This window comes from Sander vitreus, chromosome 20 (genome assembly GCF_031162955.1).
Source record: "Sander vitreus isolate 19-12246 chromosome 20, sanVit1, whole genome shotgun sequence".
NCBI lineage: Eukaryota > Metazoa > Chordata > Actinopteri > Perciformes > Percidae > Sander > Sander vitreus.
In genome coordinates, this window is record NC_135874.1 from 18,874,975 (window position 1) to 19,019,153 (window position 144,179).

The following is a 144,179-nucleotide window of genomic DNA, read 5'->3' on the forward strand; positions in this document are numbered from 1 at the left end:
AAAGATCAGAGACTGAATATCAATATGCCACTGTTCATCCATTATTCAATGGCAATCTGACATAGTTTCTGACTACTCATCTTTGAAATGTAACTTATTTTTCGAAGTGCATAGTACCTTTAATATTCCCTTTCTCCACCATAAGAATGGAAAATAAAGTAAAAAAAAAGGGCTGATGGGGCTGTCATTGCGATACGCTACGGATAAACAGGCAGGGTAGGTTAAGAAACAAGGAAAAGAAAAATAAGGACATTCTCACAACAGTGTTACTGCTTTATACACACACAAAAAAAACAATACTCTGTGACGATTGTATGATTCTGATGTTGGACAGCATGAACCTCCTCCATGCTCCCACCAGATATAAGTGCGTTACCTCTAGACTCTCTCAAGGCGTACTTTTCTCACAGTTGACTAAACTGTGAGAAAAGTCAGCCTTGGGAATTGGGGAAGCCCTGTGAGTTTTATCAATAATGCAGAGCTTCATGGGGGTGAATAAGGACAGAGCAAAAGAGAGCAGACTGTAATCAAAGTTCCCCTGCTGCTAATTCCCTCTACCACTATGTGCACTTTGATGAGGAGAAAAACAGGTCTACAGATTCACTCCACCACTGCAGCTTCTGAGTCAACATGGAAGACATTTTCCAACATGATACACACAGTAGATCACAAACATATGAGCTGAGGCAGAAGTCATGTTATGCATGCTACTCAAGAGTGTCTTCAATGTTTTAATGGCCTGAATATTCTGTCTTTGATGCTTTTTTACACCTTTTAATTTCAGGGTTCATTATCAAAAAAGTTGGTTTATGTTATGTGTTTATGTAAAAACAAACAACAAAACATGATACAGTATATCATTACTGAATTATTTAAACTCTAAAATTGCAATTTAGGTTTCCAGTTGAAATCCAGTATTGGTTGGGTCCTCCCATAAAATACCATGTCATCATTTTATTTGTTCATGTATTTTAAATGCTGATCAATACTCCAAAGTCTGTGATTATACATACTCCTATGTAAAGCATCAAATGTGGCCCTGCATTGCTGCTGAGTGTCTGTATCAGCCTGTTCTCCTAGCTCCCGTCCAACGCACTGGGCTGTGCCTGAGAGACCTGCCTTCCTCCACACAGCCTGTCTTTCTTTCGCTCTACTCTTCCCTGCAAACTCTCCCTGTCTCTCTTTCTCTTTCTCTCTCTCTCTCTCTCTCTCTCTCGCTCGCTCTCTCCCCCCTCCTGTGTTCTCATGCTGATCCGCCTGTTCATCTCACAGCCCAAATGGCAACAGGCAAACCAGACAGCATGGCTCCGACAATATTACGACACAACTGACCATTTTTGTCAGAGTTCTGGCCAAGTCTGGATTTAAGTGATAGGATTAATCTTTCAGAAGGTCTTGGGGAACTGAGGGCAAGGGGTTCGAGATGCGATCTTTACAGAGGAATATAAAGCATGAGATGGTTTACAAGTATGGGTGTACATTAGGGTTGGGCTGTAATACGGTAATACAGTATACCACGGGGTCTAAAAATAGCAACAGTATCAGTTTCAATACCGTCATTAAAAAAAATGCAATGCACTTACAGGTGCTGGTCATATAATTAGAATATCATGAAAACATTGATTTATTTCAGTAATTCCATTCAAAAAGTGAAACTTGTATAATGTATACATTCATTCCACACAGACTGATATATTTCAAGTGTTTATTTCTTTTAATTTTGATGATTATAACTGACAACCAATGAAAACCGCAAATTCAGTGTCTCAGAAAATTAGAATATTACTTAAAAACACTACAAAAATAGGATTTTTAGAAATGTTGGCCAACTCAAAAGTATGAACATGAAAAGTATGAGCATGTACAGCACTCAATACTTAGTTGGGGCTCCTTTTGCCTGAATTACTGCGGCGTGGCATGGAGTGGATCAGTCTGTGGCCCTGCTCAGGTGTTAGGAGAGCCGAGGTTGCTCTGATAGTGGCCTTCAGCTCTTCTGCATTGTTGGGTCTGGCGTATCGCATCATCCTCTTCACAATACCCCATAGATTTTCTATGGGGTTAAGGTCAGGCGAGTTTGCTGGCCAATTAAGAACAGGGATACCATGGTCCTTAAACCAGGTACTGGTAGCTTTGGCACTGTGTGCAGGTGCCAAGTCCTGTTGGAAAATGAAATCTTCATCTCCATAAAGTTGGTCAGCAGCAGGAAGCATGAAGTGCTCTAAAACTTCCTGGTAGACTGCTGCGTTGACCCTGGACCTCAGAAAACACAGTGGACCAACACCAGCAGATGACACGGCACCCCAAACCATCACTGACTGTGGAAACTTTACACTGGACTTCAAGCAACTTGGATTCTGTGCCTCTCCTCTCGTCCTCCAGACTCTGGGACCTTGCTTTCCAGAGGAAATGCAAAATGTACTTCCATCAGAGAACATAACGTTGGACCACTCAGCAGCAGTCCAGTCCTTTTTGTCTTTAGCCCAGGCGAGACGCTTCTGACGCTGTGTCTTGTTCAGGAGTGGCTTGACACAAGGAATGCGACAGCTGAAACCCAGGTCTTGCATACGTCTGTGCGTGGTGGTTCTTTAAGCACTGACTCCAGCTGCAGTCCACTCTTTGTGAATCCCCCCCACATTTTTGAATGGGTTTTGTTTCACAATCCTCTCCAGGGTGCGGTTATCCCTATTGCTTGTACACTTTTTTCTACCACATCTTTTCCTTCCCTTCACCTCTCTATTAATGTGCTTGGACACAGAGCTCTGTGAACAGCCAGCCTCTTTAGCAATGACCTTTTGTGTCTTGTCCTCCTTGTGCAAGGTGTCAATGGCCGTCTTTTGGACAGCTGTCAAGTCAGCAGTCTTCCCCATGATTGTGTAGCCTACAGAACTAGACTGAGGGACCATTTAAAGGCCTTTGCAGGTGTTTGGAGTTAATCAGCTGATTAGAGTGGCACCAGGTGTCTTCAATATTGAACCTTGTCACAATATTCAAATTTTCTGAGATACTGAATTTGAGGTTTTCATTAGTTGTCAGTTATAATCATCAAAATTAAAAGAAATAAACACTTGAAATATATCAGTCTGTGTGGAATGAATGTATACATTATACAAGTTTCACTTTTTGAATGGAATTACTGAAATAAATCAACTTTTTCATGATATTCTAATTATATGACCAGCACCTGTATATACGAGACAAGGATTAAATATTAAATTGTGGTGACCCACAAAAAAGACTGAAAGAGACATTCACCAAGGTACTGTACCTTTAAGGGAGAGGTGTTATGATATACGAGTTCCGGGTTAACGGCTGAATTATGTCAAACGACGACGGTGGTGAAAATGCTGTAGCTGCGGCGGCTCCGGCTGCTGCTAGCGGCGCGGCTAATGTCGGTGCTATCTATGCGGCCACCATCAAGTTACCGGACTTTTGGCAGCACAACCCACAGCCGTGGTTTTAGCACATCGAGGCCCAGTTCCAGCTAAGAGGAATAACACAGGACGTTACAAAGTATTTCCACGTGGTATCGGCCTTAGATGCCTAACGGCAAGTATGACGCACTCAAAACATTCCTGTTGGAACTCTTTGAACTGTTGGAGCCGGAGAAAGCAGACCGCCTGCTGTCCCTGAACGGCCTTGGCGACAGCAAGCCGTCCGAGTTAATGGAGAGGATGCTGGCTGTGCTGGGTGCGGCGGATCCCTCATTCCTCTTCGCCCACATTTTCCTGCGGCAGCTTCCAGCACCCGTGCGCCCCGCACAGGCCTGCTCCCCCCTCTCTTCCTCCAGAGACTATCGGGCGCTGGCTGTGGAGGAAGACAGGATTTTCCTCGCCAACCAGCTGCAGTTTGTCCATGCGCTGCTGTCCCCCCCAGCACACGTCTGCCCCGCTTGCACTCCACAAAATATAATGTATGTAATTATGTGTGATTGTCATCACGTGACAGTGTTGAGGAGAAAGTAGTTTTTTGTAAGTTGTTATGTTATTATTGTTTCAGTATTAGTGTTTGGTATTCAGTTTCTGAACGGTGCACAAGCCAACAGTTTGGTGACACCGTCTGAGCCTTACGTCATCATTTTAAAAAATATAAAATAGGGAGGAGGTTTGACGGTATCAAAATGTGGATACCGCCCAGCCCTAGTGTACACATGCTGTTCGTCAAAAAACTCAAAAAAACTGTAACACAAGTGATTTCTATCACAAAAAGCCTTTACCTTTGCAGCTGAGACACATTATCTTTGGCCTAGACAAAGTCAGAGGGATGCTGAAATCCATGAAAAAGCTGTGGAGTGGACAACCACTCTGCTAGGACTTAGTATAATCCTTCAATTTCACATTTTAGCAGGGTGTGATAACAGGGCCACTCAATCTGCCACACACTGCGTGCACTGTCAAAAAAACAAAGACAGGCAGTGAAAAGAGCACTCTCTTGCAATTAAGATTTTCCTTCAGGGGTCAAATGTAATATATGTGAGTAATGGATTGAGTGTGTGCTGGGTCTCATGCTGTAAGGCACCAGTATAGTAGTATTATATTCTAATGTGGCTTGGAATAAAAGATCACAGCTCCCCCATGAGGATATAAATTGGCATAAAATGACAAGAAAGTAAAAGAGAGTTTAGAGAGACAAAGAAGGAGGCTCATAAGTACATCTGGAGGCCTCACCATGTATTATGGATGACTTTGACAAATGTTGTCAAAAGTGTGACAAAATCTGGGTTCCATTTCAGATGTCTTTGCACCGAGCCCCCTTCAGCGTGTGTATATCGAAACACAGCAGAACTATCTAAATGGGAAAAGGGACAGTTGAGTGGCAGTATGTGTAAATCATTCAGGGGAGAAAGAAAATAGAAGGGGCTGAGGGGAAAGAAGTGGTAGATAAGATGAAAAGCAGAATTGGTCCTGGAAAAAAGCAATGATTTAGAAATGGGTTTAGGCCCTGCACATTACTGAGGTGTATCACACTGTGAAAGGTGTTGTTTTTTTATCATTTCTCCCAAAAGAAATAGATCTACGACAGCTAGCCAAACAGTTCTTCTTAGTTTCCCTCCCAAAAAACAATGCAGCAAAGCCAGTCCTTTTCATCCCGTACCCTCTTCTCTCTGGGCCTCTGGCCAGCATAGATGAATGGCAGCTACAGTCCTCTCTAGCATCCTCATGTTTCCCCTGCATGGAGGCTTGTTCCATTACAAAAACTAGCTGGAGATGATGTGTGAGCGTGTGTCTACAAACTATTTTTCATAGAATAACTCTTCACACCTCAGCAATTTCACAAATTCCTACACCAGGGGCAGACACAACACAACACCTGATTGGTATAGCGAGGTAAGCCTACAGGATTAAATCAGAAAAAACAAACTGTTTCTCTTATCAGTGAGAAAACAAAATGTATTTTTTGCCTTGGGTAAATCTGAGGAAAGAAATCTGTAAAGGCTGGATGTGTCCCCTAATTACCCGGAGCTCCTGTACACTGTTACACTCTGGCCCCTTCATTCTTTTTAGTGAGGAAATCCCCAGCTACAGAGCCTAAGTGTAAGACGCCTTTGAATAATTAAAGTTTTTAAATGGACTTTCATCGATATATGCTGACTCAGGTCACTTCTTGGCACAGCTTGATGGAAATAAAGGGTTTCCATACAATGATTAATTGCAACAATTTTGCAAGTGGTCCAGGTACATTTATATTGAAAATTCTTATTTGTGGTCAAAACACTATGAATAATAAATAGTGCGACAGTGAATATTATGAAGGAACACTGATCATTACACTATATGATTTACACTATATATAAGTACTGTGGCCCTATATAAGTCTTCATATAGGGCCTTTGAGAAAAGATTATGACCTGTTGAAGACTGATCTAAGAACATACAAAAAAACCCTGCCCACTTGTCACCCCTCCTGCCTTCTCTCAATCATTCACACTGAACTGGCAGCCTGTTTAAATTTTGTCTCCTACTCCGCTAGTGTTGACCTTGCAGTGTTTAGGCAGGCTGCTAAAAGCTCTCCAAGTACTTGTCTGCGTGTGTGCAGGCTGGTAGCAGGAATGAGGTATTGAGCTGATGCGTTGTGATTGCACACATATTGAAAGCTTCACGGGTCTCTGGTCTGTGCCACGCTAGTCCATATCCCAGTACAATTTCCTACCGTTGCTCCGTGCCGTGAGAAAGTGACGTAAATCTATTGCAAAGGCCTGTTTGCTGCAGCCGGAGATTCACCCTCTCAGTTGTGCAGACTAAAGATAAGCTGAATCACTGCACGATATGTGAATGCTAAGCAGTATGGTTGAATCTCCATATGAGGATGAAGAGGAAAGAAGTGGGTAAAAGAGCTTCTTTTTTTTTAAAGCTGCAGCTCACTACAACCTTGCAGAATCCTTCACCTGCAGCAACGACATCTCCAGCTTCATCAGATGTACAAAAAGCAGGAAAATCAAAGAGTTCAGAGTATTAATGAACATAAGTTGGAGATCAGTGATATGTGTTACTTGCAACATGTGTTATAGCATGATGAGTTTTTTTTTTTCTAAAGAAAAGATCCCAATTTAGGCACATAGCACCATCTCATGGTCTCACTCAGAAATTCATGTCTTATCTGTGAGAACACAGGGGAGTGGTGCAAAAAGCACTCCTACAGATGCATTCTTACAGAGACAAACAGTTTAAAACAGTATGCTCTGCTACACTGCACATAACTTAGCTGAATCAGAACTGGCATTACCTTTACTGTCAATAACGTCACCTTAATCTAATGTAAATCTAGAGCAAAATCCAGTAAATGCTGGCTCTTTCAAGACCAAAACCAAGAGGTGAAATGTCCCACACCTTTTCAAGTGCATTCTTGGTATTTGTATCTGTACAATTCACAGAGTTAATGTGTATAAATAGCATTCACACACACCCCTCTAGAGAGAGTCATGTGTACCTCCTGAGGCACCCTAAGTCATTTGTTAATTCAATGGCACTGGGGGTACCATGAGCTGCAGTACATCCACTCCTCTTTAATCTGAATTGTAGAACAGCAGAGCCAAATTTCACATTTTGGAATTGGGCAACATCTTCAGACAAGCCTATCAATATTTAACGTACTGTTATATATTCCACTACCATTCTAAATACTTTGAAGCACTATCAAAGATGACTGTGCCAGGCACAAGCGGGAGACAGATCCAGCCCCAGCTATATACAGTAAACGCACAAGCTACACAACTAGATTAATTATTAACTGTTCTCACTGCTGCATGATGAGAGGCTGCAAAGTCATTTAACAACAGCAGGTTCAAACCGTCTCAGAGCTGAGGATGTGGCAGGCTATGGAATTACATAATCTGAAAATAGAGGCCCAGATAAGATGTCACCCTCTGATGAAAGTATAGGCTCAAGTTGAACTTGTAATAATGTAATAATGTATGGGTTGGTGGTGCAGAAAATTGAAATGAAAACGAATATTTGTAAAAAAAAAAATTTTAAAAAAACGAACAAACAAAAAAACCTAATTATGAAAGCAGCTCTACATCAGCTATAGGTGGTTATTTTGTTGCACAGTGAGCTGTAGAGTTTGTGTATGTAAATGTTGAGTGAACGCTCAGCGTGTAATCTACATTCATCCCTCAATTCTCAATCACCTCCATCTCTCACACCTTTACTTTTGATTATGATGACAACCATATGCCAGGCTGTCTGTTGTCTACACAGTCCAAACAGAGAGCCATCAATCCCCCCCAGGTTGGATGTAATACCTGTCGACACTAAACACAGCAGCTTTCCATACAGTATGATGCATGAGCCACTTAACTGCTATCATTAACAGGGAAGTTTTATTAGCATCCTTTATGCAGATGCTTCCTCAAGATGTCACCACACCACTTGGTTACAAAGTGGCACACTGATGGATATGCTTCGTCTGTCGATAATCTTAAACATATAGCAGTGTATGTAGCCAACGAGTGTAATACACTGATTAGCTATAATGCAGCGCAGCGGGCAAACAAAAGCTGTGGATCAACACTAATGGACTGTCTCTCTCTCTCTCCTCTCTCTCTCTCAAACCCACACTATATTTTGCTGAGGCAGGTGTGTGATGGTGAGCACCATTATTGCTGTCTTAATAAGAGCCCTGTGTGTCCTTCCCCCTGCGGTGGTCCCCAGCAGGGCCTTATCTGGGACTGTGCCGTCGGGCATGCTAGATGGGCAAGATAACCTCCATCTGTCTTCATGACTGTCTGGTCTTTATTGCTTTAGGAGAATTGCTGTTTTCACAAGCTCTGCTCGGCCAGGAAAACGAATATTTGTTTCTGCGTTTAGGCCAGCGTGATTTGTAACAGGGTGGCTTTGCATTTCTGGTCCTTGAGAGGTAAACATAATGTGCTAATCTTGATGAAGGATTTAAGAACACATGCGTCTAACAATGGGTTCCTCTCAGCTCATCATGATGCACCTGTCTTGTGACATAACATCATCTTGAAAGAATATTACCTAATAACTTTTGTAAGTGCACTTTAGGACAACTTATAATGTAAGTATTAACAAGACTAAAGCCATGCTAGCAGCAGCAGCTACAAATTCCAATTTTGACCTGATGATGGCGCTAGATGAAATGTCAGGTAATCAAAGTTATTACAATGTATCCCCCGAGGACCATGAATGTCTGTACCAAGTTTTATGATTATCCATCCAATAGTTATCGAGATATTCAATGTCAACCTCATGGTGGCGCTAAAGGAAAAGTCAGGGGATTACCAAAGTAATTAGAATACGACGTCTGTGAACCATGAATGTGTGTACCAAAATGTATGCCAATTCATGTAGTATATGTACAAATATTTGACAAAATAAGTGAAAACATTGACCTGCTGGTGAGGAAAAGTCAGGGGATCACCAAAGTCATGGTGGCTTGACTGACAGATCCTTGAATACGAGTAACAAATTTCACGACAATCAATGCAATAGTTGTCACAGATATGTCACTTTGATTTACAGATGGTGACGTTAGAGGTGAAGTAAGAGCATCACCAAAGTCAGTAAGATCGTTTTCCCTTAGGGACCTAACTGTAGATTTTCAGTTTATCAAGCTAACTGCAGAGTTTCTTGATAATTCCACCCTTGACTGAGCGTTATATTTCATCCTTCTGCCCACATAACTAACAAAGTAATCAGTATCCTCCCTTCCCTCCCCTTACATTTCTAGGTATTATTAATGTCTTAAATCATGCAGAACATCCGATTTGAGTATGAAAAACAAACAAAAGGCTCGATCCTTACACTTGCCTGTCTTACTTTCCTGAGAGGTCATGATATCAAGAACTCTTCAGCGGATGTCGTTTGTTCATCCGCTTGTCCCAGCAGGAGTCCCTCACATTAGGTCTCACAACTGAGGGAACGAAGGCCCTTTGTCAAACATCGGCCGTATAACAGCGGGAAGGAATTGAAGCCCTAATGTTCTCCCAATGGATCAATAAACCATCAAGCTAGTACCCTAGCAAATGTACTATCTAATACAGTAATTTAGGTCAATAAGACCTCTGAATTACTGAGAGCTTGGAACAGAGAAACAGGTGTCAGCCATTTTTTTGTCCTTAAAGGACAATTCCAGCGCAAAATGAACCTAGGAGTTAATAACATAATTTATGTGTACCGAGTCGAACGTTCTCTGGGATCTGTTTTCATGCTAATCGAATGTGTCTGTAGCTTGAAACTAGCTACTGCAACCCACGGCCGACATCTTGGATAACAGTCATGACCAGTCAAATTACGAACGCTGTGTTTGAGCTATGTTACTAGTTACTGGTTGCACGGCGTTCGTCATTAGACTGGCCATGACTCTTATCCAAGATGGTGGCCGCATGTAAACATTAACGCTAATGTCTTCATAATCTATTTTTGTAATAAACTATCTGTACGCTTACAAAGTTCTCAATGCTTCGGTTTGCATGTAGGGACCGTCATTATGCTACTGTTTAAGTGTGGTGCTATTTTGAGCCTTGATAGTGGTGTAGAAATAGTGATTTACCCTGTGCCCCGAAAGCTAGCGTTAGCAGCTAAACACCGGTTTGCGGTAGCTAGTTTCAAGCTACAGACACATTCGATTAGAGAACCAGAGAACCCAGAGAACGTTCGACTCGGTACACATATGTTATTAACCCCTAGGTTCATTTTGCGCCGGAATTGTCCTTTAAGGACACTATAAAAAGGTAATAAACCATAATTTTGACATTTAGATTGTAGACTCTTAATATCTACTTTGGCCTTTTCAATGTTTGATTACAGAACAGTGACACTTTTCACTCCCTAAATAATGTGGTCCAGCTTCTCTTTCACTGTGATGTGGCTGTCATCCCTTGGAACAAGTTAGAATTATTGAAAACATTGCCTAACTGTTCTCTCTAATGGTTTTTTTCAATAGCTTTAGGATGTGTTTATCATCTGTAGCATTACAGGGTTTTGATTGAAATACTAGTAGCCATTGACTGTATACTATTATTCCAAAAGGTGTTGGTATTAATTATAAGGAATAGTTCAACATTTTGGGAAATGCTTATTTTATTTCTTGGAAAGAGTTAGATAAGAATATCCATATCAATCTATATATGTCTACAGACAGAAACAGCCGACAAGCCTAGCTTCGTCCAACTTTTAAAAGAATGCCCAAAAATGCCAATATCTAAACTAACTAACATGTTATATCTTGTTTGTTTGATCTGTACACCAACAGCAAAATGTTAAGATGACAAGTTGTGGTTTTTTATGGAGTTACGTGTGGTAAATATTTCTTGGATGGGCGCAGTGACTTCCTGGGGTCTCTGCTAATTGCCTGGCAACTTTGCGGTAAAGTCCAGGAAGTCACTGCACCCGGTCCACGCATAGTTGTAATGTAATTAAATAAGAATATTTCCAAAAATGCTGAATCCTTCCTTTAAAATCCAATTTGACCCTTTAAATGATTATGTGTCTCTCACCATGGTGATATTATTCTCATTTGATTGTCTTCAGATCTTTCTGATTAATTCTACCTCTTCAAGTCATATTCTGTTGTCTAATCTCCTGCGTTCAGGTGAGATTACAAAACATCAATAGAGAGTGTCAGCACTACTTTCTTAGCTTCCCAGCATAATGCTGCTGCTTGTCATAAAACCAAAGATCTTTTAAACATTTTCCACGACTGAGTAAGCTTGTTCAAGCTTCTAAGACGGTCCCTCAAAAAAGATCAAAAACAGAACTTCTGCGTCTTTCTATATTAAAGAATTGATGACTGGGTTTAATTATTAAACTGCCATGAGATTATTTTTGCATGGAGTTTGGGCTATTTTAGTCCTACAATTCCTTCTGTCTCTCTCCTTGCTCCTCTTAAATGTCCGCTACACTTTAACCCTGAGCAGTGAATCATTCTGATGTGCTGCGAATGAGGTTGACACTGGTCGTCTTTCATCTTCTGCCCAGTTGGAGGTCTGACTCTGACTGTAAGAGATGCATTCTGGCAGACAGGACATCACAACAGAGGCACAGACACTGACCAGTTACTCCTTAGTTTGCTCTATTCTAGAGCTGAAATAATTAGTGAATTAATTGACTAATCAGCAACCATGTTTATAACAGAAATACTACACAAGAAAAAACACGTCTGACACACACACACACACACACACACACACACACACACACACACACACACACACACAATCACAAGCACTTTACACTTGTCCTCTACTACTTTATGTCCATCACTGGGAGTCAGCCTTCTGTCATGTCTGAGGATTTAATTCATCATTTCATTTCTAATCTCCACAAGTAAACAATGCCATTGACAACCCACTCCACCTCAGCCTTGATAAAGGGATTTGCAGAAGATTTCAGAAACGTAGCAAAAATGACAATTTGTGTGGGGCAATGTGAAAAAAGAAGAGAAAACAGAGAGTAGATGAGTCCAGAAATAATGATTCCCCTTGACAAAAAGATGTAACTGATGACACATCAAGAAAAGTCTGAGAATTTCTTTGAAATACACTCAGTACAATAAAAACCTGAGTCAGTCAAAACTTCAAAGAGAGCTACAGCTCAGGTCTCACTTTCTGTGTCCTTGAAAGGAACAGGGTGGCAAAGATCCTGCCGATGCATGTTTCTTATTACTGAACTATCACCATCAGCCAAAGGAATGCTAATAAACAGTGTGAGGGAGGATTTCCATGCTGTTTTTATGATTATTATTTTTGAAGGATGAGCAGTGGAGGAATCGCCTTGATCTGTCGGCCCCTCTAGGCTTGAACAAATTCAATTATAAATTCAACAAATGGTGTTTGGCTGGACGTGAGGGTTGTAAAGGCATGTGGTTCAGCTGCCTGGGGGAGACGGATGCCATGATGCACAAACCCAAGGAAAAACCTTATGGTCAGAGGGATCAGGAAGGCAAAAGAAGCAATAGAGAGTGGCGAGTACAGATGGCAGCATCGAGAGCAGAATATGGTACAGACCAGTCTGAAATGTCAATGACAGATAGGAGTCAAACAAGAGAAAGTTTATTAGGCATCAATGACAAACACCACAGTGCATTTACCCTATGAATACAGCAATACAGTGCATCTATCTGCCTATCTGAATATAAATATTTTTACCCACAAGATTGAGCCTGATACTTAAATTGAGTCAGTGATCCCGAACACACATCCAAAATGGACACGTCCCCAAAGATCCCGCACCAAAACTGGTACCGGCTACGGCTGCACAATTAATTGTATTGAAACCGCAATATGGACTAGTGCACTATCCAAATCGCAATATTTGTTAAAGGCAAAATATGTGTCAAACCATTCTCAATGAAGTACTGTGGTGCTGCAGAGACGTCCCGGCCTACAAATCTAATTCTACAGACTAAATTTAAATTGTATTAATTTTCAATGAGAATAATGATATAAAAATGATCATTCCCTACAATATCGTGAATCATATCGCAAACACAATATCAGTCAAAATAATCGCAAGTCGATATGTTCCTCATATCGTGCAGCCCTAGTAACAGCAGCTTCACACGCTGCTCAATCATGGGAATACATCTACAGATGCTCTGTGATATTAGTTCAAATCTCTGACAGGAGAAGCACTTGGTTTTACTTGCTGAGGTGGGTGCAGTGAAGGGAAAGATAAACAAAGCAAACTCCATTTAGTCCAAATATTTTACACGAGTGTTTCCATGTGAGTTTGCATTCATTTATCATACAACAATATAAAGCATTTGGAGTGTTTGATTTGTGTGATGTGTTGAGGGTATTTGTGGTCTTCTTGAAATGCATTCACAAATAAAGGACTGCCCCTACCAGTAGAATTTGTATTTCTTTTTAAAAACTGTATTTATTTATTTATATTTATGTTTTGGTTACCACTTTTTATTAAGGACTCTCCACCCTTCAAGGGTTTGAGATGTAACTACAGAAATGAACTTATTAACGGTTAATAAATGATTAACTAAAGATGTATACTATAGATCAGTTACAAGCTGCTGATAAGCAAACAACTTTTAAGTTGCCTTTGAGGGGTTGGACCACTTACTTGTAGAATCCTATTGTACTTATGTTATTAAAATTACCACTAAAGACTTTTATTGATTTATTAACATTGAACTTTGCTTTGCAACGTACATAACATGTATGACTACAGTAAGATCTTCATTGCCAACGATCTATACCATAACATGAAAATTAGAGCTAAAACAGAAATAGGCATCTATTTTGATAATTGTTTAATTGTAATTTTTCAAGCCAGACATCTGCTTGTTCCAGCTTCTCCGATATGAATATTTGCTGTTTTATTCTCTTTTTTATATTATTGTAAACTGACTCTTTTGGGAATTTGGACTGTTGGTTCAAATCAAGACATTTCAGGTCATCACATTAGGCTCTAGATAATTGTGATGGGAATTTCTTTGTATTTTCTGACATTTTAATAGACAAATAAAAATGGCCAAATTGGAATGTTCATGAAGAAAATAATTGTTTGTTGCAGCCCTACATTTTTCACGTCTTTAGACGAGATATAATCAGTCGTAATAGAGCAGGTTGTTGCATTTGACTTCCTGACTTGTATTTGTTGTGGCTGTGATCCTGGCTAATCAAATCACAGCTAGCTTCTCCAGACAGTCAGTCGCTGGCCCGCCGGCTACACCCCCTCCACAGATAATGTCACTTCCTCTGAAAAGAACCTGATCTTGTTACCAGACATTGTATTAACAATTGGTCATTGTTATCTCTCACTGCAATAGCACAAAAAAATGGAACTGTGGTAAATACTAAAAAAGACAACAATGCTGGCTGACAGGCAGAGAAAATGTTTCGTTCAGTAAGAAGTGAGTACCTGAACATCTGACAGTGCAAACAGTAAGACAAATGTTTGTATTGAGATTGGCCTCTGTAGGTTTTTTTATTCACTTATTCTTACACAGTGATAGTGATGACACACATCTGAATGTGTGTGTGTGTGAGAGTGTGTGTGTGTGTGTGTGTGTGTGTGTGTGTGTGTGTGTGTGTGCATCAGCAAAAAGAGACACACAATGATAAATGTAAAGAGACAAGACAAATAAAAAGCCCTGTCTGTGCATAAAAGAGAGAAAGACATACAACTGTTAGCCTGCAGCATGTTCAGACAAACAGGTGGAGCTCAGGTGTTGGAGAACTCCGGGATCCCAAATAGGTGCCGTCTATTCAGCATTAGTCTCGCTTTGCCAGACCCTCCTCCAAAGCGCACTGAAGGAGGGTCTGGCTACTCCACATAGCATTCGGGGATGGGAGGAAAACGTGCTCTGGTTTAATGGCATTTCTTTAAACCAATCACAATCGTCATGGGCGGTGCTAAACTCCGCACAGTGCTGCTGCTAAATAGTCATGCGAGAGAAAACTCAGATTGGACAGATAGTCTCGCTAGCTTTCTCAATTTACCATTCAGAGATCTGAGGAGCAGGCAACAATAGTCCTCATAAATCCACCAAATTTAAAATTCCAACACAAAGAAAGCGGAATGAAAACGGTAAGTACATGCATCCGGTGGAATTTCCTGCAGCACCGGAACAATCCCAGAAGTGGAACGTGAACTAATTCAGCATAGTTTCTGCACTAGTATGGAGGGCTAAAATGAATGGTGCCACTTTAGTGTAATTGCTGTAGTGGGAGAAACATGTTTAGAACATTGTGTGCAACAACTAGATGGGGGGATTGTGGGAAATACAACATTCATACGATAAATACACCTTGACTGCAAGCCTATGCATGTCAGTAAGAGATTCAACCGACAGATTAGGTGAGTGAGCACTTTTGTCTCGATATGCACTCATTGCTTCAAAATGCCACAATGTCCTAAACCTAAAAAAAAAAAAATCAACACACAGTCACAATTGTACTCCACTGGGCAATTGTAAAAATAGGTGATATGGTGATAGGACAGAGGGGTGTAATTGAAGATCGAGGTGATACATTCTCTGTTCTCATTATCTGCTGCTAAATAGACCTTAATAATGAGCAACATTATCCTATGCGTCACACACTCACACATATGCACACACACATTGCACAGGGCTCCACCGGTGTGCCTGACATTTAGCAGGTCTGTGTGTATGTGTGTGTGTGTGTGTGTGTGTGTGTGTGTGTGTGTGTGTGTGTGTGTGTGTGTGTGTGTGTGTGTGTGTGAGAAGTAAGCCCAAGACTCAATGACGGGTCTTTTTTTTAAGACTCCAGCTTCTTCATTTTGACAGAAACCATTTCTGACACGTATAGTAGTTTTGTAGACAAACTGTGAAACAAAGTCTGCGGTGAGTTTCAACAGAAAGTCTTGACACTTGAGAGCATCAGAGCATAGCAGACAGGTCGCTATCTCTCACAATCACCTTCACGCACACACTTACAGATGCACACAATCACACAAACACACAAGCACAAATACTACCCTTCTCTGTCACCTTGCAACCCCAATTTTATCTAGCCATTCCATGGCGGGACCTAGTATTAAAATACAGGTAGTAGGCTGCAGCTTTCCCCTCAATTTCCTCAAGGAAAAAATGTATACCTATGGCTCTCTCTTTCACACTTAATTGAGACAGTTATGAAAACCAAACAAGACCATGATATATTGGTTTGGCAGCTTATACCTAAACACTGCTTTTTACAGTATGTGCCCAAAGAACAACAACAGTTTTTATATAAAATCTGCTGGACAAGTACAAAAGAAGTAGAATACATGTTGTTGTTCCTGCAAAATTGGAGCTAAACTATCAGGGGCATCTCATGTTTTGCAAAAGATACTGTCAATTGAAAGATAAAAGTTTCACCAAAGAAGCATGGAAGACCCAAAAAAGTACAACCATCCTATTTGCAAAAACAAGCTGCAGGGTTTTCAGGAACTTCCCACAAGGTCCATTCAGTGGCTGTTCTGGAGTTTGTCCATGTTGGCTTAGTTGAGATTGGTAGTTCATTCTTAACCTTGGAAACAGCAGTTAACATCTGCTGTGGTAGACTGTGGGATTCAATAATTTCCTGTATCAAATCTATAAGATGTCAATAATAGATACACAACTATCAAACGTATGACACCAAAAAGAGTTGAAACAAGGTTTCTGATTTGAAATTTCGGAAAGCAGTGTTTTACTGCCCTCTCTGCTTCAGAGTTTCAAACCTGTTTTACCTCAAACCCCACCCAACAGTCATGTCACAGTGTCCTGGAGTACACCTGTATGAAGTACAGGTGTACTCCAGGTGCAGTGAATGCAGCAAGGTGAAAAGTTACACTGCTGGAGCTCAGCAAAGACAAGATTTTCAGGAGGTGTTAAGTTACTTTAGTCTTGTCCAACAACCTGCATGCACTGCCGAATCACACACCTAGCCTAGCTCCTAATCAGTAAAACAGCCGCCCAAATTATCTCTCGTTCAATAGTTGATTTAGCCACTTGACTGCTGCACTATAGTTAATAAGAGCAATCTTGCATCCAGTAGCGTTATGTCTCTGTCAGTAATATTATTCAACGTGCTGTGCATGTAACGTTAGGGTTAATTTCCCTCGGCTATCTTTCGTGCTGCTATAAGAAGGAATTAGTAAATTCCAGGATTAATGTTGACGGTCAACCATTGAAATGTTCCTATAGATGTTAACAAAATATCACTAAAGGGAATTAAAGGTATGCCAACATAGCAACAAAAACAGGACCACCTCCCATTTCTTTCACTTCCTGCCACCGTCTGTGACCCATTAATGAGTAGCTTGGAACGGAGTGACTCAGCATTAAATCAAAGCTTACTCCCAGCTTGCTCATTATGTTTGGGACAAGCAGAGACAGCGGGTCCACAGAGACCAACTGTCCTCCAGTCAGAAACTGTGTAGTTCATTGACAGGAGTCCCTACAGAGAGATAAAACACACTTACTGTACAAATACGTTAAAGGGCAACTATTATATAGCATTTTCAGGATTATACTTGCATGTTGTGTTTGTACTAAAACATGTTTACACGCTTTAATGTTAAAAAAAAACACTTCTCATACTGCCCATGGCTGCTGAACCTGTATTCACCCTCTGTATGAGACACTCTGTAGGAGCGCCTGTCTCTTTAATCCCTCCTCCCAAAAAAGCCCAGTCTTCTCTGATTGGCCAGCGCGCTTCCTGGAATGTCCAGAGCCTCCGCTCCGTGTTTCACTAGCTAGTTGAAGCTACTGCAACAGAGTATATAGCAGGATTTTGTACTGTGAAAAATCACCAATAAAGGCTTCTAAACCAAATATGACACAACCGGACATGTCCCAGCAGTAAAGTGACCGGAATTTGGGGAGAAATGACCAGTATTGGCTGAGATTACAGCATGTAGTTTCTTAATAGTTAGTTAGTAAAGTGCCCATATTATAAAAAAAAAACACTTTTTCTGAGATTTGGGGTGTTCTTTTGTGTCTCTGGTGCTTCCACACGCATACAAACTTTGAAAAAAATCCATCCATGCTGTTTTGAGTGAGATACGGTTTCTGAATGTGTCCTGCCTTCAGTCTCCGGGTGAGCTGTTCAAAATCGACACGGCTTGTGACGTCACAAGCCGAAACGAGCTGGCTAACCGCAACCGTTAGCTCGTAGCGTTAGCATTAGCATGCTAACGCTAATGCTAAGGCTAGCATGCTACCTCGTTCTCAATAGCAAAGCACTGCTACAACACACACTACAAGTTCACCATAATCTACAAAAGAACTACTTACATGTGCGCCCTCATTTAGAAGTCTCCCAGCTAATCCTGCCTTGTAACTGACCGAAGTTGGAGAAACAGCCTTTCTTTTACTGTCTATGGAGCTAGCTAGCTGACATGATCTACATCTGAGCTACTGCGCATGTGCGAGTGCAATCAAAGATAGTACAGAAGAAGAAGAAGAAAAGAGGTCTCACTCTGTAGCTAAAACAGAGGCCAGGTGAAAAGAGGATCTGCAGCAGTGAGAGAGAGCTGTGCAGTACAACAAAAATATGGTGATTTTCGAAAATTAAACCTTGTAAACCTATTCTTGTACAACCTTAAAATACAATTATGAACCTGAAAATGAGCATAATATGGGCGCTTTAAAATGCTATCTAACACTAACCAGTGACCTACAGTTGAGCTACCTAGCATACAACCTCACCCACCAACAAACCCAACCTGCTAATAATATGCTGGCTCCCAACAACAAGCTAACAATCTGCCAGCACTGGCAACACATGGCCGAAGATTTAACACAATAGTATTACACCTGCGTCATCAGAGTATGATGTATGTACTGTATGTATGTATCACATACATTTCGCTATCTCTAACTAACTGTGCAAATACACAGACAATAAACAGTGGCCAAACAATGACTGGCAAGACATCTACAGGCACTGTATCATGAATATTCAGCTAAGCTGCACTTTGACCAGTGTGCTATATTTTGAGATCTCTGATACCACATGGGAGCTGTTCAAAAGGTATGGATGAGTTTACCTCTAATCCATTATTCCTCGGTGTCGTATTTGTTTACAATCAATTTGCTGCAGCGGCAGTGCAATTGCACAGAGACAGGGACCTGGAGGAAGAGGCCGTGTTTCAGAGCTACACCAACTCTTGTAACAGTTCAATGGGTATGCCTTGGCGGTGCTGGAGGGAGTGCAGAGGAGGAAAGAGCAGGAGGAAGGGGGGAGGAGGGGGAGGTGTCAAGGGTACAGACTAACAGTAGAAAGTAGGGAAGGCTGAGGAGGAGAGATAGTGCAGGATTTGTCGAGAGTTTAGCAGACATGAGGAGACCTCCTAAGGGCCTTGGGCGCACACACACACACACACACACACACACACACACACACACACACACACACACACACACACACACACACACACATGAACACACACACACAGCAACTCTTTCCCCTCTCTTTACTCTGTCAACTCTTACTCATCTCCCATCTTTCTTGTTTGTTTTTCAGATTCACTCATCTTTTTTTATACTCTTTTGCTCATGCAGTCCATACATCTTCTTTATGCTTTGTATCTTTCTAATACAGCCTCTCGCTTTCTCTCTGGGTCTCTCTTTTTTGGTGAGCGGGTATGAAGAGCATACAGAGTTGGCATCAAGGCCTCTGAGCGCTATCAGAAGGAGACAGGCTCTCCCTGGTTGTCTCGCTTTGCTACAGATTGATATCAAGTCTGCTGGAGGACACATAATGCATGTGTGCACTGACTGACTATGTGTGTGTTCATAAAAAGTGTGTCTATGTACAATGTGTGTGTCTATGTACAATAGAATAAGCTGAATAAGCTGCTTCAGCAGCGTTGCATTTTCTCGTTACCTCTACCAGTAGTTTGCTGACACACGTTCACGCCTCTGATACACCAAGTCAAAGGATGATAAACTCTTGTGTATCTCTGGCACACCGCCTTCGCCACCTTGTGCTGTTGTGTGTGTGTGTGCGTGCGTGCGTGCGTGCGTGTGTGGAATTACAGTGGTGAACAATAAGCATGTTAGCAATTAACATCTGTGGCCTCTTTTAATGGATGAATGTGTGTGTGTGTGTGTGTGTGTGTGTGTGTGTGTGTGTGTGTGTGTGTGTGTGTGTGTGTGTGTGTGTGTTTGTGTGTGTGCATTTACAAAAGCAGGCTGGACACAAGAGGGAAAGCGACAGCTCGACCGTTAATTACTCAAGCTAATAGAGCAGCTGCTGATTCACTCCTGTTTCAGTCAGATTCACAGCGGGACGGTGAGGCTCGGGCAGGACATGTGAAGCATTAAGATGGACGTGCTGTGACTCCGGACAAAGGCTAAGTAAGGTAAAGACAAAGCCATTAGACTGATGTAGTTCAGGGACTTCAGAAAGTTTTCAGACAGCGGACACCGGCAGTATTCAGTGTGATCTTCGGATTAAGTTTACACAAAATGTTATGAGGTTCTTAAGAGGACTTTAAAGCACAATTACCCAATATTTTGTTATGATTTTCATCTCCTAGAAACTTGTCCTGCTTTCTAACTAACGTCTCCTTCATATCCTTGGAGTCCTCCTGGCCAACTTGTTTCTATGGCAACATGTCCTCAGACAAACCCTTCCACTTTGAGATGATAAAATACGCAGCGGTAGTGGTAAGTTAGCTAAACAAAGACAACATTTCAGTGAGTGTAACCCAACCCAACTGCTGTACTAGCACTCGAGCTAACAAGCTAAATTTTAAAGACGGAACATTTTGACTGCATTGTACAGTAAGGCAGTTAGTTATAGTTAGCAAATGTGGTATTTACTATTGAGCTTTATGATATTCAAATGTCACTATGACATGATGCTAACGCTGTCATATTCTGAGAAGTGCTAACCTTAATATTACAGTTTTTGTACATTTAAACATTTTGCAGTTCCCTTGTGTCCTTTGTAGGTTTTTCCTACTATCAAAACTCAAATCAGGCTGATGATACTTTATCCTCCTTTTTTATAAATCTTACTCCTGAACTGTCATTATATTTGTTTGATCTGGATGAAAAATAAGATGTATTAATTGTAAAATTGTGGATGATAATGCAATTGTGCACTGGTGTCAGCCATCATTTAAATTTCCCCTTTAACAAACAGACAGGTAAAAATACAAGACAAACAATAACATTAGGTGCAGTTACCTGCAGGATTTAACACGTAGGAATTGTAAATGAAGGCAATGAGTAACATTTGTGTGTACTTGTACGTGTGTAGAGGTGGGTTGTACAGTAAGACTCAGGGGAGACAAAATCAATGAGGATATAAGGCCATGTATGCAAAACAGCAGGGTTCAAATACTGCAAAGGATGATAGAAGGGCTTCCCAGAATATCTCTTCACAGCACCATGCATATGGTATAACTGTGGCATAAGCAATGTGAAACACTATAAATCTAAACTTTTCTGTAACAAAATTACCCTGCTGCTCATTCGGTGGATATGAATGTGTTCTCAGTATCATTACATACAAATCTTCCAAAAGTTAGATTTCAGGTTCCAGTGAATTACATAAATGGAAATTACTAGTTACATTTTCCCAAAATGCTAAAGCAGGAAAATGGCTCAATCAGTTGATGGAAGAGATGGTAAAAGGATGCCAGAAATTCAGCATGGACATTAAAAATGGCAACAGAATGGTGAAATATTCACACATCAATTAATGTCTATGAATAGGAATAGTCTGTGAATTTGTGGCATACAAATGCTGAATTCTCATCAGCAGAAAGGGTTCTGCTTACGGGGTACATTAGGAGCAGAGGGACGCACTGATGACAAAGAGAGAGTGGGAGGTTATGATAAACCTCATCCCTCCCGTTTCTATGCACAAGAAATAGAAACGGGGAGCAGCTGAAGAAAGTGTTTCTGAGGAGCTGGATTTGTGAGAGCTGGGAAACTGCCCAGGAGAGGGCGCCCCTTGCTCGATGGAGTAGTAAAGCAGAGCACATGAACACAGATGTGAACTAAAGCTGGCTGTTATGGAGAAAATCAAATATCACTATATTTTTGACCAAATACATCAATGTCGATATTGTGGCAATATTGAAGGGTTCACTATTGGTGCTTTCACGAATATTTATACAATGAGAGTTTTCATAAATAATCACCAATAATGTGGATACCATGGCAAATTATAAAACAGTAAGTAAGTCCGGTAAGTCTAGAAAATGACATCAGTTCACTGTAATGCAGCCTTTAAAACCAGGAAAAGACAACACGTGTGTCATATCACGATATTATGATATCCAAAATGTAAGACGATATCTAGCCTCATATATCGATGTCGATATAATATCGATATATTGCCCAGCCCTAATGTGGACACAGACCCATACACACAATGCAGCGTCTTATTCACCAGCAGGAGACCGATCTTTTCATGGCTATTATTTTCAAAGTCTCTTCTAATCTTACTTGCTCTTCATCATTTTCCAGATATTCCACCCCTCTTACTCAACCCTCTCCTTCCTCATGCCCTACACAAAATCTTTCAACTCATGTCTCTCCTTAGGCAGACCCAGGCCTGACTCAACACTTCTGTACTTACTAATGAGCATCCTCATCCAGTGCCAGTGTTAATGTATGCCATCTGTTTAGCATATGCTAATAAACAGCCCTACATCATCCAATCAGTAGAGTGAAGTAATGCTTAATAAAAATGGACACAATGCAGTCTTTGCATCTACTGACACCGCATGCTATGTTGCCATGGGAACAGGATGCCAAGTTAGACATTATAAATACAGTAGTCTCACATTGCTAGACCTATCTCAACAGCACTGTGGAGTCAAGGTCTGGCTACACCACCCATACATTCTGGGATAGGAGAAAAAAACGCTCTGGGTTGTTTGCAACGGCAACACACAGAGAGCGGAAGGTGAGGGACATCCGGCACGTCAGGCAATTATCCTGTACTACCGTTGATCCAGACTATAAATACAGAAACTGCTGGGGGCACTGAGGTTGTTCACAACTGTGCCATTGTGTGTAAGTGTGCTGACGTCATTCAGCAAAGGCTCTGACTGTATTTGAGATGGAACTGGAGGACGAATGATGATCTATGAACTTTGGTGGAAGTATTTTGAGGTTTGTTGATGCACCACTGCTGAGCATTCAAGAGATGTGTCATGTGCTGTGTCTTCTTGACAGCGCAATCTATCAGAATAAGGAAATTTTCAGGGAGAAGCAACATTTTGTAAAAAAAGAAATGGAATATGTAAGCAAGTGCAGTCAAGTCTACATTCAAATGCAAACAATGTAGCCTATACATTAATACACACACACAAACATGACCTAAGACTACAAGCAGCTCTCTATCCTGGACCAGTGTCTGCTCAAATATCCCTGGAAACATTTCAGAGCTTCACACATCCATATTCATAAGGTTATTATAAGGTTATTTTAATAAGTGTCCACTCTGCCAGATCACCTTGTTCTAAGACCAGTCGAGAGGTGCACCCTTGGGTTTTCCATATTCATGCAGCAATTGCCCGACACCTCAACTAAACACACAGCAGCTCGTCCTGCTGAGAAAGTTGAGTCACAAAATCTTGAGCTAACATTTGTTAATCTCTTCATATACTTTTCTATAATTGATTAAATTTGCGTGGCACAAAAAGAGGATTGTTCCATAACTGCAAGCCCCACCCATCTGGCACCCTTTAAATAGAGTGACGAATAGAGTGGATTGGATTAAAATTTGGCCCAGGTCTGGCTTACAGAACTTTTATGCTCAAAATAACAATAAAACTGATGATTTACCGGTTCCTTATCTGCTTAAGTGCACATGATCTTGCCTACAGTATATGCCCCATCAAACAATGATTTCAGGCTGCGAGATGCCCTAACAGTTATCACTTGCAACTCAAAGTTCCAAGTTCCAACACCTGAAACTCATAACAATTTTCCAAGTCTCTCTCTATCGCCAAGGTTGCTGTGCCTTTGATTTTACTCTTCAGCATGTGTCTCACACCTGAGATGGGTATGCAGTTAGTTTTCTAATCATGCATCTGAGAAATACAACATTCAAAAGAAAGACATCGGTCTTGTACTGTTTGCAGCAACAAAGTGCAAAACTGAGAACCAAGTTCACTACAGTCGGCAGTTATTACGAAGATGACAAAAAGGCCATGAGTCTGACAAATGAGCAAACCACTACATAGCCGTTAAGCGTTGGATCATCATTTGTGAGGATTTGTTAGTGGGATGGATGGTGTGCGAGCCCATGAGCATGCAATCTCATTGCAGTCCAGAGGTAAGAGAGGTTAAGTCGCCCCAAAAGTAAACGCACAGAAAATAGTAGTAGTAGAAGAAGTCATTATTGTGAGGACTATAGCCAGGTACCTGAGTATATCCCCCTGCTCTTCAATTTCATCAGCAACCTCTTCAAACCTGCAATGATGTGAAGAAGCCTGTCATCATCACACGTTCGCAACAACTGCCCCCAAATCTTTCCCTCACTCTGACATGTAAGTAGAGAAAATTACGCCACACAGAGAACCCCATGTGATCTTAAATGTTAATTTTGCTAGCGGTAACATTAGGAATCGCAATGATAAAGGGATCAGTTTGTGGCCAAATTGTAAAAAAACAAAAAAAACAACAACAGGTAGACAGACAAATGGGACCCATCCACTGAGCATCCATCCCCTGGCATCACCACCCACTCATTACTCCCACTGACTGGCTGACTGACTGGCTCTCTCCTTCTGTCTCTGCACTGTGTGTGACAGGTGTGCTTACTGGAGAGGGGACATCTGTTTGGCCCTTACCTGTGTTCCTGTCTGGTAAGATACAGCAGTGCTTCTTCAGTATGCCTGGCAACACCTTCCAAGAAACAACAAAGGAGGGGGGAGAGAGAGAGGGAGAAAGAGGGAGGAAGAGAGTGAAAGATGTTAATATCACTGCAGCTCAAAGCAGATAACCAAGGTGGAGCTCAGAGGAAAAGCACTGAGCCATGCTGCAACCCACAATTACAGAGTAGCAAGATACACCCCATTTCTCACACCATTTGCATCAAAAGGAGCTGCTCCCATATTTATCTAGGACCTTTCTTCTGCACCGTGATCTGAGCAGTGGAGCACTAAATGATGGTCCCGGTGTGGATATGTGTGCTGAAGGTTCATTTTCAACCGTGTATCTCTGATTGATTCAAACTGAAAAACAGTCAAAGGTGGGTTGAATGGAGTGTGAAGGAGAATATGATACGCTTAGAATCCATTGGGACGGAACAGCACAGCGATGTAAAAAACAACAACACTGGATTGAGATGGGAGAAAGGTTGGCAATGTTATCAGTCGATCTGGTGTGGTCACATCAACGGGCCAATTTAAGAAGCTTTCTCTGCTCTATCAGCAGCTTCACATGCCAGGAAGTTGTAGCAGCAAATACAACAGCCAATTATTGCACCTTTCACAAGTACAAGGTGGTCATACTCAACAATGCATGCTTCCAATCTTCTCTGTGAGGAGTTAACTAAAAATGTAATCGATCCTAAGTTGTATCTCAGCTGCTAATATTTTGCTACCATGTCTTCTGTAAGTGAAGGTTTTGAATAGTATCCTTTTTTCATTTCCCTGTATGATGGCAGTTTTGTGACAGCATTGCTGTGACGCTGAATATCATTATTGGTGTTCACAAGGCACAGAATTTCCAGGGAACCAAAACAAAGAAGGAGATGCAGAGGTGGCTCGGCAGGAGCTAACATTACTTCGTTGTCCTTGTCTCTGACTGGCAGGCACATTATTGTGCAAAATGACTTTCGTAATATAGACGGTTGTCCTCTTCTTTTTCTCCACTTTGTTCCTCGTGATAGTGTTAACATTCCTTTGCATTTGCACATGGTGGTTATGTCAGGCTCTTCTGTCGCTCAGTGATTTTATTTCTCTCTGAGAATGAACAAGACCAATCAGATAAGTGTCCCTTTTAATTAAAGAGAGGAGCATACATAAAAGTTACCTCTTGAAAAGAGAGAGAAGACCAGGAATAAAAAATAGAAATGAACTCTAATGGCTTGTCTCTGGGGGATATTCAAAGATATACCAACCCCACTACATCATTCATTCAGGAGGAGGGCCTCAAGTAGACTCTTGTCATACAGTCTCATATTCTACTTTATCATCAACGTATCAAGAGGAGAGGTAATCCTGCATTAATACAAACACTGCATCTGTCCTTATAATCTAGTCAACTCAGCTCATGATGGACTTGTAAACTCAGGACCTTTACTTCTATTTAAAACACCTTATTATGGTGCCATTCCATGGTAGATTTGCTTGATTGCTCAGTCATTGGGGCTCATGCAAGAATATTATTGTATCCTAAATCTCTCTTATAGATTCTGTTTTCTGTGAGGTTTTAAGACAAATCACTATAACTCCAAATCAGAGTCACAAACTGTCTTAGTTGGACAAACTAGTCGTAAATCGCTAGTTTCAGCTTGATGCAAAACGCCTGTTCATAAGGAGGTGCGAGTTCATGATCAATGCCCTTAAAATTGCCATATAGAGCTGTGTGTTCTGCTACGTGAGTGGGCAAGTTTCATTCACAAAAATAATACTAAAGAGTGAAAACAAGATAGATAATCAGATAATAACGTGTTGCAGTGCCAGTAGTGGTATTAGAAGACCTAAAACAATTACCTGGAATATATCACTAGAACAGATGTCAGCACAGTATCATTAAAGCAGATCTGTACTCTTACAGACAGACTTAAAGAGGACTGTTTTGACTTTTTTCTAAAGCAAAGCGGTTCATGAGTAATATGGGATGCGGTCAAGGGAGAGTAACAATCACAGAGATATAGGGGTCATTATAGCCTACAGTATGTGATGTTAAACTGTAGGTGCAACATAGGATGATAGTGGACAGAGACCTGCATGGAGATTCTGAAGCAGCTGTTGGAGTGAGAGAAACAGCTATACTGAAATGTATAAGTTGCCGATATATGAATGCCACAAATGTTCTTAAATCACACGTACGTGACAAATCTGTTTGTACGGTCTCTGCAGAGACCAGAGATGCAATGATTGGTTTGTAATGACTCACACAGCTGCATGATGTAGTTATAATTGATGCTGACTATCTGGCCGGTTGGCAGACTTGTACTGGAGGAGTGTGGAAAACGAACTGTCAGGGACATTCTTTAGTGTTTCAGACACACAGAGCTGTCAGTTGCCTCTCATTTACGCTTTAAAAGGATTGGAGTCTGGAGGCAAGGCTTCTAATTTCACATGAGAAAATGTGTTGGGCATCCATTTGTTTGTCTTTTTTAGCTTATCTTGGGATGAGCACAAGAGAGGATTTATGTCACCCTGTTTTACAAGACACACCAGGACAATACCATGGACACACAACTGGGACAACAGGAAATACAAAAACATTGTATTGTTTGGGTATTTGCACAGATTGTTTTTCGAACATTATTCATAGATTTGGATAGTTGGTTTCATTCAAATCACAGTTTATGGCTAGTCTAATTTTTTTTTTTTTAGACCAGCCATACATGAAAAATATAACCTTGATTATATTAAAATCTAATCAATTTTCATCACCCAATAAATCAGTTAATTTAACAGTTTTGCAGTTTTTGTCATAGTCAATAGATATTCATCAAAAGAAAAAAATAAATCCTCAAAGACAATTCAAATCAGTGCCCTGAGGACTAGAGTCCCAATCTTGTCAATAAGTCTTCAAACCCCATTAAGTCAGCGAGTTAATATAAGGCTCCATTTGGCAACGTTGCAGCAGTTTACCATCATGCTCTTCTAATAGGACTGGTTGCCATTCTCTTGTAGCCTGAGGCTGTGGGAAAAAGGATTCAGTGGCGACATAGTGGATCATTAAAACGCTCCTAAAGTAGGTGTTTCCAGTAACTTTACATATTGTCAACCTGTTACATTTCTCTTGGAAATGCAAAAGATAATAGCAGATAATAGTATAGAGTAAACGACACTATTTTGGTCATCAAGCAGGCTATACAATTAAGCAAATGCTGATAAAGGAATATTTACTTTTTAATTTCTGTATTTTAAGCATATTTGTTCAAGAATGCTACAAGACTGGATTCCCTGATTTCCAAGATATGATATAATCTATCAACATAATTTATATATATACACCTTATGTCTACTATAGCATCAACTTCCGCCACTTCTAGAACAACTTATCAAATAAAAATGAGATAGCTGAGGCTCACGCCTAAAGTAGCGAGTAACACATGGAAATTCACTACTACTGCATCCATTTAAGTTATTCTATACTAGGATGCTTTTTTTCTGAGAATAATCTACAACTTTTTGATTGTTGGTTCCAATATAGTTACATGTACAAAGCAGGCATTTAGCTACATGGCTCTATTCACAGAGACATACTTTACAGTATAAGAGCACTCAACAGACAAACACAAAGACTGTTGAGACAGAAGCAGAAGAATAGAGGAACAACCAAATGCATGCTCATTAACTGAGATGAACAATCAAATGGGCCGACTCAGGTGAATCACACACCATTTGAGACACCATGAGAAAACTTTTCTCTCTGATAGCGCTCTGAAAATGACCCCAGATACAAAAGTACAGATTACTTTCCCCCCCGACTAGTCCATTTGTCTGGGAGATTGTTTTTATCTACTGTTTGATGGAGCCTGCCTCATCAGACTGGAGAGTGAGGATCAGAAATAGCCTCTCTGATTGAACTTATGCACAACCTGATGCTCATAAAAGAAAAGTTACGACATTAAAAGGTTCAAGTAAATTAGTTTCTTGTTGTTGAGCTTCTTATTCTTCTCCCAGTGGTGACCGCGGTGATGTGTGTGAACCCTGTCAACCTGGTTGTACTAGACTTCGATGTAAATGCTTCCAAACAAGTCAGGCTCCAAAACACCAGGTTTATTCAATGGCTCTGCACATAAAATAAGGCTCTGGGTAAAGCAGCCTAGTTTGACCATGGCTGAGAGTGCTCAACAGGAACCGCTCTTGTCCTAGTGCTGTTTCAGGATGGTCACAAAGCAAATACCTGTCTACATACTGGCCACAGAAAACACAAACGCGCACAGACATCCAGGCTCACTACTTATCTCCCCACACTATTACTGCTGGGTACAGGCAATTATCACAAGTGGAAGTGTATAATAGGATATCTTGGCGCCTGCCCCTGAAAACCAAAGTGCAACTCTTGGTAAGCTAATGGAGATCTGAGAGGACGGACGGGAAGTGGAGTCACTCCACTGTTAGCCTTAAGCGCTGCCTGCTCCCTTCTTACCCAGGCAAGCTATCAAATGTAGTGGTGTGCCGATGGAGCAGAAGATAAGGTTTGCACTGTAACCACTCACTCCAGCAAAAGCTAAAGAGACACAACACACAGAAGTGGACAAAATATTAGAAGCACCTTTCAATATAATGCAGTCAAATAGTACAATACCACATAGCGCCTCAAAAATTGACGCCTCTCTAACCCTGTCAGTAACAAATCACAACTGTAAGTTCTACAAAGCTTTGCGTGCAAATGAATCTTTCTAAAATGTGTAGCCTTCATTGCATCCAGCATTCAATACCCTCCACCGTCATAGGAACAACATCAATATGACATGTGAACTTTATGGCACACTCAGTCTCAGAGATACCACTTTACTACGCATTTGGTACATTTTAGTAAACATCTGTACTAAAACACGTTGACCTTTGCTTCACTTCACGTATTTAGAATATGCACCACCAGAGACATGGCTAGGCATGTAGATGAAAGGGAAAATGGGAAGCTGAGATCTCCTCCAGATGTTCATGCATGGAGACAAGTGGTGCATCTGGAAAGTGCAGGGACTTGTTTGCAGGGTTGGACCATATGGTGCGTTCCAGTTGAACTGGGATCTTGGAAATTCCAACTTGCTACGGTGTTTGTACACGCAAAAATACCGCATAATGCGTTGTTATCAACTGGTATTGCTAGCAATGGCTATGTCCTCCCGCCATGTTAAATATAATAGTTTTCTGACTTGCTACTGGAACGCAGTAAACGGTGTGACATCATTCCCAGTTCCAGCCTCCAACTTCCGAGGTAAATGAAACGCAGCAATAGACTGTATATGACAACATTACAGCTCCCAAAAAGTGAAGCCAAAACGTCTTGATCGCCCCCTTGTGGCTGGCTGAAGTATAGGCCATAAACCCTGCACCCTCCGCATTTAAGCAGATGGAACATCAAAATCAAAACACACTTCAAATACATTTTTCCTAAAGATGGTTTCTGTCATTTTAGATCATTCTTAGCACACTGATGTATGTTAAAGTGTTCATTTTTAGATTCAATTTGTTATTTGATTCTATAAAAACGGGGTGTAACATCATCATTGAAAGCTGTGATTGACTAGCGATTGAGTCAGGCGGGTGTAAGGGTGGGACCTCGATACCGCTGCTCCAACCCCAATCACTACTGCGCAAACTCTGGCTCTAAATTACAAGCAGCCAAGATGATGACCAGCGCAACATGGCAGCGCCTGTATCCAGGATAGTTTTGGCTTCATTTTTGTATATTGGGAGGAAGTGGAGACGGCGTCCATCTTTATATATTTCTATGGGTTGGACGGAGGTCAAAGCTTTTACCTAGAATGCTAGCATGACGCATTAATAGATAGTCTACATTAATTCCGATTCATAATGCCATAAGTGCATATGCCAAAGATTGGAGGGAGATAGTGGAAATGGCCAATGGTAAGCTCTCCAAAACGTAGGTGCACAGTAATCATAGCAACACCAGCATACATCCATGTCCGCTGATTTCTGTATTCATGTCATTGAACAAAAGCAACAAGGGAATTCTAGAAGAAAAATTGCCATTAATGTTAAGCAACTAGACCCCATTGAAGCGATTAAAGCACTAAGTAATTCTCTGGAGCTTAATCAAATCTCTTAGACCTGTCCCAATCAAGAAATCTGCTGTCTTGATGTCCTTTGCTAGATTGGGCTGCCAATATATTCAAGTTGATGCTCGGTTTAAAGGATCTGGTACAGACTTGGTTGTAAAAGAGCTAGGCCTTTCGCCAACGGTAATCCTCAGGCAGACCTCAAGTACACTTGGAGTGGACGGGGTTTCTCACTTGCATTAGTATCAAATTTCACATTTTGACAGTGGGCCTTAAGGGACACATTTATAATTCATTTAAGACCATAAAATGATTTACTTTTGTTTCCAGTCAAAGAGTTTCAAAGGCATACAGCTGACAAGAGACAGTCCTTTCTCTGCTGTTCCAACTATCAAAGACAGCTGCTGTTATGATGAAAATGTACTCATCTGGCTGACAAAGGCAGTCTGGTAAAATCATTATAAATGATGATATTACGAACTGGGATTAAACTGTCTGTATTTATGACAATTAGAAAAGAGAGGAAAGGTTACAGATAGCATACCAGCTTGCTAATGGACCTTGTAATGAGTCCCATCTGACTTAAGGCTATGTGGCAGCTACTGCAGTAACAATAACACTGGGAGAATGTGCAATGACACCCACCTGCCTGGACGATCTGTGTTCACCCCAGCATAAAGGTGATTAACTGTGTAGTGTTGGTGCACAGGTATACAAAGATACGCAAACAAAAAATCACATACTGTACAGTACACAAACTTGGCTCTAGTGCATTATTAGATTTATAAATCTCAGTCCCATCCATCCCCTACATTCCCTCTGCATCCCTCTCCGGAAGCCAAACTATGTGGGGGGCAGAGGAGGGGCATGAATAGAGACATAAAACAGAGACAGAAGAAATAAGGTGAATAAGATGCATGTGCAGGTAAGAGAAAGTAAAGATAAGATAAAAATAAGAGAGAAGAAGGATAAGAAGAGTAGGACATGAAGTGAGAAAGCCGAAACACATCGGTCACGTTGAGTGGATGAATAAGAAAAGAGCCTGCTGAATGTTTGAACATGTACTTTTAGTCGGACTTGTCTACATTCACCGCTGCTGCTCTCCCCCATAGACCAAAAATGACATCACCACACACATAAATGTAGCATTTCAAGTTTTCTATGCATCTTCAAAAAGATTATGAGAGCCTTATCATGTCACTGCCAAGTAGGCAGAGTTCACACAAGCTTCCCATTGAAAACTCTGCGAGTGTCTGTGTGTGTGGGCACGTATGTTTGCATGCAAGCAATTTGACAGCAGCGTTGGAACTATCCTGAAACGAGCTGCCTTCAATTCCAAAGTGCTTCTGAGGGGGAAATGGTGTCCAATTAGATAATTTTGTCCTTTATTCTTTGTACACTCTCTTCTTTTTAAGTTAAGATATTGGCTGGTAGAATGAGTAAAGATTTCTTGCATGAATCATCAGGCTTTCATTAAAAGTCTGGTTTAAAGCCGAGGGAGTGATGTGGATGAGGTGAAAGGTGGAGCCCCCCCTAAAGCTGGTAAGTGAAAAGTAATTTATTTTTCAGTCACATAAGGACTTACAGAGGTGACATGTATTTTTCACCTGCCACCTGTTCATCCACAGGTTCTCCTCTCTCTTCGGTATACACAAGCTACATATGCATATTACACAGGCACACCAAGGCAATACACACACATCCTCACACACAAAGATACTGTCAATTACCCTCCTTATTGGTTAAAAGTAATTATGTTTGCTACTGACTGCTTGCTGCCACTACCACTGCTCTATAGCACTTCTCGCCACCTGCATAATAAATGAACATTGGACACTAAAACATGCTTGTTACTATGGCAGAAAATGCCATTTCCGTGTATGAATGAACTGCTGTGCAGTGCACCCTTAGTTTCAGAGACTGGGGAGTGAAAAAAACGTCAATCACTTGCACATCAATGTTTCACCCAAGCAGCTGTGTGTCATTGAAGAAAGGCTTGCTGACCACTACTTTCTAAAAATAAAGACTTTTTTGTATTATTGAGCAGGGTAGGAGTACAACATCCAGGAGCATCTTGGTAAAACTTCTAGCTGCGAGGGCAAACAGCAATAACTCCACTGAACTTCTAAAGCATTGCAATGAATATGGTCTCCTATTTTTAGCACTTCTGTGATTATAATGTCTGACTACGTGAGTGCTGGCAGCCAGCACTTTGTCACTCACAGTGCGTGCTGAGTACTGTGGATTTGTGGTGGATTCGGCAGCAGTGCTGAAGCAGGCATTCTATACTACTTCCTTTCTTTTTGTGTCGCTCAATCATGGGAATCAATTGGAGCTGAGACATCAATACTTGCAACTGCAATGAATCTTAAACAACACAATGTGTCAGTGTACAACTGACAGCGATGACAAGCTTTTTACACAAACAGGCGGCTAACTTTTTCAAATCTTGCAATATCCCCAACAACAGAAGAGGCTTGATTCCTATACCAGTAATCGCCCATTCCCAGGAGTACAAATCTCACTACTTGATAAATCAGAAGGCTGGTGGGAATAGTGCATATGCTGTTCAATGCCTTGTTTACTGCAAGGCATTATGTAACATGTTTACACAGGTCTGTGTAGTTCCTTGATTCTTACTAAACCTACTGCTCATCCGATGCCTTCTTTCATTAAGCTGTATGGAGCCCCACTCTCATTGAAGATTACCAGCGCTGGGTTTGGGCTCTGTCAGATATATATTCAGTGAAGCTCATACGCCCACAGAGACTACAGTCGACATGGTATACAGTTCAACGTGACAAACTGACATAACATCCATTTGAGAAGTTAGCCTTGTACTAAGAGGGCTTTTTTTCTGCCTGAAATGTTCCTCATCCAAGCCTCCTCCTCTGGGATTAATGTAAGTGCAAGAATGACATTCGTGAGGCAGATCAGAGGAGTGATGCGAAAAAATCATCATATTTTGTTTATTGTGATATCTGGCATAATACATTTGATTTCTTTTTGGTATTAATATAGTTTAAATAACTATGGAAGGGCATTACAATTTTATAAATTAAAAAAAGCCAAAAGTCCAAAAGTCTGATTACCATGCCCAATTAAGACAATTGTGCAACCAAACGGCTTAAACACACCCAATTTTCACAATTGCATGAACCTTCTCATTTACTGTGAAATGATTAAATACAATGTTTGAATCCTGCATATGTTATATTCTTGGAGTTAAATATGTTATCAATGATTAATTAGAGAGAGGGGGGCTTTACCTTCTTCAGAGCTGACATCCTAGGTGGATCCTCCTCCTGCAAAGCCCGTTCACATGCTGAGGTCCCAAGCCAAGTTTGGAGGGTGCGCAAATCCTAACTCAGCCCGGTGCTGATGCTGAGCCATGAGGTGCCTACTTAGTATTCTCATCTCGCTTCCACCCCGTCCTACAGCTGGCTCAGTGTGCGCACGCCCCAAACCGCTGTTATTACAGGATTCAAACACATGGGGAGCTCTAGCTAGTCTGATGCATCGCACTCATCACAATTCATGAAAGAAAGTTGGCAATATAAACTGTCTATATAAACCTAAACAAATTGGACTTGATTGTTTTGGCAGGGAGACACGCATGCGAGGGATTTAAGATCATTCTCGAAGTACACTGAGTCACATTTTATTCGCCTTTCATTTAATATCACAGAAGCAATTTGCCTCAGTAAAATGTAATGTTAGACGTACTATGTGTTTTTCTTCAAATACACAGTGGACGAGCAGTTCCAAAGAATGCTATGATATTCTGTATATAAACCGAACAAGGCTGCTTTATATGCCGATTAGAAGAATGGATTCTACAGATTAAAACAATATTTTGATGGTTTATGTACATGGTACTTAGCCTTTCTGACAACTAAGATTACATTAAATTGACATTAGTTTGAATGTGAATCGGCGCGACTAGACCAAGCGAGGTTACTATGCAGTCAGTGTTACCAGGCGGTCTGTGCCTTGTGGGGAGAATGCAGAGGAGTCCGAGCGTTATTGCACTTTGATGAGCGTAGCTGACTTGTTTTTTAGTATTGTTTAAGTATAGTTAGTTAGCTCTAGCTATTCCTTAAGCTATTTTAACACGGAACGTTACATAGCTCAATCATTTCACTGATGTGTTAAACCTCTGTTATGAAGCGAGCTAATTTTAAAAGCTAGCAGGCTGGTTAGCTAGCTAACTCCGCTAGTTTGCTAGCATATTAGCTATAGCCACATGTTACACTGAAGTCTCCGTCTTCTTCGCCTCTACGCAGATTTATATGTTGATATGGCACATAGGAAAGAAGGTGAGCATTACCAGCTGCGTCGACAACAATATTCATCTCGTACAAAAACTGTTGTATGCATCTAAAGTTAGCTAGCTAACGTAGCTAGCAGCCTTTAGTCTCGCGTTCTGTGGGTTGTAGCTATATTGTAAACAAATGCACGTGTTCTACTGTTGGATTATAGGTAACGTTCAGTCAGTTTTCACACTGCGCTCCGACACCGATGTACCGTCATTGTAAAGTTTCAACAGCAGATTACGCTAAATGTATACGAGAACCTTTCAATTTCGCGTTCAGATTAAACTTGGTTTCTGGTCATCAGTAACGCGTTTTAAACGTTACGACGTAAATCTTCACCATAGTATTATTATTATTATTATTATTAGTACTAGTAGTAGTAGTAGTATAGCATTAACTATGCACACGGCCCATCAAGCAGCACCAATTTTAAGGTTGTGCTCAAGCTGGTTCGTGCTTTGACTTCATCATTTGTTCTAAATCTAAAATACATTTGATCACAAGTATGTAGCCCACACTATATTTCATTTGCATTGTTAAAATGTTAGATTTTGGCATGAGGTTTAAGATTAATAGTATAATATTTGACAATTACAATGTATCAGATTAACAGGTAGTGGTATCTCTGTTTTTGTCCTTTTTCTTGTGTCATTAAGTATTTAAATCAAAAGTACTCCAGAGGCTTTACCCTGCAGCTCCCAAACTGGAGAAGGAACCCTGCCCACCACGCATTGTAGATGCCTTATCCAAAAAAAACTATGTGAAAAGAAAAGCCTCTCAACAGGACACTGCCATTGGTGAGATCATATTCAGTACAACAGTTTACCTCGCTGCTTACAAAAGTACTTTTATAATACACACATTCACATACCAACACATCAAACATGCAGAATTGCTACCACCCTCCTGCTGACCATTGGAGTTTATAACTTCATTTTATTTGCAATGTCTGTCTCAGGAGATGCAGGGACAACACAGAGTGCAGCCAATCAGGGCAGGCGGATGTACACGGTCCTACCTCCTCCTGCAGACTACAAGACAGATTCAGAGAAATCTGTCACACTCTCCCAGTTAGAAAGCATAAATAGTGCTGAGGACCCGGCTGGTAAGACAACCATAATCTTACATTCATGGACTTGTGCTATGCACCATAAAGCTAGGAGAGATTTAGTGCATTGAGTCAATCCAGGTTGGCTCTGTCAAGTATTAAAGTCACTAGTCTTGATTGCCTCTGCCACTCGAGGGAAACAAACAATGGTAAGTGTGTTTCTGAACTGAGGAAAACTTGAATGCAGCACAGATGGTGTTTGAGCCTGGGTGTTTTTCACTTTGATCTGTCTATTGAGTAAACTTATACAACTTATATCACGCTGCAGTTGATAAGCAACATTCAAAGACTTTATTTTGTCAGTGCTCCATCTGCACTTCTCTTGTCATGAACCGGTGGAATGAGCAGACTGTAATAAGAGTCCTGGCTCATTACACTTGTGTCTGTACGCATCATCTTCCTTAATGCAGACCTCAATCCACCTGACAGGCTTCTGCTGTACATCAATGAAATAGATGAGATTTGTTGGCCGAGGCAGCGCAGCCCACCATAAATGAGGGTTAACTTTGATTAATTGCACTCGTCTGCCAAACAGCGCCTTAATTGAACTCGTTTTTGATTTAGCGGGCTCTGAGCCCTGATGGAAATTGCAATCCAAAGTCCTGTTTAAGGTCAGCTTGGGCATCAATATAATAAAATAGGAACAGTACAACAATAACTAGTTGATGTGATATAGTAATGAGGATTAATGTATTAAGAGTGAATAAGACAACCTCTGTGGTTGTTTTAAATTACCAGATATATCTCCGCATTGTGTTTACACTATTCCAGTGCAGTCTGAATTCATAGTCTTAGACAGTAAGATATGGAAACATAAGTCATCTGAAAGCTGCTTCCATAATTATGTGCTGCTGTAGGGTTCAGTCAATTCTTTTTATGGATGGATTCTGGTTTTCTAGACTAACAAAGTGTGCACCACTGTCTTTAAGTTATCATACCAAGACATAATATGTACTCCCTATCTTTTGTGTTTTTCCTCAATTATTTTTTATCTCACTGTGTGACAGAGGAAGTCCATTTGGGCTTGAAGTAATTATCTGTTCCTCTATGCTCAGCTATTGTTGTTTTATTGATTTGGTTTATGTTTAATCTACCACAAAAGGGCAGAATTAATGAAATTCACTATTTCATATCTGTACATGCTCTGGAAAAGATGGGACTCAGTGCACTCACATGACTGCAGCAAACGGTACAGTGCTGCCCAGATGGCCGATCAGATGAGTGACAAAATGACAGCAAGTTAATTTCCCCTTTTGCTTCATTGATTCTGATATAGACATGTCCTGTATGTGACTTTTGTTTGCCTTTCGCTACAATCCGCGATACACTAAATTGAGCAGTGGCTCTCTCTTGAATTGCTTTTCAGTATTGGTTGTTGTTGCACTGCCACTGCATTAGTGTGAACGGGTCACTAAGAATTTGATGGGAGCTGTTGACCTCTCAATGCCTCTTGAGTTGTTAAGCAGAGGGAGGTGTAGCCAGGTCGAGAGGTTAGCTGCTCAGCCAGCAAGAGCAGCATTTTCCGTATAAGATTTAAGTACTAAGACATACCAGACAAAAGAGAGATTTGACATTGATACCATTTTTTTTAACCTGGAAACCAACTGAAAGTGAAAGAAATCTAACATCAAAACTGAAATAGAACTGCAGGAGCTCTAATTATGATTTCCATAAAGTAGGCGGAATGTGTGCAAAGACAAGCTAATGCAGAACCTCAGCGTTGGCCCTGTCAACCTTCTTCAGAGGTTCTGGATTTAAAATAAGAGAAATTGTTAAAAGCAGAATGGGAGATGTATATCCAGTGTACATAATCATTACAGAGACAATTAAAAAAAGACTGAATAGATGATTTTGTCTGCTGTTCTGTCACCAGACACCACGTAACATCTTCTGTACTTATATTAACCACCTTTAGTCTTAAGTTTGTTCCATGTGAGGCCAAGATCCCGCAGGCTTTCTTTTCAATCAGTAACCACACCAGCTGATTGTGCTGATTAGAATGCAATCAGCTAAAAGTATCTAATTAGTGGAATCTGCACTGGTGCAGTGATTGGCTGGAGGGAAACCTGCTCTCTCTTAGCCCCTAGTTTTATACAGCCTATACTTAGCCCTCACTTCTTCTTCTTTTTTTAAACCTTTATTCAACCAGGGGGAAAAGACCTAATTGAGATTAAAAATCTCTTTTTCAAGCGTGTCCTGGCCAAGACAGGCAGCAGTACAACCACACATACACACAAACACAAATATTTCAAAGTCAACAACAAACATACCGGTAAATACATCAGACAAAACATCTACAGCCTGATGTGTCTGCCTCCAAGTCAATTAACATCCTCTTAAAAGCGACCAATGAGACCAGCTCATTAAGTTTCATGGATTTCTGTAACTCCTTCCAGGTAGAGGGTTAGCAGCAAACTTAAACCGCTTTTTCCCCAGTTCAGTTCTAACCTTTGAAACAGACAGAAGGAAAACATCCTGGGAACGAAGGTTTTAAGTCCTGGTACTATTTACACTGATATAATAGGTCAGAAGGTAGGATGGAAGTAGACCTGAAATAGCCTTGTATATGAGGATATGCCAATGTTTCAGTCTACGTGTTGACAGAGAAGGCCACCCAACAAGTTCATACAGTTCACAATGGTGAGTGGGGGCTTTAAAACCAGTGATGAACCTCAAAGCGCCATGGTAAACAGTGTACAGTGCATGTAAACTTTATTTTCACTGTCACTTTATTGGACATATCCCCACCCACCTCCAATATGTGACACAGAATCTGTTTTTATGAACAATGTAAACACAAGAGTCTAATATTTATTGTTCTGATTTTGCAAGTAGAGCTGCATACTATACACCTATACTCTTAATATGCAGAATAATGCATTAATTAAGTTTAACAATGTTTTTAAACTAATCAAGAGATTATGATCTTGTTGCCCACAGAGGAGCGCATCCATGATAGCAACGAAGAAGTAGACCAAGATAAAGAGGAAGTAGAGCATAAAAGAAAAAGGAGGAGAAGGAAAAGGAAACTAACCCTCCATCAAGACTCTGGGAAAGACGGAGCAGCACCGGTGAGTGAGCACAACACCGTGGATGAGGGAGGAGAGCGCATTAACAGGAACAAGAAGAGGAAGCTGAAGAAGAAACGGCACAAAGAGAAACTGCTCTCCATGGGTCTGATGCCCCAGGCCGCTGCCCTGGAGTTCACATACCAAAAGGATGGGGGGGAGGGGGAGGAGGAGGAGGAGGATAATGAGAAGAGAGCTGCCGAGGTGTCAGACTTCCTCAGGACAACAATGGAAATCTATATGTCAGATTGTAAGTATTGAGCATAGCGGCGCTTGCCTTTTTGGATCAGCTAGTTTCTTACATTCTCTTGTTCATCTTGTTGCCATTGCTACAGCTTGTGCTCCTTAAATGTGAATATTTGGAAATGTAACACCCTGCCAAGGAATAGTTTGATTTCTGATTCATTTGGGTATTTGGTGCACACATCTGATGGCTTTCACAGATGTAATTTACAAACACATAATTAAATTTAGCAAAATGCTGAAAACGTGTTAATAAAAAACGTTTTTTGACAGAATTCATTGCACTTCTGCCACAGCACATCTGCGCTTTTTTGAGATGTGATGTGAAATAAACAGAATAGTCAAAAACATAGCATCAGTAATTGGATTGAATTGTAAAAGCTAAAATTGCAGTGCCATTAGAATAAACTAGATAGAGAAACCTTAGTGTGTGAGCATTTTTTAGTGGCCAGATACACCTACATCTGAGCTCCGACTAATAATAACAGCTTTGATTTATTTAACATTTATTTTAAATTAAACTAAGCCAAGATAGCCCACTATTACAAATGTTACAATAATAATAATAATAATAAATTGAATTTATATAGTGCTTTTCACGAACTCAAAGTCGCTTTACAGGGTATAGAATGCAATGCTATGCAATGCTTCAGCTATTATAAAAGTTACAATTAAATCATGTTTAAAGGACATTTGCCACCTTTTTTGTGGATGTCTAATCAGCGTTGAAGGTAATTGTATTCATTTGAAGCAATACATTTCTCAGTGTGTGCCAAACTGACCGAGTATCCTGCTCCCGGAGCCGTGCCGGCACAGCCTACATGTCAAGAACGCATTAAGCACGAGCTACTGATGCCCACCCAAAACATAGTGTAGCGAGTTATGAGTTTTGCCTATACTTTTGCAGATTATAAAATAAAAACATAGAGGCTCCGTAGGCTGAACCAGTGTGAACCAAGACAGCAACAACTCTTTATTATTTTCATATTGGCAGCGCATTATAGCTTCACTACTTCCGTTTTTTACATTTCAAAATAAAAGCTCAACTTAAATTCACTCAGCATTTTGTTAATTTGCAACTCAACAAAATAGCTTACAGTAGCACTACGTGACAAAAATAATAAAATACTCACTCGTCATCTGCCCTCTTGGCCCTGCTGGTCTTGGTTGTTTTTTCCAGTTTATCTTTGGGATTCTAAAGGAGGTCTCCAGCACACCTCTGTCCAAGTGAGGACTACTTTCATGCATCGTAACGCACACACAGGCCGTATATATAGGGCTGAATATCCGCGTCAGCCGAAATACTGTAAAATGTGTCCTCTGCACTTATATTTTGGGATGTCATTTTTGCTGTTGCAATACAAGCGAAGAAAACAAGGAGGCGAAATCCAAGCTGAAATAGTCTGTAGTTCTACCTTGGTTCTGTAGTTCTTTCTTGGTTCTGTAGTTCTTCCTTGGTTCCATCTGTCACGTCACTGGGTGCAGGAAGAGCAACAGTTTTTGTAGCTGAAAATGCAGTTTTCTCGTTAAATATAGCACGCACTGAGGAATTTATTGCTTCAATCTACTATATTTACCATCAACACTTGTGTTGACAGAATGATTTGCGAAATTGCCTGAACCTTTCGCATTAGATGCTTTTAAAGTCATTTTAAATGACATGGAGGCAGGCACATCTGGCTGTAAATGTTTTTGACTGATTGATCTGTTTGATCCCTGATGTAGATAACTTCTGACGAACATTGATAAATATTTTGATATTTTATGATCCTGTAATTTATAATGTATTTTCATTGTGAATTGTTATGTTTTATGTCTTAGACAGGACACTCTTGTAATCTCATTTACTCTATTCCTGGTTAAATAAAGGTTAGATTAAAAGATTGCAGCAGTATGACAATACAAAATTCAGCCAACCTGCTGTACTGAAGATTAGGCCATGAAAACTCCTGGGACCTTGGTACCTGGTAGAGCAGCCTTGTAAATGAGCGAGACTAATAATAAATGGCGAGACTGCACAGACATGAGATTTACCCAGAATGGCTTTGTAAACAATTGTGATGAGACAGAGTCTAGCCAGTTAAGTGTATCCGAGGCAACGGTTATACAAGTAAAGATATGAAATTATTAAACAACTGTGGGTGCACTTTTTAAAGGTACATGTCTGGTTTTGTGAGCTCCAGTTGGATTACACTAGTCTAATGTTAGATCAAATACTAAATTATGTTGTTAATGCCTTTAATTAACAGAGCACCTCTCACTTCTGCCATGCTCCTCCAGCCTCGTTGCATGTAGACAAGCTTCCCCTCCTGTCTGGGACAGTGAATGACCTTCTGAGCAGCATAACCCGCAGATGCCATCCCACCTCTGTCCTGAAGCAGCTGTACAGTCTCAAGGCCTTTGTTCAGCAGCAGGAGACAGACAAACTGGAAAAGGCACTGGAGGAGCTCCACAACACTTCTCCTATGTCTGCAGGTCAGTTAAATCAGTTAAAATTGAGTGAGTTAGTTAATAAAAGTCGTGAAAGGTTACATCACGTGAAAATTGTTGGGATCTTTGTACTTAAAGTGTAACTCTCGCCAAAATGCAACCTAGGGTCTTTTTGTGAATGTACCCGAGTCAAACTTTTGTTTAAAAGCATATTTAGGACAGAATCGCCACTTTTAAGATTCACCGTATTCTCGTCTTTCGGTCAAATGGCCTTTTGAATGGGAGTGCTAGAGGCACTTTTATGCTAGCCTCAAAATAGCTATTTTTAAAACACTAAGAAGGCTCGACACAACATGAAACTTTGCTCGAAGTATCACTAAGGGCTCTACACCTTAACGAAAGCATTGACAACATTGTTTGTGTACCCAGAGTTTACTAAAAAAGGTTTTGAGCAACTCACGTTAGCAGTTGTTGTTTACGCTATCCGCCATTTTCCTAGTCAAAAATAGGCGATCTCTGAATGCAAATGAACGGACTCCGTAGGAGGAAATGTTATTCCTATATGAGGCTCCTTTTTCAACTACAAGGTCAATATTGTGTTTCACTAACGACAAAACAACAAATTATCCGTGCATTTATATGGAACTAAGCTTTTGGAGCTTTCCATCTTTACTCTCCTCCCTCGACTATTTTTGACTGGCTCGATAGACGGCGACCGGAAGAACAAGAGCTACAGTGAGTTGCTCAAAACCTTTCTTTTTAGTAAACTCTGGGTACACAAACAATGTTGTCACTGCTTTCGTTAAGGTGTAGAGACCCTGGTCATACTTCAGCAAAGTTTCATGTTGTGTCGAGCCTTCTTAGTGTTTTAAAAATAGCTATTTTGAGGCTAGCATAAAAGTGCCCCTAGCACTCCCATTCAAAAGGCCATTTGACCAAAAAACGACAATACGGTAAATCTTAAAAGTGGCGATTCCGTCCTAAATATGCTTTTAAACGAAGGTTTGACTCGGGTACATTCACAAAAAGACCCTAGGTTGCATTTTGGCGAGAGTTACGCTTTAATGCTGCTCCATGCTTTTTACATGCATTCATCCCTGTCCATACTGGCCTCTTCTTGCTGGGATCTGCCTCAGGCAGTTAATTGACCTGTCCCTGCAGGTTAATACATGCCTCTGTCTGTCTGTGCTTGCCTTCTATTTGTTGCGCCCTTCCATTGATATTTATTGTTTGCCTTAGTATGCCTGCCCTTACTTGCCTTTATCAGCCTTTACTTGTACGTACCTGTCCTTAATTTGCAAAACTAGAGCAGACCCTGTCCATCCTCCACCTCACACACAGGTGACCTCCACTATGAGTTAACCAACATGTTTCAGCTTGCTCATCTTGCCTTTATTCTTTTAAAAGTCAAAACAACTCATGAGTCCCACGACACGTTTTCACCTGTGCATGTGTTTGTGCGTTTGCATGGTTGGCTAGCTGGCTGGCTGCATAATAGGATCAGCAGGGACTTTGCTGCTGTCGCACGCACAAGTGTATATATGTTTGAGAAATAGAGGGAGAGGTAGAGTGAGAGAGGCCAGCCAGGAGATTCAGGCCACTGCCGTATCGGTGGCCATAAAGCGCTGCTTGCCTCGGCCTGTCCCTGTCGCCAAGACAACACCACGTAGAAAAAAAAGTTTCTATTTCGCGAGCAGAGCCCACAATATAGCCTGCCTTAGTTATGCCTATCCTCTCCATGCACCTGCTCCACAGCTGCCTAAAAGCTTTTCTAACCCCCCCTTCCCACCCACCTCACATTGTATGAGTCATGCTTCGATTTACTATTTTTAAATGCTGCTGTTTTTAAAAGCAAGTCCACCACCAGATTGAATCAGAGCAGAATTCCTTGTGAATGAAACTTTCTAGTTTATAAAGATTTTCCTTCACTTTACTGACCTTTGCTATGTTAGCATTTTAGGCAAAGACACTGGCATTCTTGCTGTATTTGACATTTATGAATCGCTGCAGCGTGACAATTTGAAATTATTTGACATTTTTGATTAACACCAACCTTGTTAAAGCAGCATTCTGTATTCTAATGTAACCCACTGCCATGCTGGAGCTAATCCATGTGCTTGTGGAGAGGTGTGCGTGCCTCAAGTGAGTTCACTAACGCTCTCCTCGCTCTATCTCCCCTTGCAGTGGCAATCAGTTGACTGCAGGTCTAAAGCAGATTTCCTTTGAACATATTTTACTGCACCCTGGAGTTCCTCTCATGAATGACATTGGCTTGACTGCTCCCCTTTTATACTGTTCATTTTATAGATTCACTAAATTCAATTCTAACTTTTCAAGAATAAGTAAAAGAAAGATTCCATCTTGGGTGGGAGACAGATGGGTTGAATGTCTACATGCAGAGATGTACATTTGAACATTGGCTGGGGATTTTGATTTATTATGCTGAAAATAGAATGGCAACTAAGTTTCTTTGGTGAAAACACTGACTGCTCCTCTGGTATTGTGTTGTCAGCTTTAACTGAAATGTTGCTCTCTGTCTCTTTGTGTTTTTAGAGGAAACCACTGCGGTCGTTTCACTGTTCCAATACTGGATCACAGACATTCTTCCCATGCAGGGAGACGGGAAAACAGGGCTTTCTACGACGCACCCATGAGACAGTGAGTCACACTGAAACAGAGACTCTACTTAAGGATCATTTATGCTGCGCTCCATCACTTTAGAATGTTCTAATTGTATACCACATTGCATGATGTTAGACTTTACATGATGCTGCATGAAATATTTGTATTATTAAATATGTTTTTCTGTTTGATTTATGCCTTTGTCAAATCCATTTCATGCCTTATATTGTACAAGAACAAAACAAAGCCAGTTAATCCTGAGCTGGGCAAATCCGTCTGCCCACCTTGAGTATTGTAAGCTTGAAGCTATCATTATCGACCAAGCTGTTAATTACCTCCCTGTTTGTTAAAGTTGTATATTAATCTAACATTTAACTGGTATTAACATAGCGTCCGTCCTCCTCACCTAACCTTCTAATTGCCAGAGAAGCAAATGTCAGCTCTGCCGGAGCTGACATCTGACAGTATGTCTTTGCAGATGTTATGGCATTTAAACCTAGCCAGTTAACCTAATAGCTCCTCAATTATCCACAGTACACTCACCACAAATCAACTTCCGACCAAGTTGCTATATCACATGCTTTTTTTAAAAAAATGAGCTGTTTCACCTAACTGCACTGGGTTACTTAATGTCTTCAGAGAGGCAATACTGATGATACCATTACTTGATCCTCACATCCACTTTGTTGCCCTTATCTATTTATATGCTCAATATAGCAACACAATATGTTGTTGACGGACATTGGGAGCCAGTACCACCTGGGGAGTCAGTAGCTTAACCTTCTGCATCACCATCGCTGTCTACATCTCAGATAATCTATTTTAATACATGTGCCCATGACTCAATGCCAGGGCATGAGTTAAAGGAAAGGGCAGAGAATTATCTCAGCTGGACAGTGCCATTGTGATGACCTGAGTGACAGTTGTCTGTCATGTACCAGCTCGAGAGGAACTGTCCAGAACTGGGATGCCCCAGTAGACACCAGCAGGTTACACTGTAACACACAGCTCTCTCTCTGTGTGTGTGTGTGTGTGTGTGTGTGTGTGTGTGTGTGTGTGTGTGTGTGTATAATTACAGTGGTGAACAGTTAGCATGAGGGCCGCCATCTGTGGCCTCTTTTCATGGATGGACGCTCCAGGTGCTGTCTGATGGGAGCTTAGGGGCTCATTCTGCAGACATTAGCCAGTCGAGACAATAAGGACAAAGAGCACATTGCCTGACATGCTTATATAACATAAATATGAAGGTGATCATTAGTGGTTTTAATGCACTTTTTTTTTATCCATGCAAGCGGTTTGGCTCTCTCTGGGATGTCGGTCGGTCGGTCGGTTGTTTGATCCACCACTTAGGTCCAGACTGAAATATCTCAACTATTCACAACTAACAGCTATTTGATGATTGCCATTAGCATTGCAATTTATGCAGGATGAATAACTTTGGTTATCTCTCAAAGTGGCTATAATCAATATTTTTTTTTATAATAACAAGGTATCAAATGACAATGTAAAGGTTCGTTTTTAGGAATCATCCTACAGAGAATTGTCACCTGAATCTGCAGATTGCAGCTCTTTGTTTAGCTGTCTGGCCCGCAACTTTTTGTTGTGGTTCACTCCTACCACTTTCATAATTAGCAAGTGTTAGCATGCTAACACACCAAACCAAGATGATAAACATGGTAAATAGTATACCTGCTAAACATCATCATGTCATACTTGTCATTGTGATTATGGATTTTAGGTCAAATCATCCCTGTACCTAAGAACAGCCTAACAGTGCAGCTAGCATGAAGACTCTTGGTCTTGTTAATATTTTTGCTTTACCTTGCCTGTTTTATATTTTCTAGCATTGAAGTTGTTTTAGTTTTTCTCCTATAGCACTTTAAATGCTATATGGTTTCTCTTTGTGCTTAAAAGGCAGTCAGCATCACAAGTTTCAGTTGCATCATGACTTTGCAGTATTAATGCCAGAGTTTGAGTGTATTCATTGATGCATGCGCTGGGAGGCAGAATTTGGTCCTATTACCAGAGATGAGAATAAGGTCATTGTTGGCTGCCCTCACTAGAGAGAATTCCTCTCGTCCAGCGAGAGACGTTATCAGCACAGCTACCTCATTATAAGACCTCACTCTGAGTCGAGGACCCCCAGGCCTGGAAGGATATTAAAGCTTAAAGAAATTTGCTGACATGGCGGGAGAAGCCATTCTCAACATCAACAGAAAAACATCCAAATCAACCCACTTGGCAGATTCAAACGGGTTCTAGTGGCTCTGACTTCAAATGACTTGGGCCTTTTGTATCAAGCTATTAAAGGAACTGCTGAAGTCAGAAATCAATTACTCTTGATATACTGTAATGCACTGTACCTGAATTAGTTAACACCTCATTCATCATTTTTCACTTGGTTTTGATGTCAAATGCCCTTCAAACAGACATAAAGAAATGACATTATTATTAAGATGATTTTATTTATTAATATTCATCTCAATGTGGCAAATGTATGCATTAGACAAAACTCTGCATACATGTAAACCAAAACACAACCTAATAACTTTTTTTGTTTTTATTTACAGTTCCCTTGGAGTCATTAATTTCAATATGACTCAACTATAAGTTGGTATATACTGTGATATTTGAGTATCACCCAGCCCTTCACTCCATTCAACCTTCCTTCTGTTTACACAGACTTCTTTATCTCTGTGTGCCAGTTCCTGTAATCCCCTTAGACACACCACCTGCAGACTGCCTGTTATGTAAATACAGGAAGGAGACAATATAAGGACTGAGCAGGCTGTCCTGCATCAGATAGCTGAGCACAGGTTGAAGTGTCCAAGCACACACCCAGACAGACCATCCTGGGAGACAAGGAAAAGGAGTTTGAGAAAAAGAGAAGTGTTATCTGGCCCTGAACTCATTCCTGATTTAACAGGTAGACCATCACGGAAGGCGCCAAAATGTTTTTCAGGGTCCCGAGACTGACTCCGGGCTACATCAGGCTGCTGCAGGTGAGTGTGAGCAGTGTGGCAGTTTTTTTGAGGAGTTCAATTATTTTTTTCATAAAATAAAGTGACACTGGTTTGGATCCTTCGATGCTACTTTGTTATAAAGGTGAACAAGATTTGGTAACACTTTACTTGAAGGTATCTACATAAGAGTGACATGACACTGTCATGAACACATGCCTTGACATAACTTGTCAAGGCAAAAACCGAATGACACTTACTAAAAGAAGTGTTATGTCATAAACGTTTATGACTTGTTTATAATGTTTATGACACATTCATGACAGTGTCATGTCACTCTTATGTAGATACCTTCAAGTAAAGTGTAACCCAAGATTTAGAGTCATACTGGCTGGAACCACCGACAGAATATTTTGATGTGCTGGGATTTTTACTCTTACTAAAGCTGTCTATCCCGCCGGATAGCAGGAAAATAAAGTGCTGAGTCATAGGAAGTTGCTTGCCAATGATCTTAGAAGCAGAAGTGGATTGCACTTTATTGCAATTTTTCTGCATCATGCAACTTCTTTTGATTTAAGACCTTCAAAACAAAAAGGCAGAAAGCCCTCTCAGTGTCTTGGATTTGAAGTCTAGATTACACGATGCTTGGCATGCTCTGTCTCTACTGGTCCTTAAGGAGTAAAAGAAAGCGGCGGATGAAATAACTGACAGTTCTGAGAGCAGTCATTGATCTAATGTAGTGTTTGCAAGGTGCCAGTTTTATGGGTACGTATAGGCATTCATAGTGCACACAGCAAGTTGGTTTCACTAAGTGCTACTGTCTCAACAGATCTTTGTGACAAGATGATGAAATACAGTACTATTATATCATATACACACCATCCACAAATATGAGGTTGTTCCAGGCTTCCAGGTTGTTCCAGTATGCCTTTTGTTTTAGCTCACAAAACACAATCACCTTTTTGGTGCGGTTTATCACAAACAATGGAGAAATCCTAGCCTGTGACACTCCATTGCATTGTAAATGGAAATAGGAACTGGATGAGTGAGCTCCATGAAAGGCGTCTTAACTGTCTGTGACACAGCTCCATTTGAAACTATAATGTTTCTGTTATTTGTTTCACTATGCTCTTTATAATTGTCAAGGGCCTACTGAGGAAATTGCCCATGTCACAAAATAGATGAGTCTTTTGTTTGTCAAAAGAGACAGACCGCGATTTGGTAAATGAGAAAAGATGAGTTTTTAATCTCTGTGGGATTGTTGGGAGGGCTAGATGAGGCGGGATCTGAGGTGAGCACATTGTAGCTCCGTTATTTGATGTGAACAAATGTTTGGAAAAAGGGGCTGCTGGGCATGTTGTCCTCCCGTGCTGTATAGGCCTGAAATTGATCTGCATCCATGCATAAACTTAGCACTTTAAAAATCTCTTTGGTCATTGTTTGCCAGGATGTTTTATTATTTCTGGACTTCTTTGATCTTGTCCTTAATACTCACACAATACCAAGGGACTCAAACATTCCTCTGATTACATTTCACCCTCCACTTATCTCCCCTTTCAGACCCAGGCCTACCACAATGTGGCTGTGACGCCTCCAGCTGAGAGGACCATGCCCGGCATGGCTATGCTGCTGGGGGCCGTGGGGATCGGGTTGTGTGGCTACAGCTCCAGGCAGTTGGCCCTCTACCATCGGCCCTCCGCCCGTGTGCTGCAGTGGGTTGGCACACACACTGATGCCAGCATGGTGTGCACAGTGGCCCATAGGACCCCCTTCCTGGATGTTAATCGCCAGGCTGTTGCTTGCCAGGAGATCCCACCTCCATCCTTTGTGGGCCAGACGGTCCCTGTGAAATAATACCCTTTGATGCTAGGTTGGGTATAGATTGGCCATCACATAGGTTGAGCTCCAGTAACTACACTTATGCACAACTAAGATTGTAGCTATGCTGGCCCCCAGTGTGGCCCATGTGCTCTCTGATGATGTGCAAGTGTGGATATTTGACTGACCTCAACCTTTATGTTCGCAGGGAGATAGATTCCTTATAGTAATAATGAATTCTGTAACTAGTGCAACACATATAAAAATAGCTGAAATTAGATTATTAGTGTGGAATACTATTGGATTGTATCAATTACTAACAAAGTATGTCATGCACTGAGAGGGCACAAAGCAATATGAATGTTTGGATGAGTACGTAATGATGCTGGAACTTCCCATATACTTTTGAATGTAGCTTGAAGGAGTTAACGTGTTTAATTTGGAGACATTGTGTGTCTTTTTGAGGCCTGGCGTAAAGGGACTGACGCTTGGCAGTGTCCCTCTGTACACAGATGGTTGGCAACTCTCTCTGTCCCCTCCCCTTCCCTCCCCAGGCAGACAGCCATGTGTAAGTGCTTGAGCACCCCATCCCTGCCCATGACTTCAATAATTGATTGCCTCTGAGGAGTTGCAGGTGCCATCCATCAACAAGCCTTGGCGTTTGCTGGCGCCGTCTGGTCACCGGCTGTCAATCAAGAGACGATGGAGAAAGACACAGGTTGGCTTTGTGGCTGAAACAGTGACTGGTGCTTCCTGGGCTCAGAAAAGTAAAATTCTCCAAGGGTTTGGTCAAGGTGGTGATAGAATAGCTGAGGGGCAGGGCACTTTTATGGATTGAAACCACTTCTTTAAATAGAAGAAAGCTAAGTACATTTGATATCACAACCCGAGTCACATAAACAACACAAATACACCTTGCTGGATTATGAATCCTAATTTCCCTTGACTGAGACACTGCGGGTGGCAGGCGGGCAAGGTAGAAGGGTGATTCTTCCTGGAAAAGCCTGTGTCCTTTGTGCGGATTAACTCAGGTGGAAAAATCATTCCTGGCAACATACAATTTACCCTAATCTGGTATTAGAGACAAGGACCCGTGAGAGGCAGGCAGTCCCTGTGCATTCCAACTTTGTACCATTCCCCCTGCAGTGTCCACCATTTGTCCCACTGCCATACATGGATTTATTCATTATAGCATTGGTGTTTCCTTTTGTGTTGACACAAAAATGCAGCAGTGAAAAGGGACTTGAAATTCGGCGAGACACTGAGCATGGTTGAGAATGCGTGCTGTGCCTTACTATGGATAGCACAGGGTCATACTGTCTTTATCTTTACTGCCACTTATTTTTTTATTTTATTGAAAATCTACTGAATATAGAGTTTTGTTTTTCACATATTGTGGTGTGACGGTACCAAGCCATAACATTTTTTTTTGTTTGTTTTATTTCTCCACAAGCATGGAGACAGGAGGAGTTAGGTTCCTTAGTACTCTGGAAAGTTGTGAAGAATGAGGATGGTGAGAAAATTGAGTTTTTCATCACTTAGAGGTCAGCCAGACCCTGTAATCAATTTCCTCATTGTTTAAGAGCCACCCTTGTCCGTCTGCCAAATTGGACCAGCGGCTAGTTGCCCGAATAGTGCGCCCTCCAGAACACTAGCGCAGTAGGTCACAAAATGTTCATAATCCACTCCGCAGAGGGGGCCAATGGCTCCAACTGGCATCAGAAACTGAACAAAGAATTGGTTGCCTTGCTCTGGATAGAGACTGACACCCATAATCAATTTCATAATTGGATCGTGAAAACAACAGGATACTCTGTATTACCATATACAGAGTACATACTAAAGGAAGATTAGAGAGTAAATTGGGAATTTAAAATGTGAAGATTCAGATACACGTATAACTTTACCTGTTCTGAAATCTAAGTCTGAAAGTATCTGGTGCGACCTGCATTTTATAGTCCTTTTCAGGCATTGCACTTCCATGAGTGTGAAACCAATGAGAGTGGGGGCTGGAGGTTTTGTAATGCACCTGGCTGCTTTTGATGGATTCGCGCTATACTGCAGTGGTGCACAGTGAGCACAGAGCACTGTGGAAACCTATTGATCTCAATCAGAGAGTGAGAGAGAGCTTGTTTCCTCACTGCAGCATTGTACAGTTTATGAAGGAGAACTGCCAAGACACTGCACTCACAAAAATGAATATCTGGAAACATGTTTGTTGTTGGAATAAAATACAGGAAATGTTTGAAAGCACAGTATTCATCTGTTAGCTTGTTGTACATCAGTGCTCATTCATTTCATTCTGTAAAGCTCAACAAACTCGACTTCAGCTGTGCCCATTAAAGGAGAGATTACTTCTGTTAGCAATATAATTAATAATTCATGAAAAGATGTTGGAAGACATTGATGAAATAAAAGCATTTGGCAAACCTGCTGCTCTACTGTTGCACTTAGTCCCACCAGTGGGTCAGATTGTTTTTGTACAGTGTTGTTTGATGAAGTTGTACTTTTTGTACCAAGAAATAAATGTGTTTTTAGTCAATGTGCAATTCATGCTGTTATGCTGTAATTAGGCTTAAAAAGATTAGACGCTGGTTTTTTTAACTCTTAATAGCTGAATTATTCAGTTGTTTAGAATTCAGATACCCACACTTCCAGTATACTGTAGGTCACAGGTTACCCATGATGGGCCATGCTCCATTGTACTTGGAGAATTAACAACCTAATGACCATATTGTGAGCTACGTTATCTAAAACTTTAGAATCTCCAATATAGAAGATATGGTATGTTAATAAATTGGGAAGGGTTGAACATGTCTTGAGTTTCACATTATTCCCTAAAAGCGGTTGTTTATCCAAAGTGCAGTTGCGGATATTGATATTGATGCTTTAGACTGCATAAAGTAGACAATGTACAAATATGTACCGTCGTTTATTCATCTATTTTATTTGTGTCAAACATGAAACTTGCTCCAACAAGATTTCATAATGTCACCTACAACGGAGTCACTTATTTATTGGAATTAAAGGCTACACATTAGTGAGCAGCAAATAGGCCCGCTTACAGATTGTACAAAATAAGACGATGCGTTACATTTTTGATTACAAGAAAAGAGCCCATTTAAGCACACTGTTAACAAATGTTTCAGCTTATTAAACACCAGCATTGATACAATACGATGCATAATCAAAAGTTAGTCCGAATTCATAGATATGGTTCTTCTTTGGATCTAAATCTAAATGATATGGCCCCACACATTACATGATACTCTAATCTATTAGTCTTAAAAACAGATGTAAACACCTTTTTAAATGGAAATGCAGAAAAGAGAGTTGGGTGAATGTACTATTTGTATAATGAGTAATATCTAATGAAATGTGCAAGTGCTGACTTTCACTTAACTCTGTAATTTAACAGAGGAACAGCAGGTCAGGGCTTATATGGAAATTAATTATATCAACCTTTAGTGTTTTTTTTTTATTAGTTATGCTTCAGATTTATGCAACTCCAATAGTTGCACTGATGCACTAATAAATAGTAATCATGTATGAGCATACTGCCTTAGTTTAAATCACTCACACACATGCATATGTTGCACAAACTATTATCAGCACCTTTAAATTCACATAATCTGTTTGATGTAGAAGCCAAACACTTGGCACACTGGGCAAGTTTGAATATATTTAACGCTGGTGTAAGAAAAGGTCCAATAGAAATTTTCAGCCTGGAGCTGTCTGGTACAGTAGGTCAGTGGGCCATTAGCCTGTGAGAGTCAGCTTCATACTGTATAAGTCAAGAGGTAAGTGAGGAAGGGCCACCACAACCCAGCGGCAACAGGTCCTTATACCGCGGCCTACCAGTGCCCTCCAGTGGGCACATCAAGGGATTATCGGCGCCATCGGTTAGCGATGTCCAGAGTTTAATTTTTCGCTCTTTGGTTCGATGTGCGGATTTAAATCGCGTTTTGTTTTCTTATTAAGATGTTTCTAGCAGCAAAATGCTGCTAAAAGGATTACACTTTATTCTAAGGATTCTGCAGTCTATTTGCCATTCCTTCTCCTCCGCGAGGACACACCAGGGCAGTGTGCTTGGTTGAGTTGTGCTGAAAGAAGCAACGCGTGGAGAAGAAGAGTTTACCAGACCCCGAACAAAAGGATTTGGGAATTATTTGTCTGCTTTCAAGGGTTTGTATCCACTTTGTATTGCTCTCCAAATGAAATGTATCGCCTTCAACGTAGTAGGCGAAAAGTTAGGTTACTTTTCTGAACACGTTTCTCTTGGAGGCACACTTTATTCGAGTTTCTATGTAAAAGCTTTGATGGCGCGTTAAAGTCAATGGCGTTAGAACAAAATTATGTTACGTTTTATCACATTTGTTTTGGACCAACAGGTAGTAGCGAGTAGGCTATGTGATTGTGACGCATTTCTCGTGTACAGTTTATATTCATTCAGATGTATTTACGGCTATGTTTGTAACATGTTGACTTAAATGTAACCTCCATCTGCATTTTAAACTTGATTTTAAAAATTAAGGTTGGTTCGGTTCAGAGCTGCAGTCACCGAATTATTTCTCAGCTGGATAACATTGCATAAAACTGCATGACTTCATCGTGTGTGTGTGTGTGTGTGTGTGTGTGTCACCTCTACAGTGCCACTTTAGTCAGGGCTGAGTGAAAGAGCAACAAGCACCTGCAGGGCCCTATCAGTGGCCCAAACCCCATTGCTGCAGTATGGGTAACTTTTCCAGCAAGGACGGCCATGGACCATCAGGTAGGTCATCATACAAAAACACACACATGCATGAGCTTGAACTGTATGTAGTAGAAAGAGGATGGTACAGTGGGAAAAAAAGAGAAATACAGGAAGAGTGAGGAGACTGTATGAAAGAGGGGTGGATAAGGAGTAATCAGGAAATAGAAGGCAACAAAAGGAGGTGCGTGTGTGTGTTGAGCGGCAACAGGAATCTTGGCAGCCCTCCTGTGTGATGCACAGTGAGTGGTCATTCTCCTCGCGTCCCTATGTGATTCGTTATGTTCGCCAGCTGTGATGAATCGGCAGAATTCCCCGGCTTAGCACAAGGGCAGCGGATTAATCATAGGAAGCCTAATAGTATCTGACGCACGCACACACCTTAATGGACACACACACACACACACACACACACACACACACACACACACACACTCTCTCTCATTCAGTCAATCTGCCATCCGTGCGCATGGTTGGACTAGCACATTAAGGCTTGGACAGAAGAAGTAAAAAGCAGGGGTGGCATGAGAAAGTTATTAGACAATCCTGTCATTCTTTCCCAATGATTTGGCCTCACAGCAGGTGGTGTCTAACTATGTAAATGTTCGACTCCTGCTCTTACATCATTTAAGAAATAAAAAACACATTCTTTTTGCTGGCAGTGAGGCTTTTGTCCAAACAAGGAAAAGAAGGAGACATGATGCCCAGTGGTTCCCATAGCTTCTAAAGTTATTATTGGTGGCATGTGTTAAGGAGCGCTGAGTCAAAAAAGTAAAAATCACTTATGTTATTGCTATTGTGTCAAGTTAAGATATGTATGTGCGCCTGACTGCTGCAAATTGGTCTATGTATAGGAAACATTTGGTCCTGAATTTGGAGAATGAGTGTCACACAACATTGTGGATGAGCAGCTCAAGAAGAATGTCTGTATTAAAGCATTCATCTTCAGGGGCATTGCTTGGATATTTTCTGGTCTGGTCACCTCCCTGAATGGTGTTGTTTTTTGTTTGTTTTGTGTCAACATGCTAGACTAGTGACCACTAAACAGTTTCCTTCAGTCTGTCCATGATTCAGTTTCTCAGTCAGTTCTTTCAATCTGTCTCTCACAATTATTCATAACTTTCAAGCCCCAATCCTTTTAAAACATGTTTATTTAATTGTTGCTTCACTTGACTGTTTGGCCTTCTCTGAGAAAAATGATGTATGTGCAGTGTTTGACACTAGGAAGCTGTTTTTTCATTCATCTGCTGAAAGAGGGAAGCTTCTCTGTGCTCATCTTCACCTTAAATCTCAGTTTGGACTGGTTTGGAAGCCAGTCACAGTCCAGTATGCCACTTGCACTTAAGTGTGTTGTGGAAAGTTATCACCTGCAGTCCACATGCATTTTGAGTGAACATAAGTGAAGTACAAGGGAGAAAGAGTAGGTGTAATTTTACTGACGTAATTGCACTTTTCTTCTAGAAAAACATTATAGCGGACAATATATATTAGTTATTTGATTTGTTGTTACTATTATTTCATCTGAACTCAATTGTTGCTCTTCTTTAGGGGCCCATGGGGATAGTTTCCACACTCCTCCTGCTTCTCCACAGAGTGATGGGCCTCCTTTAATGCCCGATGTCCCCCAACTCCTACCCCCTACCTCACCTCAACCTTCCCCTGCAGCCCCGGTTTCATCTCCACCTCCAGTCCCAGTCCTAACATCCATTGGGAAGAAAGTACAGTCCAGCACTACCCCTTCCAGTCCCCCTCCTGATTGGAGGCCTCATCCACCAGTCAGTTCAAATAGCTCCACCATTGGCCCTGGAGTTAGCCCCCTGCACAACAAGCCACAAAGTATTGTGGGTAAAGAGCAAGCCGCTTTTGGGAGGAATGGGGGTCCCCCTACCTCCACCCCTCGGCCTCTGGTATCCCAGCAACAGACTGTGGCCATCAGCCCCACAAAGAGCCCCTCTTCTTCGTGGAGTGCCTCACCTGTGGTGGTGGGCAGCTCTTCTGGGCAGAACTGGAGCGAAAGGGACAGTGGTCTGAGTCAGTCTTTACTGCCCGCTCACGAGGCTGGGGGCAGCCTGGGTGAGGAGCTGAAGAAGCTGCTGGAGGAGTCTAGTACAACACTGGGTATCAATGCCAGTCTGGATGGGGCCACAAACACAGCAGGTAAGATGTAAACAAAATACTTCATATACTGCCGATAAATAATATTCAGGTCTGCAGAATTTTTATTTGAGCACAAAAGCTTGCCATTTCATTGTGGGACCAACATTTCCCTGTTTTAAGATGGGCAAAATACATTTCCTTGTCATTTTTGATGTTGTCTTCTGACATTTCTGTATCCTTCCCTCAGAGATACTGAAGCATCTACTGACAGAAGTGAAGAATTTGAAGAGTACTTTCCAGGTGAGATGCTGTTGTTTTTTAAAAATATTCAGCCAGTTTGTTCTTCTCCAATTTTTGGCTGTGTTTTCAGTGTGATACTAATGGGAATTGACCAATCACTAAACCCTTTCCCCAAACAGCGATTGTCCAATCTCTTAGCTTAGCAATTGTATGTAGGCCCGCTATGCTTGTACAGTTTTGGATTTCTCTACCTTGAAGCAGTGTGCATGGAGCTGTATTAAGACCTAACCATATATAAACGGTTTGGAATGTGTTGTCTTCTTTTCCAGCCATTCCAAAGCTAAAACTACAAGAGAAAAAGTGTAAGGCATGGATTAAACTGTGTTTATCTGCTCTAATGTAAACTGCAAAGGTTAGCATGTCGGCTAGGTAGCTTACTACCACTACTACTATGATGTATGTAGCCACCAAGTGCTTATTTAAGACCCCTTTTTACAGGGTTCTCATTTTAAAACGAGTCAGCTGAAAACACTAAAGGGGTTTTATATTATTACTATAATTTTCGAAGATGGTGTCTTGATAGACATAATAATGGTAACTAAGAGGATCAGGGCTTTGTGAATAGTCAGTTAGGGACAATATGGACAGAGAAAATACCTCAGTCTTCTAGTGGATGTAATTTTTGAGTTTTCATATCAAAGCTTGTCTTGCATTTCCCACTAAAATGTACCTTCTGCCATCTTAAGTTTTTCCTTGCCATCCTTTTTTCCAAACATGAAGACAACTTTTTTTTTTGCCAACACACTTGAAAGACAACAGTGGATAAGTATAGAAATGTAAACAGGAAGTCACTCACTCCAATTATACATAAGTCAGAATAGTGCTTGTGACCTTTCATCCAGGAGATAACACCGAAACACACCCTGTCAACCCCCCCCTATCACAACAGGCCTTGGACTTTGCCCCGCTGGGAGTTGAAGCTTTGCTAATGGAGGTCTTCCTGTCCTCTGCTTCTCTTCAGAGGCCCAAAAGAGGAACATCTTTGAGATCATCTTCTGTCAAAGTATTTTTTTCCTCATACTTGTAGAGTTGATCAGAGATAGTTGCATATGGTTATGGCTCCTTTTTGAAAGAAGAACATAAATCTCCAATGTTGGCGGGACACCTTTTGCCTGCATTGTTACATTTTATTTTTAATTAGAAGAAGTAAAGCGTCCATCACACACATTTATTTCTCTTCCTCGGACCCCAGCAGAAGATGCTTGTCCAGTAGGCCAGTTGACCAGCGGTTTTGGATTGACTACACTATTAGGTTCCAAACCCAAAGTTAAAGATAAACCATGCACAATAAAAATGTAAATTCTGCAAGCATTCTTCAGTCCTATTCCTCGGGCGTTCCATGCTCTTTTGAGGATGGTGATATGCTGCGGTAATTTCCTGTCAGTCGTTCGTTCCAATTCCTGACCCTCCCTTATGAGGATTGTAGCCTGGGCCTCCCAGCTTCCTCTGGATCTGCCACAAATTACAACAGCTGGAATATGGCCTACAGCATGCCTCCCTCAAACTCCATCTCTTTTCTCCTCTTTTCTTCCCCTTGTGACTGTCCCCACTTACATGGCAATCATGTAGTATTCTACGCCACACTTCTTTGTCACCTCTTTCTCTACTTGATATTCAATCCCTGCTCTCTCCTGTCTTTTCTTCCTCTCTCCTCCACTTTCCCACATCCTTGTAAAGGACCTGGAAATATAAGCCTTGCACAGGCCAACCAAACCTCAGAGAGACTGTGATATACCACTGAGAGGTAGCCATGTATTAGAAATTGGGGCAATTCAACACTGTGTTTACATGGGCCCTCGCTAGGGCAATATAAGCCTGCAAAGCTCGACTCTATGAACCCTCTCAGTCTGTTGTGCTGTCCTGGGAGCCTTTTTGTGGCAAGCCAGAGACTGGGAGTGCAGTGCGGAGGAGGGGGTTCACATTCGGCTGTTCAGGAGACACAACTTGTTTTGTCTTGTGCTGTGTGTGTGGGGGGGGAGGGGGCTGCAGCTTGCAAATACTGACTGGCCATGTGTTTTTGTGTGTGTGCTCCACGTGAGACAGAAGACTCATGTACAGATGCATTGAAAGTCTTGGCTCGTGCAATTGTTTTTTTTAGCTTTGTATGGAAGCCTCCCTCCTCCTTCCTTTGCTGTGCCTCTTTGCCTTTTGTTCCTTTCCTCATTCTTTCTCCATCAGAGAGCTGACCGCTACTCCCTGAGCACAAGAACTCAAAACAATTACTCCAACTTTTGCTGCATTGCTCCTCTCTATCTCGTCCCTTCCATCCTCTCTCTGTCTTCTCCCCACCACTGCTCTGCTCTATCTGGCTATCTTGCCTCCTAGTCTGCTCTTTCACTTCCATCCATCTTTTCATCTGACCCCAAGTTGCTAAAGCCTTTTTTCTTTAGTTCTGACCTCCTCGTTTTTTTTTTAAACCTTTTTTTTGTGTAATTTAAGTAGCCATTATTCTTCTAGTCACATTCTGTCAGCTAAGCCTCTCCTCCACACTTTTTCATGTCTTCATCCCCAAATGTTCCTATCTTTCTCTGTCTGTCCGCAGTCATAATGTATTTCCGATGTACTGTAGTACTGAATTCTGAAAACGCATGATTACCCAATGTGCAGCGAACTACTAAGGGTATTATCCGACGTACCATCTGTCTGTGCTTATGTGCACCACTAGTCTTCAATTGTCGTGTGTGTGTGTGTGTGTGTGTGTGTGTTCCCTCCCGGCGATTTAGTCGATCTCAAAGCACTGCTTTGGAATCAGTTCCAGGTGAACGCTGCTGGAGATTTCCAGGAATGATCTCCAGGTTCCCTCTGCTCTCTTCTCATCGCTAGGCTGCTTCTGCAACCCAGACTCAAAAAGGCCCTTTAGCTGGAGGTTCGCGGAGGCTGTTCACATGTAGAATGAAGATTTAGTGTGTTTGGGACGATTGGAGGAGGGGGCCTGTGTGCATGTTGTGTTGAATTTGCAGGGCCGAGTAAATTACAGTGACTTGAGACCCTTTTCTTTGATGTCTGTGGACATTTAAATATGCAACTTGTAGGCACTTCCAAGCTATTTTCAAGTGTCAGTTGGGGGGATTTTGCTCATTGTGTGTGTGTGTGTGTGTGTGTGTGTGTGTGTTTGACTGCTGTAGAGGGGATGAAATGACCCTTAATATTAATGGTGTATTCAACCACTTTTTTTGAATACACACCACAGGCTGTGGAGAGAGGAGCCATTACAGAGTTTGCATGTTTCCCTAAGTATGTATTAGACTGGGTGTGGAGGTGAACTAGGGACAGATGGTTGGAACACACACGCACACTGACACAATCTCCAAGTGTGCTGGACCCTTTCCAGGAATTGTCAGGAACTCCGATGTGCATCAAGAGTATAGACAAGTGGGTGTGCGCTGGATTCCACATCTGGCCTTGCAGTAGGGCATTATGTCAGCTCTTGAGGGAATACGAGTGTGGGTCGTAAGACTGACAATCCACACACTTATCTCAGTGTAAACTTAAGGAGGGCCCCTTCCGGTTTCCTTAAACAGACATGCTCCAGTTGGAGTGTCCACGTCCAGATAACAAATACTCTGTGAAGACAAGATCAAGTCCAAGTGGGTGTTTTAGTATTACTAAATATAGAACTTCTCCAAACACAGAACACTATCCTGCTTTTCATTTGACAAATGTCCAGGGTGAATGTGCTCTAAAATACCCCTGAATGTGTAGATGTGTGAGAAAACGTAACAATGTGGTAAGGTGAAATAGGTGAGGTGTATGTGTGCGAGAGAAGATTGCAATATGATATGTGTGTGTGCATTCAGTGTAATCGGGTCCAGCTGTGGTCTTGAGTCACTGGTCAGATGAGGGAGAGACTTGGCTCAGACATTGCCTCCTCCTCCACATCTCCATTCATTCTTCATCTAATTACTAACCTTCCCAAACCCCTCCGCTCCTCAGCACTCCCTCACATCTTACTGGCTTGTATGGTTCTACAGTCAGTATTAAATCTCTGCATGATTTTAACCTCTTTTATTGTCCTTCCTCTCTACTTTACCTTCTCTCTCATTCCCTCTCGCTCCTTTTATGATGATGGTTGCTTAATGTTTTTTAATGTCCCGGTATCGTTTACCATCTGGCTTCATTGGTTCTGGGTGTGTCTTTTGATGTCTGGGGCATAAAGAAAAGAAAACTGGAAACTTGGTCTACATCACTCATCCTCAAAGATGTGAAACTGATACTGTGTATACATCTAACCATTATTAGAAAACAACACTTATTGAGCTACAGCCACAGTGTTTGTGACACAGAAGGCAGTTTCACAATGCAACCTTGGCCTTGCTCCCAAAAATGTTGCTTAGATCTGTTTTTGTCCAAACTTGTAAAGGGTCTTATTTTCTAAAGAAATTCCTCTTGATTTATTTTTTTAGACATGAGTAAAACCTTTTGGCTCACAATTCAGTTATGCCTCATTAGAGTTGACTTACCAGCTCCAGTCCTCTCTGCTTGCCACTCAGTTCAGTTTAACCTGTAGCCTCCTAATGAGGTTCAAATGGGTATTTGAGTGTTCATTTTTTGATTATAGTCATTGTCTGATGAGGGTTCAGCTATGTTTGTTGTTGGCAGTCATTCCATTCTGGCTTTTAAAACACCAGTTTTAATCCTTTGTATGCTTTGTATTAAATTATTGTAAAAAAAAATGTTCAGAACAATAATACTTGTCTGAGTGTAGCAGTGTGATTTGCCTGTTTTGTACTGTGATGAAAACACAAGCTGCAGGTTTTATTGATCTGGAACCAGACGTAAATTTAAATAACAAAAGATGTCCGACAGAGCGTTTGTAATAGTGAATTTTCTTTCAGGCAGACTTTTTGCCATGAAAGACAAAACCTTCAGAAGACCATATGAGTGTATGTGTTAAGGCTAATTGTGTGCTTCCATCTACCTTATCTTTTAAAAACCACAAATATCAGTCTGTGTTCATATAAAGCATCATCAGTCAGTTGGAATAACACTGTTCTTCACATCCACACCAATCCAGACGGAGCGTGGGGAATGGCTGCAGTTCCAGGCTGACCTACAGGTGGCAGTGTCAGTGGCGGACCGTTTGAGAGCCGAAGCAGAAGAAGAGCTGACTGTGCTCCGAACGGCGCACAAGGATGTGGAGAGGGAGCTGGCTGCTTCCCAGCAGAGACAGAAGGAGGCTGATATGCAACTAGTAACCCTGAGAGGGGAGTTAAAGGAGAGCAGGCAGAGACTGGCTACTCTCACCCAAGCTCCATGTCAGGAACCAGAGTGGCCCAATGGAGAACCAACCAACAGCTCCGAAAGCAAAGAAGGGACCCACAGAGGCAGGGAGAGAGGGGTGTACAGGTTGGGGCGAGAAGGGAAGGAGAGTAAGGGTCAGAATGAATTGAGGAAGAATGTTGTCAGCGAGGAGGCCAAACTAGACTGTAAAGGCGTGGCTAAGCGTTACCTGAGAAATGTGACCAATGAGGATAGGAGTGGAGAGGAGGTGCGATCCAGCGAAACACGAAGGACGGTAACCACAGAGAGGTCAAGGTGAGAAACAGTTTAGCTTGTGTTCTTTGGGAATACAGAACAACGAATAGTATTTCTGCAACACATTACTAAAGCATCATTTTGTGTAGGTGGCACTTTAATGTTTTCAGACAGTCAGATATTTCAAAACAAAGCCAAAATCCTTTTTTGTATTCCACATTCTTTGTCTCTGACATAGCAGTCACAAATGGATAACAATCACCAAATTCGGTCAGGATTGTGCTTTCTTTTGAATGTGTTGCCCTCAACTCACAGGCCTTCACAGGGCCACTTGAGGACAGTTTCAGAATCTTAATTTACAGCTGGAACCCTGCGGAACAGCTGTCCTGTAAAAATGCCACCCAAAACGGTTGATTTGGTGTATCAGGTATGTTCTCCTAACTATTGTTATTATCCCTAATGTTGCAGAAGCTTGTCCAGATTACCTGCTTCCTCAGGCTCCCTCACCATGCAGAATGGAACTTCCCAGCCCAATACTGCCTCAACAGTTGGACCTATAAACAAGGTGAGATGCTTTATCTTTAGGAAAATCCTTCATTAGAGCTTGGTTGTTTGCCACTGTTCATGTAATGATTCTGACTGAACTTTAATAATGAATCTTGTCTGTTTTTAAAGAATGTGGGGCAACTAAAAGGCCGAAGAAGTATGGATTGGCAAGACAGCAGGTCAAGCACTGACAAAGGTGTGTGTGTGTGTACACCAATTTTATCCTAAAATTGTTGAAGGTACCCTGTGGAGTTTTATGTTCACTAGCAGCGCTATGGAGCAATGTTTTTACAAGTTGGTTGTTTGTATTGTACTGTACATGTGCATGAGGACGCACAAGAATGACAATTGATGGCGCTACCACACCAGTGTGTAGCTATGTGCCAACAAAGGGAGTGAAGAAGAAGACTGCAAGGATTTAATATATTCAAGAAATCAGCTTTACAAATGTTTTATGAAGAAGGAAATGCATTAATTCAACTCCAAGTGAATGCTAATGTTGCTCTGTGTTTATGGATGTGTAAATGAGCAATTGTTTGCTACTTTATACAGTGAATGTCAATGTAACAGCTTGTTCTGCTGCCACCTAGTGGCAAAAAGTCAATGAATGTTACTTTAAACACGTAAACGTTAATGTCAGCATGTCAAGAGTGGTGTAGCTAAACCTCTCTTTCCAGCACTGCTTGGAGTGTTCATAATGACAGCGGGCTGCTGGGTTTATGGTTGCTTGTCTTTAAAGGAAAACGTGAGGAGTCTCTTAACAAGTACAACTCTGCTCTTACTGAGCTGCCTCTTTCCAAGTGAGTCTACACACACACACACACACACACACACACAGACAAACCAACCCAATTGCTACATCCTGTGTAAATCTAATTACTTGTTTTGACCCTGGGACATTTTTCTGGTGAACTCCTAAAGCTCGATATTTGGGCTAAAGCACCTTTCTTACTCGAATCAGTGTGTTAATTAGGTTTTCCTTTCAATAACAAAGTCAACTATGTGACTAAGATTTTTTTTATGATGCCCAACTGATAATAAATCCCGCAGAGTTCAAACCAAAAAATCAGAATCCTTGTATCTTGTTGTTGTTGTCAGGTCCCAGGATGGTTTCAACCTGCTGCTGCGTCGCCATGGAGGCTCCAAGAGAAACTCGCTGCTCCGTTGGTGTCAGAGCCAAACACAAGGCTACGAGGTGATCCTGGGCATGATTTATTTGTACTTTACATGTTTTGGTTTTTGTTTGCTTTTTCACAGCAACAAGATCATTGTGTACCAGAGGTTGTGGCAAATTCTGTTGGTTAAAGTGAATAAGGGATGGCCGGATAGGAACTAAACCTAAAAGAAAATAGTGAAATTTCAACTTTGACTGTCTTTTATGGTTACTCGTTCTAAGCTTTATTTTGTACAGTTTATTTTGAGAATTATATACACATATGTGATTGTATGTAGGTAGGCGTTGTGATTTATAGCGATCAAAGCTGATTCTGAGAACCACTGAAAAGGTTGACTTTCTAAAAGACTTTCCTACTGACTTGAAGAGGTGCGTCATTGCTTTAATATTCACACTAAGTCAGAATTCCAGTTTTCCAACATCTCTTGAATGCATCATGATTTCTAAAGCAGACTTTTTTTCACAGCGGATATTTTTTGTTATGATAGGAAAAGAACAGGTGTTACTAATAACTGTTCTATTCAAGTGTCCCAGTAAGCCGTGACAGTGAGCAATATAAGGACCCTGAAACTGAAGCAGCTAAATGGAATTCAGCCATCATTAATTGTATTATTTACACCTGTGCTTTTCCTATTGTGACATGTCAAAATGTCTTCTGTGAAAAAAAACTGCTTCAAATAGTTACTTGCCACTAGAGCTTCAGTTTGACTATTGCAGGTTAGCCCATTGGTTCTCTTGTGGTACCATAATCTTTCCTGTCTTTTGTCTCCTTACAGAATATCGACATCACCAACTTCAGCAGCAGCTGGGCCGACGGTCTCGCCTTCTGTGCTGTCTACCACACCTACCTCCCCTCACACATCCCTTACACCTCTCTCACTCCAGAGAACAAGGTAGGAACTGTTCCTCTGTACTTAATGGATGGGACCAAGTTATTTATGGTGTTCAACTTATCAATTCATTCTTTTCTTTGTAGCGGGAGAATCTGAGTCTGGCGTTCAAAACGGGAGAGACTGTTGGGATTGCACAAACCCTGGTAAGCCTTGGTGTCTCTTATAAATAAAACAAATCATTTTACACACAAGTCTCATCTGACTTATAGAGGAGACACACCGGGCCGATAATCGGCCGTCGGACCGTCTGGCGAGGTCGGTGACTTGAGTCTGTTCGGTGTGTCCCGTGCCGTCGTCCGGAGGAGCCGTCGGCCTTCATTTGGGCCGACCCGACATGTTCAGTTGGGAGACAGGGCAGTCGGGACTCACCCGGAAATGGCGAGCGGATGAGACGCTCAAAATCTGACAAATCTTTTAAACTGACCTTTGTCAAACTGAAATGAAGACAGATTCAGAAACTGCATGGCCTATTTCTCGCTTAAAATGTTTTCAGAAACACGTTTTTGGTGAACTATTTTAGTACAATATGAGATCGTATTCTGAACAAGCCGCCATGACAGTCTGGCTGTGAATTTCCGGAGAAAAAAGAACCACGTGATGCGTTCGTCCAATCAGCTGCCGGTTTTCATTTTCTGGGAAACAATCGGACTGTTAATGGAAACAATACAGAGCAGCGCCGCCTGCTGCTATGGAGACGTATTACGTTTCGCGCATGCGCAGAGCGTATGCTCAAGTCGGCATCTCTTCGGTGTGTTCTGAGGCACTTTTTGGACCTCGGGGACTGATCAGTCCGACTGTCTTTTCTGCTGACGGTCGGCCGTCTTTTTGGTGTCAGCACCTTTAGTCTCGCTTTGCCAGACCTTCCTCCACGGCGCTGCGGAGGAGGGTCTGGCGGAAGGTAACGGAAGCGGAAGGTAACGGAAATCCAGCTGAAAATAAGGACATGTGGCAGATTTTCCGGCACTAACTGGGCAATCCCGGAAGTGGAAGGTCGAGGATATAGACTACATCTGACTTAATTATGACAGACGTAAGGTTGATTTTTTTTTACTTATAAACGTATTTGAAAATCTTTGCTCCACAGACAGTAGAGGAGATGCTGAGAGCAGGAGGTCCTGACTGGCAAAGGGTCCTGAGCTACGTGGAGAGCATCTACCGTAACTTTGAGATGTGACGGCTGGAGGTACTGACAGACAATCCCAACATAGTGGATCCTAAAGGACACTTTAAAGGAAACGATATGAGTTGTGATGGATCCCTGAATACTATACTTTGCCTTTGCTGTGTGTCCGGAAAATGGATAAACTTCTGTTAGCAAAATAAAAGACATTCAAAGCTACAATTTGCTTTTTTACATCAAAATAAATTAAGAAGACTTAATGTCAACAATTTGCTCCTGTGGATTTAAGTTCCTCCGCTTGGTTTTCTGTCATACGCTTCAGAAAATGTGCTCTGACCAGGTAGAGTCTATGGAAGTGACAAGGCGCCACGCATTACGTTTTTATTGGTTTGTTACCACGGTTATATTTCACAATCTTATATTTCTCATATACTTATTCAGCTGACATTTGACATACACCAGTATATGGTGTGAAGAATTCAGACACAGTGAAAGTAGATATCTTATCATAATCTGACTAAATGAGTAGGACAGGAAGGATAAACTAAACAACTACCGTTTGAATAATTTTTTTACATATTAGAGCGTTTAAAATAAAGACTATCGTTGACCACCGTAGAAATTAAGAATATCTAGATCTTTTTTTATAGCCTCCTTATTAAGGAAGGTAGAATTGCTGTAAATGTCTCCACACTGGTACTTCACTGGCTGAAACTCTATCACATCATGTACCTTCATGAAATCTGTAAGCAGGCCTTAAACTATGTGTTGTATATGCCAATCTGCCTATGTGTTTAGCCTTTTAACCTTGTCTGTGATGCTCTGCAAAGATTCTACTTTTTTTCTGGACCTTTAAGCACTCTGTAAATATGCACTTTTGTCAGCACCTTTTTTCTGAATGAATGTAATAAGGTACAGTACAGATGTTGCACAACTGCTGCAGTCTTCAAAGGGCTCAGTAGGCATTCGGTAGCAAGGCTGCAGACCAGTCAGAAGATTTGTCAAGTTCAAATTTATGTTTTTGAAAACTGTGTGGCAATGATCAAAATCTATAAAGTGCCTCCATGTTATCACAAGTGAGCCAGTGCTGTTTAGGTGCTCAGGGATGTGCATTACAGGAGTGACATAAAGCAAAAGCAAATACAAGCTCAAACAGGCTTGCACATCCAGTTGCAACATCATCTCACTCTGTCAAACCTGCATCCTCATGGATGCAACAAGCACCCTCATACTACACCAGTTCTGAGAAACTAAACAACTTTTTTTACTTTTTTTAAACAGTTTTTTGTTTTGACAAGTTTAAAGCTGAGTTTGTTGCCAAAGTCCGTATGTGCCAAATATTGGAAAATTACTCCTTGGTTGTGAAAATGGACCATTGTAATACATGTTTATATGTAACTAGTGTGAAAAAAATGATACCAAAGAAATAAATGTTAATATGGATCAAATAATATTGTGTGGGTATTATTGTGTAACCCAGTGACCTCCCAGTGAAGTGCATTCTACATATGCTACAATGAAAAGACTGAACACAGAGCAACTATTTATGGGCCTTTAGCCAAGTAAAGGATTCCTATCTCTTCCAGGTTCATCAACGTTCTCATTTGGGTTGAAAGAAGCTCAGCTTGAGTTAGCCTTGACTTTACTACCTCCTGCTGGTACAGAAGAGTTAATACAGCCTTTCATTGTGCCTGTGTGCCTTGGTTGAAATTGTAATTACTGCTTGGAGGTTAAAACATGATCCCACAATGTCAGGTAATCTCCTCCGTGCTGCTATTTCCTCTCTTACTGCTATTTACCTCTATTTTTGTGCCTCACCTGCATAACCGCAAAACAATCAATTATACAAATATGACATCTTCTTTTTCACTTTACAACTGAGACCAGTAGTAGAAGCTGATATATAAATAGGGACTGTTTAAACAAAGTTAACTGCATTTTGGGGACTATCTGATCACCATTTTCTCCCAAGACAAAGTCTTAATAACACTCCACTGTTCTGTAATCACAAAGTAATTGAAATACACCTGTTTACCACAGCTGGACTGCGATAATATGGATTTGTTTTCCAAGGATGCCATATAAAGTAGAATAATGTTTACAAAAACAATGCAGATCCAAACAGCAGCCTCTTATTTTCAGATAACATGCCAAGTATCAAACTCTCAGGTGGTTTTGTGTCACATTACATGCAGGGTTGTGTTATTTCTGACATTAAAGACGTATTTTATTCTCAGCATGGATACAGTAACACCAAAACGCCTCTCTCTCTGTGGTTTGGACAGGACTGGGAGTTGTCAAACCCTGAATAGACAGATGAGGCGCATCCCCCTGGGCAAAGCTGTAATGGCGTGAACACCCCTCACACTTCACTCCCTCCTTTGTGTGTGACAAAGAATATGTGTGATAATATGTGTATGCATCCTGGTGTGTGTGACGGTGTGTATGAGCATGTGAGTACCGGCCAATTGGGCGTTGGTGGACGGACAGGAGGTGGGGTTTCATAACACGCAGGTCTAGGTCACCACAAAGCCATCGCTGCCAGTTTGGTGTCTGAGCCAGAGGTTGAACATTTGGCGAAGCTTGGACCAGAAGCATGGATGGGATCTGGACTCTGGTTGTGTGTGTGGGAGTTGTGTGTTCTGCTGTGCCTGGTTTGACTCAGGACTCCTCCAGGTAAGAGACGTGGTTTGTTAATACAATCATAAATACCTACATTTCTATATTAATGCCGGGTTTTTTTTAATCTCATGCTCCACTTGTTTCACCAATCAATAACGAGCCATTTTCCCACTTTCTACTAGGACATTGTTTCTGATCTCAGGTCCAGAGGTGTTGCATGCTGGGACACCCACTCTGTTGGCTGTCACCATCCTTGCTGACTTCCCTGGCAGGGTAATGGCTGAGGTGGCATATGGCAACACCAAAATAGCCCAAACAGAGGACTTCCAAGGAGGTGACACTGCAGTTGTTTAAGGTTGATTTGCATAGTTATGTTTTTACTTTTTAGAGGGCTAAAGTATAATTCTGTTTTTTAAGGTTTGACCAAGGTCCTCACACTCCCTCCTGTGAGTATGAATTTGGTTCTCACATGAGAAAATATCACTTTGAAATGATTAAATGGCCAGACTGATATCACATGTACTGTACTGTATATGTTTCTGAAAATGCTAATACTATCGCTCCAGATTCGTGAATATACAACCCAGAATTCCCACTTAAACTTGACGGTGAAGGGCTACAGAGAGGACAGTCTCATTTTCACCAACACCACTACACTCAGCTTCAGCCCCAGGCATGTCTCCATCTTCATTCAAACCGACAGATCACGCTACCAACCAGGCGACACCGTCAAAGCCAGAATTGTGTCTGTACAGTTAGATAACCATCCATACAAAGGCAGAGTGGATATCTCTATACAGGTAGGTCTCTGTCTCCTGTGCGAAAGAACAAAGCCAGAGGAGTTGAATTGATTTTAGCCAGGTATTGTGTGGTGGTGGGAAGTTTGACTGACATTCTTTTTGTCACGCACAGGATCCCAGTGGGAATGTTGTCCGCAGGAGGGAGTCCACAGGGAATCTGGGGATTGTGCTGCAGGAATTCAATTTATCCCAGACGCCTCCTCTTGGACAGTGGGCCATCACAACTGCAGTGAATGTAGGGTTGGAATGTAGAAATGTCTTTACCTTTGTGTAGCATGCTGTTATAAAGATTTTAATTGAATAAAACATTTTACCTCCCATCCTCTTCCCTACAGGGTGTGATTGACGCAAGAGCATTCATTGTTGAGCATTACGGTAATAGATCTATCAAGTTTATTGCAATGATAGTTTTTAGCCATCAGTTTAACATTCTTCTTTGTTCAATACTTTGGTTTATAACCAAATACCTGCACAACTAAAGACATTCCCATCAGCCTTAGCTGTACTTTGTTTTGTGCTAATCAGCAAATGTTACCATGCTACCATGCTGAACTAAGATGATGAAACACTGGAAACATCCTCTAAACATCAACATGTTAGCATTGTCATTGTGAGCATGTTAGCATGCTGATGTTAGCATTTAGCTTAAAACACTGCTGTTCCTAAGTACAACCCATATGTACAGCCTCAGAGAGCTGCTAGCATGGCTGTAAACTCTTAGTCTTGTTTGTATGTAAACTTACTTACATACTTAATTTAAATCCCATCATTTTGCTGACTGCTGTTGCAGACCATCCTCACTTTGAAGTGCTGTTCAAGACACCTTCACAGGTCCTCATTGGAGATGACATCTCAGGATCAGTGAGAGCTCTGTGAGTTTTGAGATTTTCTCATGCAAATCAATAAAATCACATTTACACATATGTTAAGCGAGTATACATACTTTTTTTCCCCATCTCCATCTAGTTACCCTAATGGAAAACCTGTACAGGGAACACTAGCTGTCACTGTGGCGTTTGTTAGGTACAATACATCCTCTCGATTCATGCTAACACAAACTAAAGAGGTGAGGTTTTATTGCCCCTGTACCTTTAATGAAAGAATTGACACTACAAGTAGACTCTCTGTGCTTATAGCCAGCATTTATAATTAAAGTACCTGCATACTTCACACCATTGGTTGACTTTTGACCATTGTTTTCAGATCTATGGATCAACACAAATTTTCTTCAGCCTAGATCAGCTTCAAGGAAATAGCAGGCTTGTACACATTACTGCCTGTGTTACTGACAACTCCACAGGTGGGATGTATTGTGAAACTATGTTTTTTTAAGCATCTCAGTTGCATCTTCAAGCCATTCTGTTACATTATTTCTTGTCCCCCAAGGATTTAGAGTGAACAAAACGGTCAAAGTCCACCTCATGACAAACAGATTCCAGCTCACGTTCCATGATTTCCCACCCACACTAAAGCCATCTTTACAGTTCTCTACAAAAGTGAGTGAATTATTACTATTCTGTTTATTCCACGTCTATTTTAAACTGTGAGCTGACTACCATCTCTGCTTCTACTCCACAGCTAAGGATCTCTAGATATGACAGAAAGCCACTCAGCTCACAGGATCAAATGCACTCCGCTGTGATTGAAGTCACTCAGAGATCATCTACGACAAATTCTGAACCTACAACTCTGACACTTCCTGTGCCTCAGGACGGGAACATTCACATTCAGTTTGAATTACAGGATCAAGTAGGGCTGCTTTTTATTCTGGTGAGTATTTTGATTATTTACAGTAGGCTACCTGGAATGTTGGTCCTCCGGGAGAAGCAGTGTTCAGCGGTTTTACTGTATGTAAGATGAGGAGTTTCCGTACAGAAGGATTACACATGTTAGAAAATGACCCCAGGACCTGTAAACGTAGGTAGAGTGTAATATTCTAAAACAGATTTAGTTACTATTTTTAAGAGAAATAAATGTAGCCCAAATGATTATTTCTGTTGATATTTTCTGTATCTTGTGTTTATATTCAGGCAAGATTCCAATCAAGTGAGGAGACTCTTACTGTCTACAACAACCACTCCTCTTCTAGTGGCTCATATATTCAGATTTCCCCAGTCGACACCTTACCTGCAAAGGTATCTCTAAACATATATTTAGTAATATTGCGGTATATTAAAAAAAGGAATAATACAGCAAACATGCTAAATTTATATGGTTTATTATGCAACCAAGACGTAATTCACATAACATGATTCACTTTTTAGATTGGATTGCCTCTTCAGCTAGATGTGCAGAGCACCTTTCAACCAGCTACGCTTCACTTTGTGGTATGTTTGGTCAAATATATCAAATGATGCATTCCAATTAATATGGAAATATCATTACCTGCAATTTTTTTCTTTTCCGCAATAATGACATGACAATGAATTGCATGTTTACATGAAGAGTGCAGAACTTGTATAACTTCGTGTGCTCATTGATTGCAGTGAAGGTGATCCATTTCTCCCATTTTCTAGGAAAGGTCTCCTCCTTATTCCTCAGGAAAACATCAGTTTGTCCATCCCATACTGTATATATCCCTTACTAGCTCCATCCATTTTATACCAGTTTTTAGTTATTGCTGTGTTGTGGGCAACCACTAGAATTTTACAGAGATACAGGGGGTTTCTCAATACTACTTCCTAGGGCTGGGTATCGTTTCAAATTACGATATCAGTACCCTTAAAGTGATACCGCTACCAATGGAGAACTTCATTTGATACCTTTTTTCTCCTACTTCATTCGATACCCATCATGTGAATGGAAGCATCTTGGCACACTGAACTGCCAATGCCGTCAAATACACCGCACACGACTTTACCACACCACAGACTGTATGGGTTCTAGTTGCTGTGGTAGTGAGCCAATCACACTTCATTAAATCTAAGAATATTTATGGTGAATGGCTGTGAGAAAGATCATACAAATAGTCTTTTTTCTAGATACAAAAGGGTCGAATGCAGGTATCGTTTGACTGGAGAAGTTTTGATACAACTGGGGCACGTTCAATCTCACAACGGTGCGCACCATTTTGCTACGGTTTCCTCGGAATTGTGTGAAACGCCGTGCAGCGGCTTTGAGAAATGTTTTCTCTCGTTTGGTGGGTGTGTCTCTTGTTTATTGGCTGTGTCACAGGTGATACCCAATCAGCAGAGACATGTATGTAAACTTGTGGTAATAAAAAGGCACAGCGCTTGCACACCAGGGTGTTCAACGCACCCCCGTTTCAGTTTAAAAAAACGTGTTGCTACGTTTTAAAGGGGCTGAACGTGGCCCAGGGTTATTCAGGTTGATACCTTAAAAGGTATTGAGTACCGATACCACGCCCTACTACTTCCTGTTTTATCAATCCAAGACACAACATCCTTTATTCTGTCTTGAGGAGTCAAGTAATCTAAAATGTGTCATAGGGTTAAACATATATTCTCTAAATATATGTTAATATTCTCACAAGATGTGGGAATGATTAGCATGTACAGTATGTGTCCACACAACCTCCAGCACTGCTGTTGAGTATGGATTATTTGTGATGTGATGAAAAAACTAATTCCATTCTTTCAACCAAATTCACAATTTGTACAGTAGATGTGTGTTGTATTCTATACAGCCTGACACAGTTTGGACTTCAATCACTGTGGAGCCAGCAACATTTTCCAATGTTGTGAGATGATGTTTTCATTTGGTATTACTATGCTAAAATATGCTACACAGTAATGTATGTAAAGATCATTATAAAAACACATGGAGCGTCCTGTGCTTAGTTCTTTAAATGAAATGGTTGAAGAGGTGTGTGATTAAATTCAACTTACAAATACTTTTATTGTTGTACTTTTAGGTGAGCTCTAGAGGTCAAGTGGTGACCGCTGGGACAAAGACTTCCTCCTCTTTTTCTCTGACTCCAACGGTGTCCTGGTCCCCTGAGGCCTGTGTCACTGTCTACTGCATCCTCCCTGACGGAGAGGTCACCAGCGACACAGCGCACATATCCATTAACCAACACGACTATGTACTTTCTTTCAATGCATTCTATCATATAATTCTAATAGGTGCTTGATTCTCCCGGACATGCCTGTGATTGTTTGTGTGTGCTTGCTTTCCTCAGGTATCTCTAAGCTGGAGCACTGACAAAGCCCAGCCAGGTGAGCAGGGATCGCTCGCTGTGACTGCTCTTGATCCGAGATCCCAGGTAGGAATCGTGGTAATGGGGGCGCATGATGAAGCCCCGCAAGCTGACCTTGACCTAAAACCGGAGCAGGTATGACAACCCTTTTGCCAAAGCCTAAGGGTATAAAAGTGTATTTCTTTAGAAAAAAGAGCAACATATCCTCTCTGAAACTTAAACTCTTGTGAACCTCCTTCAGAATGTCATCTGTTTAGATACTGTCAGATTTGCCTCATTTCTCTTTTGTCCATTTCATAGTTTAGTTGCAAAGCACCAGTCTTCCCAGTCTCCTAATCTGTTATAAAAACCTCCTGGACATACTTACCCCACTTAGATTCTTTATGGGCATTCAACCAGTTAGTCTGGATGTAACCCATCTGTCTGCTTTGTGAGGAGTTGACTCTGCCATTTCTAAGAGCTGGTAACTCTAGTGTGTTGGCCGCATGACTTGAGGGTTATTGATGCATGCAAGATGGAGGAAACAAAGCTTCACCACAGTGGGCTGTCATAAGATGACCTTCTCTCATCTCCAAAGCACTGGCACCATGTATTATGTAACTGGCTGTTACACTATAATGCATGATCTGACAGTGGACCTCTCATGCTGGTTTCCATCCAAAATAATGTTTATAGCTGTAATTTTATTATCATCTTCTTCGTGTCTCTCACACCACAGGAATGTAATATTTGGATGCTGACCAATGCCAGACTATATAAGCAACCTGATGGACCTAAAAATGGTATGATAATAAATAACACTGAATCAATGTGAACCTTTTTTAATATAGTATTGTCTTTCTATTTTGAGCCCCCTCGTGTGGCCATGTAGCATATTGTATTGGTCTCAAGATTTCAATGCTACTGGATTTAATCTTCATTCTTCAGATATTTGCACACTCTGAGCTTCCTCTGATCTCTTCTCTCTCTTCTTTTGGGTTTTCAGAAGGAGATGTCCTAATGGTTGAGAAGTACTGGAGCCATTGGATGGATGCCACTGAATCCCTGCTGTGGTTAGACACTCTAACTAATGTTAGGTCAGTGCTGAAAGGTGCTAGAATGGGCAGGTGATTTAAATGAATGATGGGTTTTGTCAAATATATAGGCACACTTCACTGCATACCCATATTTAGGATGAAACCTTGCAAAATAAATTCAGTGTTATACCTTTTTCCCGTCGTTTCCATCAGTGATCAAACATGGACAAGTGAGAATATAACAGTGCCAGATGGCATTACGTCTTTGAGAGCTGTTGCACTGGTGATGTCAGACAACCTGGGTTTGGGCTTCACTCCTGTGCCACAAAAGGTAACTAAATATTATCTACGTGCCTCTATGCTGTATATCAGTGATGCTTCTCAAATTTAGGGGTTATATTTCCCGCAGCTTTTCTTATTTCCTCTTGCAAATAAAAGGTTGTGCTCCTTTGTCTGTACAGAAAATGAGACATGGGGAGTGATTTTTACATTGGAGTTTAAGTCCTTCCCCTTGGTGTCACACAGAAACACTGAAGTTTGAAGTGTTTTTGCCCACTTTCTATACTGTCTTGTAAACAAACAAACCAAAAACGTTGTGCCATTAAGAATTATAGCTTAATCCTGCTCCCTAACTTTTAATATCCACTGCCAACAATGTTAGCCAATGTTGCTTTTGAATTCATTTAGGTTGTCTTATTCACAGTTAACCGTGTCCAAAGATTTTTCCTTGTCTCTGGATGTCCCATCATACCTCATCAGAGGGGAGGAAATAGTGCTGGAAGTGAACATCATCAACCATTTAGAGCATGACATAGAGGTATGAAGGACTACATTTGTGGATTATTTCAGCTAAATTGGGACTGGTAAATCATCTGACATGTAAATGATCACTTTTCTCTTTAGGTACACCTCCAACAAACTCTCCAACTGATGATTTATTAGAATCTTTCAATAATCTGTCACTGTCATTTATGGCACAAAGAAAATGTTGTTTTAAAGGATGTTTCTCTCCACAGGTCTTTGTGCTGATAGCACACAGTGAGGCCTTTGAGTTTGTTTTGGCAGGCAAAGAGGATGTCTCGGTGGTAAATGCCCAAAAACTCACCTTAGGGAGTCATGTATCTGCTTCCGCGCTCTTCCCTATAAGGCCTGTGGCTCTGGGCGAGATTGAAATATCTGTGGATGCCGTATCTGCGGAGGCTTTGGACGGCCTTGTTTGGAGAGTGCTTGTGAAGGTATGGTATGATGGAAACACTGGATAATATTATCCATATGCATGTGATGTCCCAGGGAAGAAAAAGTGTAGAAATGCTACGTGGCATATGGTTAATCCTATGATAACACTGAATTACTTCCATGTTCCTGAAGCCTGAGGGAGTTGAAAAATCCTTCTCAGAGACTCTGTTCCTGGAGATGGCACCAGTGATACACAACAGTTCCAGATCTGTCTCATTCTCCTTTCCACCAGATGTGGTACCAGGCAGCCAGAGTGCCCATGTGGCATTAGTTGGTACGTCTATAAATTTGTCCTCCTCGTTGTGCCAGTGGCAGTTCCATCTAAGTGCCCTTAATGCTTTTAGTCAATTAGGCATGTGTAATTTGTGCCCGCATTTTCCTTGGTGTTATGATTATGAGCTTAGGTATATGTCCTGAAAACAATTAGGTACTGAATTTAAAAAAATGGAAACGATGGACATCAAACAGGAATGTTTATGGCTCGCAGATTCTGAACAGCTGTTTGGCTTGGCTCCATTTAGGTTGAGGGATGTTGGGCATTTGTCATGGTAGAAAGGCAAGCCTAAGTATTTTCCTCAGTTGCAGCCAAATTTGTGGTTTGTACTTGTTGTGATAGTGAGCTTTATTAAACAACAAGCAAATGTGCAGGATGGAGTTTTTGTCTCCAGTGTGGTTTTCGACCTGTGATGGTGTTCTATAGTTTCTTCTCCATTCTTCCATAGAGTGTTACTTTAAGATACCTAATAGTAGTATGGGAAAGGTGGCAAAAGTTATAAATATTCACAGTTGTATACACTTTCCTTCCACCTTTAGGTCTGTACAGTCTGAAACCTATTCAACAGCATGTCGTGCAACAGTTAAATCCCTCTTCCTACTTTTCTGTTTTGCTTTACACAGGTGATATCTTGGCCTTGTCCATCAGAAACTTGGATTCTCTGGTTCAGATGCCTCTTGGTTGTGGGGAGCAGAACATGATCCACTTTGCTCCGAGTATTTATGTTCTCCAGTACCTGGACAAGTCAATCCAGGACAATAAGGAGATCAGGAGCAGGGCTCTGGGCAAAATAATGGAAGGTAAGCAGCCTTTACATGTGTCACTGACTTACAGTAAATGTATGGAGAAGGTTATTTCATGTGAGCACATGAAATAACCTTCTCCATGTAGATTTAATAGTTTTTTTATTTTCTTTTAAAGATGCTTTATTGGATTAAGTTGCAAACTTGCTCTATTTTCTGCTGTAAGGATATCAGAGACAACTGTCCTACCAACAAGATGATGGATCATTCAGTGCTTTTGGAGCCGGCGACCCCTCTGGTAGCACATGGTAGGTCCAGTGTAATGGTAATGGTACACTTGTTGCAGGCATTTTTGCAAAGAGTCAGTAGTAATAAATTGAGTACATTTATTAGTTTAGAGAGTTAAAAGTAGGGGTCGACCGATTTTTCAAGGCCGATACGGATTATTAGTAGTTAATGAAAATCTTTAAGTCAAAATTTGATTTTAGAATGTTACAAACTCCAACACAAAACTTTGGTAAAATGCATTAAGCAATTATTTAATAAAATTAGAAACGTTCAACATAATACACAGTAAAAGATAGTTAGATAGTGTTGTAGCAGAAGCAGAGGGACAGACACAGAGCTGTAGCCGAGCCAAAGTAGCGCACTTTTTAATTAATTAACTTTATCGGTTATCAGGCAAATAAAACGCAGATAGTGATCATCTGCAAACTGCCAAAAACGTAAACAGATAATCGGCCAGAGACAATAATTGGTCTATCCCTAGTTAAAAATGCTTTCTTTTCCTTTTATGCTTTTTCTCCTTTCTGTGGTCCCAGGTTGACGGCCTTCGTGCTGAGGTGCTTCCTCCAGGCTCAGCACTACATGCAGGTAGACCAGAGTGTCCTGACCAGGGCCATGACTTGGCTCTTGAAACACCAGGGGCCCCAGGGAGAGTTCAGTGAGGTGGGCCCTTTGATCCACACAGAGATGCAGGGAGGACTGGATAATGATCCAGTGGCACTCACTGCCTATGCACTGATAGCACTGCTGGAGGATGAGAGCTACGTGGTGAGTTAGGGGAACTTGTGTAAGTTTATGAGGGAAAAAAAGTCAGTTGACAGTGATGTCATTTGACATGATCTTTTGCCTGGTTCCTCTCTGTGAAGGATATGTACCCAGGGAATGTGTCCCTGGCCCAGAAGTACCTGGAGAACAAAGTGACCAGTGGAGTGGTCAGTAACTACAGCCTGTGTCTGGTGGCCTATGCTTTAGCTCTGGTCAATAGTCCTGTGGCTGGCCCTGCCCTGACTGAGCTCAGCAGGAGAGCTGACTACAGAGGTAATTTAGAAAAGTTTGTTTTATGTTCAGGAATGTGCAAAAGTCACATATCTACTTTAATGCCTTCTTTGTCTTGTTGTTTATGGTTGATACCACAGACAGGTGCATTACGTCCTATAAAACTGCCACTCTATAGAAATATCCTGGATGTGTTTTCTTCCATTTTGACTTATTAGATGTTGGACTAAGAAAACTATTTTGGAGTTATAAATATGTGATGTTAAATGGTGAAAAAAACAACCAAACAAACTTTGGATTAAACTGATATATATACATGTGTGTGTGTATATATATATAAATACTCTCTCTCTCTCTCTCTCTCTCGCTCTCTATATATATATATATATATATATATATATATATATATATATATATATATATTTATACTCTATATATATATATATATATATATATATATATATATATATATATATATGCCACAACTCAATATTGATTGGCCTTTTCGTAAAAAAAAAACACATGTTCCTTTTGATAACCAATGTAAATGGATGCTGCATGCCACATTTGGGATGACTAGAAGTCAGAGAGAGTTTGCAAATGTTGACCACCAGCAATGATTAAAGAACTACAGGACTTAATGTAAACCATGTTGCTGAAGCTACCCCTGGCTACATTCAGACTGCAGGAAAAAGTGGCTCAAATCAATTTTGTTTTTGCTCTGTTTGCAAACAAATCACATGGAATCAGATTTTTTCTATTCTGATTTGGGCCACATTCATATGTGTCTAGCCGCGAGAGTGTTGTGGAGAGGAGCCCTTAACATGCTGTTTGGGATAAAATCTGTTTCAGGAAGCAATTCATGTCACAATCCTACCACTCCTGGCTCCATCTCTGCATCCACACACACCTCCCTACAGAAATAGCAAAAAATTACTAAATGGCTCCTATGTCACCATCGGGGCTCTGTATCTTTGGGCAATTTGAAGGTAGTTACTGTATTGTGCCACCATCTGTTCAAGTGCTTGAACTTTTTTGCTTGTGTAGTAGGTGGGATTTCAACCCTATTATATCTACAAAATTTGAGAATTTAAAGTTCCTAAGATCAGATTCTTCTAGAAGAAGAACAAGAGCAGCAACATGAAACAACGTTTCAGCACTTTGTGTGTGAATAAATGTTTTTAATTTTGCAGCAAAATAACAGTATGTGCACACACTTATATTGATTAAACTGTCTGTCATTTTGTTCCAAAGATGAAGTCATGATGTGGACATCCTCAGCTGGCCTGGATTCACATGACGCACAGCCGCACTCAGCGCAGATCGAAATGGCCTCCTACGTGCTGCTGGCTCTTTATACGCGTGGCAGCTTGGTGGAGGGCATTGCTCTCTTAAAATGGTTAAGCAAGCAGAGAAACCATCTAGGAGGCTTTGGAACGACACAGGTGCACCTGCTTTTGTTGCTCCAGAAACTAATATTTAACTATGCAGCTGGAATAGGGCTGGGTACCGAATTTCCTCCTTAGTATCGAGTATTGAAAAATGCCTCGTCATTCAATACCAAACTTCATTACCTAAGGAGTAAATCTCATCAGCGTCAGTGGGCCAATCAGCACGCAGCATGCTTCTAACTACAAGAAGAAGAAAAATGTTTGTGATTGGCTGTCTAATGTTACACGTCGTAGAGACACGAAGGAAAACCTCTACATTACACAGAGACAGTTCATGTAGTAGGAGATGTAGCATAAATAAAAAGATTTGTGCTGTAATGTTGAAATGTCTTTTTGTTAAAATGGATTTTATAAAATTAGTATAAAAAAAGTATCGTTCAGGAACCGGTATCAAAGTCACGGTATTGGTACCGGTTCTAGTATCGAACATTTTTTAACAATACCCAGCCCTAAGCTGGAAGTACAATAAGACCTGTTTGTTCAAAGTACATTTAAAACAAGCGCAAAATTGATTGTGACAAAAGCCACAAAAATATCCCACAATTCTGCGATCCAGATGCAGGTATTTTGACCTGTTACCCTGTTTCTTCCTCAGGACACAGTAGTGGCCCTCCAGGCTCTGGCTTGTTTCTCTGCCTTCAGTGGTTCCAATGCCATCGACCTCAGGCTCAACATATCTGCCCCAGGGTCTTCGTTTGTGTCACTATTTCACATTGACTCCACCAACTATCTGACGTATCAGAGCCAAAAGGTAATAGACCTGGGTGGAATCCCACGCTTGTCGCATGCCTGATATATTGGGATATGTGTAGAGACCACGTGTCTCTACTGAGTTTTTTCATCCTGGACTTTCTTTGTTTTCTTACTTTTACTTTATTTCTTAGATTAATGCTGACAAAGATCTAAACCTAAATATATACATGGAAGGAAGAGGATTTGCATTATTCCAGGTACAGCTATACACTGTTCCTATTTTTTGTGCGTCTGTACTGCACTGCTGTGCATTAATTCCATTACATGTATTAACTGTAAACTACAGATTATATTACAGTTTGCAACTTTCACATGAATTCTGCTAAACCTATCCATGTTTAAGGAAAATGTAACACCCCGACTCCAAACCTCCTCCCACAAAGCACAAATGCTTTCATACCTCCAACATATTTAAGTCAAAATAAAAAAAAAAATGGTGTAACAACTGGAGCATGACCAGAATAAATTGAATGCAGCAGCTGTTCATGATAGCTTCACCCAGCACAATATACTGCATTGTAAATGCTCAACCAAAGCAGCGAAATGGAAATGTAGCATGATAATGTATCCCAATTAACATCTGGAACACATACTGCAGATTGAAGTCCTGTCTGCGTTTGGCGTCTCCAGATAATATCACTCCGAGGAGGACTTTAGTGAAAGGTTAATCTTTTCACTACGTTAAATATTACAACCTGTTGTCGTCTTTTCCAAACCCCCCTCCTTCACATATCCTGTTTTTAATCTTCTGTGATTCAATACTTTAATGTTAAAACAAAGACAGAGATTCAATCGTTATTTCATTTTTGCTTTTAGCGAATGGAGAGATTTCTGTAACAGATACTGCTTGTGTGACCTTGATGCATTTACATTTATTCATCTACATTACAGTCTCGTATAAATCTCTTGCTGTGCTATCAGGCAGTACAGTAAACTTTAGCTCTTCACCACTTAATCTAAGCTTTTACTGCATGAATCCATCCAGATGAATATCTTTTACAACCTGGAGAGCAAAGCTTTTTCACAGAACCTCCAGCAAGACGAGGAGGCTTTTTACTTAGATGTAAATGTTACTGAGGAAAGAGACAGCAGTCACATGCTGTTATCCATATGCACGGGGTAAGTACAACATATATACCTATATGTCAAGTTAATTAAGTGTTCTTACCTTGATTATGTTGTCATGCATGTTAGGTATCCTGCAAAACAGGGGACTAAAAACATATTCATCTTGCTTTTGCCCTCTCTAGATTAAAGAACAATCAGATGGTATCTCATACGGGCATGGTTATATTGGATGTGGGCATGCTCAGTGGTTTTAGTCTCTCTCCTGGAGCTACTGCCCTAACAGATCTCATCAGAAAGGTGGAGATACTTCCCGAGAAAGTCATCCTCTACCTAGATTCAGTAAGTGTTTCATCATATCGTCATTTCATGGTCAGGCATGAAAAGTTAAGTTGGGCTACATTGTAGTTTTAGAACTAGAACACTTTTATTGGGTGGAGCCCAAGAAACAGGGCTGAAGACATTTTTGACGAGCCCAAATCTGATTTATATTATTCATTCAATTGATCCTCTATGCTTTGTTTTTCTTCTCTCATACATTTTATTTCTCAACATGATGGTTTAAATGATGTCTGCCAAGAATATAATTCTGAATTACTAAATACATTTTATTTTACTTTCATTTTATTCATTCATTGCATGAAAGCTGTTTAAATGTAATCTAGAAGTATCAGAATTAGCAATCCAAATCCATTATCTGTCATTTGTGTGTCATTTTCGAATGCAAACTCTGTCATTAAAACCCTCACACTCCTAGAAAAAAAACACTGAGAACATGACCTCTGTGTCCACATTGGTGGTAACTGCTGTAAAAGAACAGCCCGCAAAGAACCACAGTTTTCTTTTTAAGTACAATTTAAGGTGTATTAGAGGAGGAAAATAACATGAGGGAGATTGTAGTACCCTAGTACCCTTGTTGCTAACTGACAAGGGCAGTCTAGCTACAGGATATCTTTATCAGTATGTGATGTCATCACAGTGGTTATCTTATACAGTAGGTCAAGCTAGGCCAAGCTGGCAAACCAAAGTATACAATATTTACTTCTGTGAGTTTTTTTTTTCTCCATTTTTTGCAGTTCTCACTGACTTCTCTCCTCCCACCACAATCTTCTTAAATTAAAAGAAAAAAATGATTTCCTACGTCAGATACTTCTACATATTCACAAGATATGAAAGAATAAGATAAGCAAATGTTATATTGTGTTTTACCACACTGCATTCACTTTTCTGGTCCCATTTGCAGCTTAACAAATCAGAGGTTTGCATCAGACTTCCAGTCTTCAGAGTCTACAAATTGGCCCACGTACAGGATTCTGTGGTGCTGGTTTATGACTACTATGAACCCAGTGAGTACAGTTTCAGTGAATCAAAGTCTGCTTTGCCAAGACCACTAAACATACTGGCCAGTATGATTTAACAGTGATATACACACAGTGTCATGTACTGATTATTATAATACCATATGATTATTTCCCCTATCTCACAGTGAGAAAAGCAACAAGAACGTACAACTCAGATGCTCTGCACAACATGAACTCCTGCTTTTTCTGTGGTGAAAACTGTGATCGCTGTAGGTCAGGACTCACTATCACGGTGCCCCATGCACTGTTATCTCACTCTATAAGCAGCTCCACCTACAGCTTAATTTGCCTATTTCTTGGAGTCACTGATTTTTTTTTTTTTATGTAGTCTAATTAGATTAAATTAGACCTAAGATATAATTAGACGTAATGATATATGTTTAGCACTTACACACTTTATATGCACTGGATGCAATTTCAAATGTTTTGTTATTTCTTGATGACAAGTGATTGTAATATTTAGATGCCTGTTTGCGTGCTGCTCTTTTGCTCTGTGCACGTACCTTTTACTATGTGATTCGTTTTGTATTATTTTTGGACAGAATGCGAATGAGAAAATACTGTCTTTGGAAACTAGAAAACAAATAAAAGAATTTCTCTACTTAAGTCATACAAACCTGCCATTCTCCATATGATTCCATGTGTTGACTGGAATAAAAAATGTTTGATAAAGAACTCTTGTACAGTTGGCAGCAGAACAAATGAAAATGATTTATTTCTCAGTACCACGTGTCCTGTTGTAGCTGCCTGAAGACATAAAAAGGCTAAAATAAGTTTTATTCTACAGGCCTAGTGTACTTTCCAGGATTTAATATGTTTTTACTCGTGTTGGTATATAACAGTTCTGCTTGAGTGAACCAGACCTGGCTGAGTTCGGGTGTAAATATGGCACCAAGGAGGAGAATGCCCTGTCAGGTCATTTGAAGTGAGATAGAGTCTACTGTCCCCCTCTGCCACATCACGAAACTCTAAGCCAAAGGAATGCAGACTGACCCGCAGAGAGAACTCGCACATGTAAGTCATCACCGGAGAATAATCAGGTCTGACGTTGCTGACGTATCATGAAATATGAATGCTATATGTGTAAGATTTCAGCCTGCTGTGTTCAGTCCATGGCTTATTTCATTTTGTACAACATAAACATTTCACACCATGTTCACCTGACCATGATCAACAATTAATTATTTCACATTGACAGCATTTTACTTTGGAGGTAACAACAACACTGAAGTTTAGTCTCCTACAGCGATGGGAGGTTTGTTCTGTAGCCGAACTTGACCTTTGACCTTGTTGGAGATAAGCCTCATTCTACCCATATGCCTTTCTTTATTTAATTTTTCTTAAATGCGCCGTCTTGATGTGTTTTAATGGCAATGCATGTATGGTTTTTATGTGTAAGATGTTTTATAAGGCTCACCGGGCAAACAATTTCCCTCAAGGGGCAATAAAGCTCTTTGTGCATGAGAAAATGCAGACATGGAATGAGGTTGAGAATAGGAGTTATTACAAAAAAAGCAAATACGTACTTCAGACAAGCATACACATTAAAACCCTTAACTTTTGGCTTCATTTGAATGTAATAAATAGTTACAACTTGTGAGAAAATCTCCCAAAATTGCTTCCTTGCCTTATTCCCTACTTTAAAATAAAGTGAATGCTTCGGTACTAATTACACTCACTAAAGTGAATGCTTACAGTACAGTAGTAATTGACGAAAGTACTGTGACATGAAAAGGCTACACAATTAAAGACAGTTCGAACCTTCACCTTTGATAGATACAGTGATGTTACTGTGAATATTTTGGGATATCCCAAATTTTGACCAGATGTGACCACACTGTCTTGTGCTTATTCTCCCTTCTAGTCCCCACAGTGGTCGCATGGGTTGCTGTTACAAGACATTACCGTAAATAAGCATCTTGCTCTAACTGTTACTATACACCAGAATAAGGGGATAATGAATACTCTTATACAAAAACATTATGGATATATAGCAATTACACTGCCACAGTTACCCCAAAGAAGAAATTTAACAATTCCATACAGTTTCCATAGAGATGTACACTGTTTTTGAACGTATCTTGGCAATTTCCTCGTGCTTTGTTTCACAAAAACCTGAGAAGTTGCAGTACTTGACTCACTAACACTAGATGGCAGTATTGCTATCATAATGGTGACAGTTTCAAAGTTTAGGTTAAATCCCAAGCCCTTATAAAGTGATACTATCAGAAACAGGAAATACTTTTGGCCTTCACACTCTGATTTAATGATAACTTTGCTGTTACTACTATCATACAAGAAGTGGGTGTGATGATCAGGGAGAATATGCTCTCCTCAAAGAGTCCAGCAAAACTTTGATGTATTTTAGCAGAGTTTGATGCACGGCATAATTAAGAAAGGTCATTTGTGTACTGTATGCTGTTTGATGACTTTATTGCCTGTAAATAATAGTGGTGGTTAATTTAACTGTGCTGTAGCTCCGGTTTAAATATGTATATGGGATAACACCACACACATGAAGGTCATGACAAATGACCCTTACTAACCAGAGTTTTGTTGTGGGTCAGGCTCCAAAAACAGACATCAATCAGGGGCAAACACTGGTCATGATGTCATGCATTTACTATGTCTGTCTATGACGGTTGACAACTGCCTAATGTGGTGGCCTTAACTGACTTAGTGAAAGTATTTTGAGTTGAATATCAGTTGAAGGGAGCCTTTCTTAGCGAAAAGAAAGAGATTTACGTCTTTACAGAGCTTCTCACTTTCACCACTTCATCATCTAGTTGTGAAGAGCAACATGAGATTAAAAAGAACTAAATGTAATATCTCCCAAAGTGAAGATTTTGCAGAAATCACTTCTCTATTTCTCATAAATAAGCTCCATTCATTCTGATGACATTTATTAATATTTGCTCAATGTGGCTGTGAGAGCCATAAAGTGGACAACACACCTATCGTCGAGGAGATGCAGACGGGATAAACAAAGTGAGCTTCATCTCCTGGTGGGAGCCATTAGAGAAACATGCAATATTGTTGTTGGACTCGCTGTGACAGAAGGCAAGATGGAGTGTGAGTATTTTGTCCAATATACAATTCACAACAGCAGGAGTTGTAGATGAATCTTCAAAAGTGGATGCATTGCATAACTTGGAGAAATCTGTCTTGTGTCGAATAGATTTTAAACACACTCATCAAAGAGGAAAATGTGTCAGCCCTGCTTATATTTAAGTGTAGTACCCTTGTTGCTTTAGTACGACTACTCAGCAATGACACTGATATGATGTATTATAATGATGAATTGCATAATAAAGACTAAATAGTTTACATTTCTAACTGCAGTTATTTAGTGTAAGATAATGTGGTTATGAAGTGCTTCTGGCAAGTTTAAAGCTTTATTTCAGTGCAACATTTATTCCAAAAACAGAGATACTAAATTGCTCCCTGTGGCCCTGCTCTAGATGACATCAGTAGGAAAGAATCACCATCACAACAAACAAACACATCATATGGAAACCCAATGCTGATGGTATCGTGACATAAATCGGTGGGTTGCAGCCACAACAAAGATAAATTGAAGGGAAAACTCTCAACTCCCTGGCGATGCTACCTAAACAATCGTGAAGGAGGATGATGCATTTGTTTGGCAAGGCACACTCCATTCACCGGTGCGAGTCATGGAAAATCCCTTTGAGCTCCCATCCCACCCAGAGTGAGTGTGTACACAACCCTCTGGCGACCCTGCACAGGCCGGCCCAGACAGACAAATCCGTCCCAGACAAGAGGGGACTCCAGAGGAACAAAGCAGAGCTGAAGGTCCACTCAGTCATCCTGCTAGAGGGAAGCCATCATGATCGTATCGCTATGGTTTGATCCTCTCAGGTAGAGATGATACCACCTCGAGGAGTCTGGTTCATTCTTCGTCACCACCAAAAAAGATTATGTTTGGGTTAATAGTGTCTGTGTGCATGTACTGGTAAATGTATGTGAGTATGTGAGTCACTGTCTTTTGGTGTATAAGCAGTACTTCAGCGTCATGTGTTTGTGTCTGTATTACTTTATTATTTATTATTACTTTATGTTATTTGTAAGTATGGGCTGCTACACGGCCAATGACACATAATACCACACAAACAAGATCCAGAATGATATACTATGCATCATGGAACTGCATAGATGGCTCCTTAAACATTCAGTCACTGAGCTGTTCATAAAATGTGCAACTGAACAAACGTTGAAAATACAAATTTGCCCTCAGGATGGCAATGGCAGTCGGTTGGTCGCACGACTACATAGGAACTAAAATATATCAACAACTGTTGTCTTGATTGCCATGAACCTTTACACAGAGTGCACAAAGAATAATAATGACTTTGGTGATCCTCTGACTTTCCCTCTAAGTTTCTGACTTTCCCTCTCTAGCGTGACAATGAGGTTGTGATTTTGCAGTAAATGTCTAAACCACTATTGATTGCCATGAAATATGGTATAACCATTCGTCTCATCCTTACACGTTTCACAGCTATACTTCCATAGCCTACTCAGTATGTTTCCTTATGTGTGACTGAATGACCACTTCAACTCATTTCCAGCCACATTGCTATTCAGTACAACAGAATGAATCAATGTTTTCATTGTGGTGAAAGGGCATCATTGGGAAAGGCTTCGACGGTACCAGCTCTTGGAGTGTGATTGATTGATTGATTCTGTCTGGGTCAAGATGATTTCTTCACTCATCGCCTCTGTGCTCTATTTATCCAGCCTCACACTTGGCATCACTTGGTGAGTCAGTCAGGGTCTGCGGTTGTGTAAAATATTTGTGTGTGTGTGTGTTAAAGAGAGAGTGAGCTAATGAATGATTAACACTAGAAGGCAGACTAAACTTAACTGGTCTTACACACACACAAAGGGAGCAAACCCTGACTCCTAATGCTGGTATGACTTCTCTCTCATTTAGGTGCTCTCCTAGTTTCCACTCATTTTTCACCAGGGTCAGTTTTGCTACCCCAGATTCAGCTGTCACACATTTCCTCAACCCTCACTGGCCAATTAGAGTAATCAGAAACAGGTGGAAATAGGTTCACACCACTGCTCCCGTATGTGCGAGTGTGTTTGTACTGTATGCAGACATAAGACAGAGTTGGACAGACAAAAAAGAAGATTGTTTATGTTTGTGGAAGGCAGAGCGGGGCTTATGAAAGCAGCATGTGTGTTTGCACAGACATAGCTGACTGACATGGGATTATTATGTGACATTATGGGTCTAAACCACAGAAAGAGCGGGAGTTCCTGCAGTCTGATTAGGAACCAAACACTTAACTCTTAAGCGTCTGGATCAACTGCTTTGATTACTCCACATGGAGGAACCACACAGGACGTGCAGTTTAACATATGTGATGTGAGGGATTATGCAGTAGCAGGGATAAACGGGATTGATGTATGAAGGGGGGCTGAGAAAATAAACGCTCCTGCTCTGTTATTCCACTGACGTATGGCTCGATGATAATGAACACTTAAATGGTGGACCTGAACACTGCTGGAAATACTTGAGTCACAGTTGAGATGGAGTGTTCTGCATAAGATATGAGCTTTTGTGTCTCGTCGTCTGACATCAGTTCATTAATCACATTTTATAAAACGATGCAACCCTACTTTTACGTTGCTTTCCAAATTGCATACTTTTTCTTTTTACTTTTAGTACGTACTCCAGCTGCCCTTACAAAATATGAACTGTTGCATGCAGTATGCATACAATTGGGAAATACTACTTTGTCATAACATTGCGCCTTGAACTATGACCCTCTTGCTCATATATCTGTCGCAGTACGTAGCACGAAATTTAAATGAGCTCTCAATGAGCTGTTTTCAGGCTGCCATCTGTCTGTGCTCTCTCGGCAGCTCTGTCGATGTGATGTATCTTCCGCTGCACAGAGGATTGTGGGTCAGAATAGCCAGAAAAGCATGCTGGTTTACAGACTGCAAAATGCAACTGGATGCAACATCCTGTTATTTTTGGAATAGTTCATTTGACATACTTTGTATTAGACATACTAAATCTTTTTCTGGCATACTAAATAGTATGGTAGTATGGTTATTGGAATACACCCCATGTGTCTACCAGCTTCGGGGGTGCTCTTGACCCTAACCCCTGACCTCTCTGGAGAATTAGAAATAGGCTACATTTACATACATTTCTATACATATCAATCACGTTTCATATTATAACTACAGCTAGAATAAAAATGTAGCGTTTTTTTAATTGAAAAAGAAAATCATTTTGATTTTACAAGATGCCACAAAACTTTGTGAAATTATCTTTCTAACTATGCAACTGATTATTATAGTGAGAAATCAGAAGAAAATAGGGAGGTACTCTACCAATTTTACACATCAAGATCAGTTTACTCATAGCAAGGAGACATGCTCAGCCTGTTAAAAAAGTTTTATAATGTCCTCTGAAGTTACAGGGGAGCTTTCCAAAGCCTGCTTTACAAACTGGAATATGAAGTGTGAAACCTGCATTTACCAACCAAACAAAAACATGACACTGGTTGCATCATGAGGAATGTAGGATCCAGGATATCTGGACATTTTACTGCACAGACTTTCAACCATTCTTTTTCCAAATCTGTTTCTTGCATGTCCCGCGACATTATGGAAGTGCAATACTAAATAGCTGGAGTTCTCTTTTAAGATCACAAAGCCCAGTGTTGGTGCCTCTACATATTTTTTGTGACAGGAAACATGAGAGGTCTGAAATAATTGAAAGGACAAAGTTCAGATAATGTCTATTAAATAGGTTTATTTTGAAATAAACCATGTTTTTGCAGAGGGAGCTGCCCAATACATAGGAGTTTTATAATGGGACAGTTCACATACTACTGTGCAATAGTCTGTTTCTCTTTCTTTTTCTCTGCCTGGTCCCATCTGTCCTGTGATTTCAACAGAGCTGATCTTGTTGTCTAAATATTTCTTGTCACAGTCTAAGGAGTTTTGCAGGAGGGCAGATGGTATAAAACTCAGAGGCATCATATTTCCATTTTGCTACTGAGCTGCGAGCAACTTTAGGCCCACTACCATATAGTGAGTGAGAGAGTTATAGGGAAGCCCCCTGGGTATCAAGACAATCAAAGCTAACTCTTCCAGGTGTAAAATGTTGCCCCTCCATTGCCATTAATGAGTGTGGATGTATTTGTATGTGCATATGTAATTGGGTATGCACTTGGCAGTGGCATTTAGATGTGTGGTATTTTATCATCAGGTCAGAAATCCTGATCATAAAAAGCATGCAGCCTCTAAAAGTACCCTTTACCAACATGTTGGTTCAGATGTAACATTTGTATTATCAGATTGCTTGAAATGAATTCAATTCATACAATCTCCTCAAGCTGATATTCAAGTTGTTCACATTCACAGTCAAGTGGACATCCAGAAGCAACAGAAAGAAATGAAGACATTTCTAGAAAACAGACTGCATGTGTCAGCTTTTGGCATTGTGAACTAGAGTGTGCATCCAGTTGTCTCTTTACAACCTTAATGGAGCCTGTAATGATTTCCATAATCCTTATACTCTCATCTCTGCCTTACTGCCCCATTAAAATGTATTTTATTGGCAGCATAAACAATTGATCTGTTGAAGATTCTGACTGATCTTAAGTGCCAAACATGCTGCCATTATGCCCTATAGCTTTTGTGAGGATAATGTGTTTCCCATATTCCTTCTGGTAAAGTAATGTGAGAAATTGTTTGTGATTTTTGCAGGATAAATACTGTACGGTGCTGTTTGGCAATGGCTGCATGTGATGTGTAGCCCCAGATGTGCAAATACAAACATACACCCATAAAGTCATAAAGAAATCCCAAATCTGAGTCAATAATTATTTTTAAGGTGTGCTGCTGCCTTGTGATCTATTTCTTTACTTTAGCTCCAGACAGCATCTGTATGTACATGTACTGTATGAATGAGTGTAAAGCACTCCACCCATGTGGAAGCTGCTGGCACATGAAACACCTCAGGGAAACATATCCAATCCCCCCCCCTCCCCCTCCCTCTATTGCTATTTTGAGACGACTGAGCTTTTGCTGCGGCAGACAGACAGAACAGGAATGTCTGTCAGGACGACATATGTGACTAGCTGGAAGGAAACCACGCACGGGATAATGGGCCGCCGTAAGCTGCAGAGGAAAAACAAGACGCTCTGAATCTCTGCTTGTCAGTACTGCTGCACCACACACCTCTGTCCAGTTACCTATTGGACACACAGTATGCATGGTAACATGATTTGTGAGCTGTATGTCATTGTTTACTTCACAAACGGACTGTTGCACGTCAGTAACATGTAAAAAGAAGTACAGATGACCTACGGCTATTGAAGTCCATGTTTGCAAGTAGTTTGCACTTTCGTTTGCTGATTATTTTTGAATGCATGCGCTAAGGTTTTACATTGTTGTCTGTGTTTTCTTACTTTTCCAGGCAGCCATAGGTTTCCATTCTCTTGAAACTTGCTCTATTGCAGCGAACATCAAGTATACATTCATTTTATTACAGTGGGTAAAAATTGATTTTCTAAAACACAGCAGCATTGCTTTGAAAATGAATTGTAGAATTGTAAACATGATTTTTATCAAATGGGCTAAACCATGCACAACTACTAGTATGGTCGTTTAAAGACTTCTTCATTTTTGGAAATACTGTACACTTCTTTACTTTCATTCTGTGAATGGTTACCATAGCTTAAAGCCTGGAAGTGGCAAACGCTTTGTTTTATGGTGGGTTATTTGCTGAACTATTTCTTGTCAGGGGGCGACTTCCTGGAGTCCTATTGTCACCGTGAGGTTGCACCTTCTCCACCTTCAGAGCACAAAAGAAAAATAAAAGTACAATGTGGAGTGCTTATCATACTATAGCTGTAGACATCACCTTAGCACCATCATGTATTCAGACTCTCAATCTCAAGCCCTTTTGTGTTGACAGAGAGACTTGGCACTTAAATTAAGACAATCCATCTCTCTGTTCCCAGGACGGATGGTCCCAGGTTTACAACAGAACTGTAACCTCTCTGTGCCCCCATCATCCATATCTGAAGTGACCTGTCTGCTGAAGTCTTTACTTCCACAACTGTCAGCCGTACCATACCATACCATACACTGTCAAGCTGCTGCAGTGTCTGCTGCTGTTGAATTATTGTTTTTACTCTGTGGAATTTTCAGTGTGTAGCAGCTCTCTTCAGACATCTGAGGTCCACATGAGGCCCGTCGGTCATCTGCTGCCATGGATGTTCTCCAGCACTGGTTTTGTTTAGCTGCCTATGTACCTGGCAACACGTCCAGTCCAGCACACCCATTTGATTCACTGCACACTGTATATAAATACATGCACACATGAGAACACATTGAAAGGATATTTCACTTGGAATAAGTAAGATGGAAATCATTATAGTCCAATGCATGGGCACAAGGTATCCATGACTGTATTCTTGTATCGTGACAAATTACGGTAAGTGATGATTTGTTATGTGACACATTGTAAACTTGGCTGTAAGTGTCTCATCAAATCATTTGTCCGAGAAAACGTAAAGGTAGGATGTTATGTATATGATGTAATTTCTTTCTTTATAATCAAGTATCAAATTTGAAAAAAAAAACAAGGATGACAGAAAGGCCCAAGAAGGAATTCAATCAGGAGAGATTTCGTTTGCAGATATGCAAAAAAGATGTATTGTACAACTGTACAATAAAATGTACAAATAAGTCTTTGGAGATTAAACTCCATCGTATTAATAATATAAGGGGTAGAGAACAGGACATAACCCCCGATGGAGTCTAGACACTGGTGGAGGCGGAGAAGGAGTCCGGAGACCAGACTGAAGAGGCAACAGAGCGGTCAGCCGGAAGAAAAAACGATGACCGGAGGCGGCAGGGGAGGTGGAGGGTTGAGCGCTTTGCCTGAAACGACAGCTGACAGCACAGGGAGAGAACAGATTTAAAGCAGAGTTGTAATGCTGTGATTAGTCCTTGAATTTCATGGCCAAGTCTGATTGGTTTAACTAAAAGTAGTGCCTCTAAACAGCTGATTTGATTTAAGAAGAAAGAGTAGTGAAAAATTTGCGCTGAGCTTCATTAGTTCGACATTTTGGAAAATACACTTATTTGCTTTTTCTTGCAGAGAGTTGAGTTTATCATAAAGACTTGAAACAGAGAAATAGACAGCCTGTCTCTGCCCTATGGTTAAAAACCATATTCATTACTAAATCACATTAGTTGTTTGTAATAATCAGCTTAAGTATGCAGTGCACAGATCATAATACTGTAAGCAGAGACAGTTTTGTATGGTTGATTTAGTGTTCATGTTTATCTACATTTATTGTTGCACGATGACCGAGACCCGGGTGGGGACTGATGGGGTCTGGGCAGAGAACATAGCCATACCGAGAAATACAGAGAGAGTTTTGTGGAGCTGATAGTCTTGATTAGCTTTGTATCAACTCATTTGGCAGTGGCTTGAATGTAACGGAATTTCATTATAAAAAAGTTACGCACTAAAGCTTTAACTTAACATGCTTATTTTAGACAACATGAGTCCAGAATTTTTTTTTTTATGTTTACTAATGATGTTTAGTAATGACTACTAATGTGAACTTGATTTGTCTACTGCATCAATCTACTGGACCGCTCTGTGTTAATAATAATAATAATAATAATAATAATAATAATAATAATAATACAACTTGACCTGTTAAATTTCACCTTGTGTAAAAATTTAGACGGTTTAAGGCAACGGGTTTCCACGCAAATTTCTAGTGACGTCAACTAATTTGGGATAACAGTGTAGTAGGAATTTCAGGAAGTTGGCCGAAGAAATTATCTGGTACAAAACCCCAACAGAACAACACAGTGTCAATTTCACGCTTTGGTTTCATTAGGAATTAAGCAAAAGAGATACATGTTTTTACAAGCTTTAGAGGTGCTGGTAGGTGGATTTTGTTACCTTTGGATAGAGCCAGGCTAGCTGTTTCCCCCTGTTTCCAGTCTTTATGCTAAGCTAACGTATGACATGACAGTGGTATAAAGTAAATTTCCCATAATGTAGAGCTATTCCAACGTTTTCCTATCCCATCAATCTTTGTTAAAGGTTCCCTTATAAAATGTACTTCACCCCAGATTTCTTGAGTCAAGCTGCTCAGACGAGCAGACAGTGTGGATGTTTGTAACTAGACTGAGCTAACCTCAGATATTTCAAAGTTATAAAAAAATCATCTCCTTTTTCTTTACTGTGTTGTATCATTGCAGTGGCGTAAGGAGCCAACACCGGGTCCTTAAGCAGGATTATCAAGGCGGGCCCCCCTACTACAGCACGTGATGACGCCGCAGTGTACACGAGTATGCTACCATGAATAGGACAGGATAGGATCATAGAGACACAGCATATAAGAGATGAGATGACTGACAAAATCAGGAGTAGCCTACGCTCACCACAACAACAAAAAAACACTGGTGAATGCGCACCATAACACATGAAAAAACACACAAGGCCAGTCCCTCCAGGACCATTTCGCTGGCTTTTTTTGAAATTGTTGCGGCCCAAAATGCCTGATTTTGCGTTAGCTTTTGTAAAAAATTGCGATAAAAGTTGCGGTCTTTTGTTTGTTTGTTGCAATGAAGTTGTGGAAGACAGTGAAAGTTGCAAAAAAAGTATTTTTTATAGTTCTTTTAAAAAAAAAAAAAGGAAACTTGTTTTGGGGAGAATAATAATTATTACTATTAATTAATTACTCTGGGCTGAGATTTCCTGGGGAACCTTACCAAAAAGGCTCAGGATGCTGCAAATGTTGGTATAATATGAAAATGGCTGGTGTATTTAAAACAAAAAGTAGGCTAATAATTCATTGAATGAATCAAATTTGAAGTGGCTTGTTGATCTTTACATTTTTTGTTAATTTCCTAACCTGGCCTGGGACACACATTCATACAGTTTGATAAAGTACTTATTGGATTTTAACTTATCATTGCACTTACAATAACGAGAGTAGCTGTCCTCAATTTAGGTCATCGTGTCGTCTCATCTCCGGTTTTTCCTGCATCCACCGTGTGTGATTGTGTGTGTGTGTGTGTGTGTGTGTGTGTGTCAGTCGCGGGGGGAACTCAGCAGCCCCGCCCGCTGCAGAGATCAGACAGGATTGAAACAGCAGCAACTTTCAGCGACTTTATAGTGAAAAATCGTTACAGCGTACAGTGATGTTAAAATGTATACAGGTTGGCAGGACGGTCTGAAATGTTCTGCATGGTCTTTCGCTGTACGTTTTGTTGGTAAATGTGAGATGTTCGAGTCACACACGTGAAGAGAACGGTCTCTGAAACAAGGAAATTAATTTGACCCGTTCTCACTCCCGCTTGGTCAGTGGACAAATGCGATAGGGGGCCCCGGCTGTCAATCAATATCTTCCAGTCATGCGGGCCCCTGATTGATTACCCGCTTACCCTGCTTACCGATAGTTACGTGTGTATCATTGTAAGGACTGTCCTTCTTGTTTCCTGTAAACTATGTACCATACATAAGGCAGAAACATCTACTGGATGGAGACAAATGGAGTCAAGGCACCCTGAACCCCGTAAACTGCTGAGGCAGGGAACAAGGGTTGAAACGTAATAGCTCTGACCTAAATAGATTTTACAGCCGCTCCCTCCACGCTGGGGGAGCCAGCATATGCAGAAAATATCAAGCAGAGGTGAGCAACAACAGACATGATCTTCCTCTTTGCAGTGTCTAGCATGAAATATAGTTGGGTTAAGTTCAATGCAATGCGGGCTGCAGCCTGCACACTGTGGAGAACGGGTAGGAGCCGTGAGACCCAGTCATGCCAAGTCTTACATAACCCTGCCCAGACAGGCTGTATTCCAGCCTGCCCACACCTAAAGCCCAGCCCTTTTCAGTCCCATCCAGGTAACCTCTGCAGACATTTCTTAGAGAGAGACAGTAAATTACTGCTCCAGTGGCAGAAAGCTAGAAGGAAAGAAAGAATGGGGGAAAAAAAGAAAGGCACAGTGGATGCATGGGAGAGAAACGTGAGGCTTGAAAAGATAGAAGATAGACGATTGATAGAGCACCATTTTTCCTCAGTGTTCAAGATGTATAGACTTCCTCTGATGTACTGTATGATGGAAGCCTGGATCACCGAACACTGGGGGCAATGGGGGATGGACATCCATTTGTATTAGAAACTGTCATTTCCCTGTCTCAGGCCTCTTTCCAGGAGACGCTGTGGAGCCTCCATGGTGAACTCCAGAAGCTGCTGAGATTAACTCATGGAAAATCTGGGGCCCAAAGCTTGTAATTGCTTAATTGGATAGCCTCACTCCCTCAACTATTTCTCTAGTCTTTCTTTCCCTCTCTAGCTGCACGCATTGATGAGAACATAAACCAGAAAGCTGTGTCTGAGAGGTGTGTATGGGTATGAGCACATGCATACTAGCGATTGCTGGATCAAAACTATAGCCGGCCTCTGATTTGTGGTACTGATTCAGAGCCATTTTTTCCACTTCAAACCACATGGCGCATGCCGATGAGCTGGTCATGGAGGGAACATCTGGGAGAAGGGGGGGTGATTTGTGTCTTGTCTCTGGTGAGTCAGACTGTCAGCTCCTCCGCCCATTGATGAGCAGCAAAAGTGAAACATGGGTTCTAATTAGAGATGCACCGATTACAACTTTCTAGGCCGATTCCGATTTCCGATTTTCTTTGAGTTAGGCCAGCCGATACCGATTTTAGCCGATTCCGATTTCATTTTTTCTAACCACTTTACAGCACACACAAATATTTATTTTCTATCTTTTCTTTAATAGAAAATGTTACATTTTGCATAGAACATAGAACATTTTTTAAATAGATAATTGATTGCTATAAAATACAACTATATAAATTACTCCTGGTGTGGGAAATTAACACACATCTAAAGTGCAATGTTATGGAAGAACCATTTCCTTCTTTTCACATCCAATATCCAACTAAACAAATGTGATATATTTAACAAACAAAAATTCTGTATGTATGAAAACAGGGAAAACAGGTAATGGTAATACAATAATAGCCTATATAAATAACAAATACAAATAAAATAAATATAGCCTTAATGCTGTCAACGGGCTTATCTGCTAACGTTAGCTACCGACGGTTACCTCGGAACAATCCAGCAAATAGACGGTACCCTAGAGTGCCATTACCTGAAACAGATGATTTAACGTCACCGCTCATTTTACAGTTTAACAACAAAACTAAACTCTTTAAAGATTACTATGTCTATAATGTTGGTTTTAAGCGGTATGCACCCCCACTAACCTGGAAAGCGTTTTAAACAGTAACGTTAATACAGCGTGTCGAAGGAATACAGCGTCTCTTTTTTTTGTTTTTTTGTTTTTTTGTTTACAGCGTCTACTACAGCGGCCAGCGGGGCGTCAGAGGCAGAGGGACCACATCGTTTGCTAACGTTAGCTTCTTGTCTCATCTGGGGTCTGATAAACAGTAAACTCATCAAAGTCAGTGTGCCCAACGCTATTTTCCGATAAACTGTAGCTGTCATATTTCACGGGACCCGCGTGAGTGCGGTTTTCATGTTCCAGTTGTTCAGCCTCAGAGGAGAGAGAGAGAGAGAGAGGGAGAGAGAGAGAGAGAGAGAGAGCGGCTGACTGTTCGAGACATGTATAATTACGACTGTATGACATTTCATAAACAGCTGATGGAGCGGCAGTGCACCGCTGCTACATGCATACAGCGAAAACCCTGCATGTGCACGTGTGGTGTTGCTGTTGCGCGATGTAAATCATGCGGCGCCCGAGTGCATTTGACCGGCATAAAATCGGCATATGTCAGACTGACCTGCAGGTGTCCGGTCATGGCCGATGACGTGAAAATCGGCCAATTCCGATCACCGGCCGGTCAATCGGTGCATCTCTAGTTCTAATGACAAAAGACAGTTTCACTTAAATTTGTCCTCTCTAGCTGAGATGTTATCAGCGTTAGGGGCAATACATTCTTTAAATACCGTCTTGTAAAACAGTCAAATTATCATTCTCCGCTACCCTTTGATATAATTGTTTGTCATCTGTGCCAGAATAGCGTTGGACTATATTAACATCCTGCATCAGCTTTTACAAACCGACAGAGAGACGCTTGGCCCAACATGGGTTATTAACAGCTTTCAGGGGCCACACATTTGCCGCATTAACAGTAATCTCAACATCAGCATTTGCTTTTCTGGGGGAACACCCAGGTGAGTGTCCTTCCCGGCCAAGTCGTTATGCCACTTGAGCGCTGAAGCGCTATGAAAGTCAGTAGACCACCAGGCCCCAGAGGGCCACCATAATACCGCACAACAGTAAAGAACCAGAACAGAAAGGGGAAATATTCAAGTTCACTGTCCTGTGAGTTCTTATACTATAAGATGACTTGTTCTCAAGGAGTAAGGCTTGCCAAGAGGAATGGTTTTGAGATCAGTCTTCCCTGTATGTCTTAATGTCTAAAGGATGATGAATGTCTTTGTATATATAGGAAGTAGTGCAGTGCAAACATAAGAAAGGTTTTCACTTTGGATATAGTTCTCATTCCTTTATACAGATAATAATAATAATCCTGTTGTGACTGTTCTGATTCAGTCTCATTTAGTCCCATGAGACTATTTCAAGTCCTTGGCTGCCTGATAACACAGCAACACACTCATTGGTTCATTCAGCTCAGAGTCTAAGCTGTTGAACAGATGAACACCAAGTCAAAGGATTTCCTCTTGTCCTAAATTCCTGCCATCCCTGTCAGAATGCAGAAGAGTTATGAAACGCGTCCGTGCTGATGTCATTATTGTGTCAGGACTTAAATAACAGATCGAAATACCTGCTGCAGACAGAGAGCAGGCCTTTCCAGAGCATGTATGACTTAATTTCATAGGAAAATATTTGTATTCTCCTGCACTGTAGTCTTGACTTGACTGCAGCTTAAAAGAACAGTCTTAACTCAATATTTCTGTTACGATTTGTATGCATTTTAACATATTTCACCACATGTACTGGCAAATTACATTAACTCACCCTTTTCATTTAAAGCACAGGGCTGTGTAACTACCAGATGAACTTTGACAGACTCGATGAAGTAGTAACTTTAACCATAAAAATCACAATTACTCTCAAAGCTGCTCTGCAAGACAGTGAAAATAAGGCTTTGGATTTTAAATAGGTAATGACACATTTAATGTGATCATGTTTAAGTTAGTAAAACTGAAAAGCCAAGAAAACATTATTCTAGGAATAAAAGTGTTGCAGTGCACTTCAACACTTCCAGAGTGAAATGATATGGTCATTTTCACTGCAGACAAATTAACATATTTTCTGGGACGCAAGGTGACAAAACTATCAGTATCAACCATGCCTGTGGAATAAAATTATCGCATGAAATCATCGGCAACATAAAAAGCATGAAGACTCAGTTTTAATAGAACAAAACATTTAGTTATATCTATTACAACTGTTGCTTCTGCTCCAGAGTTCTAGTTAGGGTTATCCTAAAGGCCAGACTAAACAGAAACAGCTTAGTAACTTCCGACACAAACAAGATGCTTGAACCGTCTGTGTGTGTGTGTGTGTGTGTGTGTGTGTGCGTGCGTGCGTGCGTGCGTGCGTGCGTGTGTGTGTGTGTGTGAGCTCAAATGTTCTCAGAAAGTCACTGACTTTAATGGGAGACAGATAGATGGAGGGAGCTTTACACTGAAAGGATAAATAATGCTTAATAGTTTCATTTTCATGGTTTTTCCACCTTTATGACGACATTTTACACATTGGTTTCATTTCACTTTGAAAAATCTAATGAAAAAAAAATGAAAATGAAAAGTTTGCCTTCGTTGGTAAAGCATGGTAAAACTGGGAACTTTAAAACCTGCCTGACTGCTCATGTTTGTTGCCCTAATCGACTCCGTTGTACAGCTGTGTGTGTAGTTGCAGTCTTTACTTCAGATAGAAAACTGAGCACTTATTTATAATCAGCAAGGGGAGTCTCTAATATCAACTCAGAACCAAACCGTGGCCAAACTGAGATTCAAAGGTTATTCTTGACCCCGGAAACAGCAGTGAAAAAACAATCTCACCACAAGGTTAATTAAGCAGCATATGGTATGAAGCGTGTGATCGTATCACATGATATTCATCTGCAGAAGGAGATTGTCATGGAATTGATGTTCAAATTATATTTTTTTCCCTTAGCACTTACATAAACAACTACCAAGTTAAAGCAGCTCCAGAACAGCTACTAAATGGACCTTCATGACATTTAATGCCATTTTCTTTTTTGATTTGATAGTATGACAGCATGAAGAGACAGGAGGCGATAACATGACAAAGGTTCCTGTCTGAAATCAAACCATGAACACTGCAGTTACACGGTACACATCTCAAAGCCCTAAACCACCAGGAGGCCCCATGTTTCACCCCACTGCTGACCCCACCTCAGAAGACTGACACATACGTCAGTGTTGTGATGGTTTATTATTCCTGACTGTCCTAGAGTTCCTACAAATTCTCTAATTTCTGAGTACACACTCAGTCTTTAACAGAATTGTTTTGGTTGGATTTACTGACTTAGTTGATCCTTCTCAGTCCAGAGTACAGAATGTTAATAGTTAACGATAGGGCAATGTTACAATTAACTAAACAGATTCTTCTCCACAACAGGAAATATCAAAATACACCAAATGACAGCAGGAATAAAACCACATAAAATGTTGCATGTGCTGCATGTCAGTGAAGGACAACAGTATTTGTAATACATTTTCCAGACTTGTTGTCCAACTACTAAACCTCAAGATCTGGAAACTGTCCATTTATTTTCCACATTTCACTTTCCAGACCAGAATTCCAAGAATTCCGTGGGTAGTTTACCATCTACCCGATATCAAAGAACTTAGTCTACCATGTAAGGTAGGAAGCTTTATAAATACAATAAAGAAATTAAAAGTGATGCAGTACCATTCGGGCATATCAGTAGATCCATCATCGTCCCTTTAAGTTGTGCCAAGAGGTAGCTATGATGTAAGTTTGTTTCTGGTTTAAATTGTCTGTGAGTAATCGCTGCTGTTTATCTCCAAATGTGGCTTAATGATCTGAATGTGATAATGAGATTAACAGCTTGTCATTTTCCTATTTTAAGTCATGACATCAGCTCAACAGTCTAGCCCATTAACAATCTGACACAATCCGTATGCCTACAGAGTGACCTCATACTTCATTTAACACATGGTGAACAAACCTAAATGGAAGGTGCTGATAGCAATAGCGTGGGTTATAAAATTGCCTAAAGGATGTTTTCTAAAGCAAAGTGATAAATTAACTCCACCAAATGAAGTCATGTCACCATTTCTCTCTTTATACACGTGTTGAAAGTAGATAATCTTGGAAATGTTTAGCCTCAGCCGACTTTGGACAGACAGCGCAGGGATTCGGTTTTTTCAAGCGCCCACTGGGCTTCATGATTACTTTCCAAGCCTTTCATGCAAATTCAGCTCCCAGGCTTCATGTTCCGCTCATTAAAAACAGACCCTCTCCGGTCATCACATTTCTCCACTAAAACAATACAACAGTGTGTCGACTCAGCACTTCCTTCTCTTCCTACGTATGTTGCAACTCTACGCCGAGTTCTCAGGCTGGTCCATTTTATTGACTGTTGGAGAGACTGGTGGTTTGCGTGCTACAGGTGGTGATATTGTACATGCACAAACACTCAAATGTACATTACATCACCATGGTCTGGGTGGTTGAGTTACTGTTCCTCTCATCAAGGTTTCCCCTCTAATCATCTTAAACTTGCTGCTGGAGTGGGGTTAGGGGGTGTTAGATTAAGGTTTTTTTATGAAGAGACACCAGTGATTACGTGTAGAAATAATCATCATCCAGCAGGAAAGAACAAGGTCAGTAAGACTGTAAAAAAAATGTCCCGGGCTGGCCCATCGTGACTGACCGCAGACACTTCACCCACTGCCCCACTTCTCACAGGTTTAAGAAAAGAAAACTAGACTACTATTGTATGATCTTATCAATTTGACCGTATCAGTAACACTATGAAGATTCACAAATATCTTAACATGGACCCATGATAGGGCACCTCATTCAATGGATAGGGCCTTTACTAGACCTAAAACTTTGTTGAAAATCACTGGACATGCAACTCTGTTGTATGCTTAGTGGTTGTCCATATTACTGAGTGAGGTGGACAGAAACTAAAGGACTTCTGTTCTTCTTTTAATGATTCAGCTACCACAGCACAAAGTGAAAACAGTGAGCCAGAGATGTTTTAACAGATGGAGAAATAACAGACAGTCAACAGAGGCTGTCTGATTTATCTACTGTAGTCATTACATTTGGCTATAGTTTCCTATGAAAAAATAACATGGATCTAGCATCTTGGTTTCCCTATCTATCTATCTGTGTGTGTGTGTGTGTGTGTGTGTGTGTGTGTGTGTGTGTGTGTGTGTGTGTGTGTAATTCCATGTCCATCCATACATTTACAATTAACAGGACCTGGAACTCTAGCTTGCTATAGAAACTGTTGTGCTTTGTTGTCATACATTACAATGTCTTCAACAAAGTCACGTCACGTCAGAGCAATTTGTTGCAGTTTTACAAACAGAAAAGCAATCAGTGTCATTCAGTCAGAATGTGTGTTCACCATAATTTCAGCTGTGGAGGATTACTTGTAAGCTGTGACCAGGGGCTGTCTGCAGTCTGCCTGCCTCCATGGAGAGACTGTAGCTTCTGAGCCCTTTATTCTCTCTTTAGGCAGGATGTCAATAAACTCACCGAAGCTTTTGGTCAAGCCAGACAGAAGAACTGCTCAGAGGCATTTTATGGAGGATCTTGTAAGTTCAACACACAGATGTTGAAAGTATATTCTGAGGGTGGAGGGAGAGCAGGAGTCATAGATGGAATCTGCAAAACTATATACATTACACTTGGGGTCAATGCAGTAGTGAATGAGCTGTTTGCTAAAGTTATTAGCAACACATCCAGGCTCTCTTCAGTAATTTATATGGCCAAAGGGGCCACAATCTGTAGACTGGATAAAGCCAAAAAGAGTCAGGGTTACACTAATACCAAGAAGCAAGAGTGAGTAACGCACCTCTTAACGGGCCTTTTATTTGTTATTCTTTGCTTCTTAAACCTTTAAAAGGGTCATAGGTCAAAGGGACTACCCCTAGTTGATTAAGCATACAACATTGTGGCAGTATCCGCTAAGCGCAGAGAGATGGAGAGACATCGCAGACTCCTCAGGGGAGGAGTGGACCGGGGTCTGGTAACAGGATCCAAAGTGGTGAAGGATGATGTCATGAGGAAAGACAGGGGGGCGGCCAGGCAAGTCGGTGTGTGGCTGGATATATGGAGCGACAAATCTGCAGACAGAACACAGAAGAACCAACAACTTTGAAAACATTTGATCGTCTTAAACTGGCAGACAGTTGAATCTTGTATGTTATCTGGTTAATGTCATTTATCCATACCTGCTGGATGAAATCTGTTATGAAATGAAGGCATACAAAAAGAAGGCGTACTGTCAGTAGGGCTGAGCGGTATATCAACTTTTTAAGTTATATCGATATATATTTTTAAATAAGATATGGGATGAGACCATACAGTTTATATCAATATAGTTGCATGTTGCGTTCCATAACCCATTTATTCTGTAAAGCCATGCCGTGTATGCATCTCTCTTTTCACACTCTCGGGGCAACCCCGCCACCACTCACTCGCAGTCATTATTGACTGCTGAGTCCTCACTCCTCTTAACCAGCCGGTATAGGGGCTGTGAGTGATCAACAACAAATCACATAACAAAAGACATTTCCGGACTGATGCAGGCCACTTTTTGGCTTTGTTTGTGGCTTAAAAACTGACATCCACAGAAAAGTAAGTTAACACTAGATTAGAAGGTCTTTATTATTTGTTGGCTTAAACTAACAAAAATGTAATTACTTAAATTCAACCATAACTAATCTACATTTTTGTCAGAAGACTAAAACAAAAAATTAAAATCAGGTGCCAAAATTAAAAGAGAATGCCTGTTCAAGAGAAAGACTGCATTACACAACTGGAGGTGTAGGGTTAGAAAGAAGTGGGTAGAGGCCTCTAATGAAAAACACCAGAGTTGAATTATGGGAAATGTAAGATCCAGCTTTGATCTATTCTGTCTCTTGTGAGTCCCTCAACTTTATGGAAGTGCAGCAGTAAGTTGCTGGAGTGCCTTTTAAGCGGGATAATGCATTTTTTTTTTTATAATTGTCTTTGTTGCAAGAATCCTAAATTATTTTGAATTTGATGCCATGGAATGGAATGATTTCCTCTCAAAAGCAGATGCACATAAGTCTAACTAACCATGTCCCTGGAGATGAAAATGACTTTGTACCCATTCTGGCTGAGCAACAACACTTTGGTCTTGTCCCCCTCTACTCACGCGGTTCATAATGTTTTCCAATCACACAAGAGCAAACATAGCTGTGTTCCTTTTCAAAGCTGACACAAGTTATGACTTACTGAACTAGAAAACATTCAAAGAAAGCATACAGATGGTGATAATTGAGAAAATCTATTTTAAATGATCCAAATCTTTACACATTTATTCCTGCGAATACATGAGAGTTACTGGAAATACTCGTAAACTCTTCAGCAGTAACTGATTCAGTCTTCCCAACATTTTTGAGGCAGTTATGTCATTTGGTTTCATTTCAGTTTAACTTGACTGCATTTTATTACACACAATAAAATTTGGTGCATTTAGGGCTCCTCTACCAACTGCTGTGTTGCACCATAAAAATCACCATGAAATACAACTAAATTCTTGTCAGGTGACACATATGAATGCCACATTTGAGATAACAATAGACAAGCTTAAGTGTTAATTTAATCACAGTAGATAGCCGATATAACCGATATCAAGACAGTGAAAGACAGTTTTCTGCTCATGAGAATGATGTCATTCATTAAACTCTTTTTTACTCTGCATTGACCCCACCTGCTATCTGGGTCAGGATGGTTATCAAAAAGATAGATCACCGAAACTCTTTAATAGCTAACTGCTGACACAAAGTTCACTCATGGATTATGTATGCATTATGAAACCATTAGATCCTAAATGATGACTGTGGGTTAATTCGAAAAGACTGTTCTTCTGGAGCGGACTTGCTTCCAGATGTGATCACCTGGCATTTGGATGATTCATTTTCACTGTTACCCAGGCCCCCCCGGCGGGGAGCATTTTGGACTGTGTTTATATGCAAAAAGTTCTAGTCACACACAGTCTTTTGATCTCATGTTGCTCCCATACAGTCATTCATTGTTTTCTATCAGAACATCTCAAATCTCTTATGGGATAATTAGCCTTTTATCATTTGTTCTATGTGATTCAGGGGCCTTTTATCAACCATTTTCCTAATCCTCTAGACTGGTGACTCTGGTAGCTGTAGGGCACTGTTCTCTGTGTTGTGTAAAGACGGGAGGACAGATGAGCGTCTTTCTCATCTTCATCCTTACAGGCCCAAAACCACAGGCCACATGAAGCTCTGTAGTCCCTAAAACACATGCAAGATACACTCACACAAACACACACATTCAATACATGCACCAACAGTGCTTCATACCCTTGTACACTCAGACAACCACAGGCATGCCTTCCCTTATTTACTGCATGTGTACTTCTGTAAATGTGTATGATTTGAATTAATATATCTGATGTTCCAGTAAAATGCCCTCAATTTCTGGGTCATCTTTTTGTCCTTAAAAGTAAATCTATAACGTAACCTGGATGCATGTACTTATTTCTAATTTATATATCCTTCAAACTCACCACATAAAGCTCGGTAAACAATCCTCTTTAAATCTGGCATACCATGTCATCAAGTTGCCAGATAGCATGCCTGAACATAAATGGAAATATGTGAGTTAGGTAATGATTAAACACAATGGTCAATTAATTGGGTTTAGATCTAATACTGCCATTACATGTGTTCCAAATCTATTCACTGCTCTTGGGTGGTAAACAAGGGGAAAACGGTCTAATTATTTCCTGGTAAGCAAATCCCGATTCTAAGAAAAGGGGCAACAAGGCTGTTAGAACGTAATTAATTTGATATTGTAACATTTTCCAGAAGTCTACTTCTAGAGAGAAGTTAAATTTTTTTGTTCACGCCTTTTTTTCCCTAGTGAGTGATAGAAAAGTAATACGTAAGTAAGAAATGGTATTGGACAATCCTCGCAAAGTATGAGGGAAAATAATCATATGAAAGAGAATTCATAGAGTAATGTCAATGTCAGTGTCATCTGTCTACTATTTACCATAGCAGTGCTTAACTATTTAGTCATGTGAAACAATTCTATAGCCACAATACCCTCTAAGTGTTGACTTATAATGCCAGTAACCAAAGACCCTTTCTATGGCATTCTGTTAAACGCCCACCATTTACCAAACTCTATAATAATGGCGAGAGGGAAACCCCTGCTTTCTGTATTCCTTCTTTACTGGCTTCTATATGGGGGAAATCAATCCATACAAGCAACCAAACCCAAAGAGATCTGTGGCCATCTGTGGCCATCTGTGGCCATCCAGTTCTCAGATGTGGCACTGGAAGGAGTTTTAGTGGATTCCTCATCAACGGAGCGAAGACAAACCCTAAAATTTGTATCATGTTTGCCTCTCTGTTTCTGTCTGCCCAGCAATTTTGTTTACTGTTGCAGATGCTCGAAGTGCAACGGACCAGATTCCATGTGGCCTGCAGTCACTCAGATGGAAAGTAAAATTCTTAATGTTGTGTTAATTCATTGAATAGAAATATGTTGCTCTTTCAGACTGGTTTGTATGTTCAGTTCAGTCATCAGGACTGCAGTTTGGATCAAGCTGATCCTGGGTATCTAAGAAAGACAGGTTCACACTGGAGTCTGGGTATCCGGGACATACATTAGGTTTGGTTTTTCAAGAGAGATTTTCCGTTCCTGTGACCACGGCAGGTCCAGCTGCTCTTTTGCCTGCTTCATATAGGCAGCACATACCCACATAAAAGACAAGCTCATTTTTACAGAATCGTGCAACACCTGGAGTTTACCAGTCACAATCAAATCTTTTATTTGGGGTCATTTTAGAATGCCAAAGAAGGTCTATATTTATTAGCATTTAGCTCTAAATATTATATGCACTTATTTGTAGTGTTGGGCAAGTTACTTCCAAAATGTAATACATTATAGATTACTAGTTACTGTCATTTAAGAGTAATTTGTTATATTACAATATTACTGTCTCTGAATTGTAATGCTTTACACTACTTTTGTATTACTTTTGAGTCACTTTCACCAAAATAACAGCAGAAGTTTGACTTGGCAGGTAGCTTGTGAATTTCCCTACTGGATCAATACAGTCTCATCTTTATGCACTTAAAGGAGAATTCCGGCCAATTTTACATTAATCTTGATCGCTATAGCTACACGATCAGTGTAGGCAACACAGAGTAGCTGCAGCTACGTACTACAAGCGTCCCCTGAGCTAAAACGGCAGTTGTCGGGGCAAGTTTTAGAGTGCCTTTGTGCCTCTTAACAGACACAAAATGCAATTAATATGTCTGTGCCACATGAACAGGGCCCTTACTTGTCAACAAGATGCGTTTTCAACTCAGACATTGTTTAAATTCACCTACCCTGGTCCCTGTCTCGATCCTGCCGGTAGCTAGCTTGCCCTGCTAGCTGATAGCCGTTAGCCATTAGCTGCCAGCTGCCGTCCGGTGAGTGTATTCAGACAGGCTTCTGTGATAATCATCCCAGTAACAATCCACGGAGCAGCGGTGGTGTGGCTATGTCCTCCAGAGGACAGGTCATGTCACGTCTTGAAGTTTATTCCCCCCTAAAAAAAACAGTAGTGCGGTAGTAGCTGCTAGCTGCTAGCTGCCCTCCGTTCAGCCAGGCTTCTGGGATAATCATCCCAATAACAATCCACGGAGCGGCGGTGGTGTGGCTATGTCATCCAGTTACTGAAGGCTAGCTTTAGCTTGCGCTTGGAGCAGCAAGTTCATCTGCCTGTTGCCCCTCTGTCTGTCTCGTTCTTTCCAACTCTTGTGAGGCTAGTTCTTTGTCTGTATACTCAGGTTCGAATTAATAAGGACAACCATCAAACTCAAAAGGCTTTTCCGTGTGTTGTATATCTGCTATACTCTCCATAGTTACATTACTCCAAGCTTCTTCCCTTGTAAACAACAACGTTTTTGACACACTACGCTCCGATCTGCACACTACTGATTACCTTTTCCTGCTACAACTGAATTCCCAGGAGACAGCGCGATGCTACAGCTAAGCTTCAGTAACGCTATTACTGTGCAAGCCACAGACATCGTTTATCCCGTTTCCATGTAGTTACATAGTCACTGATATGGCCATAACCACTACAGTGCTCAATTACCTATTTTTGAGGGGGAAATAATCTAAACTTTTCGCTGCGAAGGCATGATCTGTCCTATGCAGGACATCCACCAGACCACCGGGCGCTCAGGGGGATTTTTGTCTGCTGCGGGAGGGGGACGAAGGCTGCTTGCCTGGCTAAGGGAACTAGCTACCACACAGATCGACACTGACAAGCCTCCTACTCACCAACACCAGATCGATCACACACAAAATGGATGAGCTACAAATACACACGGAACTGCTGCGTGATGATTTTTTACAAAAGCCTGGCTGAACACATTTATCACGGACAACAGATAGCAGCTAACAGCTAACAGCTAGCAGCTAACAGGACAAGTTACCCACCGGCAGGATCAAGACAGGGTAGGTGAATTTAAACAATGTCTGAGTTCATGTGGCACAGACATATTAATTGCATTTTGTGTGTGTTAGGAGGCACAAAGGCACTCTAAAACTTGCCCCGACAACTGCCGTTTTAGCTCAGGGGACGCTTGTAGTACATAGCTGCAGCTACTCCGTGTTGCCTGCACTGATTCGGGTCGGGGGTTTTTCTATCGAAAGTACTTGTGTAGCTATAGCGATCATTAACGTAAAAATTGGCCGGAATTCTCCTTTAAGCCATACAAGGCTAACATAATGTCAGAGTTGTGTTTGCAGCTTGTTTCCTCTGACCTCAAGTGGCCAAAAACTCAGTTAATGCAGTTTTAACAATGTGAGCACTTTTTTTATTCTGCTCTAAGATTTTCCTGAAATCAGGTAGAACACATAATCTAAATAGTAAACTAATTTATCCCATGCTAGGATCCAGTTCCCCTGAAGTTAGAGGGACAGGATGCATGGGAACACTGACAAGATGCACTCTCTTTTGTCAACATATGTGCTTTGATCTCAGGAAGCCTTACAATACTAATTATCTCTCTTATACACTAGCTAGCAACATCATTACCTCTTCAAGTGGGGCTAATCAAGCCACAATCATCCAAACATCTCCTTGTGTTCACTTAATCATTCAGGGACTGGGATGTAAATATTTAAGATTCATCAGCAGCTCCATTTCCTTGCCTTCTTAAAATCATGAGACCATATGGATGAGACATTTTGTTATACTAACAGAATATATTGATTGTGGGGGTGGATACCCACATACATTACAGTAACTGCTATGTAGACTGTTCTCACATTACTGGCAAGTGTTTCTCATGGTCTATAGAAATATCATTGCACGACAAAGAGAGGATTTATAGCTTGCTAGAAAAAAAACAATGTTGTGGTGGTGGTTCTTTATATAAATAACAAAGGCATGTGCGTCTAAAGTCTTGCGCTATTCAATTACAATCAATTAGTGTTTCACAATGGTGAGATATATAGCTGTCTCGACAGCTAGCAGGCCTTTCAAATATAAAGTATATTTTTTTATTGCTCATATTGTCGTGGTTTAAATGGATATTATCACACAATAAACCCGTGGGAGCTTTTATTTCTTACCAGCAGCTGAGGACAGTGACATGGGAAGACCTTGTTTATTGCAAATAAATAATAATGAAAGCTGGTTTCCTATGGGGACAAACAAATTTGCCTGTTCATTCTTAAGAACAATAAACAGTATTAATTGTAATTGGTAACATCTGTGCACAAGTTCGGGTGAAGATCCGCTGTGGGAGTGACAGCAAAATGAGTACAATCACTCAGCGGACGATATAACTGTCATTTTGTAATCCGAGATATTGTTAAGTTTGATTTATAAGCTCCAAAGCTGAAATGCACCAAATGTTTGGAGCTGGTGTAGTCAAACATGCCACTCAAAGCCACAGTGTTTGATTACAGTGGGAGCATGAAGTAGCTCTCCATCTTTCATCCATTGAAATATGGCAACATGCAAACGGAATAAGAGAGTTTGACAGCAGACCAAATAAATAATTTGATGAGCATTTGTAAGAGTGCCATCATATCGTTAAAATGTCATTATTGGTGTTAAATCTGTATTCTAAAGCTCAAGGTGTTTGAGTTTAATTTTTAACACAGCATTTAACCCCAAGGAAGCAATTTATGAATCTAATTACCTTTAAAATGAAAGTCAGAAGAGCATAAATTAAATCACACTGTATAACTCATAGTGGCCATTTTGGAGACCAGATGTGAAGCAAATCTTTTATTGTGTGACCAGGCCATTTGGGTTGCATTGAAGAGTCCCATGAGGAGAGGCTTTGTAGGAAGACGATACAGTGATAGTCAGATCAAATATCTCTTCCGCTATTTCACCCCAAACTTCCCTTTAGATATTCACAACTGTTGACAGCAGAGCAGAGAGTGAGTGCTCGGTTAAATGAACAAGCTGTGTTTGTTTCTTGTTTTAAAACTCAGAACCTGAGGGAATATTTCTGCTCTGAAGTTGTTTGAATAACAGCTAACATGACTTATGTGACATTTATAAAAACCAATCCAGCACTGTGGCAGGACTTGGTTTAATATGCATTACAGTGTGCCAAAAAACACTTAAATTCCCTCAGTAGCCTGTTGTGCCAGTTAACACAGCAAAGTTTAAACAGATTAGCCCAACATCATTTCTTCCTCGATTTGACATAAAGAGTAAGTAGAACCTTAAGACACCAGACTCATTATTACTGTTTGTTATAGGTGTTTAATATTTTCTATTCACTTCATTAAAAGATATTGCATTAAACATTCCAAGCCAAATTAATTGTAGCGCAAAAGAAAAATATTAGTGTAAACATTTGTAGCCAAAACTGAAACAGCTGGATTGGGTTGCAGCAGCTACTGTATTTATCCAACATTTAGTTTGTGTGTACAGTCCTTCCTAGGTTCTTAGTAATAACTAGTGTCGAACTAATTAATAAATTGGGTCCTACCATTAGAACTTATGAAATGTCTTAATAATGCACACTTATTGCTATCAAAAGAATCAACTAAAAGCAGGACATGACTCACAAGCTGTAGTACAAAATTCAAAAATTACAGTTTTCAACAACTGCCAATCCTTTTAAATGTATTATTCTGTTTTGTTTATAAGTGCATACTTGGAGAAATATGTTAGTCAGTTGGTATTAATGCAGTTTAGAATGAGTGGGAAATCTCCAACTACGCTAACCTAGCTAATGTTATTTGGTCAGTCACCAAAACCTTATTGGCATAACGTAATTGACCTTACAGTACATAGCATAGAATGTAAAAAAAAAAGACTTCCTTCCACTGTACAAAAGTGAAGCCAAAATATCCTGGATACCCACCAGTGGGCAATTGAGATCTTTTTTCTTAACTTATACAGTAGGCTATATTCATAAACCCCTGGTACATAGCAACATTTGTCTTCCATCGAAACAGGTCACATACAAACAAGCAAACCATAGTTTGTCAGTTGGTTCAGTTAACTGTAGGAAGTAGTCTCACATTGTCAGACCTACAGTATCGCCACAGCACTCTGTCGTTAAGCCCGGGATGCAGCGTCAGTGCCCTTGCAAAATAGAAAGCGGAGACAGCGGAAGGGGAGAAGAATGCCATAAACGGGCTAAGTTTGAACTCACGAAAAGCTAGTGCAAGCAGCTACAGTAACATTATCCCACCAGCTTCTTTGAGCTTCAGTCTGTTATGTTTTTACTGGATGGCTAAGATAGATAGTAATGGAAGCAAACCCAGGAGCAAAAAAAAGGTTATAGCAGGAGTGAATTATTCACCAAATGTATATTACCTACTTGCTCTTAATACCACATTCCCCACAGGAACAATTTACACAGCTAGTGGATGCCACATCCCGAGAAAGAAAACGTCAGCGTGGCACCGTGCATCTCTACAAATTTGCCAGACCTCTAACCCGCGGTGAAATTTCTATCAGTGTTTCAATAATTGCATGTTGGCATCCATCATTCTTTAATCTGTTTTGATCAGGACGGTATTCATCTACAACAATCGGAAAAGGAGATGTCAACAGTACACATCCAGTCATATTACGTGGTAAAAACACCTGAATCTTGTTGTTTCAGCTGCTTGTATCTCCTCACGTCCACGCTATTTGGTTGCTTTCTGATGTGATCCATGGCTGTTTGCATGTTTGTCAATGAGACAGAGATAGAACAAATGGCATATTGCATTAATGCATAACATGTTTATCATAAATCAACCACTTGCACTCTGCACCAGATGCAGAATTTGAAATTGCTGTAGTGGATTCAGCTTTTCCACATTACACCTCAGCCAGTGTGTCTGAACTCAGCCTGTGAGGCTAATCTCAGCTATAAATTCAAAGCAAGTTGTAGTTGATCGTGGAGGAGGAAACACAAACTCTGCAATCCTTCAACGTTTCACTTCAGCTAGATGAGATCGTTATTGTCAGTTGTCATAAGACTGACAATCACAAATCCCTTGAGCTAAATAAACACTCAGGCATAGATGTAGAGCAGCATAGAGATTTATCTGCACATAATTACACCAATAAGAGACAATAAGAGACAATAATTGATGTGGCATGTCTCCCTTCCTCTGTTTGCTACAGCTGTAAGTGTATGGTAGTGTTTTTTTTTAACCGTCCAGATGTGACTGTTTAAAAACCATCTGGACTGAGGTCCACATCACCTTGTCCATTCAGTAAATGTTCAGGAAGGGCAGGTACACAGTCTTTCACATAATATGTCCATTGTCGTGCTGATATAATACCCATGGAGGTCCATGGAACACAGGAACAGATGCAGAACAATCCATTCAACACAACACGGCATGAAGCATTTCATTCAATTATTGCTCTTTTGAAATATGAGGTTAGCTAGGTAACTTGACTAAAGCACTGGGACATTTAGCAAGTTAAAGTTCACCATTTGCAGTAGGTATTGCACTACATGTGTTTTGATTTGGAGCCATTTAATAATCCCTGAATGTGTCTATGAAGACACATGATACAGTACGGTACTCAGCTGTGACCATCTGTTGCTGGTTGCATAGAGGACAAGGTCACTCAGGAGGCTTTCACATCAGGGACTCAGGCCTGGAAACAACAAACAAAATTATAAAGTAAACTATGTCTGGCTGTAAACTTGGGCCTCGCCTCCATGCTCAGTGCAAAACACTTCAGTCAGTATTTTATTCTGGTATTCTGGAGTAAATATTTGGAGCACCTTCAAAATCACTAAATATTCTCCACATGCAAATTACTAAATAACTAGTTAATCATTCTTCAGTATTCCATACATTGAACCAAATGTAATTACTCATGTCCTCAGTGGTTTGACTGTATTTTTCAACAGGATCAAGATCCTTTAAATACCAAAGCTGTGAAACCAAGAAAAGATAACGAGGCATTAGTTCTCCATTGTCCAAATGGTGCCATTAGTATAAAATAATGAATTTGTATTGTAATATTCTTTGATTATTAATTCTAAAAAAAAAGATAGAAATAGTTATAGAAAGAGATTGGAAATTAAAGAAGCAGAATTACAAATGGTTGACATTTAAATGGAGACTGAATAAAAAGCACTTTAAGTCCCAAACTAGAAAATTAAATGTATGGTTACCACCCTGAAAACTATCACAACCACTGATATTTTCTTAATACAGCTATGTGCTTGTTTGATATCACAATAGTTAAAAAATGACTCTTTCCTGCTACTTTCTGTTATAATTTTAAAGTTGAGCTGTATTTCCCTTTAAAGCCTGTGGGAAGGCCATTAATCAATCCATAACTATGTCGAAGAAAAATGTCCAGCCATGAATCTTCATAGCAGAGCAGCCACACTGACTGCACAATGGAGATTTATGGAGTAAATAATGCCTGGAAAATGTATCTAAGTGGAAGTGCACAAAGTGTGCTGCTGAGCTCTTTGCGCTGGAATTTGAATACACACTCTTGACCAGAGAGCTAAGTACTCATTATTATCCACAGCAGCTTTTAAAGGAAAAGACTGGCGATTTTCTATGTTTTCAGTAGTGTCAGTATATATTGTTTTCCTCTGTGCCATCATTTATGCCAGCATTTATTAAAAAACACTGAGCACATTTTTTGTTCATTTTGAGTCAATCACACGATAACCATCCTGCTGCTGTTATTATTCACTTGAACATCAAATATGTATTTATCTGCAGCTGGAAATTGTCCCCAGCAAATGCCTTATTTACTCCAGTTTGAGTAACGTTCGCTAAAGAATAAAGTGCCCAGCTGTTTTAGGAAATGATTTGTTATTAACTGTTTTAAAACTGAAACTATGTATTTGTGGCCCATTTTTAAAGCATTTTGTTTTCAGGAACAAACATGCTTGGAGCCACAGACAGGTAAAGCCTGAAAATAGATGAACAAACGCATTGTTCTTTCTGGTCTGTAAAGTAACATCAGCTTTAAACTTTGAAGAAAAAATGTCTAATATCCATTTAGTGTAACTTTGCTAATTTACCACTTACAAAGTTCAAATAAAGATATATTTTGTAATTCTCCAAGACAGCTAAGAAAACATATCAGTGCAAGGAAAGTCTTTATTTTTCCTCAAATCTGCCATTGCTCAATGTGTGATGTGTATTAAATAAGAAAATCTCTTGGCTCTAAAGAAGAACAAATATGAACTTAAACAGTAATCAGTGTGGCCCGGAGAGGAGAGACAGTACCAAGCGTGCTGCAGTTAGCCAGACATGTAGAGCCTTTTTCTTAATTATATTGCACAACAAGTTGAGTTACTTCAAACCAGGGAGTTTTTTGATAGTTATTTGTAACGGTTGGTGTTGGACAAACATTATGCGAGGGTCATTTGGATTGTAATGAACCTGTTATAGAGAAATCATTTTTCTTTCTTTGAAAGAATGTGGGCCCTCACGGCTATTTAAAAAAAGACTTCTCACCTGAGTCTCGGGGATAGATCACAAGAGGTGGCCAAACTCCAACACTAGTATAGTAGTTACCAATGTTTCATAGCTGAAGCGACAGTTAACTAACTCGTTAACTTCATTAACAGATGCTATCATACTGTCTGTCTGTCTCAACACATCTCTGAAGAATTTTTCACTTGAGAGCTTCTACAAAATCTAGTAAAGGGACCAGACTATGCTCTGTCTGCTTCTGTCCATTGCTGTTACACCATTTCCAGGATTCTCTTCGGAACAATAGATTAGAGTTGACTTCAGCAGTGCAGAAGTAGATAGGTGGCCTTGTTGAAAAAGAATGTATTCTAGGAAGGTTGGAGGAAAGGAATGGTTTAAGTGAAGTAAGACATTGACATGTGAAATCTGCAAACTCAACGATGATGCTACAGCCCTTTTCATGACAATTTGAACTTGGTTCATATCCAGATGAGACACATCCAGATTACACAAGATGAAATGAAGTTAAGGATGGTTTTTCAAAACAAAATGCCAGACAAGTACCCACAATTGCCTCATTTGTCGCACAACTAAAAATCTCTGTTTCATCTCCCATAAAACAGTACGCTGGAGATTCTGATTTACACGGCTTCATTCAAGATCTGATTCGGGCTGCTCACATTGTTTGAAGGATTTTTGGTCTGCACTGGATGTACTGTATGACATGTGGGTTGAATTAATACATTTTTGTATTTTCCTATTTGGTAAAAGGTCCATTTCTTTCATGCTTTTGCTCCACTGGCAGCAAAAAAGAGTGATATTCTGATGCCAGAGAGGATAACTCCATGGCACTGTCCAAAACCTGTGAAGAGTAGAATGAAAATGATTCCTGCTAAAGGAGTCAGCTTATATTGTGGGAATGCTGTGAATGTAGTAATTGTAACTTATTCTAAATGTTGTTAATATGAGAAGTGCTGTCAGCATGTTCATAGATGCAAGACCTTATCTTAAAGGAATCGAGGGTCTAAGGATAGAGGGTGTCGTATAAATTGTAAAGACTTGAGGCACATTTGTGCTATTTTTTTTTTTTTAAATGTGATAGGTAGGCTTGTGGCCTAGTAAGGCTACCATCTAGCTCCTCACCCAGCTCCACCCTCTGCCTTTCCATTAACAGCCACACACCTGGAGACTATTGCCTCATTAAGAAGTTATATAGTGAGCACTCAGGATCTCTTCATGCATCGTGGTCCAGTGTGGCAAGGGAAGCCGGGTTCGCCCAGTCTGTGTCCCTTGCCACGGCTATCTGAACAGGTACAACCACAGGTTCCAAGGGATGATGAAGAGCCAGGTGATGGCCTCTGGTTAAAACACAACAGCCCGAGGTGTCTAGGGCCCCTCTTCAGGTGCCGAGGGCAACAGAAGCCCCGCTCACAACTGACTGTAGCGCTACTGCCCCAAGGAGGTCGAGTCAAACTACAGCTGGGAAACACGGACATCTGCATCACTTCCCAGGACCAGTGAGGGAAAGAGAAGTTGGGGCTGCAAATTCCCAGATACCTGGCTTTAGTAGTATGGTTACAGCTGTTTTCGCCCCTAGTGTTGGTGCTGTCACATCCTATATGTAGTGTTCAATCACTTTGGTTCATAAACGGGACGTCGATACAAAGAGGGGTTGGTTAGATGTGATAGGTGATTACAGGCATTTTAAGCCACCTGTTTGCCAGACCCTGCAGACTGCATGGTTGCATTGGTTTGGCACTGGAAGTGATATCCTAAGGTTAAAGCTTTATCTAGTTCAGCTAGGCAATTCTACCTATGTATGCGTTTGTATATGACCTGTCATAACATAGATTTATATTGCAGTTGTGTTAAACGTCCTGTTGCATGAGGTGAAGCCAGATCTAGGTTGACCACGTGCTGCAGCTATGGTTTGTAGCAACTGTATTAACCAGTTTAAATTCTTGTCATTTAAGGGTTTATAGCTGCTGCTGTTTTGTTGCTGGATGGGCCTTGTAAATGTTTGTGCCAACTGCTAGTACTGAGGGTATTGCGAGCTCATTCTGACACTTTCCTTTTTTAGCGTTAGCCAGCCAGGCAGGTTGGTGGACTGTGAGCGTCCCTCTCCCCTTCACTGTACGTGGTGTTGTGTACACTACTGGTCAAAAGTTTGGGGTCACTTAGAAATTTCCACTCCAATACAGACAGAATACCAGCTGAGATCATATGCATTTTTTTTTTTAACCAGTTTTCACAATCATGTGTTTACATAATTGCAAAAGGATTCTCGACTGTTGTAGAAAGAAGTGGCTGATCTTTAATGCAATATCTACATTGCCCATTATCAGCAACCATTCGTCCAAAACATTGGAGAACCCTTTTGCAATGATTTAAGCACATAATGTAATCTGAAAACTGCTGCCCTGATTAAAAAAAAACAAAACAATGCAACTGATCTCAGCTGGTATTGTCTATAATGGAGTGGAATGGACATTTCTAAGTGACTCCAAACTTTTGACCAGTAGTGTATGTACTAACTGTGTGCCTGTCTAACTCAGCCTTGTCTGTTTGTGTGTAGTTTGCTGTGGTAAGGAGCAGTGCGTGAGTGTGGTGGTATCTGGGGGGCACCTGGTAATACCCAGGTACCCCCCCTGTACGTCTGGCTCCTTAGAGGCTGAAGCGTTACAATTGCCTTCTTGTCTTTTCCTTGCACATCTCTGGCACTGTTGGCATTGGCATCTTTTATTTATCATCGCTTGAGTTTTTATGGTGTTTAAAGTTGCCCAAAACCTATTTGTTTAATATTGCTGTTAAATAAATTGCTCTTCCAGTCAAAATTAAGTCTCTGTATTTTATCATTTGTGGGCAACCTATGGCAATGTTTGAGTAGTTATTGGTGGGTTTAAACCCCACCACTTGCCTCGTTGCATAAATAAAATTGACATGACTTGAATGCTTTCATGCAAAAAGTTAGATGAGAAGATAATTGCCACACTCAATGTGTGGTATCGATCTTCTCATCTGGCTCTCAGCAAGAAAGCAAATAAGTGTATTTCTCAAAATGTTGAACTACTTTGGTGACAAAAAAAATTTTCATTAATGGAAATGCTATACTTTATTTTGAATGTTGGCCTCAGTTTGTAGTGATTTGTTTCTTACAGTGCACTAGCATCATTGTTTTTAAACTTAAACCCACCATTTAAAGTTTTAAAAACAGGAAAACATAAACAAGAGTGTAATCAAACATGTACAAATGTGTTGGCCATGTTAAGAGCCCTGTAATCAGCAAACATCATAGTAATCATTTTTCAGGTTGACTCCCTGCTTGTTTACTCATGCGTCTCAGCTGCAGAGGCAACCTGCAGCTAAGATCACAAGATGATTGACGGTGAGCAATCAGTGAAAGCCAGGGGTCCCATTTCTGATGCCAAAATAAATGCCTCAAGCACGGCTGAAGGAAAAAACATTGAAAAAGTTTTGCAGGAAAGCTAACCACACGATAGGCATCTGAACATTAAAAGCAAAGAAACCGATAATTACATTTAGGCTTTAATTTTAAGTCCTGTTTAGTTTCACAAGTATCCACAAAGTGCACCTGCCAGAAAGCAGATGTTACACTCAAAGATGACGACACTCCACGTGTCCCCACTCCACGTGTCCCCATCTGCACCTTTCTCCAGTTAACTGCTTCCTCAATGCAAAATGTCAACTCTTGAGCCCTGCCCACATATTTTTTCTTCTTCATTCCTTTTAGAAGAGGCTGTAAAATCCCATCATGCATAGCGTCGACATCAAAAGAAATGAACAATTAAACTGGCTGCTGTTACATTCCTCTCTCTTGGACTTTATGTCCGTGACCTGTGCGTGGCACCTGTGCCAGGACTCCCAGAGGTTGTGAAACAGTAACACATGCCAGCATTATGGAGGGAATCCCTTCTGTGGAAACACCTTTCCTGTCCTGATCTGGTTCTCTCATCCAGTATGGATGCACTACTCTTTATTTCCTGTAGAGGCTGTAGATAAACACAGCATAGTCTAAGGAGCATGTTTGAACTTGAAAGAAAATACCTAGGTGGGTCTTATGCTGGCTACAGCTGTGGAGAGCGGCGATGAAAATGATTCCACTCTTCCTTGTCAATGTGTTTTTACAGGTATATTAAGTCTTGTGTGTCAGTTATTGCCTAATGTACCTATGTGGTTTTAATTGCAGATTCCTTTATATGGTAGCTGTTACAGTTTGTCATTGCTGCAGATTTAACCATTTTAATGTAATTACATGACTTGTCAGGAACTGAGTTAAATAATGGTTAAATAATCTTTTAGAGGTTTTCTTTGGCTTTGCCCAGTTGTAACAAGAATGAGCTAACAGCTGTGTGACGTAAGGCACAGCAATGCTTTAAGCTAAATGCTAACACTAGAATGGCAACATGCTTAGGACAATGCTATCATGCTGAATTTTAGCAGGTATGTTTACTGTGCCATGTTGAGCATGCTAAATTTGCTAATTAGCACAAAACGCAAAGTAAAGCTGAGGCTGATGGGAATGGCATTAGTTTAACCCTTGTGTTGTCTTCCCGTCAACCTTGAAAACAGACCTTTTTTTTTTTTTTATGCCTTTTTTCAGTTTGTTTTTGCTTTTTCCAACGTTTTAAATTGTTACATTTTTCTTCTACACATTTTCAGTGCTTATTTCTACGTCCCATATATTCTGATATAACACAAAAATTGAAAACGGGTCAATGTGACCCAAAGTCAACACAAGTGTTTAACAGGTATTTTGTTGAACCAAAGTTGTGGACATTTTGACCTGCTGATGGCGCTAGCTGGAAAGTCAAGATCATCAATGATTAGAATTCATCCTGAAGGGAACATGAATTTCATGGCAATGAATCCATGTTATTGTTAGGAGCCCCCTGACAGGTAATTCAACCCTGCAGTTACTGTGCCATCTGACAATGATGACATAATGACATGTCCTTATAATAATACAAGAAAAGCTCCAAAGATTCATAGTTACGTTGTATAGTGCAATTCATTATTAATGAAATGCTCATATCAAATGCATGTTTCCTTTATTTGAATTCCAAAGAAAAAACACTGAAGTTGTGTTTGGTGATGATTTAGTTCAAATAAAAGTGAGTGTGGTTTTTATGGATTCTGAAAATACTTCAAGCTGTCTTCGGTATGAAATAGAAATGTCTTCCATCCTTGCAGAATGTAGACTTACAAAATACAGACCCACTGAGCAGCAGATACAAGGCGCTCCCGAGGCCTCAGTGGTAATGAGCAACAGCCGCAAAACTCTCATCACTGGTTATTTTATTTCGGACGGTATGAGGTGAACAAAGTAGCTTTTTAGCATCTGAATCATCAGGAGCGTGTTCAACAAATGTAGAACTTTCTGTCAAGCATTACCTATTCAAACTATAAATAAGGATGAACAGGAAAGCTGACAAATCGCTGCTTCATTTCCCATTATCCTCCCTCTCCTCCCTGTTCACAGCCACAATAACATACACATGTTTCATGGCTACAAAAAAATTGGATGGACAGCCAAATAAGAAAAAAAAAGGACTGAGAACATCTGCAACTCTTAACTGTCCACATGACAATCTGTTTAAAACATTTTTCTCTTATTTGTTCTCGTAACCGATGACTCTTCACTTCTTTGAAACGTGGAATTTACAAACAGTTATGTTGTTGACAAAGTTTTATTTATACTGAGTGAATTTACGTGCATTTTTTTTTATCTCATGCATGGCAGAAGTGTAAAGATGTTCAATTTCTTCTAATTTTCATTTAATTTAAGAATGAAGATGGCTGCCTCCATTCAGCAGAAGCCTGGCAGCAATGAGACAAATCAACTGGGAGTATTCTTGCCCACGGCCTCTTCAGCGTCTGGAAAGCTGTACAGACTGAGTGATCTCAGACTGGATGAAAATGTGTGAAAACGGTCAAGGGAGTTTGGTGCGCTCTGTTCTGGTCAGGATCAGGTTTGACTGTTGGCTGAACAGTGTTGAGGTGTGCAGGGTGTTTTGATAGGAGGTAAGTGACATGATGCCCAAAGCCAACAGCAGATTATATATCTCACACATCTGTAGAAACTCTTAAAGAGACTCACGCACCATGCATTTTGGAAATCCCAAGAGTCCCCAAGCACTGAGGCCAAACTAAGCCATCTAGTTGTGTCGTGCTCCCCACATTGTGAATATTATGTCCAATATAATCACCTCAACATGCATTCTGAAAAGTGCGACTGATGAGGATTACTTAAAAATTATGATACAAAAATACATGCAGGCATATTAAATTTCAGTCGGTTCTACAGCCACATCCTGAGATAAACCAAAGTTACTAGACCAAAGGTGCTGTCTGTGTCTGTGTGGTGGAAAGTTTGAGCTTTAAATCACAGAATATTTTCCTCAACACCCTGTCAAAAAGGAAGATGCAGCTATTCACGAGTATTAAGTTTATGCTCCCGTGCTGGCAAAAATAACTGGAAAAAATGAAGGAAGCCAAACCGAAAAACAGGCGCTGCAAGCATGAAATGAAACAAAAAGATCAGATACGTGATAGGCTCTGGAGGCTGAAAACATGCTGTTGTTTGATGGTGGTCTGAAGTATATCCATGATGTCAAGTTAAGATGGGACAGTGATGTTGCTTTAAATAAAAACATGTATGTCTTATTCTTTATACTTATCGGTAGAACTCCAGTCTAATATTCAGTTTTCATTTCAGTTTCAACATGGTTCCAAAACTTAGAATGCAATAAAAAATGTTTTGTTAAAAATCCTAATACAGTAAAAAGTGTCCTTTCAGTCATTAATGTAATCTACTAACTTAACCAGTTAGTTGTCTGTAAAGGTGAATTATGGTATTGTATTCCTCCATTTGCTGTAAAAAGATGACAAACACAAGCTGTTCATCATTTCTAAAATTGATAACTGGCTCAAACCTTAATAATGCTTAGATCTATGTATGAGTTAGACTGAAACTCAAGTCCTTAGATGAGGCTTAAAGCCAGCGAGGCATTGACATTTATTTGCTTTTAAGCTGGGCTGCTTTCACAATAAACTCCAAAAGTTACCTGCGAAGATCATCAAATCGTCTTGTTTACGTTGGAACACTCAGAGGAACTCTTTCCTACCATTCTGGCAGGAGAAATAAACAGGGACTGCCATAGCAGCAAATCCTTTAAATAATATTATCATACTTCATCCAATTTGTTTACAGTGGCATCAGGGTAGAAATTAAAAGATGATGGTCAATACATTTCGGAGGAATATAAACAAGAAAAAGTGCCAGAGGCTGTAATTGCACAGGACATTTTCTGTTGGTATTATGAGAGTGAATAACACACTGGTGGCAGAAGAAAGTCTGAACTGTGATGACAACATGGATAAAATACAATTCCTTCAGTTTCAGTGCTTTCTGGTTTTGTGTGATGGTTTATAAACAAAACAAGTTAAAAAAAAAAAAAGGCCAAGAATTTGTGATCTTTTGCTTCTATTAGTATAGATAAAATCTGAAAACCAAAAATAGATCAGTCTGTAAAATTGCGATAGTATCTGGCATTCTTTGTTGCGCCTAAACATCTCCTCCTTCCACCCCAGCCATTTTTGCCTCCAGTTGGTGGAACTTTCTGCTGATTGTTTGCATTCACCCACCGGTCCCTGATTAGGCTCCAGCTTAATTTCAAATCCAGTTGAGGTGTTTCCAGTGTTTGTTCGAAGCCTCAAACAAATCTCCTGGAAATACAAGCATACCTATAAACCGCAGCATAGAAAACAGAGGAAAATGTTTCTGCACATGGCTGGCTTAAGGTGGGAAAAGGCTCAGACAGTCACAGTAACACAGATTGAGCGGTTCAAATGTGAATGAGGCTATATACAAGCTACAGGACAATATACAAAACCCTTTCCTCCAAAAATGTAGTGTGTTCTTGTTACAGGCAGGATTTCTGACAAACTGCATTATTTTTCTTCAACTGATGTACCTGCATTGGATGACTTTAATGGTAGAATATTGCCCTATATTGTTATCATTAGTAAACAAGTTTATTTAAACTCAAAAAAGTGCTAATAGCATCAATCAAACTAAAATCAACTGAAATGCAATAGAATAAACAGAGACTGTCCTTTTTTGTTTGTGTTCGTGGCTGCAGCTGCTGTGTAGAAAGTAAGTTTCTATTTACAAATCTCTGTGTTTTCTGCCTTGGTAGTGTTTTATTCTGCTGTTGATTCTATAAGATGTGTCAGGTTATACAATTTATGTGGCTTAATGATGCTTGCTACAACCGAAGCTGTCGCTAATTTTTCTTATTTATTGTCACTCATTTTTCTTATTTATTGTCACTCATTTTTGTTTAATTTGTGCTTTTTTTCTGGTAAATTGTAGTGAGGCTACACTGGGGAGGTGGTTGTATAATTGACAGTTTGTGCACAGGCTGAAAGTGGCAGGAGCTACATTAGCGCTTTGGCTTGTTAGCTATTATCCACAGAGCTTGCTAGCCTGCTAAAAACACTAAATATGAGGGACATGGGTTTTCATTCAAAGTGCCATATAAGGGTCATGATTTTGATTTATTTCAGCACTTCCATAACTTCTTTTTCCCATTTTAATGCCAGAATGTTGATATTGTCTATTTAAATTTAATAGAAACCCCAAACAGATTTTTCTTTCATCATTATACATTGTGTGGAGTGTAATGCTATGGCCAGATCTGTTGGAATATACATATTTCTGCTTCTACTTATTTAGCAAAATGCACAGATGGGAGTAGCTGTGATCGCCACTCAGCTGGCATCACATATTCAACCACATCTAACCCACAGACTTTTCTCTTTTGCAACCATTACTTAAATAGTTTGATGAACAGCTCTCTTTAGAGTGTTGGTTAGTAGATGGGCACAATGTCCAAATAAGGAAATAGTACACATTTTGACTGACTGCCAATTGGGCAGAGTTGTAAGATGATGAGCCTTGTAAAAAATAAAGTTTAATAGACAAGTATTTGATATGAAACACATTTACCATTGTCTATGAGCTAAATACTATTTCAGGTGATTGAGGCCACAGTATCTCTAGTAATCTGCAAAGTCTTTACTTTTCCATCACCAAGTTATTCTGTCAAAATAGCACTGTTATCCAGTTGTTCAAAGCTGTTACATCAGCTGTTTCTATTGTTGGACTCTCAGAGAGGAAAAAAATCCTCTGGCAATAAGTTATACTGTATATTTCCTGTTTTTGGAATAACCAGTTGAACTACGTAGTTAGCACTAATAATAATGGTTGAACAGGAAAAGCAAAGAGCACATGCAGCAATGCAAACTTAATCAACAAGAAACAGGGAAAGGAAAGAAATAAGTAAATAACAAAGAACAAATGACTGCTCAGAGGATGGTAATTGTCTAAAAAAAAAGGAAAGTGACCATATCTGAGTATGTTTGCAGAAACTTATGACAGGAGTCAATGGCAGGAGTCAATGGCATAAACACATCTATTGAATGCACTTTGTGAATTGTCCCTGTCAGTACTCAATCTGTATAGGAAACCTGAGATCTATGGGCTATGCTGACCCTAACCATTCGAGGTCAATGCCTATCTCAACCATCTTTGCACATGCATAACATATCAGTCCGGTTATTGACCGAGCCAAAGACCTTGCTAGCTGTCAGTTAGCTGCTGTTAGCACGCTTGTTAGTTCTGCAAGCTTTTTTCCTTCTTGTAAAAGTCTTTAATGAATAAAATGATGCACAATCCCAAGAACAACATGCTACAGGATAGTATAAGGCACAGTATGTACATGTACACAAGAAAAAGCGTCAGAGGCTGTAATTGCACAGGAAATTTACTGTTGGTATTATGAGAGTGAATAACACACTGGTGGCAGAAGAAAGTCTGAACTGTGATGACAACATGGATAAAATACAATTCCTTCAGTTTCAGTGCTTTCTGGTTTTGTGTGATGGTTTATAAACAAAATAAGTAAAAAAAAAAAAAAGGCCAAGAATTTGTGATCTTTTGCTTCTATTAGTATAGATAAAATCTGAAAACCAAAAATAGATCAGTCTGTAAAATTGCGATAGTATCTGGCATTCTTTGTGGCGCCTAAACATCTCCTCCTTCCACCCCAGCCATTTTTGCCTCCAGTTGGTGGAACTTTCTGCTGATTGTTTGCATTCACCCACCGGTCCCTGATTAGGCTCCAGCTTAATTTCAAATCCAGTTGAGGTGTTTCCAGTGTTTGTTCGAAGCCTCAAACAAATCTCCTGGAAATACAAGCTTTCCTATAAACCGCAGCATAGAAAACAGAGGAAAATTCTTGTAAAAGTCTTTAATGAATGAAATGATGTACAATCCCGAGAACAAAATGCTGCAGGATAGTATAAGGCACAGTATGTAGAAAATAAATAGAAGTAGAAATAGAAACAACAGTCCAGGCACTGTGATTACTTAACTGTTCATTATGGCACTCCTGCACCCCACCTCTAGTATTCTTCCATCCCGTTAACAGGAACAGAGCCATCATTCAGTTTCTATTCTATTCTATTCAATACCGCTTTGTATTGAAAGAGCAGATCAATCTTATAAAATACCTGCATAAGCTCTATCCAAAAATCTGCAGTTCATTTGCAGCTAATGTGGTTTGCTGTGATGATTTGTTCCTTACGTGTATTTTGTTTCCTCTCTTTTTATTATACGCATTATTCATTGTACATGACTTCATAACTGGCAGAGCTAAGCAGCAAATAAACTTTGATTTTAGCATATGCTCCGTGAACCGACACCTTTCAAATAGTATCAGTGTAGAGCGTTAGACAGAAATGTCATTAAAGATATCTGATGTTCTACATTCACTTTTCTCAAAGTTGATTAAAGGCGAAGGAAATGATTGTCCAAAGGGGTTTTGTGGTTAGCTCAGTTTATGTCAGAATTTCATGGTCAGTGTACATGTCAGGCCAAACATCACAGATTTGTTTGTCTCTTTTCTTTGCTTACAGCAACAGGCCAGGGAAAGTCAGACAAGGAAATGGAAAACGGTTGTACAGGAAGGACAGAATATTATTAAGTCTACCACACTGTGGTGGGCAATGGTTTTGTCCCACAGATATGGCCACAGGTGTCTCCTAAATTAAAAAAATGCAATCCTCTGTAGTGAATAAAAACATAAAGAGCCCAAACATTGCTCATTTCAACCCACTCTGGACAAGAGGCAGGTGCATGCCAAAAAGAAAAAAGGAATATCTCTTGAGCCCTGTGTTTGTGAGTGCTCTGATCCTGTAATGTTTAAACTGCACAACAGTTCACAAAACCAGTCACAGAATTACAGCACTAAAAACCACGAGTGGTCATTGTTGGTTATCAAAGATAAGTGCAGTCAGTTTGTTAATGGTCCTGTTACCCCTACATAGTGTCATCTGAGATGTTCAGATCAGATTCTCTTGTTAAGTGTCTGTCTGACAACTATTTGACTCACATATTAGCTGCAGTCATTGAAAATGGTAATGGCCATCTGTAGATCTGTTGTTAGATTGTTGTTGTTGTTTACCACAACTTTTGTATGGGTATTCATGATTCATTGACATCACTGATTTATCTTAATGTACTATATTGTTTATTTAATTAAGAGACTACTGTATGTGTAGACTTTGACATTTCCAACTTTGGCACCGCCTATCAAAAAAAGACACTGCGGACGGCAATGCACCCCTTTCACTTTACGACACTGGCAAAATGCCATATCTAATGAACCGATTTTCACCAGGTAGTAATTCTAGATGAATAAGGGATTTGAGTGTGGCTGGAGGTGAGTTGAAAAAAAGATACTGAATTGAAAAATTAAAATTTTCAAAGAGCAAATAAGATGAAATAGCAATGTCTCACAGCAAGCTGCTGCTACCAACAACAACTCTCCCGCAGTTAATGCCTGAGTGGCTTTATATACCTCTCCTGACACCACCCTAATTGGACTAAACCATTGCATGGGGATTTGGTCAACCAGAGAAGGAACCTCCACTAAAACCTGGGCCACGTTCGGCCCCGACAAAACGTAGCAACGCGTTTTTTTTAAACTGAATCGGGGGTGCGTTGAACACCCTGTTGTGTGCACAAGTGCTCTGCCTTTTTTTATTACCACGAGTTTACAGACACGTCTCTGCTGATTGGGTATCACCTGTGACACAGCTAATTAACGAGAGACACACACACCAAACGAGACAAAACCTATCTAAAAACCGTTGAACACCTAGGTGTTAAGCCGGAATTTTGTGGATGCTACGTCATCGAAGTCTGGCGAAGGACTGTTCCAATATCGAGGATCCACCGAATTTCACCAAGGACTTTCACACGGTTCTGAGGGAACATGTCGTTCAATCAGGAAACCGTAGCAAAGCGGAGCACACCGTTTTGAGATTGAACGTGCCCCAGATCCTAACAGGAACAAAGCAAACATTTGAATGCCAGCCAAATTTCAAAGTAAGCAACTACTAATAAACTCTTTCCCCTAGAATGAATGTTATGCTCCCCCACCCTTTACTAGCAAACAGTATCTGGTGGTCACACTGAAAGAGGAAGACACTAGGCCTACTGTGTCCTCCCCCTCAGCCCAGATTGCCAATGACCACTATGACACTAGTAACAAAAAGGGAAAATCACAATTAGAAAACAGCACCAAGGTTAAACAGACAAGCACATAAACCTGATCAAGGAAAGCCTATTTCATTTTATATCTTATTGATTAAATTAGAAATAAACCAACTAATTGATGGCTCCACCCTGTGCCTAACTAGGCACAGATGGCCGGACTGAGCCTGATGACAGTGATTGCTGTAGGAAATTTAGGGAATCCGGGGCATGTTAGAAGGTATAGAGGGAGCCAGGATTGCTTCAACAAAAACGTATGCCATCAGAATATTTTGAAAGATGCTATAATTATATCAAAACTGTATACAGAGTGGGTTTAAGTATTTTTGCATTCTACTGCAACTAAACTATAAACTGGTTACAGATGGAGAGCATGTATATAATACAAATAAATTAATATCCTGCAGCTGCCATTTCCCTCTGTTTATTTTCAGTTATAGCAAGAAAAACCTTAATTATATATCTTTCTGTCTGTTTGGTAACGCTGTGATACTGTTTTTTTTATTGAGACTGTCTTCTTGTTTTTTGAGGCTGTAGTCTGTGTAGTGGTAATATGCAGATATTCTGTTTAGTGTCATTGCTAGTAGCGGTCTACTTCTGGACATGTGTTTGGCGTATGTTTTTGCTGTAAGAATCTGTTTTCTTTGCAGTGTTTGTGCCACAACAATTCAGGCAGCAACTCTCTGACATCTTTTTACAGCTAATTTGCATTATTTGTTTCCTTGAAACTCAAAAACGTAACCGTCAGACCTCCATTGAAGTTCATAAGTGAGTTGTTTGATTCAACACCTTTGAAAGTCTCAAACACAATTAGCTTGAGCAGAGTTTTGTATTATAAGAGTTTTTTGTGATTTGTCCATGTGTTCATCAAGCAGTAAGACGATCAAAATAGCCACTCTCTCTCTCTCTACCATAAAATAAACAACAATATACCTCATTATTCTATTCACTCCACTTTGGGTTAGCTGTGCGGCTTTAGTAAATATAGGGAGGACAAGCTGCATGCAGCCCGGTGGCGTTACCACCCTGTCAGAAAGATTATCATGCTTATAGCCAGGAGCAGACTGGTAGTAATTCAGACTGTCAACTGTGGCCAGGGCACATCTTTCTGCTAATGCTGGAGGATTATCAGTGACTTGTAGACGAACAGAGGAAAGAAAAAGAAATCACAACTGCCTCTGCAACTCCATAATTCATCTGTAATTGTTACAGCCGCGATGACTATCACTAATAGCTACAGCTGTTGTTAACATGGTGTATGGTGTCTACAGGATGATGTCATTGTTGACATGAAGCTAACTCCATATGTCTGCCACAGAGGAGTTGTGGTTTTAATAATGAGGAGAGTTGCAGATTTAAACTGGTTTTAAGAAGGGATGAAGTTAGTATGAGCTATATTGTTTGCTGTAGTAAACTTTTAAAGATTTATTTTCATATAATTCTGCGTCATTAGAATATGCTGGAAAGGAAAAATGACAAGACAAATTAAGACAAAAGAGATGATGAAAGTGGGGTGACGGTCTCCAGCTTTATACACAATAACACATGCTCCATTCCACCAGGTTGCCTCATTGTGGGTAACATTTAAAAGAAAACGTTTAATCTTCACTTAATAAAGTGTGATTAAATGCAGTAGCCGCATTAGTCTCTGTCTCTCCAGCTCACAGGCTTCCTCCTCAACTCTCAAGCACATGTGTTGTGAATTAGCCTGCTGGCAACAGCCGCAATCTGGAGTCGTCCTCCGATGGACGGGGCCCAGGCAGACTTTTACTCATCCCCCGCTGACAGATCTTGTGGAAAGTCTGTGTCCAGTTATGCTGTAAAAACTCTCAAAAGTACAAACTTGACCAGAGGTAATCATAGAGGAAAACAGGTCAGTAGCAATGATACCACCGTGACATCAGGACATGATTATTAACACTGTTATTGTACATTAGTGCTTGAGGGGAAGAGAGCTCTCAATATCAACTCTTTACGGGATACACAAATATTTCACTTTACGTAGACTGCCTCATGTGACACAATCTAACTCTGATGTTCATTAAAGTAACCTGTTGCCAGAAATCAACACTAGTGACAGCTATTTTAATTTCCTTTCCTTTAATTTATTGTAACTTTGCCTGATCTGTATGTCAAAGCACCTCATTAATAGGAGCTCCTTGTAGCATGTGTTTCCAATTATTCCAGTAATCTGTTAGCCACCGAGGTGCGTGATGGGGTGTCTTTGAAAATTCGGTGACAGCTTTATGACCATGTTGTGAGATGCGCAAATGAGTAGGTGAGTGATGACTTATGTTCAAGGACTGTTGTTTCAAATGCTCTTTCCAGCCTCCAGAAGATTATAGCCCCTCCGGACACCTGCTCCTGCTGATTCAGTGCATTTAAAGTGCAGCTTGCCAGAGGAATTCATCTTATTTACTGGAGATACTGTATGATAACGGGTGACTTATGGTCACCGTAGTTAAATACTTTGTTTCCTCATATTTTGTGTGAAGCGGTGTGCGATATCATAGATAAATTTGAAAAAAGGAAAGCCATACTCTCAATAAGACAATGGCCCTGTTCACAATGAGATTATTTATAACTTCAACCAATGTATTATATATTAATTTCATAATTCAAAACAACCACTTGTCTGGCTTGTGACTGCAAGCGTGATGCTCCCTCATTAACACTTCTCTGTTGCAAGTGAGCAAGGCCCTTAACTCCCCACTGCTCCACTGCTCAGTACAACTACAGTCTGACCCATTGACCACTTCATGCTTCAGGGCATAAATGTGTGTAAATGTGTGAGTAGGCCATTGCTAAAAAAGAACTTCCTCTCAGTGAAACTAACCTAAATTGATAAAGCTAAAAGCTCCGATGCTATATAATCACAATTATTTTTTTTTTTATATATTTGGTCAACGACCTTTCAGTCTGTCCACGTAAATGAGAGCATGAAAATACACCTCAAACAGGTCGAATGACAGACAGCAGAAGGTACATTGCACAATCATGTACGAATGTGAACTCTGAAGTTTGTGACTGTCCCAGACATCTTCTTCACTGCTTCCCTCGATGGCTGTGACACAGAATATCCAATCACTGGGAGCAGTATGGTAATTTCATTTCTGAACCACAACGCAAAACCTAGCTTGTCTGCATTTCTCCAGTTACATGATAGTTGCAATGTCTACATGAACATGTGGCAACACTTAGAGATATTTTTCCACTGGTGCGTGAATTTCACATGGCGTTCAAGGCCCAAGGGTTTACCGAACATTTTGGAAATGTAAACCTGTATATTCTAAAACGTAGTTGTTTATGAAGACACTGTAATTGCAGCATGGCTTTAGAATCAAGCACCATAGTGTCCCAACAGGATCCCCTCACATTTCTGTGATGGAAATGTTATTTAACTTGATTTATCAATATCTTCATGTTTAATACTTAAAACATTTGTTTAGTGGGTATGTATCTTCTTGATCCTGTAGAGTATCCAATGGACCATTTATACTGTCATCATGCCATTTCCTTCACCAGGTCCATTATTTTGTTACACTAGGTTTTAAAGTCTGTTTGTAGTCAGGTTAACCCATGGTTAGTTTTGTTTGACAAAATGAAGAATGCAGCATAATAGCATTTTAATTTTAGTTTGTGACCCCTTAAAATAAGGCTGTCTATTTGTGACCTCTCATCACAGCTTATACACAGTATGTTTTGTGAATTATGACTAGTGTCAGCAAAGCAAGACTAGTAAACGTGTGACCCATGATATTTATCTTGTGAAGCCTTTGAAGGGGCCCCAACCCCTAGGTTGGGAGCCACTGCCTTACACATTGAGTTGGAACAGTGGAGATGTAGAACTGTTCACTGTTTGTAAGCAACATTTGACTTGTCCCAATATATGAATTTGAAAACCTGCCAACCAGATAGGAATATTTTGCATTGTGATGGTATAATTGAGAATCAGTATAAAATAATGATCTCTTAAACAACAGTGAGAAAGCACATCATCAGTCAAAAGCGTATTTATTATACATACACTCTATACTTACACATAAATGATATTGATACACATTATTAACTTTCCTGCAAATATCATGATTTAAAAGAGTGAAGATGTTTGCATCATAGAACATGTGGTTTGTGGTTCTTCTAAAAAGAGAATAATATTAGATTGGTGTAAATAATCTTTTATTGATTATTTTTAAAATATAATCCTGTGAGTATATGGTAGCTTCAGACAGTTTGCTGTGTGTAAGTATATATTGCTACTTAATTATGTTTTTATAACTGTCTTCATCCACAAACCAAAGGCATGCAGTATTGCAGGTTCTATAAAGCATGTGCATAATGATTTACTGCTCCAGCTATGAATGTGTGTGGAAGGCATCTCAGCTGTGGACATTATGAGTCACAAAGCCCAGATGGCTCTCAGATCCTGCCTCTACAGGTAGTGGGGCCCAGCGGTGGCAGAACTGGCTGACTGGGAGAGCAGCACTATGGAAAGTGTGGTTTTGTGGTTCATTTGAAAGGACAACAGGGCGAGGCCAACAAAGGCACCTTTAGTTTTACTGCAGATTTGGTTACAGAACACTTAGGAGAAGTCTAAATATCTTTATCCTGGAAACCCCTCAGACTTGTGGATGGTTTCTCTGTCACCGTACCACAGTCTGAAACATTTTATTCCTAGTTCTTGATGCATGCATATAATGTTTTATAATATTTTTTTTGTATTAATAATGAGTCAATCAATGTATTTACGGCATACAATGATATAAAGTAGCAGAATATAACAATTCATTACATACAGTAACGTCACCCACACCTACAACAGCGCTTTCATTTTGAAACAGGTGCCAAGCTATGCCTATAGAATTACAAATGTGATATGCACTTCTAAAGTTTAAAGCTTGGTGGCGTTCCCATTTAAATACATCAACGAGAATGTTTATATGAAGTGAAAGTGGTCATGTTGCCATCATAAAGTTAGCACCAGACAACTTTTTTATGAAACAATTGTCACCTATAAAATCAAGTTCCAGGAAACAAAAGCATTGTTTGGAGTCAATGAATCAGAGGAATATGAGACTTTACAAGGTGGCACGGCCTCTTGTGGAATGCTTACCAAAGTGAAGTAAATGTGCACAATGATGACCAATAATTCCTTTTAACATCCATGCCTTATAGTATTTACATGTCATATAATATATCATAGGAGTGTTGTTGTTGTTGAAGTACATTAGCAGTTCATATTAATCATTTCTTTCTAATGAAGACATTAATGTATGTTATGAAACTTCATATTCCCATGAGTCCTTAAAGCCTGATGTTAGGTCACTGTAGAAAGCTGTCGCCTACACTAATTGAAATCATCCTTTAGCAATAAGACCAACTATGGCAGCTCTCATAAATCATCTACTTCATGTAACTACTGTATTTATTTTCTCTTTTAATTTTAAATATTAAGTTTAGGAGTCATATCCTGTTCATTTTTCCCAGAGCTCTAGGGACCTTTCTGTAAGTTTCTGTATTTCCATAGTATTTCCTTACTGCTGGTTTACTGTTGGACATTAAGAAGTAATTGGATCATTATTAGTGTCTGCACTGCATTTAACATTAATAATCATCACTAAACACAGTCAGTGGACCCTGGGCTGTACCGGAAACTGCCAAGCCCCCACTATGTTTCTACAACTGTTTCTGCTGTGTACTTTGTGGCTGGCAACGCTTAATGTACAAGAACACACTACACAGTAATTAATTAATGAATGATTCACTTTCTGAATAAGCCTTTAACACATATTATGGGTTTATTTGTGCATTTCCCATTGTGGTCATGCTCTGTTTGGTCAAACAGTCATGGTCCCCAGAAGATGAGTATTAGTCAGCCCCTTCTTCTGCCTTTTCCTCCAGTGCAACCAGCAGTTTGAAGTTTTCACTTATTTTGTTAAATAGCTCTAGATCTTAGATCTTAACATCTACTTGATGGATTGGCCCATTTTGTCCATACATTCATTGTTCCCAGATGATGTGTCCTGACTTTGATGATCTTCTGACTTTTCCTCTAACGCAACCATTAAGTTGACATTTGTGGTTTGGGCTGAAATGTCTCAACAACTGTGTTGATACTTTGCCTCATCTGTAGGCCGATAGTTCTAAATAGCAAATGTTAGCATGCTAGCACGCTAAGCTGAGATGGTGATCAAAGTAAACATTACACCTGCTTAGCATCAACGTATTACCGCCTTTGACTCTTTTCCTGCTTCCAACATTAGCTACATGATTGCTGGATATAAGCCAGACATTATATAGTATTAAATTGCTGTGAGCTGTAGACTACATTCACTTCTAAACAGAGGCAGAACATAAAGTAATCTCTGAGATTATTCCTTCACAGTGCTGTGCAATGTGAGAAAATCTCAGCCCTGAAACAGGCAGACACAGCAGTTTTCATCAGACTAACCCTGGGTCGGGTTAATTAAGTCTACTACTTACTTACAACACTAATAACATTACCGTCGCCAAAATCAAATCGAATCAAATCCTCTACTTCACCGTTAACTGTCAAGCCACTAAACCTGTATGGAAATTAACACCTCTGCTGAAGTGACGACATGTCGACATGAGACAACCTCTCTCTCTCTCTCTCTCTCTCTCTCTCTGTCTCTGTACACACACACACACACACACACACACACACACACAAACAAACAAAAAAGTCCGGTTCTGGTGGTTGATTAACACAGATATGTGCTGATTAGCTCTCATAACGGGAGAGGTGGGTGGCACACTGCCATGAGTCCATGAGGCTAATGTTGGATTACTCCACATTTTCATTGTGATATTTTGTGATTACATTCTGAATCTGCAATGTTCTCTGTCAGGTAAATATAGTAGTATGACTTCCTCTAATATAGAAGTACACTGTAAGTCAGTAGTAGGCTATACAGTGGAGTTGCATATTAAGTGGTTTGGGGTCCTTGTGGAAGTAATTTTGGGGTACAATTTGGTTTTGAAGAATTCTAGAAGCAGCAATACCACAGGCCAAGCAATCGGCCTGTTACAAACAGGTACATTTTCAACGGGCACTGTACTAGTTAAGAATAAATTCCTAAAGGGTCATCCTCGTGCCCTGGCAGTCTGTGACCATCGTCTCTCATATTTTTTATCCAAAACACTGATCTAAGACAGGGCAGCAATCATATTCAGTTTTGGCTCGTTGTTTTTGTGTTAAGTTCTGGAAAATGTAGGGAAACACAACGTTTGAGTACTGTAAAAGTAGAGCAGATGCACTGAACACTGCGAACTGATCAAACACAGTAACTGTTATCAATTAAAGGGTGTATGTTTCCTTTAACATCTATTTCCCATTGAGTGTACAACAAAACATTTAGTGCTGTTTTTAGCATAACAGATGCTAAAAAAAAACCTTCAAAGACCAGGCTTTGTAAAACTCCATTAAGAAACCAAGACTTGACATTCCTCAAACCACAACTTAGGGCAAGGAAGCTGGTAGTGTTGCCCATTGTAGACTTGGGGCGGCTGTGGCTCAGTGGTAGAGCGGTTGCCTGCCAATCGGAAGGTTTGAGTGTTTGTGTGTGAGTGTTTATCTGATGTGTGTGAATGGTGGATGGTTCCTGTACTATGTCAAAGTGCTTTGAGTAGTCGTTAAGACTAGAAAAGCGCTATATAAATACAGTCCATTTACATTTAAGCACAACTTCGACCACTCTGTGCTATTTTCAGCATTGCAAGCTCCTTCCTAATGCTAAATTAAAGAGGATGTCAGGATGTGCTATTTACACGGGCTAATGAGAAGCATTCCCTGACACTGTAACTGACTGAAAGCCAGCAGACAACTCACCGCACTCTGAATGTACACATGATGTCATGTACGGATGGATACAATCATAAGCCTCTCATGCTTCAAAACTGCTCCTGTAGCCTCGGGAGCAGATGAAACATTTGGTCACTTAGGCCATTTAGGCATGTAAACCACAATTCCAATATGCAGTAATCCTCCATAATAGCGATAACAGGAGGAGGTATTAGGTTTTACAGCCTGTGACATTTAGGCCATGTACAATACTAAGGAGATGTCTTCGACTGGGCCAGCGCTCATGGCAGAGAAAGGCAAACTCCTTATTCTTGTCACAGAATGCAAGTGCAATGAGGTGCTGACATTTCTGCGAAACCTAGCCATAACTACATGGCTGTCATGCTGGTCACTAAAACAGAAAGATATTAACTGATCGAGTTAGTCTGTTGTGTTTCATCCAAGTATGCTTACAATATCTCAGATTTTCAAGACTTTGAATTCTTTACAGGGAGACAGACCAGTTTTAATAATGATGACCTCACTCTATACAACAAGTTGAGAGAGTCAAAAGGTCAAAGACGAATTAGGCTCAGACCACCAACACAGAAAGTAATAATAATAATACTAATAATACATTTTATTTTCGCAGACACCTTTCTAAATACACAAGGACATCTTACATGTTTAAAAGGGCATAAAAGAAGGAAATATATTAAAATACATTTAGCTTCATAGTAATACATTTTACAAAATAGACAACATCTGAAAAGTGCTAAAAATGTCAGAAAAGCAGTAAAAAAAAGTGTGTCGGGAGGGTTTCTATGGCAATGTAGTACTATGAAGATTTAAAGATTAAAAGCTTTCTTAAAAAGGTAGGTCTTTAACATTTTTTTTAATTAATTGACTGTGTATGCCTGTCAAATGTGGGAGGGGAGGGCATTCCAGAGTCTTGGTGCAGAGCAGCTGAAGGCCCTGGCCCCCATGGTGGAGAGGCGGAATGTGGGGGTGACAAGGAAGAGTGGAAGGAGCTGTCACACCGGCACTGGACTCTCCCTCAGCCACGCCCACTACAGTCTCCTCTCAATCAGTATCATCGTTCACTATCCCCAGCCTATTAGCACTCCTCACCTGTTGCCTGTTTGAACTTGTTATCTCATCTACAAGAACCCTCTCCATGGCTCAGTTGTTGTCTGGTCTCATCACTACAGGACTCCACATGTCATATGGACGCTCCCATTTTTTTTTTTTTGCTGCTGTGCCAGATCTTCCTGTGTTTATCTCCTGGCCTTTGTGCTTAAGTTTATTAGAACTATTTTGACTTTAAGTCTCCAGAGTTTTTCTGTGTTTTTTTTTGAGTTTGAGCCTGTATTTTTGAATTGAAGTTGAGTTTTTTTTTTTCCTGTATTTTGGGGTGGAAGTTTCCAGGGTATTTCTGTAATTTTTACTTTTTGTACCCTGTCCAAGACCTCCATTAAAGATATTCGGATGGTATTCTGTGTCTGAGTCCGTGACAGGAGCGAGCACGTACATAGTCTGGTAGGAGGTCAGAAATGTAACTGGGTGCGAGATTATGGAGTGCTTTGTAGGTGATGAGGAGGGTCTTAAATTCAATACGGTAATGCACAGGGAGCCAGTGTAGATTGATAAGGATAGATGAGATGTGTTCCGATGATCTGGTACCAGTGAGGATTCTAGCAGCAGAGTTCTGAACAGTAGTAGTGTTCACAAGTAGTGTTCTTTGTTCAGTTGAGTAACCTTTGTGGCCACTGTAACCACTGAACCCTGAATATGAGCTACAACTGCCCTGAGGTTGCTGAGTGGCACTTTTGTGGTTGTGGTTAATGGGCAGACGGTGCTAAGAGAGAAAAAAAGAGGATTGGTCATGCTTCTCATTTTCTGTGTTGGAGCCAAGACACCAGTGATTCCTCTGCCCTGGGTGCAATGGCTTTCATTGTTAACTATTGCTGTAATGGCCTGTAATTGCATCCCCCCCACTCCCCTCAAGCTACAAATAGGTTGCTCCTGAGTCCCAATATTGCTGAGTGAAAAAAAATATTGCATGAAAAGGATTTCTGATTCTAAAGCAGGATTTGTTCACAATATTTGATAGTTGGCAGATATTACTGTACCAAACATGTATACTATACTATATAAAACAATGAGCTGAAAGATGCTCCGTAGCGCTGGGAGAACTTAAGAGTCAAGTTATAATTCTCTGTGGGTTATCAGTATGAGCAACCCCTTCCACATTTACTTGTCATTTGATCTACTGTGTGTATGAACATATTGATCAGAGCAGCTTTAAAGACATTTACATTTTAGCGTTAAACAGGTTTTTTGGGTTACAGTACATAATAAATCCAAAGTATCCAGAATAAAGAAAGTTAAACCAATTCTACTCTGATAAACTCTGCTCGTAATAAACTCAGATAACTTGAGTCTTCATGCCAAGTGTATTAGTTTTACAAAACTAATTATAAGAGAGGATGTATATGATTATACAGCTGCTGTCTGTTTTGAGGGAACCAAAGCATGCAAGCACAGAGCTAAAACTTGGATTGAAGAAAAATTATTACTTTATCTTGTCTAGAAGAGGTCCTTCCTTCTTCCTCCTCCTCTCCTAAAAGCATCGGACCGCCATATTGTCTCGGAGAGCAACCTCAATCTCCTGCTGGTGTCATCTCTCAAAAAGAGGTTTAAAGTAATTAGGAAAGAATTCTGGTTGTCTCTTGCTTCTGTGCCATTAAATGGTATTGGCTTGGAAGAATGTGATCTTTCACCCTCTGGGCAATTTTGCGTCAGCTAATTTGTGAAGGAGAATTGCAAGAGCATTATGGTTTGAAACAAAAAAAAACATAATCCTGATTCCTGGCAGTGATTCTGGGAGTGTGGGTATTGTACCCCCATAGTTTATGGTGTAATGCTGGGGTAAGCCTTTTAATATTCCATCAAAGAAAAACCCCAAATGTCCAGGGCCATTGCATGAAACAGGAATTGGTTTGCATGTAATTACCCACAGGAAAGTTCACAGTCTCTCCTCTTATGCATCATTATCATGTTCCCAGACATTTGAGAACAGCATTAATCATTGGCTGTTCAGGTCAAACAGGACAAAGCACTTACCAATACAATTTATGACAGCATGAAAGCTAGACAAAACTGCACTTCACTTTCTGTCAAACTTGAATGACAAAACGTATAATTTGACTTCTGTTTTTGTTTTGCATCTACCTGCTACATACTTATTTAACTGGCTGTGTTGTCTTGAAAGCATTAACAATCCCCCTTAGCTTATTCTGACAAAAAAATAGTATATATAACCATTTATGCAACAGTCCTCTATCCTTGGACATAAGTGTCTCTGGCAGATATCATGTAATTCAAACTGAACTTAAATTTGCCAAAAACAGAACTAAAACAAGCCTGTGATTTCCATATGAGAATGATGGTTAAAGACACCAAAAGAGCAAAATAAATGAAGACCATTCTTTCATTTTTCTCTTTTGGTGTCTTTAACCATTCTCCCCATGGTTCATTTGGTACCATGCTTTACTGAAACCAAACCCAAAATGACACCAGCCCACTGTGACATCATGATGTAATATCTGTGCCAAAGAAACATTTACTCCTCTGCTATTTCTGGTTTCCCCCCCAAAAAAGAGGTTTTACTGGCATGATTGTGGAAAATGACACAGGAGGAACCATTTCCAATGATTCATGATTTTTTTTCTGAAGCTTGATGTGATAGATTGTAATTACAAAGCATCTATAAATGACCAGTTAGGAGATGTTTTAGGAGGATGGAAAGAGAGGACAAATGCTATAAAAAGGTGAGATACACAACTCTGCTTTATAGGAATACATGCAAATGTGGGCCAAGAAAAATCACTATTTTGTTTAAGCAACAGAAATACACTGCAGGTCCCTAACTTTGTGATGAAATCCAACAGAAACTCCTAACCTAGAAGTGTTTCAAATGCATATCAAGCACCAGTCCTTTGAGACATTTTGATATCAAAATGTTATTGCAATTAGGCTGATATTTAAGATGCCAAAGTGAATACAGCATCATTATACCAACTGACTTTTGCCTGGCCCTTTTTCCCTCTACATAAATAAAGAGCAAAAAGAAAGAACTCCCTGCTCCCAAATGCTGGAAGTTAAACTTCCATAGCAGATGGAAAATGTGAGTGGATGAAGAGCAAACAGTGGAAAAATTTCCGGCTACGGTTTGAACATTTCTAATTGAAGCAGACAGTGCCCGACTGCACAGACAAGGATCCCATTTTCTGTACACACATCACAGCAGGCAAAGGAGACGTTCAGGCCATACATAAATATATCAGAAACAACTTAAAGGTGTAAAACCACCGCAAAGCGCCAAGGCAAACATTCACAGCCACCTCATTTATAGAATGCAGACATTACATTCGACAAAGAATCCTATTAAATAAAGTCCTAAAAGAAAAACACTTCTGCTGTTTCTGTGGCCTGCTGGGTTGTTATTTGGCTAAGTGACAAACAAAATGGATTGTGGGTAGTCTGAGTACATTCAAAGATGACCCTTGTTGTGTCTCTTCACAAGTCTTCTCTTCATTACAAATTAGTCAGATTTGTTTTTCCTAACTTGGGCTTTCCTTACTCTCAGGTCAACTGCTTTTGGATAATAATTATTTCCATCAGTCGTAACTAAGTGCAAACATTGTACTGTCTTCTAAAAAGTGTTCTAGTGCAGGTGAATATAAGGACTATATTTACTATATTTTCACCATATTATGCTTTAGTGTCAATTGGATTAACATTGAAACAAAATGCACAATTCAGCTTTTTCAATCTGAAATTTGATTTGATTTAGATGTTCAAATCTCCTGATTTAATTATTGACACAGTGATGTTAAAAACCTGCTTCACAAGACCTGCTTTTTCTTGCACCGGAGAGATTTCGGTCTTCATACTTCCCAAAATCACTTAGGCTACTTTTCCAACAAAAACGTATGATCAACAAAGCAGCCCAACACTCTCATAAAGCACTCATTTTTTTTTGTGTTGAACGATTACAGATGTAGCACTTTAGACCCACACAGCATTACAGACAGGCAGTGGCTAAAGCTAATGTAGGTAAGACATTTTAAACAAATACAGGCTGTTCTCAAGGCACACATTTTAACTTGTCATAGTAGAAAAAGCACAGGTGTTACTAATGATATTTACAATGTCTCTGTTCTATTCAACTGTCCCAGTAAGCTATGACAGTGTGACAATGAGCCAGCTTGAACAATACCAGTACCCTAAAACTGAAGCAGCTAAATGGAATTCAGCCATTATTAATTTCATTATTTACACCTGGGCTTTTTCTTCTGTGACATGTCAAAATGCCTTCTGTGACAAAGGCCTACTGTAACATTTCTCTCTGCTTACACCAGACCTGCCTCCAAAGCCCAACCCACTAAAGGAGACCACCATTTAAAGGTACCCCTTGGAGTTTTCTTGTAAATGTTATGTGATTTATATTTACATTATATGTTTCCTGTGTGTGTCCTTGAGACCTAACACACATATTAAGTGTTTTTCCCCATAAAACACTTGCAAAGCTGATTTATTGAATATTTGAAACTTACATTATTTATATCCTGTTGGCTAGCATTTGGTCGTCTTCTACATTGCCTTTGTGGGTCCACTGTCTTCTTTGCACATAACTGTCACCAACTGCGGAATAGCCTGAAACCAAACAAAATTTGGAACCCCTTATAAAAACATTGCTCCCTAGTGATACTAGTGGTCAAAACTCTATAGGGTACCTTTTAATGGTTTGTTTATGGTTAATGGTTTAGACATTTCTGCAAAATAAAATGTATATCAGTGCATGGATGTGACAAGATTTCATAATTTATCAAGCATTAACTCTGACATGGCATTTCATTGATGCTTGCCACGAGAGATGGCAATTGGCAAGTTCAAATGAATTTGTGGGAGGTGACATACAACAAGGGCCCCCAAACTGGGGGCATTGCAGTGACTTTAACCCCCTGGCACCTTCATTCTTTTCTTTTTTATTTCTGGCATTTCCACACAAGTTGTTTTATGCACAAATTGAATATGCATAAAACAACATGTGGTTAAAATGACATTGACTCATCAGGGATCAATTTCTCTACCAACAACTTTGGACTGATACAAATTCAGCCTTTGCAGCCTAGAATTTACTAATACCATTTAGACCACTATAGTTTGTATGAATTGGTAGTTAAAACTTATGGTAAAACTATGTTGTGTTTTTTTCTCTTTTATTTGCATTGCTCTGTATAGACTGTTTGATATGTCACATCTTTACTGATCCTGTGAGCTGGCAGTGTGGATGAGAGACAAGACCATATGTGTGACTAATTTCTCTCTCTCTCTCTCTCTCTCTCTCTCTCTCTCTCTCTCTCACGGACACGCACACACACATGCACACACACTGGCTGACTGGACTTTCCCAGTCGCTTGGAGGCAGCACTGTTCCTCTAACAAGCAGTGCCTCAATGGCCCAAACAGCGTGGCTCGCAGCCAGAGGATCTCACGCTCTGGTGGAAGTCCGCTGACTCACTGCAGAAGGACACTCAGCGAACTCTCAGTCTTGACTCTCAGACAAACCAACCGAGGGGTCTCTCTCTACATCCATGTTAGCATCCAATGAAAGCAGCTGCACAAATTAATAATAATAAACTACTCCTTACAGAGGTTAAGGATGTCTGGATGGCGTAGTCCATCCAAGGACCCGACTTTGGGGCATTTCCAACTTGCAGTACTCACTGTGTAAATGCTCACAATGCTAAAAGATCAGAGTGAGTCATATTCAATGGACTTATTGTTCTTGTGCCAATTAACATCAATCTGTGCTACTTAAATCATTTTAAGAGGAAATTGTCCATAATGTGCTCTCAAATTACTGCCATATAAATCTTGGCATTACAGTAATAATGAAACATTTGTTATCAATTACCTTTCTATCAAAAATTAATATGAGCATCCATGTCATTATCACGATATATTTGGGATACTGTAAGACATTTTTTTATGAACTTCAGAATTAGGTTTGTGAAGTGTGTGTTGATATGCAGGGGGTTCCCTGCATCAAACCCTACATCATGAAAAGTCTATTGCAGTCCCAGTGAGACAGATGGCATTGGGTTCAGATTGGAGGAAGATACGCTCTTCTAGGAATCACCGTTAGCCAACAGATTACTACAGTTATGAAATGTCTTTAAGCACAGAATATCTATCATTTATCAACACATCCTTGTTAAAAAATAGACTTTGGGCAGATGATGCTTATAGTCTGCTAAAGTAAGACTACCATTATTCAAAGAGGCCCAGAATCCTCTCAAACTGAAAATCTGTCATCATGACATCTTCAAAGGCAGACAATTACTATCTCCGTCTTTATAAGGGCATGATGTCTTTTTTGGAAGATTAAGAATGTGCTATGGGAAAGTAGGAGCAGTTTTATCATGATACGTTTTTAATCTCTGGACAGTAAAATGAAATAACCTTGTCCTGAAGCTAGGTCTTTGTTCTTGTAAAATAATACAGGAGGCAGGTTACCTCAGAGGAGTCCCCAGGATTAGCCTGGAACTTCCTTTGAATCACGCAAGGGCCTATTGACGACCTCCCTCATCAGTCTAGGAGAAAAGTGATTCTCATCTAACTGTACAGAGACCTTAGTAAAGCCAGCAGGGGAGGGATATAGTGTACACTTCCACTGCAGTCTTTCCAATCTATTCCAAGCTGTACACAGTAAATCCTCGAGGGTTGGAGGAAACTAAGAAATAAAACAAAGACATCTGCTGAAACCTGACTGGACCTTCAGTCACATCATTGAAATACTACAGCTAGCATTGGGTAATGGAGAACACATGGGCAGCGGTGTGTTTTCATAGATAGGTGAAACATGTATGACAGTGAATCCAGTACATGAATGATGAATGGAAGATACCATGTACTGTATTTAGCACTGTGCTGCCTGTGTATAATGTGACCAGGACCAGAGCTCCAGCCGAAGCCTTAATCTTTAATATTCTAGATGTCATCAAAAATATTAACACCCAAAACTGAGTCATCTTCTTCGAAGCAGAGGAATTCCATTACACATCCTTGTTCAGTGTAATTGCCGTTTAGCATCATTAACCTCAAAGCCAACAACCAAGCTTGTATAAAATAATCTATACTAAAGGCAGTTAGGACTATGACATAGACAACACATATAGTTGTCAGTAGTAAAAAATTGACAACGCGTCTCCTCTTCCTCCCACTGTACAAAAGTGAAGCCAAATTATCCGGATATGGGTGCTGCCATCTTTTAATTTTTGAGGCAGAGTCTACGCAGAAGTGAGCAGGCGGTGGAGTCGCGGTATTGAAGTCCCACCCATACACCCGCCTGACCAATCACGAGTCAGTCACAGCTGTCAATGATGAAGTTTGACCCCGTTTTTATAGCATCAAATAAGTGATTAAAAAAAAATGAACACTTGAAGAAACAGTGTGAGATGAACTACCTTAAATGACAGAAACCATCTCTGGGAAAAATGTATTTAACGTGTACTTTGATTTTTTAGTTAGGTCCATGTCCCATCCGCTAGTATGGAGGGGAATGGATTTGAGACCTATATCCTACTGCATCCAGCCACCAGGGGGGACGATCGAGATGTCAAGCCATCCATCTTTATACAGTCCATGGTTTAAAGAAATAGTTTGACATTTTGGGAATATCCGTCCGCTAAGTTGAAGCTACACCCAGAAGACAGCTGGCTTAGCTTGCTATAAAACTTAGTTATTAACACTTTATATTACATTTGTTAAAGTGTTTTATGAGTTGTTCTGTCAAATTAGATATACCTTGTTAAAGGTGCTCTAAGCGATGTTGGGTGACATTACTTCTTGTTGACATTCGAAGTATTGTCAAACAAAATGGAGGCTAGCTAACTGTTCCTTGAAGTAATATGTAGAATACA

The 144,179-nt window shown here is 40.3% G+C and overlaps 3 protein-coding genes and 1 long non-coding RNA gene across 5 annotated transcripts; 3 read left to right on the forward strand and 1 right to left on the reverse strand.

Annotated features, from left to right (window-relative positions):
• Nucleotides 1–24,303: 24,303 nt before the first annotated feature.
• Nucleotides 24,304–34,684, reverse strand: LOC144535752 (uncharacterized). The gene is made up of 3 exons (XR_013503690.1): nucleotides 34,087–34,684; nucleotides 24,732–24,786; nucleotides 24,304–24,351 (listed from the first exon to the last, which is right to left on the reverse strand). It is a non-coding gene; the product is annotated as an uncharacterized LOC144535752 (long non-coding RNA).
• Nucleotides 34,685–34,796: 112 nt separating this feature from the next.
• Nucleotides 34,797–44,795, forward strand: erich1 (glutamate rich 1). Its single transcript, XM_078278374.1, has 6 exons — nucleotides 34,797–35,136; nucleotides 35,790–35,930; nucleotides 36,092–36,238; nucleotides 39,182–39,559; nucleotides 41,833–42,027; nucleotides 44,536–44,795. Exons 1-6 carry the CDS (start codon nucleotides 35,118–35,120, stop codon nucleotides 44,634–44,636), a joined length of 981 nt encoding a protein of 326 aa, XP_078134500.1. The 5' UTR covers nucleotides 34,797–35,117; the 3' UTR covers nucleotides 44,637–44,795.
• Nucleotides 44,796–46,407: 1,612 nt separating this feature from the next.
• Nucleotides 46,408–67,188, forward strand: LOC144535750 (uncharacterized). 2 transcript variants are annotated; one of them, XM_078278373.1, is made up of 12 exons: nucleotides 46,408–47,606; nucleotides 54,033–54,153; nucleotides 55,681–56,289; nucleotides 56,477–56,529; nucleotides 61,544–62,064; nucleotides 62,473–62,569; nucleotides 62,680–62,746; nucleotides 63,290–63,350; nucleotides 63,649–63,745; nucleotides 64,501–64,617; nucleotides 64,701–64,760; nucleotides 65,702–67,188. In XM_078278373.1, the coding sequence occupies exons 2-12, from the start codon at nucleotides 54,114–54,116 to the stop codon at nucleotides 65,789–65,791; spliced, it is 1,812 nt and encodes a 603-aa protein (XP_078134499.1). In that variant the 5' UTR covers nucleotides 46,408–47,606; nucleotides 54,033–54,113; the 3' UTR covers nucleotides 65,792–67,188. The 2 variants fall into 2 exon arrangements, with proteins under 2 accessions (XP_078134499.1, XP_078134498.1); XM_078278372.1 differs by lacking the exon at nucleotides 46,408–47,606 and adding an exon at nucleotides 53,184–53,567.
• Nucleotides 67,189–68,333: 1,145 nt separating this feature from the next.
• Nucleotides 68,334–86,371, forward strand: LOC144535609 (CD109 antigen-like). Its single transcript, XM_078278147.1, has 34 exons — nucleotides 68,334–68,413; nucleotides 68,542–68,693; nucleotides 68,777–68,805; nucleotides 68,926–69,159; nucleotides 69,272–69,394; nucleotides 69,495–69,534; nucleotides 69,950–70,031; nucleotides 70,126–70,225; nucleotides 70,363–70,459; nucleotides 70,546–70,655; nucleotides 70,738–70,929; nucleotides 71,190–71,294; nucleotides 71,424–71,486; nucleotides 73,034–73,204; nucleotides 73,301–73,453; nucleotides 74,037–74,100; nucleotides 74,304–74,394; nucleotides 74,548–74,665; nucleotides 75,038–75,151; nucleotides 75,351–75,569; nucleotides 75,703–75,844; nucleotides 76,468–76,644; nucleotides 76,814–76,895; nucleotides 77,409–77,640; nucleotides 77,739–77,910; nucleotides 79,123–79,313; nucleotides 79,915–80,070; nucleotides 80,204–80,269; nucleotides 81,058–81,191; nucleotides 81,323–81,479; nucleotides 82,381–82,483; nucleotides 82,624–82,799; nucleotides 83,341–83,423; nucleotides 86,248–86,371. Exons 1-34 carry the CDS (start codon nucleotides 68,334–68,336, stop codon nucleotides 86,369–86,371), a joined length of 4,332 nt encoding a protein of 1,443 aa, XP_078134273.1.
• Nucleotides 86,372–144,179: the final 57,808 nt, after the last annotated feature.

Bases quoted from the DNA above. Each gene is read 5' to 3' on its own strand.
- erich1 (XM_078278374.1), top strand. The intron at 35,931-36,091 runs GTGAGATCATAT...TGTCTGTCTCAG, and splicing joins TCAACAGGACACTGCCATTG to GAGATGCAGGGACAACACAG. The intron at 42,028-44,535 runs GTCAGTTAAATC...TTGTGTTTTTAG, and splicing joins CACTTCTCCTATGTCTGCAG to AGGAAACCACTGCGGTCGTT.
- LOC144535750 (XM_078278373.1), top strand. From the start codon at position 54,114: ATGGGTAACTTTTCCAGCAAGGACGGCCATGGACCATCAG. The intron at 56,530-61,543 runs GTGAGATGCTGT...ACACCAATCCAG, and splicing joins ATTTGAAGAGTACTTTCCAG to ACGGAGCGTGGGGAATGGCT. The intron at 62,747-63,289 runs GTGTGTGTGTGT...TTGTCTTTAAAG, and splicing joins CAGGTCAAGCACTGACAAAG to GAAAACGTGAGGAGTCTCTT.
- LOC144535609 (XM_078278147.1), top strand. From the start codon at position 68,334: ATGGATGGGATCTGGACTCTGGTTGTGTGTGTGGGAGTTGTGTGTTCT. The intron at 70,460-70,545 runs GTGGGATGTATT...TTGTCCCCCAAG, and splicing joins TGTTACTGACAACTCCACAG to GATTTAGAGTGAACAAAACG. The intron at 74,666-75,037 runs GTAACTAAATAT...TCTTATTCACAG, and splicing joins TCACTCCTGTGCCACAAAAG to TTAACCGTGTCCAAAGATTT.